Source organism: Eurosta solidaginis, chromosome 2 (assembly GCF_040869045.1).
Source record: "Eurosta solidaginis isolate ZX-2024a chromosome 2, ASM4086904v1, whole genome shotgun sequence".
NCBI classification, from domain to species: Eukaryota; Metazoa; Arthropoda; class Insecta; order Diptera; family Tephritidae; genus Eurosta; species Eurosta solidaginis.
Window position 1 is genome coordinate 107,863,538 of NC_090320.1, and position 144,179 is coordinate 108,007,716.

Sequence of the window (144,179 nt, forward strand, 5' to 3'; positions counted from 1 at the left end):
GACTCCAATTATTTTTTTTTTGATTTTGAACATTTTTTTTTTAAATTTGGCTTTTGGAAAAATGTGAATATTGGGCGCAAATTTGCAAAACTTTTTTCTCCTTTTCAGGAAATCTAGAACTTTTTAGAGGCTACTCAGAAAACCAATTTTTTTTTTTATTTGGAACATTTTTTTTTTAAATTTGACTTTTGGGAAAATGCTAATATTGGGCGTAAATTTGTAGAACTTTTTTCTCCTTCGCAGGCACTCCAGAACATTTTAAAAGCTGCTCAGGACACCAATTTTTTTTTTGATTTTTAACATTTTTTTTTAAATTTGACTTTTGGAAAAATGTGAATATTGGGCGTAAATTTGCAGAACTTTGTTTCTCCTTTCCACGATCTCCAAAACTTTTTAAAATTACTCAGAACACCAATTTCTTTTTGATTTTAAACATTTAAAAAAAAATAAACTTTTGGCAAATTGTGAATATTGGGCGCAAATTTAGAGAACTTTTTTTGTCCATTTCAGGAACTCCAGAGCTTTATAAAAACTAATCAGAAAACCAATTTTTTTTGATTTTGGACATTTTTTTAAAATTTGACTTTTGGAAAAATGTGAATTTTGGGCGCAAATTTGCAAAACTTTTTTCTCCTTTTCAGGAACTTCAGAACTTTTTAGAAACTACTCAGAAAACCCATTTTTTTTTTATTTTGAACATTTGTTTTTAAATTTGACTTTTGGAAAAATGTGAATATTGGGCCCAAATTAGTAAAACATTTTTTCTCCATTTCAGGAACTCCAGAACTCTTTAGAAACTACTCAGAAAACGATTTTTTGTTTTGATTTTGAACATTTGTTTTTAAATTTGACTTTTGGAAAAATGTGAATATTGGGCGTAAATTTGCAGAACTTTTTTTGTCCTTTTCACGATCTCCAAAACTTTTTAAAAGTTACTCAGAACACCGATTTTTTTTTTGATTTTGAACATTTTTTAAAAAATTTGACTTTTGCAAAAATGTGAATATTGGGCGTAAATTTGCAGAACTTTTATCTACTTTTCAGGAACTCCAGAACTTTTTACAAGGTAGTCAGAACACTGATTTATTTTTTTGATTTTGAACGTTTTTTAAAAAAATTTGACTTTTGCAAAAATGTGAATATTGGGCGTAAATTTGCAGAACTTTTTTCTCCTTTTCGGGAACTCCAGAACTTTTTAAAAGCTACTCAGAACACCAATTATTTTGATTTTGGACATTTTTAAAAAAATTTGACTTGGAAAAATGTGAATATTGGGCGTAAATTTGCAAAACTTTGTTTCTCGTTTTCACGCACTGAAAAACTTTTTAAAAGAACTCCAGAACTTTTTAAAAGCTACTCAGAATACTGATTTATTTTTTTGATTTTGAACATTTTCTAAAAAATTTGACTTTGCAAAAATGTGAATATTGGGCGTAAATTTGCAGAACTTTTTTCTCCTTTGCAGGAACTCCAGAACTTTATAAAAGGTAGTCAGAACACCAATTTTTTTGACCTTGAACATTTTGTAAAAAATTTGACTTTTGGAAAAATGTGAATATTGGGCGTAAATTTGCAGAACTTTTTTCTCCTTTTCAGGAACTCCAGAACTTTTTAAAAGCTACTCAGAACACCAATTTTTTTTTGATTTTGAACAGTTTTTTTTAAATTTGACTTTTGGAAATATGTGAATATTGGGCGTAAATTTGCAGAACTTTTTTTCTCCTTTTCAGGAACTCCAGAACTTTTTAAAAGCTACTCAGAACACCAATTATTTTGATTTTGAACATTTTTAAAAAAATTTGACTTTTGGAAAAATGTGAATATTGGGCGTAAATTTGCAGAACTTTGTTTCTCATTTTCACGAACTGAAAAACTTTTTAAAAGCTACTCAGAACACCGATTTTTTTTTGATTTTGAACATTTTAAAAAAAATTTGACTTGCAAAAATGTGAATATTGGACGTAAATTTGCAGACTTTTTTCTCCTTCTCAGGAACTCTAGAACTTTTTAAAAGGTAGTCAGAAACAAATTTTTTTGATTTTGAACATTTTGTAAAAAATTTTACTTCTGGAAAAATGTGAATATTGGGCGTAAATTTGCATAACTTTTTTTCTCCGTTTCAGGAACTCCAGAAATTTTTAGAAGCTACTCAGAACACCATTTTTTTTTTGATTTAGAACATTTTTTTTAAATTTGGCTTTTGGAAAAATATGAATATTGGGCGCAAATTTGCAAAACTTGTTTTCTCCTTTTCAGGAACTCCAGAACTTTTTAGAAGCTACTCAGGAAACCATTTTTTTTTTTGATTTTGAAAATTTTTTTTAAATTTGATTTTTGGAAAAATGTGAACATTGGGCGTAAATTTGCAGAACTTTTTTCACCTTTTCAGGCACTCCAGAACATTTTAAAAGCTACTGAGGACTCCAATTATTATTTTTTTTTTGATTTTTAAAATTTTTTTTAAAAATTTGGCTTTTGGAAAAATGTGAATATTGGGGGCAAATTTGCAAAACTTTTTTCTCCTTTTCAGGAACTCCAGAACTTTTTAAAAGCTACGCAGAACACCGATTTTTATTGATTTTGAACATTTTTTAAAAAATTTGACTTTTGCAAAAATGTGAATATTGCTCAGAACACTGATTTTTTTTGATTTTGAACATTTTTTAAAAAATTTGACTTTTGCAAAAATGTGAATATTGGGCGTAAATTTGCAGAACTTTTGTATCCTTTTCAGAAACTCCAGAACTTTTTACAAGGTAGTCAGAACTCCAATTTTTTTGGTTTTGAACATTTTTTTTAAAAAATTTGCCTTTTGCAAAAATGTGAATATTGGGCGTAAATTTGCAAAACTTTTTTTCTCCTTTTCAGGAACTCCAGAACTTTTTAGAAGCTACTCAGAAAACCATTTTTTTTTTATCTTAAACATTTTTTTTTAAATTTGACTTTTGGAAAAATGTGAATATTGGGCGTAAATTTGCAGAACTTTGTTTTTCCTTTTCACGAACTCCAAAACTTTTTAAAAGCTACTTAGACCACCAATTTTTTTGATTTTGAACATTTTTTAAAAAATTTGACTTTTGCAAAAATGTGAATATTGGGCGTAAATTTGCAGAGCTCTTTTCTCCTTTTCAGGAACTCCAGAACTTTTTACAAGGTAGTCAGAACACCAATTTTTTTGATTTTGAACATTTTTGTAAAAATTTTCCTTTTGCAAAAATGTGAATATTGGGCGTAAATTTGCAAAACTTTTTTCTCCTTTTCAGGAACTCCAGAACTTTTTAGAAGATACTCAGAAAACCAATTTTTTTTTGTGATTTTAAACATTTTTTTTTTTTAAATTTGACTTTTGGAAAAATGTGAATATTGGGCGTCAATTGGCAGAACTTTGTTTCTCCTTTTCACGAACTCCAAAACTTTTTAAAACTACTCAGAACACCAATTTTTTTGATTTTGAACATTTTTTTTAAAATTTGCCTTTTGCAAAAATGTGAATAATAGGCGTAAATTTGCAGAACTTCTTTCTCCTTCTCAGGAACTCTAGAACTTTTTACAAGGTAGTCAGAACACCAATTTTTTTGATTTTGAACATTTTTTTAAAAATTTGCCTTTTGGAAAAATGTGAATATTGGGCGGAAATTTGCACAACTTTTTTTCTCCTTCTCAGGAACTCCAGAACATTTTAAAAGCTACTCATAACTCCAAATTTTTTTTTTGATTTTAAAATTTTTTTTTTAAATTTGACTTTTGAAAATATGTGAATATTGGGCGTAAATTTGCAGAACTTTGTTTCTCCTTTTCACGAACTCCAAAACTTTTTAAAAGCTACTCAGAACACCAAATTCTTTTTGATTTTGAACATTTGTTAAAAAATTAAACTTTTGGGAATTTGTGAATGTTGGGCGCAAATTTGCAGAACTTTTTTTGTCCTTTTCAGGAACTCCAGAACTTTTTAAAAACTACTCAGAACACCAATTTTTTTGATTTTGAACATTTTTTTTTAAATTTGACTTTTGGAAATATGTGAATATTTGGCGGAAATTTGCAACACTTTTTTCTCCTTCTCAGGCACTACAGAACATTTTAAAAGCTACTCATAACTCCAATTTTTTTTTGATTTTGAACATTTTTTAAAAATTTGACTTTTGGAAAAATTTGAATATTGGGCGTAAATTTGCAGAACTTTTTTCTCCTTTTCAGGAACTCCAGAACTTTTTAGAAGCTACTCAGAAGACCATTTTTTTTTATTTTGAAATTTTTTTTTTAAATTTGACTTTTGAAAAAATGTGAATAGTGAATATTGTGCGTAAATTTGCAGAACTTTTTTTTTCCTTTTCAGGAACTCCAGAATTTTTAAAAGCTACTCAGAACACCAATTTTTTGATTTTCAACATTTTTAAAAAAAAATTACTTTTGGAAAAATGTGAATATTGGGCGTAAATTTGCAGAACTTTTTTCTCCTATTCAGGAATTCCAAAACATTTTAAAAGCTATTCAGAACACCAATTTTTTTTTGAGTTTGAACATTTTTGAAAAAATTTTACTTTTGGAAAAATTTGAATATTGCGCGTAAATTTGCAGAGCTTTTTTCCCCCTTTTCAAGAACTCCATAACTTTTTAAAAGCTACTCAGAACACCAATTTTTTTGATTTTGAACATTTTGTAAAAAATTCGACTTTTGGAAAAATGTGAATATTGGGCGTAAATTTGCAGAACTTTTTTCTCCTTTTCAGGAACTCCAGAACTTTTTAAAAGCTACTCAGAACACTGATTTATTTTTTTATTTTGAGCATTTTTTAAAAAATTTGACTTTTGCAAAAATGTGAATATTGGGCGTAAATTTGCAGAACTCTTTTCTCCTTTTCAGATACTCCAGAACTTTATAAAAGGTAGTCAGAACACCAATTTTTTTGACTTTGAACATTTTGTAAAAAATTTGACTTTTGGAAAAATGTGAATATTGGGCGTAAATTTGCAAAACTTTTTTTCTCCTTTTCAGGAACTCCAGAGCTTTTTAGAAGCTACTCAGAAAACCAATTTTTTTTTTATCTTAAACATTTTTTTTTAAATTTGACTTTTGGAAAAATGTGAATATTGGGCGTAAATTTGCAGAACTTTGTTTCTCCTTTTCACGAACTCCAAAACTTTTTAAAAGCTACTTAGACCACCAATTTTTTTGATTTTGAACATTTTTTAAAAATTTGACTTTTGCAAAAATGTGAATATTGGGCGTAAATTTGCAGAGCTCTTTTCTCCTTTTCAGGAACTCCAGAACTTTTTACAAGGTAGTCAGAACACCAATTTTTTTGATTTTGAACATTTTTGTAAAAATTTTCCTTTTGCAAAAATGTGAATATTGGGCGTAAATTTGCAAAACTTTTTTCTCCTTTTCAGGGACTCCAGAACTTTTTAGAAGATACTCAGAAAACCAATTTTTTTTTTTGTGATTTTAAACATTTTTTTTTTTTAAATTTGACTTTTGGAAAAATGTGAATATTGGGCGTCAATTGGCAGAACTTTGTTTCTCCTTTTCACGAACTCCAAAACTTTTTAAAACTACTCAGAACACCAATTTTTTTGATTTTGAACATTTTTTTAAAAATTTGTCTTTTGCAAAAATGTGAATAATAGGCGTAAATTTGCAGAACTTCTTTCTCCTTCTCAGGAACTCTAGAACTTTTTACAAGGTAGTCAGAACACCAATTTTTTTGACTTTGAACATTTTTTTTAAAATTTGCCTTTTGGAAAAATGTGAATATTGGGCGGAAATTTGCACAACTTTTTTTCTCCTTCTCAGGAACTCCAGAACATTTTAAAAGCTACTCATAACTCCAAATTTTTTTTTTGATTTTAAAATTTTTTTTTTAAATTTGACTTTTGAAAATAAGTGAATATTGGGCGTAAATTTGCAGAACTTTGTTTCTCCTTTTCACGAACTCCAAAACTTTTTAAAAGCTACTCAGAACACCAAATTCTTTTTGATTTTGAACATTTTTTAAAAAATTAAACTTTTGGGAATTTGTGAATGTTGGGCGCAAATTTGCAGAACTTTTTTTGTCCTTTTCAGGAACTCCAGAACTTTTTAAAAACTACTCAGAACACCAATTTTTTTGATTTTGAAAATTTTTTTTTAAATTTGACTTTTGGAATTATGTGAATATTTGGCGCAAATTTGCAACACTTTTTTCTCCTTCTCAGGCACTACAGAACATTTTAAAAGCTACTCATAACTCCAATTTTTTTTTGATTTTGAACATTTTTTAAAAATTTGACTTTTGGAAAAATTTGAATATTGGGCGTAAATTTGCAGAACTTTTTTCTCCTTTTCAGGAACTCCAGAACTTTTTAGAAGCTACTCAGAAGACCATTTTTTTTTATTTTGAAATTTTTTTTTTAAATTTGACTTTTGAAAAAATGTGAATAGTGAATATTGTGCGTAAATTTGCAGAACTTTTTTTGTCCTTTTCAGGAACTCCAGAACTTTTTAAAAGCTACGCTGAACACCAATTTTTTTGATTTTGAACATTTTTAAAAAATTTGCCTTTTGGAAAAATGTGAGTATTGGGCGTAAATTTGCAGAACTTTTTTTCTCCTTTTCAGGAACTCCAGAACTTTTTAAAAGCTACGCTGAACACCAATTTTTTTGATTTTGAACATTTTTAAAAAATTTGCCTTTTGGAAAAATGTGAGTATTGGGCGTAAATTTGCAGAACTTTTTCTCCTTTTCAGGAACTCCAGTACTTTTTACAAGGTAGGCAGAACACCACTTTTTTTGATTTTGAAAATTTTTTTTAAAATTTGACTTTTGGAAAAATGTGAATTTTGGGCGTAAATTTGCAGAACTTTGTTTCTCCTTTTCACGAACTCCAAAACTTTTTAAAAGCTACTCAGAACACCAATTTTTTTGATTTTGAACATTTTTTTAAAAATTTTAGTTTTGCAAAAGTGTGAATATTAGGCGTAAATTTGGAGAACTTCTTTCTCCTTTTCAGGAACTCTAGAACTTTTTACAAGGTAGTCAGAACACCAATTTTTTTGATTTTGAACATTTTTTTAAAAATTTGCCTTTTGCAAAAATGTGAATATTGGGCGTAAATTTGCAAAACTTTTTTTCTCCTTCTCAGGAACTCCAGAACATTTTAAAAGCTACTCAGAACTCCAATTTTTTTTTTGATTTTAAATTTTTTTTTTTAATTTTGACTTTTGGAAAAATGTGAATATTGGGCGCAAATTTGCAAAATTTTTTTTCTCCTTTTCAGGAACTCCAGAACTTTTTAGAAGCTATTCAGAACACCAATTATTTTGATTTTGGACATTTTGTAAAAATTTGACTTTTGGTAAAATGTGAATATTGGGCGAAAATTGGCAGAACTTTTTTTCTCCTTTTCAGGAACTCCAGAACTTTTTAAAAGCTACGCTGAACACCAATTTTTTTGATTTTGAACATTTTTAAAAAATTTGCCTTTTGGAAAAATGTGAGTATTGGGCGTAAATTTGCAGAACTTTTTCTCCTTTTCAGGAACTCCAGTACTTTTTACAAGGTAGGCAGAACACCACTTTTTTTGATTTTGAAAATTTTTTTTAAAATTTGACTTTTGGAAAAATGTGAATTTTGGGCGTAAATTTGCAGAACTTTGTTTCTCCTTTTCACGAACTCCAAAACTTTTTAAAAGCTACTCAGAACACCAATTTTTTTGATTTTGAACATTTTTTTAAAAATTTTAGTTTTGCAAAAGTGTGAATATTAGGCGTAAATTTGGAGAACTTCTTTCTCCTTTTCAGGAACTCTAGAACTTTTTACAAGGTAGTCAGAACACCAATTTTTTTGATTTTGAACATTTTTTTAAAAATTTGCCTTTTGCAAAAATGTGAATATTGGGCGTAAATTTGCAAAACTTTTTTTCTCCTTCTCAGGAACTCCAGAACATTTTAAAAGCTACTCAGAACTCCAATTTTTTTTTTGATTTAAAATTTTTTTTTTTAATTTTGACTTTTGGAAAAATGTGAATATTGGGCGCAAATTTGCAAAATTTTTTTTCTCCTTTTCAGGAACTCCAGAACTTTTTAGAAGCTATTCAGAACACCAATTATTTTGATTTTGGACATTTTGTAAAAATTTGACTTTTGGTAAAATGTGAATATTGGGCGAAAATTGGCAGAACTTTTTTCTCCTTTTCAGGAACTCCAGAACTTTTTAAAAGCTACTCAGAACACCGATTTTTTTTGATTTTGAACATTTTTTAAAAAATTTGACTTTTGCAAAAATGTGAATATTGGGCGTAAATTTGCAGAACTTTTTCTCCTTTTCAGGAACTCCAGAACTTTTTACAAGGTAGTCAGAACACCACTTTTTTTGATTTTGAAAATTTTTTTAAAAATTTGACTTTTGCAAAAATGTGAATATCGGGCGTAAATTTGCAGAACTTTTTCTCCTTTTCAGGAACTCCAGAACTTTATAAAAGGTAGCCAGAACACCAATTTTTTTGATTTTAAACATTTTGTAAAAAATTTGACTTTTGGTAAAATGTGAATATTGGGCGAAAATTGGCAGAACTTTTTTCTCCTTTTCAGGAACTCCAGAACTTTTTAAAATCTACCCAGAACACCAATTATTTTGATTTTGGACATTTTTAAAAAAATTTGACTTGGAAAAATGTGAATATTGGGCGTAAATTTGCAGAACTTTTTTCTCCTTTGCAGGAACTCCAGAACTTTATAAAAGGTAGTCAGAACACCAATTTTTTTGACTTTGAACATTTTGTAAAAAATTTGACTTTTGGAAAAATGTGAATATTGGGCCTAAATTTGCAAAACTTTTTTCTCCTTTTCAGGAACTCCAGAACTTTTTAAAAGCTACTCAGAACACCAATTTTTTTTTTGATTTTGAACAGTTTTTTTTAAATTTGACTTTTGGAAATATGTGAATATTGGGCGTAAATTTGCAGAACTTTTTTTCTCCTTTTCAGGAACTCCAGAACTTTTTAAAAGCTACTCAGAACACCAATTATTTTGATTTTGAACATTTTTAAAAAAATTTGACTTTTGGAAAAATGTGAATATTGGGCGTAAATTTGCAGAACTTTGTTTCTCATTTTCACGAACTGAAAAACTTTTTAAAAGCTACTCAGAACACCGATTTTTTTTTGATTTTGAACATTTTAAAAAAAATTTGACTTGCAAAAATGTGAATATTGGACGTAAATTTGCAGACTTTTTTCTCCTTCTCAGGAACTCTAGAACTTTTTAAAAGGTAGTCAGAAACAAATTTTTTTGATTTTGAACATTTTGTAAAAAATTTTACTTCTGGAAAAATGTGAATATTGGGCGTAAATTTGCATAACTTTTTTTCTCCGTTTCAGGAACTCCAGAAATTTTTAGAAGCTACTCAGAACACCATTTTTTTTTTGATTTAGAACATTTTTTTTAAATTTGGCTTTTGGAAAAATATGAATATTGGGCGCAAATTTGCAAAACTTGTTTTCTCCTTTTCAGGAACTCCAGAACTATTTAGAAGCTACTCAGGAAACCATTTTTTTTTTGATTTTGAAAATTTTTTTTAAATTTGATTTTTGGAAAAATGTGAACATTGGGCGTAAATTTGCAGAACTTTTTTCACCTTTTCAGGCACTCCAGAACATTTTAAAAGCTACTGAGGACTCCAATTATTATTTTTTTTTTGATTTTTAAAATTTTTTTTAAAAATTTGGCTTTTGGAAAAATGTGAATATTGGGGGCAAATTTGCAAAACTTTTTTCTCCTTTTCAGGAACTCCAGAACTTTTTAAAAGCTACGCAGAACACCGATTTTTATTGATTTTGAACATTTTTTAAAAAATTTGACTTTTGCAAAAATGTGAATATTGCTCAGAACACTGATTTTTTTTGATTTTGAACATTTTTTAAAAAATTTGACTTTTGCAAAAATGTGAATATTGGGCGTAAATTTGCAGAACTTTTGTATCCTTTTCAGAAACTCCAGAACTTTTTACAAGGTAGTCAGAACTCCAATTTTTTTGGTTTTGAACATTTTTTTTAAAAAATTTGCCTTTTGCAAAAATGTGAATATTGGGCGTAAATTTGCAAAACTTTTTTTCTCCTTTTCAGGAACTCCAGAACTTTTTAGAAGCTACTCAGAAAACCAATTTTTTTTTATCTTAAACATTTTTTTTTAAATTTGACTTTTGGAAAAATGTGAATATTGGGCGTAAATTTGCAGAACTTTGTTTTTCCTTTTCACGAACTCCAAAACTTTTTAAAAGCTACTTAGACCACCAATTTTTTTGATTTTGAACATTTTTTAAAAAATTTGACTTTTGCAAAAATGTGAATATTGGGCGTAAATTTGCAGAGCTCTTTTCTCCTTTTCAGGAACTCCAGAACTTTTTACAAGGTAGTCAGAACACCAATTTTTTTGATTTTGAACATTTTTGTAAAAATTTTCCTTTTGCAAAAATGTGAATATTGGGCGTAAATTTGCAAAACTTTTTTCTCCTTTTCAGGAACTCCAGAACTTTTTAGAAGATACTCAGAAAACCAATTTTTTTTTGTGATTTTAAACATTTTTTTTTTTTAAATTTGACTTTTGGAAAAATGTGAATATTGGGCGTCAATTGGCAGAACTTTGTTTCTCCTTTTCACGAACTCCAAAACTTTTTAAAACTACTCAGAACACCAATTTTTTTGATTTTGAACATTTTTTTTAAAATTTGCCTTTTGCAAAAATGTGAATAATAGGCGTAAATTTGCAGAACTTCTTTCTCCTTCTCAGGAACTCTAGAACTTTTTACAAGGTAGTCAGAACACCAATTTTTTTGATTTTGAACATTTTTTTAAAAATTTGCCTTTTGGAAAAATGTGAATATTGGGCGGAAATTTGCACAACTTTTTTTCTCCTTCTCAGGAACTCCAGAACATTTTAAAAGCTACTCATAACTCCAAATTTTTTTTTTGATTTTAAAATTTTTTTTTTAAATTTGACTTTTGAAAATATGTGAATATTGGGCGTAAATTTGCAGAACTTTGTTTCTCCTTTTCACGAACTCCAAAACTTTTTAAAAGCTACTCAGAACACCAAATTCTTTTTGATTTTGAACATTTGTTAAAAAATTAAACTTTTGGGAATTTGTGAATGTTGGGCGCAAATTTGCAGAACTTTTTTTGTCCTTTTCAGGAACTCCAGAACTTTTTAAAAACTACTCAGAACACCAATTTTTTTGATTTTGAACATTTTTTTTTAAATTTGACTTTTGGAAATATGTGAATATTTGGCGCAAATTTGCAACACTTTTTTCTCCTTCTCAGGCACTACAGAACATTTTAAAAGCTACTCATAACTCCAATTTTTTTTTGATTTTGAACATTTTTTAAAAATTTGACTTTTGGAAAAATTTGAATATTGGGCGTAAATTTGCAGAACTTTTTTCTCCTTTTCAGGAACTCCAGAACTTTTTAGAAGCTACTCAGAAGACCATTTTTTTTTATTTTGAAATTTTTTTTTTAAATTTGACTTTTGAAAAAATGTGAATAGTGAATATTGTGCGTAAATTTGCAGAACTTTTTTTTTCCTTTTCAGGAACTCCAGAATTTTTAAAAGCTACTCAGAACACCAATTTTTTGATTTTCAACATTTTTTAAAAAAAATTACTTTTGGAAAAATGTGAATATTGGGCGTAAATTTGCAGAACTTTTTTCTCCTATTCAGGAATTCCAAAACATTTTAAAAGCTATTCAGAACACCAATTTTTTTTTGAGTTTGAACATTTTTGAAAAAATTTAACTTTTGGAAAAATTTGAATATTGCGCGTAAATTTGCAGAGCTTTTTTCCCCCTTTTCAAGAACTCCATAACTTTTTAAAAGCTACTCAGAACACCAATTTTTTTGATTTTGAACATTTTGTAAAAAATTCGACTTTTGGAAAAATGTGAATATTGGGCGTAAATTTGCAGAACTTTTTTCTCCTTTTCAGGAACTCCAGAACTTTTTAAAAGCTACTCAGAACACTGATTTATTTTTTTATTTTGAGCATTTTTTAAAAAATTTGACTTTTGCAAAAATGTGAATATTGGGCGTAAATTTGCAGAACTCTTTTCTCCTTTTCTGATACTCCAGAACTTTATAAAAGGTAGTCAGAACACCAATTTTTTTGACTTTGAACATTTTGTAAAAAATTTGACTTTTGGAAAAATGTGAATATTGGGCGTAAATTTGCAAAACTTTTTTTCTCCTTTTCAGGAACTCCAGAGCTTTTTAGAAGCTACTCAGAAAACCAATTTTTTTTTTATCTTAAACATTTTTTTTTAAATTTGACTTTTGGAAAAATGTGAATATTGGGCGTAAATTTGCAGAACTTTGTTTCTCCTTTTCACGAACTCCAAAACTTTTTAAAAGCTACTTAGACCACCAATTTTTTTGATTTTGAACATTTTTTAAAAAATTTGAATTTTGCAAAAATGTGAATATTGGGCGTAAATTTGCAGAGCTCTTTTCTCCTTTTCAGGAACTCCAGAACTTTTTACAAGGTAGTCAGAACACCAATTTTTTTGATTTTGAACATTTTTGTAAAAATTTTCCTTTTGCAAAAATGTGAATATTGGGCGTAAATTTGCAAAACTTTTTTCTCCTTTTCAGGGACTCCAGAACTTTTTAGAAGATACTCAGAAAACCAATTTTTTTTTTTGTGATTTTAAACATTTTTTTTTTTTAAATTTGACTTTTGGAAAAATGTGAATATTGGGCGTCAATTGGCAGAACTTTGTTTCTCCTTTTCACGAACTCCAAAACTTTTTAAAACTACTCAGAACACCAATTTTTTTGATTTTGAACATTTTTTTAAAAATTTGCCTTTTGCAAAAATGTGAATAATAGGCGTAAATTTGCAGAACTTCTTTCTCCTTCTCAGGAACTCTAGAACTTTTTACAAGGTAGTCAGAACACCAATTTTTTTGACTTTGAACATTTTTTTTAAAATTTGCCTTTTGGAAAAATGTGAATATTGGGCGGAAATTTGCACAACTTTTTTTCTCCTTCTCAGGAACTCCAGAACATTTTAAAAGCTACTCATAACTCCAAATTTTTTTTTTGATTTTAAAATTTTTTTTTTAAATTTGACTTTTGAAAATAAGTGAATATTGGGCGTAAATTTGCAGAACTTTGTTTCTCCTTTTCACGAACTCCAAAACTTTTTAAAAGCTACTCAGAACACCAAATTCTTTTTGATTTTGAACATTTTTTAAAAAATTAAACTTTTGGGAATTTGTGAATGTTGGGCGCAAATTTGCAGAACTTTTTTTGTCCTTTTCAGGAACTCCAGAACTTTTTAAAAACTACTCAGAACACCAATTTTTTTGATTTTGAAAATTTTTTTTTAAATTTGACTTTTGGAATTATGTGAATATTTGGCGCAAATTTGCAACACTTTTTTCTCCTTCTCAGGCACTACAGAACATTTTAAAAGCTACTCATAACTCCAATTTTTTTTTGATTTTGAACATTTTTTAAAAATTTGACTTTTGGAAAAATTTGAATATTGGGCGTAAATTTGCAGAACTTTTTTCTCCTTTTCAGGAACTCCAGAACTTTTTAGAAGCTACTCAGAAGACCATTTTTTTTTATTTTGAAATTTTTTTTTTAAATTTGACTTTTGAAAAAATGTGAATAGTGAATATTGTGCGTAAATTTGCAGAACTTTTTTTGTCCTTTTCAGGAACTCCAGAACTTTTTAAAAGCTACGCTGAACACCAATTTTTTTGATTTTGAACATTTTTAAAAAATTTGCCTTTTGGAAAAATGTGAGTATTGGGCGTAAATTTGCAGAACTTTTTTTCTCCTTTTCAGGAACTCCAGAACTTTTTAAAAGCTACGCTGAACACCAATTTTTTTGATTTTGAACATTTTTAAAAAATTTGCCTTTTGGAAAAATGTGAGTATTGGGCGTAAATTTGCAGAACTTTTTCTCCTTTTCAGGAACTCCAGTACTTTTTACAAGGTAGGCAGAACACCACTTTTTTTGATTTTGAAAATTTTTTTTAAAATTTGACTTTTGGAAAAATGTGAATTTTGGGCGTAAATTTGCAGAACTTTGTTTCTCCTTTTCACGAACTCCAAAACTTTTTAAAAGCTACTCAGAACACCAATTTTTTTGATTTTGAACATTTTTTTAAAAATTTTAGTTTTGCAAAAGTGTGAATATTAGGCGTAAATTTGGAGAACTTCTTTCTCCTTTTCAGGAACTCTAGAACTTTTTACAAGGTAGTCAGAACACCAATTTTTTTGATTTTGAACATTTTTTTAAAAATTTGCCTTTTGCAAAAATGTGAATATTGGGCGTAAATTTGCAAAACTTTTTTTCTCCTTCTCAGGAACTCCAGAACATTTTAAAAGCTACTCAGAACTCCAATTTTTTTTTTGATTTTAAATTTTTTTTTTTAATTTTGACTTTTGGAAAAATGTGAATATTGGGCGCAAATTTGCAAAATTTTTTTTCTCCTTTTCAGGAACTCCAGAACTTTTTAGAAGCTATTCAGAACACCAATTATTTTGATTTTGGACATTTTGTAAAAATTTGACTTTTGGTAAAATGTGAATATTGGGCGAAAATTGGCAGAACTTTTTTTCTCCTTTTCAGGAACTCCAGAACTTTTTAAAAGCTACGCTGAACACCAATTTTTTTGATTTTGAACATTTTTAAAAAATTTGCCTTTTGGAAAAATGTGAGTATTGGGCGTAAATTTGCAGAACTTTTTCTCCTTTTCAGGAACTCCAGTACTTTTTACAAGGTAGGCAGAACACCACTTTTTTTGATTTTGAAAATTTTTTTTAAAATTTGACTTTTGGAAAAATGTGAATTTTGGGCGTAAATTTGCAGAACTTTGTTTCTCCTTTTCACGAACTCCAAAACTTTTTAAAAGCTACTCAGAACACCAATTTTTTTGATTTTGAACATTTTTTTAAAAATTTTAGTTTTGCAAAAGTGTGAATATTAGGCGTAAATTTGGAGAACTTCTTTCTCCTTTTCAGGAACTCTAGAACTTTTTACAAGGTAGTCAGAACACCAATTTTTTTGATTTTGAACATTTTTTTAAAAATTTGCCTTTTGCAAAAATGTGAATATTGGGCGTAAATATGCAAAACTTTTTTTCTCCTTCTCAGGAACTCCAGAACATTTTAAAAGCTACTCAGAACTCCAATTTTTTTTTTGATTTAAAATTTTTTTTTTTAATTTTGACTTTTGGAAAAATGTGAATATTGGGCGCAAATTTGCAAAATTTTTTTTCTCCTTTTCAGGAACTCCAGAACTTTTTAGAAGCTATTCAGAACACCAATTATTTTGATTTTGATTTATAAGCTTTTTTTGATTTTGAACATTTTTTAAAAAATTTGACTTTTGCAAAAATGTGAATATTGGGCGTAAATTTGCAGAACTTTTTCTCCTTTTCAGGAACTCCAGAACTTTTTACAAGGTAGTCAGAACACCACTTTTTTTGATTTTGAAAATTTTTTTAAAAATTTGACTTTTGCAAAAATGTGAATATCGGGCGTAAATTTGCAGAACTTTTTCTCCTTTTCAGGAACTCCAGAACTTTATAAAAGGTAGCCAGAACACCAATTTTTTTGATTTTAAACATTTTGTAAAAAATTTGACTTTTGGTAAAATGTGAATATTGGGCGAAAATTGGCAGAACTTTTTTCTCCTTTTCAGGAACTCCAGAACTTTTTAAAATCTACCCAGAACACCAATTATTTTGATTTTGGACATTTTTAAAAAAATTTGACTTGGAAAAATGTGAATATTGGGCGTAAATTTGCAGAACTTTTTTCTCCTTTGCAGGAACTCCAGAACTTTATAAAAGGTAGTCAGAACACCAATTTTTTTGACTTTGAACATTTTGTAAAAAATTTGACTTTTGGAAAAATGTGAATATTGGGCCTAAATTTGCAAAACTTTTTTCTCCTTTTCAGGAACTCCAGAACTTTTTAAAAGCTACTCAGAACACCAATTTTTTTTTGATTTTGAACAGTTTTTTTTAAATTTGACTTTTGGAAATATGTGAATATTGGGCGTAAATTTGCAGAACTTTTTTTCTCCTTTTCAGGAACTCCAGAACTTTTTAAAAGCTACTCAGAACACCAATTATTTTGATTTTGAACATTTTTAAAAAAATTTGACGTTTGGAAAAATGTGAATATTGGGCGTAAATTTGCAGAACGTTGTTTCTCATTTTCACGAACTCAAAAAACTTTTTAAAAGCTACTCAGAGCACCGATTTTTTTTGATTTTGAACATTTTTAAAAAAAATTTGAATTGCAAAAAATGTGAATATTGGACGTAAATTTGCAGAACTTTTTTCTCCTTCTCAGGAACTCTAGAACTTTTTAAAGGTAGTCAGAACACCAATTATTTTGATTTTGAACATTTTGTAAAAAATTTTACTTTTGGAAAAATGTGAATATTGGGCGTAAATTTGCATAACTTTTTTTCTCCGTTTCAGGAACTCCAGAAATTTTTAGAAGCTACTCAGAACACCATTTTTTTTTTTGATTTAGAACATTTTTTTTAAATTTGACTTTTGGAAAAATATGAATATTGGGCGCAAATTTGCAAAAACTTTTTTTTTCCTTTTCAGGAACTCCAGAACTTTTTAAAAGCTACTGAGGACTCCAATTATTTTTTTTTTTGATTTTGAACATTTTTTAAAAATTTGACTTTTGAAAAATGTGAATATTGGGCGCCAATTTGCAAAACTTTTTTCTCCTTTTCAGGAACTCCAGAACTTTTTAGAAGCTACTCAGAAAACCAATTTTTTTTTTGAACATTTTTTTTTTAAATTTGACTTTTGGAAAAATGTGAATATTGGGCGTAAATTTGCAGAACTTTTTTCACCTTTTCAGGCACTCCAGAACATTTTAAAAGCTACTGAGGACTCCAATTATTATTTTTTTTTTTGATTTTTAACGTTTTTTTAAAAATTAGGCTTTTGAAAAATGTGAATATTGGGCGCCCAATTTGCAAAACTTTTTTCTCCTTTTCAGGAACTCCAGAACTTTTTAGAAGCTACTCAGAAAACCAATTTTTTTTTTGAACATTTTTTTTTTTAAATTTGACTTTTGGAAAAATGTGAATATTGGGCGTAATTTGCGGAACTTTTTTCACCTTCGCAGGCACTCCAGAACATTTTAAAAGCTACTCAGACCTCCAATTATTTTTTTTTTTGATTTTGAACATTTTTTAAAAATTTGACTTTTGCAAAAATGTGAATATTGGGCGTAAATTTGCACAAATTTTTTCTCCTTTTCATAAACTCCAGAACTTTATAAAAGGTAGTCAGAACACCATTTTTTTTGATTTTAAACATTTTGTAAAAAATTTGACTTTTGGTAAAATGTGAATATTGGGCGAAAATTGGCAGAACTTTTTTCTCCTTTTCAGGAACTCCAGAACTTTTTAAAAGCCACTCAGAACACCAATTTTTTTTGATTTTGAACGGTTTTTTTTAAATTTGACTTTTGGAAATATGTGAATATTGGGCGTAAATTTGCAGAACTTTTTTTCTGCTTTTCGGGAACTCCAGAACTTTTTAAAAGCTACTCAGAACACAATTTTTTTTTTGATTTTGAACATTTTTTTTTAAAATGTGACTTTTGAAAAAATGTGAATAATGGGCCTAAATTTACAGAACTTTTTTTTCTCCTTCTCGGGAACTCCAAAACTTTTTAAAAGCTACTCAGAACACAATTTTTTTTTTGATTTTGAACATTTTTTTTTTAAATGTGACTTTTGAAAAAATGTGAATAATGGGCCTAAATTTGCAGAACTCTTTTTTCTCCTTTTCGGGAACTCCAAAACTTTTTAAAAGCTACTTAGAACACTGATTTATTTTTTTGATTTTGAACATTTTTTAAAAAATTTGACTTTTGCAAAAATGTGAATATTGGGCGTAAATTTGCAGAACTTTTTTCTCCTTTTCAGATACTCCAGAACTTTATAAAAGGTAGTCAGAACAATAATTTTTTTGACTTTGAACATTTTGTAAAAAATTTGACTTTTGGAAAAATGTTAATATGGGGCGTAAATTTGCAGAACTTTTTTCTTCTTTTCAGGAACTCCAGAACTTTTTAAAAGCTACTCAGAACACCAATTTTTTTTGATTTTGAACGGTTTTTTTTAAATTTGACTTTTGGAAATATGTGAATATTGGGCGTAAATTTGCAGAACTTTTTTTCTGCTTTTCGGGAACTCCAGAACTTTTTAAAAGCTACTCAGAACACCTATTATTTTGATTTTGGACATTTTTAAAAAAATTTGAGTTGGAAAAATGTGAATATTGGGCGTAAATTTGCAGAACTTTGTTTCTCGTTTTCACGAACTGAAAATCTTTTTAAAAGCTACTCAGAACACCGATTTTTTTGGATTTTGAACATTTTAAAAAAATTTGACTTGCAAAAATGTGAATATTGGGCGTAAATTTGCAGAACTTTTTTTTCCTTATTAGGAACTCCAGAACTTTTTAAAAGGTAGTCAGAACACCAATTTTTTTGATTTTGAACATTTTGTAAAAAATTTGACTTTTGGAAAAATGTGAATATTGGGCGTAAATTTGCATAACTTTTTTTCTCCGTTTCAGGAACTCCAGAGATTTTTAGAAGCTACTCAGAACACCATTTTTTTGATTTAGAACATTTTTTTTTAAATTTGATTTTTGGAAAATGTGAGTATTGGGCGTAAATTTGCAGAACTTTTTTCACCTTCGCAGGCATTCCAGAACATTTTAAAAGCTACTCAGGACTCCAATTATTTTTTTTTTGATTTGAACATTTTTTTTTTAAATTTGGCTTTTGGAAAAATGTGAATATGGGCGCAAAATTTGCAAAACTTTTTTCTCCTTTTCAGGAAAATCTAGAACTTTTTAGAGGCTACTCAGAAAACCAATTTTTTTTTTTATTTGGAACATTTTTTTTTTAAATTTGACTTTTGGGAAAATGCTAATATTGGGCGTAAATTTGTAGAACTTTTTTCTCCTTCGCAGGCACTCCAGAACATTTTAAAAGCTGCTCAGGACACCAATTTTTTTTTTGATTTTTAACATTTTTTTTTAAATTTGACTTTTGGAAAAATGTGAATATTGGGCGTAAATTTGCAGAACTTTGTTTCTCCTTTCCACGATCTCCAAAACTTTTTAAAATTACTCAGAACACCAATTTTCTTTTTGATTTTAAACATTTAAAAAAAAATAAACTTTTGGCAAATTGTGAATATTGGGCGCAAATTTAGAGAACTTTTTTTGTCCATTTCAGGAACTCCAGAGCTTTATAAAAACTAATTCAGAAACCAATTTTTTTGATTTTGGACATTTTTTTAAAATTTGGACTTTTGGAAAAATGTGAATTTTGGGCGCAAATTTGCAAAACTTTTTTCTCCTTTTCAGGAACTTCAGAACTTTTTAGAAACTACTCAGAAAACCCATTTTTTTTTTATTTTGAACATTTGTTTTTAAATTTGACTTTTGGAAAAATGTGTATATTGGGCCCAAATTAGTAAAACATTTTTTCTCCATTTCAGGAACTCCAGAACTCTTTAGAAACTACTCAGAAAACGATTTTTTGTTTTGATTTTGAACATTTGTTTTTAAATTTGACTTTTGGAAAAATGTGAATATTGGGCGTAAATTTGCAGAACTTTTTTGTCCTTTTCACGATCTCCAAAACTTTTTAAAAGTTACTCAGAACACCGATTTTTTTTTGATTTTGAACATTTTTTAAAAATTTGACTTTTGCAAAAATGTGAATATTGGGCGTAAATTTGCAGAACTTTTATCTCCTTTTCAGGAACTCCAGAACTTTTTACAAGGTAGTCAGAACACTGATTTATTTTTTTTGATTTTGAACGTTTTTTAAAAAAATTTGACTTTTGCAAAAATGTGAATATTGGGCGTAAATTTGCAGAACTTTTTTCTCCTTTTCGGGAACTCCAGAACTTTTTAAAAGCTACTCAGAACACCAATTATTTTGATTTGGACATTTTTAAAAAATTTGACTTGGAAAAATGTGAATATGGGGCGTAAATTTGCAAAACTTTGTTTCTCGTTTTCACGCACTGAAAAACTTTTTAAAAGAACTCCAGAACTTTTTAAAAGCTACTCAGAATACTGATTTATTTTTTTGATTTTGAACATTTTCTAAAAAATTTGACTTTGCAAAAATGTGAATATTGGGCGTAAATTTGCAGAACTTTTTTCTCCTTTGCAGGAACTCCAGAACTTTATAAAAGGTAGTCAGAACACCAATTTTTTTGACCTTGAACATTTTGTAAAAATTTGACTTTTGGAAAAATGTGAATATTGGGCGTAAATTTGCAGAACTTTTTTCTCCTTTTCAGGAACTCCAGAACTTTTTAAAAGCTACTCAGAACACCACAATTTTTTTTTTTGATTTTGAACAGTTTTTTTTAAATTGACTTTTGGAAATATGTGAATATTGGGCGTAAATTTGCAGAACTTTTTTTCTCCTTTTCAGGAACTCCAGAACTTTTTAAAAGCTACTCAGAACACCAATTATTTTGATTTTGAACATTTTTAAAAAAATTTGACTTTTGGAAAAATGTGAATATTGGGCGTAAATTTGCAGAACTTTGTTTCTCATTTTCACGAACTGAAAAACTTTTTAAAAGCTACTCAGAACACCGATTTTTTTTTGATTTTGAACATTTTAAAAAAATTTGACTTGCAAAAATGTGAATATTGGACGTAAATTTGCAGACTTTTTTCTCCTTCTCAGGAACTCTAGAACTTTTTAAAAGGTAGTCAGAAACAAATTTTTTTGATTTTGAACATTTTGTAAAAAATTTTACTTCTGGAAAAATGTGAATATTGGGCGTAAATTTGCATAACTTTTTTTTCTCCGTTTCAGGAACTCCAGAAATTTTTAGAAGCTACTCAAGAACACCATTTTTTTTTTTGATTTAGAACATTTTTTTTAAATTTGGCTTTTTGGAAAAATATGAATATTGGGCGCAAATTTGCAAATTTTTAGAAGCTACTCAGAACACCATTTTTTTTTTGATTTAGAACATTTTTTTTAAATTTGGCTTTTGGAAAAATATGAATATTGGGCGCAAATTTGCAAAACTTGTTTTCTCCTTTTCAGGAACTCCAGAACTTTTTAGAAGCTACTCAGGAAACCATTTTTTTTTGATTTTGAAAATTTTTTTTAAATTTGATTTTTGGAAAAATGTGAACATTGGGCGTAAATTTGCAGAACTTTTTTCACCTTTTCAGGCACTCCAGAACATTTTAAAAGCTACTGAGGACTCCAATTATTATTTTTTTTTTTGATTTTTAAAATTTTTTTTAAAAATTTGGCTTTTGGAAAAATGTGAATATTGGGGGCAAATTTGCAAAACTTTTTTCTCCTTTTCAGGAACTCCAGAACTTTTTAAAAGCTACGCAGAACACCGATTTTTATTGATTTTGAACATTTTTTAAAAAATTTGACTTTTGCAAAAATGTGAATATTGCTCAGAACACTGATTTTTTTTGATTTTGAACATTTTTTTAAAAATTTGACTTTTGCAAAAATGTGAATATTGGGCGTAAATTTGCAGAACTTTTGTATCCTTTTCAGAAACTCCAGAACTTTTTACAAGGTAGTCAGAACTCCAATTTTTTTGGTTTTGAACATTTTTTTTAAAAAATTTGCCTTTTGCAAAAATGTGAATATTGGGCGTAAATTTGCAAAACTTTTTTTCTCCTTTTCAGGAACTCCAGAACTTTTTAGAAGCTACTCAGAAAACCAATTTTTTTTTATCTTAAACATTTTTTTTTAAATTTGACTTTTGGAAAAATGTGAATATTGGGCGTAAATTTGCAGAACTTTGTTTTTCCTTTTCACGAACTCCAAAACTTTTTAAAAGCTACTTAGACCACCAATTTTTTTGATTTTGAACATTTTTTAAAAAATTTGACTTTTGCAAAAATGTGAATATTGGGCGTAAATTTGCAGAGCTCTTTTCTCCTTTTCAGGAACTCCAGAACTTTTTACAAGGTAGTCAGAACACCAATTTTTTTGATTTTGAACATTTTTGTAAAAATTTTCCTTTTGCAAAAATGTGAATATTGGGCGTAAATTTGCAAAACTTTTTTCTCCTTTTCAGGAACTCCAGAACTTTTTAGAAGATACTCAGAAAACCAATTTTTTTTTGTGATTTTAAACATTTTTTTTTTTTAAATTTGACTTTTGGAAAAATGTGAATATTGGGCGTCAATTGGCAGAACTTTGTTTCTCCTTTTCACGAACTCCAAAACTTTTTAAAACTACTCAGAACACCAATTTTTTTGATTTTGAACATTTTTTTTAAAATTTGCCTTTTGCAAAAATGTGAATAATAGGCGTAAATTTGCAGAACTTCTTTCTCCTTCTCAGGAACTCTAGAACTTTTTACAAGGTAGTCAGAACACCAATTTTTTTGATTTTGAACATTTTTTTAAAAATTTGCCTTTTGGAAAAATGTGAATATTGGGCGGAAATTTGCACAACTTTTTTTCTCCTTCTCAGGAACTCCAGAACATTTTAAAAGCTACTCATAACTCCAAATTTTTTTTTTGATTTTAAAATTTTTTTTTTAAATTTGACTTTTGAAAATATGTGAATATTGGGCGTAAATTTGCAGAACTTTGTTTCTCCTTTTCACGAACTCCAAAACTTTTTAAAAGCTACTCAGAACACCAAATTCTTTTTGATTTTGAACATTTGTTAAAAAATTTAACTTTTGGGAATTTGTGAATGTTGGGCGCAAATTTGCAGAACTTTTTTTGTCCTTTTCAGGAACTCCAGAACTTTTTAAAAACTACTCAGAACACCAATTTTTTTGATTTTGAACATTTTTTTTTAAATTTGACTTTTGGAAATATGTGAATATTTGGCGCAAATTTGCAACACTTTTTTCTCCTTCTCAGGCACTACAGAACATTTTAAAAGCTACTCATAACTCCAATTTTTTTTTGATTTTGAACATTTTTTAAAAATTTGACTTTTGGAAAAATTTGAATATTGGGCGTAAATTTGCAGAACTTTTTTCTCCTTTTCAGGAACTCCAGAACTTTTTAGAAGCTACTCAGAAGACCATTTTTTTTTATTTTGAAATTTTTTTTTTAAATTTGACTTTTGAAAAAATGTGAATAGTGAATATTGTGCGTAAATTTGCAGAACTTTTTTTTTCCTTTTCAGGAACTCCAGAATTTTTAAAAGCTACTCAGAACACCAATTTTTTGATTTTCAACATTTTTTAAAAAAAATTACTTTTGGAAAAATGTGAATATTGGGCGTAAATTTGCAGAACTTTTTTCTCCTATTCAGGAATTCCAAAACATTTTAAAAGCTATTCAGAACACCAATTTTTTTTTGAGTTTGAACATTTTTGAAAAAATTTTACTTTTGGAAAAATTTGAATATTGCGCGTAAATTTGCAGAGCTTTTTTCCCCCTTTTTAAGAACTCCATAACTTTTTAAAAGCTACTCAGAACACCAATTTTTTTGATTTTGAACATTTTGTAAAAAATTCGACTTTTGGAAAAATGTGAATATTGGGCGTAAATTTGCAGAACTTTTTTCTCCTTTTCAGGAACTCCAGAACTTTTTAAAAGCTACTCAGAACACTGATTTATTTTTTTATTTTGAGCATTTTTTAAAAAATTTGACTTTTGCAAAAATGTGAATATTGGGCGTAAATTTGCAGAACTCTTTTCTCCTTTTCAGATACTCCAGAACTTTATAAAAGGTAGTCAGAACACCAATTTTTTTGACTTTGAACATTTTGTAAAAAATTTGACTTTTGGAAAAATGTGAATATTGGGCGTAAATTTGCAAAACTTTTTTTCTCCTTTTCAGGAACTCCAGAGCTTTTTAGAAGCTACTCAGAAAACCAATTTTTTTTTTATCTTAAACATTTTTTTTTAAATTTGACTTTTGGAAAAATGTGAATATTGGGCGTAAATTTGCAGAACTTTGTTTCTCCTTTTCACGAACTCCAAAACTTTTTAAAAGCTACTTAGACCACCAATTTTTTTGATTTTGAACATTTTTTAAAAAATTTGACTTTTGCAAAAATGTGAATATTGGGCGTAAATTTGCAGAGCTCTTTTCTCCTTTTCAGGAACTCCAGAACTTTTTACAAGGTAGTCAGAACACCAATTTTTTTGATTTTGAACATTTTTGTAAAAATTTTCCTTTTGCAAAAATGTGAATATTGGGCGTAAATTTGCAAAACTTTTTTCTCCTTTTCAGGAACTCCAGAACTTTTTAGAAGATACTCAGAAAACCAATTTTTTTTTTTGTGATTTTAAACATTTTTTTTTTTTAAATTTGACTTTTGGAAAAATGTGAATATTGGGCGTCAATTGGCAGAACTTTGTTTCTCCTTTTCACGAACTCCAAAACTTTTTAAAACTACTCAGAACACCAATTTTTTTGATTTTGAACATTTTTTTAAAAATTTGCCTTTTGCAAAAATGTGAATAATAGGCGTAAATTTGCAGAACTTCTTTCTCCTTCTCAGGAACTCTAGAACTTTTTACAAGGTAGTCAGAACACCAATTTTTTTGACTTTGAACATTTTTTTTAAAATTTGCCTTTTGGAAAAATGTGAATATTGGGCGGAAATTTGCACAACTTTTTTTCTCCTTCTCAGGAACTCCAGAACATTTTAAAAGCTACTCATAACTCCAAATTTTTTTTTTGATTTTAAAATTTTTTTTTTAAATTTGACTTTTGAAAATAAGTGAATATTGGGCGTAAATTTGCAGAACTTTGTTTCTCCTTTTCACGAACTCCAAAACTTTTTAAAAGCTACTCAGAACACCAAATTCTTTTTGATTTTGAACATTTTTTAAAAAATTAAACTTTTGGGAATTTGTGAATGTTGGGCGCAAATTTGCAGAACTTTTTTTGTCCTTTTCAGGAACTCCAGAACTTTTTAAAAACTACTCAGAACACCAATTTTTTTGATTTTGAAAATTTTTTTTTAAATTTGACTTTTGGAATTATGTGAATATTTGGCGCAAATTTGCAACACTTTTTTCTCCTTCTCAGGCACTACAGAACATTTTAAAAGCTACTCATAACTCCAATTTTTTTTTGATTTTGAACATTTTTTAAAAATTTGACTTTTGGAAAAATTTGAATATTGGGCGTAAATTTGCAGAACTTTTTTCTCCTTTTCAGGAACTCCAGAACTTTTTAGAAGCTACTCAGAAGACCATTTTTTTTTATTTTGAAATTTTTTTTTTAAATTTGACTTTTGAAAAAATGTGAATAGTGAATATTGTGCGTAAATTTGCAGAACTTTTTTTGTCCTTTTCAGGAACTCCAGAACTTCTTAAAAGCTACTCAGAACACCAATTTTTTTGATTTTGAACATTTTGTAAAAAATTCGACTTTTGGAAAAATGTGAATATTGGTCGTAAATTTGCAGAACTTTTTTCTCCTTTTCAGGAACTCCAGAACTTTTTAAAAGCTACTCAGAACACTGATTTATTTTTTTATTTTGAGCATTTTTTAAAAAATTTACTTTTGGAAAAATGTGAATATTGGGCGTAAATTTGCAGAACTTTTTTCTCCTATTCAGGAATTCCAAAACATTTTAAAAGCTATTCAGAACACCAATTTTTTTTTGAGTTTGAACATTTTTGAAAAAATTTGACTTTTGGAAAAATTTGAATATTACGCGTAAATTTGCAGAGCTTTTTTCCCCCTTTTCAGGAACTCCATAACTTTTTAAAAGCTACTCAGAACACCAATTTTTTTGATTTTGAACATTTTGTAAAAAATTCGACTTTTGGAAAAATGTGAATATTGGGCGTAAATTTGCAGAGCTTTTTTCCCCCTTTTCAGGAACTCCATAACTTTTTAAAAGCTACTCAGAAAACAAATTTTTTTTGATTTTGAACGGTTTTTTTTTAAATTTGACTTTTGAAAATATATGAATATTGGGCGTAAATTTGCAGAACTTTTTTTCTCCTTTTCAGGAACTCCAGAACTTTTTAAAAGCTACTCAGAACACCAATTCTTTTGATTTTGAACATTTAAAAAAAAAAATTGACTTTTGGAAAAATGTGAATATTGGGCGTAAATTTGCAGAACTTTGTTTCTCCTTTTCACGAACTGAAAAACTTTTTAAAAGCTACTCAGAAAACCAATTATTTTGTTTTTGAACATTTTTAAAAAATTTGACTTTTGGAAAAATGTGAATATTGGGCGTGAATTTGCAGAAATTTGTTTCTCGTTTTCACGAACTGAAAAACTTTTTAAAAGCTACGCAGAACACCGATTTTTTTGATTTTGAACATTTTTTAAAAAATTTGACTTTTGCAAAAATGTGAATATTGGGCGTAAATTTGCAGAACTTTTTTTTTGCTTCTCGGGAACTCCAGAACTTTTTAAAAGCTACTCAGAACACTGATTTTTTTTTGTATTTTGAACATTTTTTAAAAAATTTGACTTGCAAAAATGTGAATATTGGGCGTAAATTTGGAGAACTTTTTTCTCCTTCTCAGGAACTCCAGAACTTTTTAAACGGTAGTCAGAACACCAATTTTTTTGATTTTGAACATTTTGTAAAAAATTTGACTTTTGCAAAAATGTGAATATTGGGCGCAAATTTGGAGAACTTTTTTTTTGTCCATTTCAGGAACTCCAGAGCTTTATAAAAACTACTCAGAAAACCAATTTTTTTTTTGATTTTGAACATTTTTTTAAAATTTGACTTTTGGAAAAATGTGAATATGGGGCGCAAATTTGCAAAACTTTTTTCTCCTTTTCAGGAACTCCAGAACTTTTTAGAAACTACTCAGAAAACCAATTTTTTTTGATTTTGAACATTTGTTTTTAATTTGACTTTTGGAGAAATGTGAATATTGGGCCCAAATTTGCAAAACATTTTTTCTCCATTTCAGGAACTCCAGAACTTTTTAGAAGCTACTCAGAAAGCCAATTTTTTTTTGAACATTTTTTTTTAAATTTGACTTTTGGAAAAATGTGAATATTGGGCGTAAATTTGCAGAATTTTTTTTCCTTTTCAGGAACTCCAGAACTTTTCAAATGCTACTCAGAACACCAATTTTTTTGACTTTGAACATTTTGTAAAAAATTTGACTTTTGGTAAAATGTGAATATTGGGCGAAAATTGGCAGAACTTTTTTCTCCTTTTCAGGAACTCCAAAACTTTTTAAAAGCTACGCAGAACACCGATTTTTATTGATTTTGAACATTTTTTAAAAAATTTGACTTTTGCAAAAATGTGAATATTGGGCGTAAATTTGCAGAACTTTTTTTCTGCTTTTCGGGAACTCCAGAACTTTTTAAAAGCTACTTAGAACACCAATTATTTTGATTTTGGACATTTTTAAAAAAATTTGACTGGGAAAAATGTGAATAATGGGCCTAAATTTGCAGAACTTTTTTTTCTCCTTTTCAGGAACTCCAAAACTTTTTAAAAGCTACACAGAACACTGATTTATTTTTTTGATTTTGAACATTTTTTAAAAAATTTGACTTTTGCTAAAATGTGAATATTGGGCGTAAATTTGCAGAACTTTTTTCTCCTTTTCAGATACTCCAGAACTTTATAAAAGGTAGTCAGAACACTAATTTTTTTTCACTTTGAACATTTTGTAAAAAATTTGACTTTTGGAAAAATGTGAATATTGGGCGTAAATTTGCAGAACTTTCTTCTTCTTTTCAGGAACTCCAGAACTTTTTAAAAGCTACGCAGAACACCGATTTTTATTGATTTTGAACATTTTTTAAAAAATTTGACTTTTGCAAAAATGTGAATATTGGGCGGAAATTTGCAGAACTGTTTTTCTGCTTTTCGGGAACTCCAGAACTTTTTAAAAGCTACTTAGAACACCAATTATTTTGATTTTGGACATTTTTAAAAAAATTTGACTGGGAAAAATGTGAATATTGGGCGTAAATTTGCAGAACTTTGTTTCTCGTTTTCACGAACTGAAAAACTTTTTAAAAGCTACTCAGAACACCGATTTTTTTGGATTTTGAACATTTTAAAAAAATTTGACTTGCAAAAATATGAATATTGGGCGTAAATTTGCAGAACTTTTTTCTCCTTCTTAGGAACTCCAGAACTTTTTAAAAGCTACTCAGAACACCAATTTTTTTTTTGATTTTAACATTTTTTTTTTAAATTTGACTTTTGGAAAAGTGTGAATATTGGGCGTAAATTTGCAGAACTTTCTTTCTCCTTTTCACGAACTCCAAAACTTTTTAAAAGCTACTCAGAACACCAATTTCTTTTTGATTTTGAACATTTTTTAAAAAATTAAACTTTTGGAAAATTGTGAATGTTGGGCGCAAATTTGCACAACTTTTTTTGTCCTTTTCAGGAACTCCAGAACTTTTTAAAAACTACTCAGAACACCAATTTTTTTGATTTTGAACATTTTTTTTAAATTTGACTTTTGGAAAAATGTGAATATTTGGCGCAAATTTGCAACACATTTTTTCTCCTTCTCAGGCACTACAGAACATTTTAAAATCTACTCTTAACTCCAATTTTTTTTTTTTTGATTTTGAACATTTTTTAAAAATTTGACTTTTGGAAAAATTTGAATATTGGTCGTAAATTTGCAGAACTTTTTTTCTCCTTTTCAGGAACTCCAGAACATTTTAGGAGCTACTCAGAAGACCATTTTTTTTTGATTTTGAAAATTTTTTTTAAATTTGACTTTTGAAAAAATGTGAATATTGGGCGTAAATTTACAGAACTTTGTTTCTCCTTTTCACAAACTCCAAAACTTTTTAAAAGCTACTCAGAACACCAATTTCTTTTTGATTTTGAAATTTTTAAAAAAAATTAAACTTTTGGAAAATTGTGAATGTTGGGCGCAAATTTGCAGAGATTTTTTCCCCCTTTTCAGGAACTCCATAACTTTTTAAAAGCTACTCAGAACACCAATTTTTTTGACTTTGAACATTTTGTAAAAAATTTGACTTTTGGTAAAATGTGAATATTGGGCGAAAATTGGCAGAACTTTTTTCTCCTTTTCAGGAACTCCAAAACTTTTTAAAAGCTACGCAGAACACCGATTTTTATTGATTTTGAACATTTTTTAAAAAATTTGACTTTTGCAAAAATGTGAATATTGGGCGTAAATTTGCAGAACTTTTTTTCTGCTTTTCGGGAACTCCAGAACTTTTTAAAAGCTACTTAGAACACCAATTATTTTGATTTTGGACATTTTTAAAAAAATTTGACTGGGAAAAATGTGAATAATGGGCCTAAATTTGCAGAACTTTTTTTTCTCCTTTTCAGGAACTCCAAAACTTTTTAAAAGCTACACAGAACACTGATTTATTTTTTTGATTTTGAACATTTAAAAAAAAAATTGACTTTTGGGAAAATGTGAATATTGGGCGTAAATTTGCAGAACTTTGTTTCTCCTTTTCACGAACTCCAAAACTTTTTACAAGGTAGTCAGAACACCAATTTTTTAGATTTTGAACATTTTTGTAAAAATTTGCCTTTTGCAAAAATGTGATTTTGGGCGTAAATTTCCAAAACATTTTTCTCCTTTTCAGGAACTCCAGAACTTTTTAGAAGATACTCAGAAAACCAATTTTTTTTTGTGATTTTAAACATTTTTTTTTAAATTTGACTTTTGGAAAAATGTGAATATTGGGCGTAAATTTGCAGAACTTTGTTTCTCCTTTTCACGAACTCCAAAACTTTTTAAAACTACTCAGAACACCAATTTTTTTGATTTTGAACATTTTTTTAAAAATTTGCCTTTTGCAAAAATGTGAATAATAGGCGTAAATTTGCAGAACTTCTTTCTCCTTTTCGGGAACTCTAGAACTTTTTACAAGGTAGTCAGAACACCAATTTTTTTGATTTTGAACATTTTTTAAAAAATTTTACTTTTGCAAAAATTTGAATATTGGGCGTAAATTTGCAGAGCTTTTTTCTCCTTTTCAGGAACTCCAGAACTTTTTACTAGTCAGAACACCAATTTTTTAGATTTTGAACATTTTTGTAAAAATTTGCCTTTTGCAAATATGTGAATATTGGGCGTAAATTTGCAAAACTTTTTTCTCCTTTTCAGGAACTCCAGAACTTTTTAGAAGATACTCAGAAAACCAATTTTTTTTTGTGATTTTAAACATTTTTTTTTAAATTTGACTTTTGGAAAAATGTGAATATTGGGCGTAAATTTGCAGAACTTTGTTTCTCCTTTTCACGAACTCCAAAACTTTTTAAAACTACTCAGAACACCAATTTTTTTGATTTTGAACATTTTTTTAAAAATTTGCCTTTTGCAAAAATGTGAATATTGGGCGTAAATTTGCAGAGCTTTTTTCTCCTTTTCAGAAACTCTAGTACTTTTTACAAGGTAGTCAGAACACCAATTTTTTTGATTTTGAACATTTTTTTAAAAATTTGCCTTTTGCAAATATGTGAATATTGGGCGTAAATTTGCAAAACTTTTTTTCTCCTTCTCAGGAACTCCAGAACATTTTAAAAGCTACTCAGAACTCCAATTTTTTTTTTTTTGTTTTTCAAATTTTTTTTTTAATTTTGACTTTTGGAAAAATGTGAATATTGGGCGTAAATTTGCAGAACTTTGTTTCTCCTTTTCACGAACTCCAAAACTTTTTAAAAGCTACTCAGAACACCAAATTCTTTTTGATTTTGAACATTTTTTAAAAAATTAAACTTTTGGGAATTTGTGAATGTTGGGCGCAAATTTGCAGAACTTTTTTTGTCCTTTTCAGGAACTCCAGAACTTTTTAAAAACTACTCAGAACACCAATTTTTTTGATTTTGAACATTTTTTTTTAAATTTGACTTTTGGAAATATGTGAATATTTGGCGCAAATTTGCAACACTTTTTTCTCCTTCTAAGGCACTACAGAACATTTTAAAAGCTACTCATAACTCCAATTTTTTTTTTTTGATTTTGAACATTTTTTAAAAATTTGACTTTTGGAAAAATTTGAATATTGGGCGTAAATTTGCAGAACTTTTTTTCTCCTTTTCAGCAACTCCAGAACTTTTAGAAGCTACTCAGAAGACCATTTTTTTTTATTTTGAAATTTTTTTTTTAAATTTGACTTTTGAAAAAATGTGAATAGTGAATATTGTGCGTAAATTTGCAGAACTTTTTTTTTTCCTTTTCAGGAACTCCAGAATTTTTAAAAGCTACTCAGAACACCAATTTTTTGATTTTCAACATTTTTTAAAAAAATTTACTTTTGGAAAAATGTGAATATTGGGCGTAAATTTGCAGAACTTTTTTCTCCTATTCAGGAATTCCAAAACATTTTAAAAGCTATTCAGAACACCAATTTTTTTTTGAGTTTGAACATTTTTGAAAAAATTTGACTTTTGGAAAAATTTGAATATTGCGCGTAAATTTGCAGAGCTTTTTTCCCCCTTTTCAGGAACTCCATAACTTTTTAAAAGCTACTCAGAACACTGATTTATTTTTTTATTTTGAGCATTTTTTAAAAAATTTGACTTTTGCAAAAATGTGAATATTGGGCGTAAATTTGCAGAACTCTTTTCTCCTTTTCAGATACTCCAGAACTTTATAAAAGGTAGTCAGAACACCAATTTTTTTGACTTTGACCATTTTGTAAAAAATTTGACTTTTGGAAAAATGTGAATATTGGGCGTAAATTTGCAGAACTTTTTTCTCCTTTTCAGGAACTCCAGAACTTTTTAAAAGCTACTCAGAACACCAATTTTTTTTGATTTTGAACGGTTTTTTTTTTTTTAAATTTGACTTTTGAAAATATATGAATATTGGGCGTAAATTTGCAGAACTTTTTTTCTCCTTTTCAGGAACTCCAGAACTTTTTAAAAGCTACTCAGAACACCAATTATTTTGATTTTGAACATTTTTAAAAAAAATTGACTTTTGGAAAAATGTGAATATTGGGCGTAAATTTGCAGAACTTTGTTTCTCGTTGAAAAACTTTTTAAAAGTTACTCAGAAAACCAATTATTTTGTTTTTGAACATTTTTAAAAAATTTGACTTTTGGAAAAATGTGAATATTGGGCGTGAATTTGCAGAAATTTGTTTCTCGTTTTCACGAACTGAAAAACTTTTTAAAAGCTACGCAGAACACCGATTTTTATGATTTTGAACATTTTTTAAAAAATTTGACTTTTGCAAAAATGTGAATATTGGGCGTAAATTTGCATAACTTTTTTTTGCTTCTCGGGAACTCCAGAACTTTTTAAAAGCTACTCAGAACACTGATTTTTTTTATATTTTGTACATTTTTTAAAAAATTTGACTTGCAAAAATGTGAATATTGGGCGTAAATTTGGAGAACTTTTTTCTCCTTCTCAGGAACTCCAGAACTTTTTAAACGGTAGTCAGAACACCAATTTTTTTGATTTTGAATATTTTGTAAAAAATTTGACTTTTGCAAAAATGTGAATATTGGGCGCAAATTTGGAGAACTTTTTTTTGTCCATTTCAGGAACTCCAGAGCTTTATAAAAACTACTCAGAAAACCAATTTTTTTTTTTGATTTTTTTAAAATTTGACTTTTGGAGAAATGTGAATATTGGGCCCAAATTTGCAAAACATTTTTTCTCCATTTCAGGAACTCCAGAACTTTTTAGAAACTACTCAGAAAACGGATTTATTTTTTGATTTCGAACATTTGTTTTTAAATTTGACTTTTGGAAAAATGTGAATATTGAGCGTAAATTTGCAGAACTTTTTTTGTCCTTTTCACAATCTCCAAAACTTTTTAAAAGCTACTCAGAACACCAATTTTTTTTTGATTTTGAAAATTTTTTTAAAAATTTGACTTTCGCAAATATGTGAATATTGGGCGTAAATTTGCAAAACTTTTTTTCTCCTTTTCAGAAACTCCAGAACTTTTTAGAAGCTACTCAGAAAACCAATTTTTTTTTTTGATTTTAAGCATTTTTTTTTTTTAATTTGACTATTGGAAAAATGCAGAACTTTGTTTCTCCTTTTCACGAACTCCAAAACTTTTTAAAAGCTACTCAGAACACCAATTTTTTTTGATTTTGAACATTTTTCTTAAAATTTGACTTTTGCAAAAATGTGAATATTAGGCGTAAATTTGCAGAACTTTTTTCTCCTTTTCAGGAACTGTAGAACTTTTTAAAAGCTACTCAGAACTTCAATTTTTTTTTTTGATGTTAAACATTTTTTTTAAATTTGACTTTTGGAAAAATGTGAATATTGGGCGCAAATTTGCACAACTTTTTTTCTCCTTTTCAGGAACTCCAGAACTTTTTAGAAGCTACTCAGAAAACCAATTTTTTTTTTGATTTTAAACATTTTTTTTTAAATTTGACTTTTGGAAAAGTGTGAATATTGGGCGTAAATTTGCAGAACTTTCTTTCTCCTTTTCGCGAACTCCAAAACTTTTTAAAAGCTACTCAGAACACCAATTTCTTTTTGATTTTGAACATTTTTTAAAAAATTAAACTTTTGGAAAATTGTGAATGTTGGGCGCAAATTTGCACAACTTTTTTTGTCCTTTTCAGGAACTCCAGAACTTTTTAAAAACTACTCAGAACACCAATTTTTTTGATTTTGAACATTTTTTTTAAATTTGACTTTTGGAAAAATGTGAATATTTGGCGCAAATTTGCAACACTTTTTTTCTCCTTCTCAGGCACTACAGAACATTTTAAAAGCTACTCTTAACTCCAATTTTTTTTTGATTTTGAACATTTTTTAAAAATTTGACTTTTGGAAAAATTTGAATATTGGTCGTAAATTTGCAGAACTTTTTTTCTCCTTTTCAGGAACTCCAGAACATTTTAGAAGCAACACCAATTTTTTTTGATTTTGAACATTTTGTAAAAAATTCGACTTTTGGAAAAATGTGAATATTGGGCGTAAATTTGCAGAACTTTTTTCTCCTTTTCAGGAACTCCAGAACTTTTTAAAAGATACTCAGAAATCTGATTTATTTTTTTATTTTGAGCATTTTTTAAAAAATTTGACTTTTGCAAAAATGTGAATATTGGGCGTAAATTTGCAGAACTCTTTTCTCCTTTTCAGATACTCCAGAACTTTATAAAGGGTAGTCAGAACACCAATTTTTTTGACTTTGAACATTTTGTAAAAAATTTGACTTTTGGAAAAATGTGAATATTGGGCGTAAATTTGCAGAACTTTTTTCTCCTTTTCAGGAACTCCAGAACTTTTTAAAAGCTACTCAGAACTTTTTAAAAGCTACTCAGAAATCTGATTTATTTTTTTATTTTGAGCATTTTTTAAAAAATTTGACTTTTGCAAAAATGTGAATATTGGGCGTAAATTTGCAGAACTCTTTTCTCCTTTTCAGATACTCCAGAACTTTATAAAGGGTAGTCAGAACACCAATTTTTTTGACTTTGAACATTTTGTAAAAAATTTGACTTTTGGAAAAATGTGAATATTGGGCGTAAATTTGCAGAACTTTTTTCTCCTTTTCAGGAACTCCAGAACTTTTTAAAAGCTACTCAGAACACCAATTTTTTTTTGATTTTGAACGGTTTTTTTTTTTAATTTGCTTTTGAAAATATATGAATATTGGGCGTAAATTTGCAGAACTTTTTTTCTCCTTTTCAGGAACTCCAGAACTTTTTAAAAGCTACTCAGAACACCAATTCTTTTGATTTTGAACATTTTTAAAAAAAATTGACTTTTGGAAAAATGTGAATATTGGGCGTAAATTTGCAGAACTTTGTTTCTCCTTTTCACAAACTCCAAAACTTTTTAAAAGCTACTCAGAACACCAATTTCTTTTTGATTTTGAAAATTTTTTAAAAAATTTAACTTTTGGAAAATTGTGAATGTTGGGCGCAAATTTGCAGAGCTTTTTTCCCCCTTTTCAGGAACTCCATAACTTTTTAAAAGCTACTCAGAACACCAATTTTTTTATTTTGAACATTTTGTAAAAAATTCGACTTTTGGAAAAATGTGAATATTGAGCGTAAATTTGCAGAACTTTTTTCTCCTTTTCAGGAACTCCAGAACTTTTTAAAAGCTACTCAGAAATCTGATTTATTTTTTTATTTTGAGCATTTTTTAAAAAATTTGACTTTTGCAAAAATGTGAATATTGGGCGTAAATTTGCAGAACTCTTTTCTCCTTTTCAGATACTCCAGAACTTTATAAAGGGTAGTCAGAACACCAATTTTTTTGACTTTGAACATTTTGTAAAAAATTTGACTTTTGGAAAAATGTGAATATTGGGCGTAAATTTGCAGAACTTTTTTCTCCTTTTCAGGAACTCCAGAACTTTTTAAAAGCTACTCAGAACACCAATTTTTTTTTGATTTTGAACGGTTTTTTTTTAAATTTGCTTTTGAAAATATATGAATATTGGGCGTAAATTTGCATAACTTTTTTTCTCCTTTTCAGGAACTCCAGAACTTTTTAAAAGCTACTCAGAACACCAATTCTTTTGATTTTGAACATTTTTAAAAAAAATTGACTTTTGGAAAAATGTGAATATTGGGCGTAAATTTGCAGAACTTTTTTCTCCTTTTCAGGAACTCCAGAACTTTTTAAAAGCTACTCAGAACACCAATTTTTTTTTGATTTTGAACGGTTTTTTTTTAAATTTGCTTTTGAAAATATATGAATATTGGGCGTAAATTTGCAGAACTTTTTTCTCCTTTTCAGGAACTCCAGAACTTTTTAAAAGCTACTCAGAACACCAATTCTTTTGATTTTGAACATTTTAAAAAAAAATTGACTTTTGGAAAAATGTGAATATTAGGCGTAAATTTGCAGAACTTTGTTTCTCCTTTTCACGAACTGAAAAACTTTTTAAAAGCTACTCAGAAAACCAATTATTTTGTTTTTGAACATTTTTAAAAAATTTGACTTTTGGAAAAATGTGAATATTGGGCGTGAATTTGCAGAAATTTGTTTCTCGTTTTCACGAACTGAAAAACTTTTTAAAAGCTACGCAGAACACCGATTTTTTTGATTTTGAACATTTTTTAAAAAATTTGACTTTTGCAAAAATGTGAATATTGGGCGTAAATTTGCAGAACTTTTTTTTTGCTTCTCGGGAACTCCAGAACTTTTTAAAAGCTACTCAGAACACTGATTTTTTTTGTATTTTGAACATTTTTTAAAAAATTTGACTTGCAAAAATGTGAATATTGGGCGTAAATTTGGAGAGCTTTTTTCTCCTTCTCAGGAACTCCATAACTTTTTAAACGGTAGTCAGAACACCAATTTTTTTGATTTTGAACATTTTGTAAAAAATTTGACTTTTGCAAAAATGTGAATATTGGGCGCAAATTTGGAGAACTTTTTTTTGTCCATTTCAGGAACTCCAGAGCTTTATAAAGACTACTCAGAAAACCAATTTTTTTTTTGATTTTGAACATTTTTTTAAAATTTGACTTTTGCAAAAATGTGAATATTGGGCGTAAATTTGCAGAGCTTTTTTCTCCTTTTCAGGAACGCCAGAACTTTTTACAAGGTAGTCAGAACACCAATTTTTTAGATTTTGAACATTTTTGTAAAAATTTGCCTTTTGGAAATATGTGAATATTTGCAAAACTTTTTTCTCCTTTTCAGGAACTCCAGAGCTTTTTAGAAGATACTCAGAAAACCAATTTTTTTTTTGTGATTTTAAACATTTTTTTTTTAATTTGACTTTTGGAAAAATGTGAATATTTGGCGTAAATTTGCAGAACTTTGTTTCTCCTTTTCACGAACTCCAAAACTTTTTAAAACTACTCAGAACACCAATTTTTTTGATTTTGAACATTTTTTTAAAAATTTGCCTTTTGCAAATATGTGAATATTGGGCGTAAATTTGCAAACCTTTTTTGCCCCTTCTCAGGAACTCCAGAACATTTTAAAAGCTACTCAGAACTCCAATTTTTTTTTTTTGATTTTGAAATTTTTTTTTTAATTTTGACTTTTGGAAAAATGTGACTATTGGGCGTAAATTTGCAGAACTTTGTTTCTCCTTTTCACAAACTCCAAAACTTTTTAAAAGCTACTCAGAACACCAAATTCTTTTTGATTTTGAACATTTTTAAAAAAATTAAACTTTTGGGAATTTGTGAATGTTGGTAAAAAATTTGACTTTTGCAAAAATGTGAATATTGGGCGCAAATTTGGAGAACTTTTTTTTGTCCATTTCAGGAACTCCAGAGCTTTATAAAGACTACTCAGAAAACCAATTTTTTTTTTGATTTTGAACATTTTTTTAAAATTTGACTTTTGCAAAAATGTGAATATTGGGCGTAAATTTGCAGAGCTTTTTTCTCCTTTTCAGGAACGCCAGAACTTTTTACAAGGTAGTCAGAACACCAATTTTTTAGATTTTGAACATTTTTGTAAAAATTTGCCTTTTGGAAATATGTGAATATTTGCAAAACTTTTTTCTCCTTTTCAGGAACTCCAGAGCTTTTTAGAAGATACTCAGAAAACCAATTTTTTTTTTTGTGATTTTAAACATTTTTTTTTTAATTTGACTTTTGGAAAAATGTGAATATTTGGCGTAAATTTGCAGAACTTTGTTTCTCCTTTTCACGAACTCCAAAACTTTTTAAAACTACTCAGAACACCAATTTTTTTGATTTTGAACATTTTTTTAAAAATTTGCCTTTTGCAAATATGTGAATATTGGGCGTAAATTTGCAAACCTTTTTTGCCCCTTCTCAGGAACTCCAGAACATTTTAAAAGCTACTCAGAACTCCAATTTTTTTTTTTTGATTTTGAAATTTTTTTTTTAATTTTGACTTTTGGAAAAATGTGACTATTGGGCGTAAATTTGCAGAACTTTGTTTCTCCTTTTCACAAACTCCAAAACTTTTTAAAAGCTACTCAGAACACCAAATTCTTTTTGATTTTGAACATTTTTAAAAAAATTAAACTTTTGGGAATTTGTGAATGTTGGGCGCAAATTTGCAGAACTTTTTTTGTCCTTTTCAGGAACTCCAGAACTTCTTAAAAACTACTCAGAACACCAATTTTTTGATTTTGAACATTTTTTTTTAAATTTGACTTTTGGAAATATGTGAATATTTGGCGCAAATTTGCAACACTTTTTTTCTCCTTCTCAGGCACTACAGAACATTTTAAAAGCTACTCATAACTCCAATTTTTTTTTTGATTTTGAACATTTTTTAAAAATTGACTTTTGGAAAAATTTGAATATTGGGCGTAAATTTGCAGAACTTTTTTCTCCTATTCAGGAATTCCAAAACATTTTAAAGCTATTCAGAACACCAATTTTTTTTTGAGTTTGAACATTTTTGAAAAAATTTGACTTTTGGAAAAATTTGAATATTGCGCGTAAATTTGCAGAGCTTTTTTCCCCCTTTTCAGGAACTCCATAACTTTTTAAAAGCTACTCAGAACACCAATTTTTTTGATTTTGAACATTTTGTAAAAAATTCGACTTTTGGAAAAATGTGAATATTGGGCGTAAATTTGCAGAGCTTTTTTCCCCCTTTTCAGGAACTCCATAACTTTTTAAAAGCTACTCAGAACACCAATTTTTTTGATTTTGAACATTTTGTAAAAAATTCGACTTTTGGAAAAATGTGAATATTGGGCGTAAATTTGCAGAACTTTTTTATCCTTTTCAGATACTCCAGAACTTTATAAAAGGTAGTCAGAACACCAATTTTTTTGATTTTGAACATTTTGTAAAAAATTTGACTTTTGGAAAAATGTGAATATTGGGCGTAAATTTGCAGAACTTTTTTCTCCTTTTCAGGAACTCCAGAACTTTTTAAAAGCTACTCAGAACACCAATTTTTTTTGATTTTGAACGGTTTTTTTTTTAAATTTGACTTTTGAAAATATATGAATATTGGGCGTAAATTTGCAGAACTTTTTTTCACCTTTCAGGAACTCCAGAACTTTTTAAAAGCTACTCAGAACACCAATTCTTTTGATCTTGAACATTTAAAAAAAAATTGACTTTTGGAAAAATGTGAATATTGGGCGTAAATTTGCAGAACTTTGTTTCTCCTTTTCACGAACTGAAAAACTTTTTAAAAGCTACTCAGAAAACCAATTATTTTGTTTTTGAACATTTTTAAAAAATTTGACTTTTAGAAAAATGTGAATATTGGGCGTGAATTTGCAGAAATTTGTTTCTCGTTTTCACGAACTGAAAAACTTTTTAAAAGCTACGCAGAACACCGATTTTTTTGATTTTGAACATTTTTTAAAAAATTTGACTTTTGCAAAAATGTGAATATTGGGCTTAAATTTGCAGACCTTTTTTTTTGCTTCTCGGGAACTCCAGAACTTTTTAAAAGCTACTCAGAACACTGATTTTTTTTTGTATTTTGAACATTTTTTAAAAAATTTGACTTGCAAAAATGTGACTATTGGGCGTAAATTTGGAGAACTTTTTTCTCCTTCTCAGGAACTCCAGAACTTTTTAAACGGTAGTCAGAACACCAATTTTTTTGATTTTGAACATTTTGTAAAAAATTTGACTTTTGCAAAAATGTGAATATTGGGCGCAAATTTGGAGAAATTTTTTTTTGTCCATTTCAGGAACTCCAGAGCTTTATAAAAACTACTCAGAAAACCAATTTTTTTTTTTGATTTTGAACATTTTTTTAAAATTTGACTTTTGGAAAAATGTGAATATTGGGCGCAAATTTGCAAAACTTTTTTCTCCTTTTCAGGAACTCCAGAACTTTTTAGAAACTACTCAGAAAACCAATTTTTTTTTTTGATTTTGAACATTTGTTTTTAAATTTGACTTTTGGAGAAATGTAAATATTGGGCCCAAATTTGCAAAACATTTTTTCTCCATTTCAGGAACTCCAGAACTTTTTAGAAGCTACTCAGAAAGCCAATTTTTTTTTGAACATTTTTTTTTAAATTTGACTTTTGGAAAAATGTGAATATTGGGCGTAAATTTGCAGAATTTTTTTTCCTTTTCAGGAACTCCAGAACTTTTCAAATGCTACTCAGAACACAAATTTTTTTGACTTTGAACATTTTGTAAAAAATTTGACTTTTGGTAAAATGTGAATATTGGGCGAAAATTGGCAGAACTTTTTTCTCCTTTTCAGGAACTCCAGAACTTTTTAAAAGCTACGCAGAACACCGATTTTTATTGATTTTGAACATTTTTTAAAAAATTTGACTTTTGCAAAAATGTGAATATTGGGCGTAAATTTGCAGAACTTTTTTTCTGCTTTTCGGGAACTCCAGAACTTTTTAAAAGCTACTTAGAACACCAATTATTTTGATTTTGGACATTTTTAAAAAAATTTGACTGGGAAAAATGTGAATAATGGGCCTAAATTTGCAGAACTTTTTTTTCTCCTTTTCAGGAACTCCAAAACTTTTTAAAATCTACACAGAACACTGATTTATTTTTTTGATTTTGAACATTTTTTAAAAAATTTGACTTTTGCTAAAATGTGAATATTGGGCGTAAATTTGCAGAACTTTTTTCTCCTTTTCAGATACTCCAGAACTTTATAAAAGGTAGTCAGAACACTAATTTTTTTTGTTAAAAGTTATGTTGAGGTTTTTTCCCAAAGATCAATAAGAAAAACACGAGTGTACTGTTCAACGTTTAATAAGAGACTCAAAGTGTCAAAAACAATAAAAGAGTGAGATTATCTGACATACGCATTGTTACAAATTTAGGGTTGCTATTTTATGTATCATATTTCAACACCCCTCCTCAATGCGAATGTTATTCTTCTAAACTTAACAATTTCATTAAATCTGTATGTTTCTTCTTCGACAAATTTTTTGTTAAAATATCAGCTATCATGTTATTAGTTGATACATATTCTAACTTTATTTCACCTTTCTCAACAATCTCTCTAATAAAATGATATCTGATATCAATGTGCTTCGATCTAGCATGATGCACTGGATTCTTTGCCAAATGTTGAGCACTAATGTTATCCCCGTACAATATCGTTGGAGTTTGACCGTTACCACATCCAATCTCAATTATAATACGTTTTAAATGTAGTGCTTCTTTTGCTGCCGATGACATGGCCATGTATTCGGCCTCGGTACTGCTTAAGGCTACACAATCCTGTTTTTCTGACTTCCAGGAAATCGCCCCTCCTGCAAGGAAGAACACGTAGCCGGTGTATGATCTTCGATCAATTCTGTTGGCGCCCCAATCGGCATCTGCGTAACCCTTCAACCCTTGACCGCATGCTCTATATCGCAACTTCATATTTTTGGTTGATGCTAGGTATCTTAAAATGTGCTTTATGCCCGCCAATGTTCGCTATGTGGATCTTTGTTTCGCTGTGCCAACTTGGCTACCGAATGGAATATATCCGGTCTTGTCGAAAGCGCCAGCCACATCAGCGCCCCAATCGTAGATTGGTATAATGTCTGATCAACCCTAGTACAACGTTCATCATCACACGCTACTTGGTAACCAGCATCTAATGGTGTCGATGCTGACCTACATACTTCCATACAATATAAATCTTTGATATATTGGGATTGAACAATGGTGATATCACCTAGTTCACCTTCACGCTCAATCTGCATACCCAAAAACATATGAAGGGGACCCTTGTCAATGCATTCAAAAATATCACATATATTCGCCTTGACCCTAGTCATGATTTCCTTCGATTGGCATGCTAGAAGCAGATCATCAACATAAACAAGGATTAAGCAAAGGTTACCTTCTATATCTTGTTTATACAAACAGCGTTCGCTCTCGCACTGACTGAAACCTAAACTTCTCAACGCTTCATCTAACTTGAAATTCCAAGCTCTTCCAGACTGCTTCAAACCGTATATGGCCTTGTTCAAACTTAAGACTTTTGTTGGTTGACTTTCATCACGGTAACCTTGTGGTTGTTTCATGTATACGACATCATCTAGTTCGCTGTTTAAATATGCTGTGCATACATCCATCTGGTGTACATGTAGTTTCATCTCTGCTGCTAATGCCAATACCAACCGTATGGTCTCAAACCGACATACTGGAGAAAAAGTGTCCGAGTAATTCACTCCATATTTCTGTGAACACCCCTTTGCCACCAACCGTGCCTTATACCGCTCAATGCCACCATGTTCGTTGCGCTTTAGGGTATATACCCACTTGCACCCTACGGTTTACTGGCCCTTTGGTAAGTCTACCAAAGACCATGTATTATTTCCAACCAACGAATCGTGTTCTTTTTTCATGGCGGCCTTCCATAAATCAACTTCATCGCTACTAATTGCCTCCTCGTATGTTTGAGGAACAAGCACCTCCTTAGTACTCATAGCATTTAAAACATTAAATACTTTTCGTGGACGACCTCGTTTACCATTACGCACGAGCTTAGGTCTACCACGCCCAATGTGCTCAACTTCTTCTTCAGCACTCGCATACATATCGCTTGCATTAACATCGCTACAGATTTCTTTATTATCATCGCTACAGATTTCTTTATCAGAATCTACATCACCAGCAGTACCAGTGTCAGCTTGAACCTGATGGTTATCAAAAAAATCGAATGTTATTTGTTCGTCGTTACACGCTTCCACGCTATGGCATTCATCAAATAATACGTCGCGTTTTTCAACCACCTGTCTAACATCAGGATCGTATAATCTATACGCTTTTGAAACCATTGAGTAACCAACCATTTTGTATTGTTTACCCTTCACTTTAAATTTGCTACGCTGCGTTTTATCTAATGCCACTGCCGTAGAGCCAAATACTCGCAAATGTTTTATTGTAGGTTTCTTACCACACCATGCTTCATATGGTGTCATATTATTTAATGCCTTAGTTGGCAATCGATTCCGCAAATACACGGCAGTTGCCACTGCCTCTGCCCATAGCGCCGCACACATACCCGAATGTGCCAATAAACACCTGGCCATTTCAACCAACGTGCGGTTTGCCCTCTCAGCCACCCCATTTTGCTGAGGAGTGTAGGGAACTGTTAATTGCCGCACTATGCCATGCTTATCAAAATATTCATTAAATGATTTGTTGACGTACTCACGTCCATTGTCACTACGAACTGCTTTCACTTTTCTGCCAGTTTGTCGCTCTACCATTGAGCAAAACGATACAAATTTATCAAAAACTTCATCTTTTGATTTTAAGAAGTAAACAAAAACTCGCCTTGACATGTCGTCAATAAATAGTAAAAAATACTTCGCACCACCAAGTGAAGTTGTTTCAAATGGCCCACATACATCAATTCTAACAAATTCTTTGATTTGTTTTCTGCTGCACTTGGAAATGGTTGTGTGTGTATTTTGCTAAGCATACACGTTTGACACGATGGCTTCACAGAAAAATCTACATTTTCTAAACCATTTACAATGCACTTGTTTGACATTTCTTTCAAACTCGCATAATTTATGTGGCCAAATCTATTATGCCACATTACTGCGTCACTTTGAATAGCACCAAAACAACCACTTTTCTCATTACTCAGCATAAATAAATGCTTTGTTCTTTTTACACGCAAAATATCGGCGCCGTTTTTCTTAATTGTTGCAAATTCGCTGCCAAAAACTACTGCGCAGCCCATCTCGACTGCACGACCAACTGATATAAAATTGCCTCTCACACCAGGCACGAACAAAACGTCTTTTAGTGTCACAACATACATGTCCGTTTGTATTTTGACATTGCCTTTACCTTCTGCACGAATGCTGTTGTCACCGGCCAATGCGATCCACTCTGTATGATTCACAAAGTTCGAGAACAATTTTCGGTCGCAACACATATGCGCTGTCGCACCGCTATCTAAACACCACTTTCCTCCTGAATGTTTCGCAATCTGTTGCACCCAAAACAGTGAAGGAGCTTTGTTGTTGCTGTTTAGCTGAATCGTTTTCTTTCGTAGATTTGTTTAATTTCGCCGAACAATTGCTTTTTATATGGCCCTTTTTTCCACAACGATAGCAAGTAACATTGTTGTAATTGCCTTTTTTCTTCTCTCTGTTGCCACTAGACGTCGACTTCGCTGCAAACGCTTGCTGTCCACTAAATTCGTTAGCTGTATGTTCATGCATGCTACCACGACGCTCGCCTTCTTCTAGAAGCTTCAATTTTAGCACGTCAACCGCTGGAAGATTGTCCCTCGTTTCCATCGCAATGACAAAATTCTCGAATTCTTTTGGCAAACTAGATAATAATATAATGGCAACCAGCTCTTGATTTAGCTCTATGCCCACTTCAGCTAGTTTGTCCATAATTGTGGTGAACACATTCAAATACGCCGCAACGTTTTCACCCTCTGACATTTTTAGGCTCAATAACTTTTTATAAAGTGAAACTTTTCTTACCGGACCACTTGGCTGATAAACTACTTTAAGTTTTTTCCACGCTTCTTCCGACGTTTTGCAATGCCGCAAATAATTCATTTGCGTTGGCTTCACGCTTAATGTGACCATGGCCAAAGCCTTCTCGTCGCGAGCAATCCACTTTGCCACTTCGTCAGCATCACCTGTGTCGTCTCTTTTGCACTCCCCTGACGTTATTTTCCATAGCTCAGAATGCACCAACACACTGCGCATCTGAACGGACCAAGAATCATAATTCTTATCGTCCAGCTTCTCGATCTGGTACATCGAACTCATTTTACGAAAAATATCCTTTTTAACTTTCAATTGAACATGCGCTTACTGGGCCCATAACCTGTTAAAAGTTATGTTGAGGTTTTTTCCCAAAGATCAATAAGTAAAACACGAGTGTACTGTTCAACGTTTAATAAGAGACTCAAAGTGTCAAAAACAATAAAAAAGTGAGATTATCTGACATACGCATTGTTACAAATTTAGGGTTGCTATTTTATGTATCATATTTCAACATTTTTGACTTTGAACATTTTGTAAAAAATTTGACTTTTGGAAAAATGTGAATATTGGGCGTAAATTTGCAGAATTTTCTTCTTCTTTTCAGGAACTCCAGAACTTTTTAAAAGCTACTCAGAACACCAATTTTTTGATTTTGAACGGTTTTTTTTAAATTTGACTTTTGGAAATATGTGAATATTGGGCGTAAATTTGCAGAACTGTTTTTCTCCTTTTCAGGAACTCCAGAACTTTTTAAAAGCTACGCAGAACACCGATTTTTATTGATTTTGAACATTTTTTAAAAAATTTGACTTTTGCAAAAATGTGAATATTGGGCGGAAATTTGCAGAACTTTTTTTCTGCTTTTCGGGAACTCCAGAACTTTTTAAAAGCTACTTAGAACACCAATTATTTTGATTTTGGACATTTTTAAAAAAATTTGACTGGGAAAAATGTGAATATTGGGCGTAAATTTGCAGAACTTTGTTTCTCGTTTTCACGAACTGAAAAACTTTTTAAAAGCTACTCAGAACACCGATTTTTTTGGATTTTGAACATTTTAAAAAAATTTGAATTGCAAAAATATGAATATTGGGCGTAAATTTGCAGAACTTTTTTCTCCTTCTTAGGAACTCCAGAACTTTTTAAAAGGTATTCAGAACACCAATTTTTTTGATTTTGAACATTTTGTAAAAATTTGACTTTTGGAAAAATGTGAATATTGGGCGTAAATTTGCATAACTTTTTTTCTCCGTTTCAGGAACTCCAGAGAGTTTTAGAAGCTACTCAGAACACCATTTTTTTTTGATTTAGAACATTTTTTTTTAATTTGATTTTTGGAAAAATGTGAATATTGGGCGTAAATTTGCAGAACTTTTTTCACCTTCGCAGGCATTCCAGAACATTTTAAAAGCTACTCAGGACTCCAATTATTATTTTTTTTGTTTTGGAACATTTTTTTAAAAATTTGGCTTTTGGAAAAATGTGAATATTGGGCGCAAATTTGCAAAACTTTTTTCTCCTCTTCAGGAAATCTAGAACTTTTTAGAAGCTACTCAGAAAACCAATTTTTTTTTTTATTTTGAACATTGAACATTGAAAATGCTAATATTGGGCGTAAATTTTTAGAACTTTTTTCTCCTTCGCAGGCACTCCAGACTCCAATTTTTTTTTTTTTTTGATTTTGAACATTTTTTTTTTAAATTTGACCTTTGGGAAAATGCTAATATTGGGCGTAAATTTGTAGAACTTTTTTCTCCTTCGCAGGCACTCCAGACTCCAATTTTTTTTTTTTTTTGATTTCGGACATTTTTTTAAAATTTGACTTTTGGAAAAATGTGAATTTTGGGCGCAAATTTGCAAAGCTTTTTTCTCCTTTTCAGGAACTCCAGAAATTTTTAGAACCTACTCAGAAAACCATTTTTTTTTATTTTGAACATTTGTTTTTAAATTTGACTTTTGGAAAAATGTGAATATTGGGCCCAAATTAGTAAAACATTTTTTCTCCATTTCAGGAACTCCAGAATTCTTTAGAAACTACTCAGAAAACGATTTTTTTTGTGATTTTGAACATTTGTTTTTAAATTTGACTTTTGGAAAAATGTGAATATTGGGCGTAAATTTGCAGAACTTTTTTTTTGTCCTTTTCACGATCTCCAAAAATTTACTCAGAACACCGATTTTTTTTGATTTTGAACATTTTTTAAAAAATTTGACTTTTGCAAAAATGTGAATATTGGGCGTAAATTTGCAGAACTTTTTTCTCCTTTTCAGGAACTCCAGAACTTTTTACAAGGTAGTCAGAACTCCAATTTTTTTGGTTTTGAACATTTTTTTAAAAAATTTGCCTTTTGCAAAAATGTGAATATTGGGCGTAAATTTGCAAAACTTTTTTTCTCCTTTTCAGGAACTCCAGAACTTTTTAGAAGCTACTCAGAAAACCAATTCTTTTTTTGATGTTAAACATTTTTTTTTTTAAATTTGACTTTTGGAAAAATGTGAATATTGGGCGTAAATTTGCAGAACTTTGTTTCTCCTTTTCACGAACTCCAAAACTTTTTACAAGGTAGTCAGAACACCAATTTTTTAGATTTTGAACATTTTTGTAAAAATTTGCCTTTTGCAAAAATGTGATTTTGGGCGTAAATTTGCAAAACATTTTTCTCCTTTTCAGGAACTCCAGAACTTTTTGGAAGATACTCAAAAAACCAATTTTTTTTGTGATTTTAAACATTTTTTTTTTTTAAATTTGACTTTTGGAAAAATGTGAATATTGGGCGTAAATTTGCAGAACTTTGTTTCTCCTTTTCACGAACTCCAAAACTTTTTAAAACTACTCAGAACACCAATTTTTTTGATTTTGAACATTTTTTTAAAAATTTGCCTTTTGCAAAAATGTGAATAATAGGCGTAAATTTGCAGAACTTCTTTCTCCTTTTCAGGAACTCTATAACTTTTTACAAGGTAGTCAGAACACCAATTTTTTTGATTTTGAACATTTTTTAAAAAATTTTACTTTTGCAAAAATGTGATTATTGGGCGTAAATTTGCAGAGCTTTTTTCTCCTTTTCAGGAACTCCAGAACTTTTTACAAGGTAGTCAGAACACCAATTTTTTAGATTTTGAACATTTTTGTAAAAATTTGCCTTTTGCAAATATGTGAATATTGGGCGTAAATTTGCAAAACTTTTTTCTCCTTTTCAGGAACTCCAGAACTTTTTAGAAGATACTCAGAAAACCAATTTTTTTTTGTGATTTTAAACATTTTTTTTTAAATTTGACTTTTGGAAAAATGTGAATATTGGGCGTAAATTTGCAGAACTTTGTTTCTCCTTTTCACGAACTCCAAAACTTTTTAAAACTACTCAGAACACCAATTTTTTTGATTTTGAACATTTTTTTAAAAATTTGCCTTTTGCAAAAATGTGAATAATAGGCGTAAATTTGCAGAACTTCTTTCTCCTTTTCAGAAACTCTAGAACTTTTTACAAGGTAGTCAGAACACCAATTTTTTTGATTTTGCACATTTTTTTAAAAATTTGCCTTTTGCAAATATGTGAATATTGGGCGTAAATTTGCAAAACTTTTTTTCTCCTTCTCAGGAACTCCAGAACATTTTAAAAGCTACTCAGAACTCCAATTTTTTTTTTTTGTTTTTCAAATTTTTTTTTTAATTTTGACTTTTGGAAAAATGTGAATATTGGGCGTAAATTTGCGGAACTTTGTTTCTCCTTTTCACGAACTCCAAAATTTTTTAAAAGCTACTCAGAACACCAAATTCTTTTTGATTTTGAACATTTTTAAAAAATTAAACTTTTGGGAATTTGTGAATGTTGGGCGCAAATTTGCAGAACTTTTTTTGTCCTTTTCAGGAACTCCAGAACTTTTTAAAAACTACTCAGAACACCAATTTTTTTGATTTTGTACATTTTTTTTTAAATTTGACTTTTGGAAATATGTGAATATTTGGCGCAAATTTGCAACACTTTTTTTCTCCTTCTCAGGCACTACAGAACATTTTAAAAGCTACTCATAACTCCAATTTTTTTTTTTTTGATTTTGAACATTTTTTAAAAATTTGACTTTTGGAAAAATTTGAATATTGGGCGTAAATTTCCAGAACTTTTTTTCTCCTTTTCAGGAACTCCAGAACTTTTAGAAGCTACTCAGAAGACCATTTTTTTTTATTTTGAAATTTTTTTTTTTAATTTGACTTTTGAAAAAATGTGAATAGTGAATATTGTGCGTAAATTTGCAGAACTTTTTTTTTCCTTTTTAGGAACTCCAGAATTTTTAAAAGCTACTCAGAACACCAATTTTTTGATTTTCAACATTTTAAAAAAAAAATGAACTTTTGGAAAAATGTGAATATTGGGCGTAAATTTGCAGAACTTTTTTCTCCTATTCAGGAATTCCAAAACATTTTAAAAGCTATTCAGAACACCAATTTTTTTTTGAGTTTGAACATTTTTGAAAAAATTTGACTTTTGGAAAAATTTGAATATTGCGCGTAAATTTGCAGAGCTTTTTTCTCCCTTTTCAGGAACTCCATAACTTTTTAAAAGCTACTCAGAACACTGATTTATTTTTTTATTTTGAGCATTTTTTAAAAAATTTGACTTTTGCAAAAATGTGAATATTGGGCGTAAATTTGCAGAACTCTTTTCTCCTTTTCAGATACTCCAGAACTTTATAAAAGGTAGACAGAACACCAATTTTTTGGACTTTGAACATTTTGTAAAAAATTTGACTTTTGGAAAAATGTGGATATTGGGCGCAAATTTGCAGAACTTTTTTCTCCTTTTCAGGAACTCCAGAACTTTTTAAAAGCTACTCAGAACACCAATTTTTTTTTGATTTTGAACGGTTTTTTTTTTTAAATTTGACTTTTGAAAATATATGAATATTGGGCGTAAATTTGCAGAACTTTTTTTCTCCTTTTCAGGAACTCCAGAACTTTTTAAAAGCTACTCAGAACACCAATTATTTTGATTTTGAACATTTTTAAAAAAAATTGACTTTTGGAAAAATGTGAATATTGGGCGTAAATTTGCAGAACTTTGTTTCTCCTTTTCACGAACCGAAAAACTTTTTAAAAGCTACTCAGAAAACCAATTATTTTGTTTTTGAACATTTTTAAAAAATTTGACTTTTGGAAAAATGTGAATATTGGGCGTGAATTTGCAGAAATTTGTTTCTCGTTTTCACGAACTGAAAAACTTTTTAAAAGCTACGCAGAACACCGATTTTTATGATTTTGAACATTTTTTAAAAAATTTGACTTTTGCAAAAATGTGAATATTGGGCGTAAATTTGCATAACTTTTTTTTTGCTTCTCGGGAACTCCAGAACTTTTTAAAAGCTACTCAGAACACTGATTTTTTTTGTATTTTGAACATTTTTTAAAAAATTTGACTTGCAAAAATGTGAATATTGTGCGTAAATTTGGAGAACTTTTTTCTCCTTCTCAGGAACTCCAGAACTTTTTAAACGGTAGTCAGAACACCAATTTTTTTGATTTTGAACATTTTGTAAAAAATTTGACTTTTGCAAAAATGTGAATATTGGGCGCAAATTTGGAGAACTTTTTTTTGTCCATTTCAGGAACTCCAGATCTTTATAAAAACTACTCAGAAAACCAATTTTTTTTTTTGATTTTGAACATTTTTTTAAAATTTGACTTTTGGAGAAATGTGAATATTGGGCCCAAATTTGCAAAACATTTTTTCTCCATTTCAGGAACTCCAGAACTTTTTAGAAACTACTCAGAAAACGAATTTATTTTTTGATTTCGAACATTTGTTTTTAAATTTGACTTTTGGAAAAATGTGAATATTGAGCGTAAATTTGCAGAACTTTTTTTGTCCTTTTCACAATCTCCAAAACTTTTTAAAAGCTACTCAGAACACCAATTTTTTTTTTGATTTTGAACATTTTTTTAAAAATTTGACTTTCGCAAATATGTGAATATTGGGCGTAAATTTGCAAAACTTTTTTTCTCCTTTTCAGAAACTCCAGAACTTTTTAGAAGCTACTCAGAAAACCAATTTTTTTTTTGATTTTAAGCATTTTTTTTTTAAATTTGACTATTGGAAAAATGCAGAACTTTGTTTCTCCTTTTCACGAACTTCAAAACTTTTTAAAAGCTACTCAGAACACCAATTTTTTTTGATTTTGAACATTTTTCTTAAAATTTTACTTTTGCAAAAATGTGAATATTAGGCGTAAATTTGCAGAACTTTTTTCTCCTTTTCAGGAACTCTAGAACTTTTTAAAAGCTACTCAGAACTCCAATTTTTTTTTTTTTTTTTGATGTTAAACATTTTTTTTAAATTTGACTTTTGGAAAAATGTGAATATTGGGCGCAAATTTGCACAACTTTTTTTCTCCTTTTCAGGAACTCCAGAACTTTTTAGAAGCTACTCAGAAAACCAATTTTTTTTTTGATTTTAAACATTTTTTTTTTAATTTGACTTTTGGAAAAGTGTGAATATTGGGCGTAAATTTGCAGAACTTTCTTTCTCCTTTTCGCGAACTCCAAAACTTTTTAAAAGCTACTCAGAACACCAATTTCTTTTTGATTTTGAACATTTTTTAAAAAATTAAACTTTCGGAAAATTGTGAATGTTGGGCGCAAATTTGCACAACTTTTTTTGTCCTTTTCAGGAACTCCAGAACTTTTTAAAAACTACTCAGAACACCAATTTTTTTGATTTTGAAAATTTTTTTTAAATTTGACTTTTGGAAAAATGTGAATATTTGGCTCAAATTTGCAACACTTTTTTTCTCCTTCTCAGGCACTACAGAACATTTTAAAAGCTACTCTTAACTCCAATTTTTTTTTTGATTTTGAACAAATTTGCTCAAATTTGCAACACTTTTTTTCTCCTTCTCAGGCACTACAGAACATTTTAAAAGCTACTCTTAACTCCAATTTTTTTTTTGATTTTGAACATTTTTTAAAAATTTGACTTTTGGAAAAATTTGAATATTGGTCGTAAATTTGCAGAACTTTTTTTCTCCTTTTCAGGAACTCCAGAACATTTTAGAAGCTACTCAGAAGACCATTTTTTTTTTGATTTTGAAAATTTTTTTTAATTTGACTTTTGAAAAAATGTGAATATTGGGCGTAAATTTGCAGAACTTTGTTTCTCCTTTTCACAAACTCCAAAACTTTTTAAAAGCTACCCAGAACACCAATTTCTTTTTGATTTTGAAAATTTTTTAAAAAATTAAACTTTTGGAAAATTGTGAATGTTGGGCGCAAATTTGCAGAGCTTTTTTCCCCCTTTTCAGGAACTCCATAACTTTTTAAAAGCTACTCAGAACACCAATTTTTTTGATTTTGAACATTTTGTAAAAAATTCGACTTTTGGAAAAATGTGAATATTGGGCGTAAATTTGCAGAACTTTTTTCTCCTTTTCAGGAACTCCAGAACTTTTTAAAAGCTACTCAGAACACTGATTTATTTTTTTATTTTGAGCATTTTTTAAAAAATTTTACTTTTGCAAAAATGTGAATATTGGGCGTAAATTTGCAGAACTCTTTTCTCCTTTTCAGATACTCCAGAACTTTATAAAAGGTAGTCAGAACACCAATTTTTTTGACTTTGAACATTTTGTAAAAAATTTGACTTTTGGAAAAATGTGAATATTGGGCGTAAATTTGCAGAACTTTTTTCTCCTTTTCAGGAACTCCAGAACTTTTTAAAAGCTACTCAGAACACCAATTTTTTTTTGATTTTGAACGGTTTTTTTTTAAATTTGACTTTTGAAAATATATGAATATTGGGCGTAAATTTGCAGAACTTTTTTTCTCCTTTTCAGGAACTCCAGAACTTTTTAAAAGCTACTAAGAACACCAATTCTTTTGATTTTGAACATTTTTAAAAAAAATTGACTTTTGGAAAAATGTGAATATTGGGCGTAAATTTGCAGAACTTTGTTTCTCCTTTTCACGAACTGAAAAACTTTTTAAAAGCTACTCAGAAAACCAATTATTTTGTTTTTGAACATTTTTAAAAAATTTGACTTTTGGAAAAATGTGAATATTGGGCGTGAATTTGCAGAAATTTGTTTCTCGTTTTCACGAACTGAAAAACTTTTTAAAAGCTACGCAGAACACCGATTTTTTTGATTTTGAACATTTTTTAAAAAATTTGACTTTTGCAAAAATGTGAATATTGGGCGTAAATTTGCAGAACTTTTTTTTTGCTTCTCGGGAACTCCAGAACTTTTTAAAAGCTACTCAGAACACTGATTTTTTTTGTATTTTGAACATTTTTTAAAAAATGTGACTTGCAAAAATGTGAATATTGGGCGTAAATTTGGAGAACTTTTTTCTCCTTCTCAGGAACTCCAGAACTTTTTAAACGGTAGTCAGAACACCAATTTTTTTGATTTTGAACATTTTGTAAAAAATTTGACTTTTGCAAAAATGTGAATATTGGGCGCAAATTTGGAGAACTTTTTTTTGTCCATTTCAGGAACTCCAGAGCTTTATAAAGGCTACTCAGAAAACCAATTTTTTTTTTGATTTTGAACATTTTTTTAAAATTTGACTTTTGGAAAAATGTGAATATTGGGCGCAAATTTGCAAAACTTTTTTCTCCTTTTCAGGAACTCCAGAACTTTTTAGAAACTACTCAGAAGACCATTTTTTTTTTATTTTGAAATTTTTTTTTAAATTTGACTTTTGAAAAAATGTGAATATTGGGCGTAAATTTGCAGAACTTTGTTTCTCCTTTTCACAAACTCCAAAACTTTTTAAAAGCTACTCAGAACACCAATTTCTTTTTGATTTTGAAAATTTTTAAAAAAATTAAACTTTTGGAAAATTGTGAATGTTGGACGCAAATTTGCAGAGCTTTTTTCCCCCTTTTCAGGAACTCCATAACTTTTTAAAAGCTATTCAGAACACCAATTTTTTTTTGATTTTGAAAATTTTTTAAAAAATTTACTTTTGGAAAAATGTGAATATTATGCGTAAATTTGCAGAACTTTTTTCTCCTTTTCAGGAATTCCAGAACATTTTAAAATCTATTCAGAACACCAATTTTTTTTTGAGTTTGAACATTTTTGAAAAAATTTGACTTTTGGAAAAATTTGAATATTGGGCGTAAATTTGCAGAGCTTTTTTCCCCCTTTTCAGGAATTCCATAACTTTTTAAAACCTACTCAGAACACTAATTTTTTTGATTTTGAATATTTTTTAAAAAATTTGACTTTTGTGAATATTGGGCGTAAATTTTCAGCAATTTTTTCTCCTTCTCAGGAACTCCAGAAAATTTTAAAAGCTACTCAGAACACCAGTTTTTTTTTAATTTTGAACATTTTTTAAAAAATTTGACTTTTGGGGAAATGTGAATATTGGGCGTAAATTTGCAGAACTTTTTTTCTCCTTTTCAGGAACTCCAGAACTTTTTAAAAGCTACGCAGAACACCAATTTTTTTGATTTTGAACATTTTTAAAAAATTTGCCTTTTGGAAAAATGTGAGTATTGGGCGTAAATTTGCAGACCTTTTTTGGTCCTTTTCACGATCTCCAAAACTTTTTAAAAGCTACTCAGAACACCGATTTTTTTTTGATTTTGAACATTTTTAAAAAATTTGACTTTTGCAAAAATGTGAGTATTGGGCGTAAATTTGCAGAACTTTTTTCTCCTTTTCAGGAACTCCAGAACTTTTTACAAGGTAGTCAGAACAACAATTTTTTTGATTTTCAACATTTTTTTTAAAAATTTGCCTTTTAGAAAAATGTGAATATTGGGCGTAAATTTGCAGAACTTTTTTCTCCTTTTCAGGAACTCCAGAACTTTTTACAAGGTAGTCAGAACACCAATTTTTTTTTGATTTTGAACATTTTTTTAAAAATTTGCCTTTTGCAAAAATGTGAATATTGGGCGTAAATTTGCAAAACTTTTTTCTCATTTTCAGGAACTCCACAACTTTTTAGAAGCTACTCAGAAAACCAATTTTTTTTTTTTTTTGATTTTAAACATTTTTTTTAAATTTGACTTTTGGAAAAATGTGAATATTGGGCGTAAATTTGCAGAACTTTGTTTCTCCTTTTCACGAACTCCAAAACTTTTTAAAAGCTACTCAGAACACCAATTTTTTTGATTTTGAACATTTTTTTAAAAATTTGCCTTTTGCAAAAATGTGAATATTAGGCGTAAATTTGCAGAACTTCTTTCTACTTTTCAGGAACTCTAGAACTTTTTACAAGGTAGTCAGAACACCAATTTTTTTGATTTTGAACATTTTTTTAAAAATTTGCCTTTTGCAGAAATGTGAATATTGGGCGTAAATTTGCAAAACTTTTTTTCTCCTTTTCAGGAACTCCAGAACTTTTTAGAAGCTACTCAGAAAACCAATTTTTTTTTTTTAATTTGACTTTTGGAAAAATGTGAATAATGGGCGTAAATTTGCAGAACTTTGTTTCTCCTTTTCACGAACTCCAAAACTTTTAAAAGCTACTCAGAACACCATTTTTTTGATTTTGAACATTTTTCTTAAAATTTGCCTTTTGCAAAAATGTGAATATTAGGCGTAAATTTGCAGAACTTTTTTCTCCTTTTCAGGAACTCTAGAACTTTTTAAAAGCTACTCAGAACTCCAATTTTTTTTTTGATTTTAAACATTTTTTTTAAATTTGACTTTTGGAAAAATGTGAATATTGGGCGTAAATTTGCAGAACTTTTTTCTCCTTTTCAGGAACTCCAGAACTTTTTACAAGGTAGTCAGAACACCAACTTTTTTGATTTTGAACATTTTTTTAAAAAGTTGCCTTTTGCAAAAATGTGAATATTGGGCGTAAATTTGCAAAACTTTTTTCTCATTTTCAGGAACTCCAAAACTTTTTAAAAGCTACTCAGAAAACCAATTTTTTTTTTGAGTTTAAACATTTTAAATTTGACTTTTGGAAAAATGTGAATATTGGGCGTAAATTTGCAGAACTTTTTTTGGTACTTTTCACGATCGCCAAAACTTTTTAAAAGCTACCCAGAAAACCAATTTCTTTTTTGATTTTAAACATTTTTTTTTAAATTTGACTTTTGAAAAAATGTGAATAGTGAATACTGTGCGTAAATTTGCAGAACTTTTTTTTCCTTTTCAGGAACTCCAGAACTTTTTAAAAGCTACTCAGAACACCATTTTTTTGATTTTCAACAATTTTTTAAAAATTTACTTTTGGAAAAATGTGAATATTGGGCGTAAATTTGCAAAACTTTTTTCTCCTTTTCAGGAATTCCAGAACATTTTAAAAGCTATTCAGAACACCAATTTTTTTTTTGAGTTTGAACATTTTTTAAAAAATTTGACTTTTGGAAAAATGTGAATATTGGGCGTAAATTTTCAGAAATTTTTTCTCCTTCTCAGGAACTCCAGAAAATTTTAAAAGCTACTCAGAAAACCAGTTTTTTTTTTTTAATTTTGAACATTTTTTAAAAAATTTGACTTTTGGGGAAATGTGAATATTGGGCGTAAATTTGCAGAACTTTTTTCCTCCTTTTCAGGAACTCCAGAACTTTTTAAAAGCTACTCAGAACACCGATTTTTTTTGATTTTGAACATTTTTTAAAAAATTTGACTTTTGCAAAAATGTGAATATTGGGCGTAAATTTGCAGAACTTTGTTTCTCCTTTTCACGAATTCCAAAACTTTTTTAAAGCTACTCAGAACACCAATTTTTTTGATTTTGAACATTTTTTTAGAAATTTGCCTTTTGCAAAAATGTGAATATTAGGCGTAAATTTGCAGAACTTATTTCCCCTTTTCAGGAACTCTAGAAATTTTTACAAGGTAGTCAGAACACCAATTTCTTTTTGATTTTGAACATTTTTTAAAAAATTAAACTTTTGGAAAATTGTGAATGTTGGGCGCAAATTTGCAGAACTTTTTTTGTCCTTTTCAGGAACTCCAGAACTTTTTAAAAACTACTCAGAACACCAATTTTTTTGATTTTGAAATTTTTTTTTTAAATTTGACTTTTGGAAAAATGTGAATATTTGGCGCAAATTTGCAACACTTTTTTTCTCCTTCTCAGGCACTATAGAACATTTTAAAAGCTACTCATAACTCCAATTTTTTTTTTGATTTTGAACATTTTTTAAAAATTTGACTTTTGGAAAAATTTGAATATCGGGCGTAAATTTGCAGAACTTTTTTTGTCCTTTTCAGGAACTCCAGAACTATTTAAAAACTACTCAGAACACCAATTTTTTTGATTTTGAAAATTTTTTTTTAAATTTGACTTTTGGAAAAATGTGAATATTTGGCGCAAATTTGCAACACTTTTTTTCTCCTTCTCAGGCACTATAGAACATTTTAAAAGCTACTCATAACTCCAATTTTTTTTTGATTTTGAACATTTTTTAAAAATTTGACTTTTGGAAAAATTTGAATATCGGGCGTAAATTTGCAGAACTTTTTTTGTCCTTTTCAGGAACTCCAGAACTTTTTAAAAGCTACTCAGAACACCAATTTTTTTGATTTTTAACCATTTTTTTAAAAATTTGCCTTTTGCAAAAATGTGAATATTGGGCGTAAATTTGCAAAGCTTTTTTTCTCCTTTTCAGGAACTCCAGAACATTTTAAAAGCTACTCAGAACTCCAATTTTTTTTGCTGATTTTGAAAATTTTTTTTAAAATTTTGACTTTTGGAAAAATGTGAATATTGGGCGCAGATTTGCAAAAATTTTTTCTCCTTCTCAGGAACTCCAGAACTTTTTAGAAGCTACTCAGAAAACCAATTTTTTTTTTTTGATTTTAAACATTTTTTTTTAAATTGACTTTTGGAAAAATGTGTATATTGGGCGTAAATTTGCAGAACTTTGTTTCTCCTTTTCACGAACTCCAAAACTTTTTAAAAGCTACTCAGAAAACCAATTTCTTTTTGATTTTCAACATTTTTTAAAAAAATTTATTTTTGGAAAAATGTGAATATTGGGCGTAAATTTGCAAAACTTTTTTCTCCTTTTCAGGAATTCTAGAACATTTTAAAAGCTATTCAGAACACCAATTTTTTTTTGAGTTTGAACATTTTTGAAAAAAATTTGACTTTTGGAAAAATTTGAATATTGCGCGTAAATTTGCAGAGCTTTTTTCTCCTTTTCAGGAACTCCAGAACTTTTTAAAAGCTACTCAGAACACCAATTTTTTTGAATTTGAACATTTTGGAAAAAATTCGACTTTTGGAAAAATGTGAATATTGGGCGTAAATTTGCAGAACTTTTTTCTCCTTTTCAGGAACTCCAGAACTTTTTAAAAGCTACTCAGAACACTGATTTATTTTTTTATTTTGAGCATTTTTTAAAAAATTTGACTTTTGCAAAAATGTGAATATTGGGCGTAAATTTGCAGAACTTTTTTCTCCTTTTCAGGAACTCCAGAACTTTTTAAAAGCTACTCAGAACACTGATTTATTTTTTTATTTTGAGCATTTTTTAAAAAATTTGACTTTTGCAAAAATGTGAATATTGGGCGTAAATTTGCAGAACTTTTTTCTCCTTTTCAGAAACTCCAGAACTTTATAAAAGTTAGTCAGAACACCAATTTTTTTGACTATGAACATTTTGTAAAAAATTTGAAAAATGTGAATATAGGGCGTAAATTTGCAGAACTTTGTTTCTCCTTTTCACGAACTCCAAAACTTTTTAAAAGCTAATCGGAACTCCAAATTCTTTTTGATTTTGAACATTTTTTAAAAAATTAAACTTTTGGGAATTTGTGAATGTTGGGCGCAAATTTGCAGAACTTTTTTTGTCCTTTTCAGGAACTCCAGAACTTTTTAAAAACTACTCAGAACACCAATTTTTTTGATTTTGAAAATTTTTTTTTAACTTTGTTTCTCCTTTTCACGAACTCCAAAACTTTTTAAAAGCTAATCAGAACTCCAAATTCTTTTTGATTTTGAACATTTTTTAAAAAATTAAACTTTTGGGAATTTGTGAATGTTGGGCGCAAATTTGCAGAACTTTTTTTGTCCTTTTCAGGAACTCCAGAACTTTTTAAAAGCTACTCAGAACACTGATTTATTTTTTTATTTTGAGCATTTTTTAAAAAAATTTGACTTTTGCAAAAATGTGAATATTGGGCGTAAATTTGCAGAACTCTTTTCTCCTTTTCAGATACTCCAGAACTTTATAAAAGGTAGTCAGAACACCAATTTTTTTGACTTTGAACATTTTGCAAAAAATTTTACTTTTGGAAAAATGTGAATATTGGGCGTAAATTTGCAGAACTTTTTTCTCCTTTTCAGGAACTCCAGAACTTTTTAAAAGCTACACAGAACACCAATTTTTTTTGATTTTGAACGGTTTTTTTTTAAATTTGACTTTTGAAAATATATGAATATTGGGCGTAAATTTGCAGAACTTTTTTTCTCCTTTTCAGGAACTCCAGAACTTTTTAAAAGCTACTCAGAACACCAATTTTTTTGATTTTGAACATTTGTTTTTAAATTTGACTTTTGGAAAAATGTGAATATTGGGCCCAAATTAGTAAAACATTTTTTCTCCATTTCAGGAACTCCAGAACTCTTTAGAAACTACTCAGAAAACGAATTTTTTTTTTGATTTTGAACATTTGTTTTTAAATTTGACTTTTGGAAAAATGTGAATATTGGGCGTAAATTTGCAGAACTTTTTTTGTCCTTTTCACGATCTCCAAAACTTTTTAAAAGTTACTCAGAACACCGATTTTTTTTGATTTTGAACATTTTTTAAAAAATTTGACTTTTGCAAAAATGTGAATATTGGGCGTAAATTTGCAGAACTTTTTTCTCCTTTTCAGGAGCTCCAGAACTTTTTACAAGGTAGTCAGAACTCCAATTTTTTTGGTTTTGAACATTTTTTAAAAAATTTGCCTTTTGCAAAAATGTGAATATTGGGCGTAAATTCGCAAAACTTTTTTTCTCCTTTTCAGGAACTCCAGAACTTTTTAGAAGCTACTCAGAAAACCAATTTTTTTTTGATTTTAAACATTTTTGTTTTAAATGTGACTTTTGAAAAAATGTGAATATTGGGCGTAAATTTGCAGAACTTTGTTTCTCGTTTTCACCAACTGAAAAACTGTTTAAAAGCTACTCAGAACACCGATTTTTTTTGATTTTGAACATTTTTTAAAAAATCTGACTTGCAAAAATGTGAATATTGGGCGTAAATTTGGAGAACTTTTTTCTCCTCAGGAACTCCAGAACTTTTTAAACGGTAGTCAGAACACCAATTTTTTTGATTTTGAACATTTTGTAAAAAATTTGACTTTTGCAAAAATGTGAATATTGGGCGCAAATTTGCAAAACTTTTTCTCCTTTTCAGGAACTCTAGAACTTTTTAGAAGCTACTCAGAAAACCAATTTTTTTTTTATTTTGAACATTTTTTTTTAAATTTGACTTTTGGAAAAATGTGAATATTGGGCGTAAATTTGCAGAACTTTTTTCTCCTTCGCAGGCACTCCAGAACATTTTAAAAGCTATTCAGAACACCAATTTTTTTGATTTTGAACATTTTTTTTAAAATTTGCCTTTTGCAAAAATGTGAATAATAGGCGTAAATTTGCAGAACTTCTTTCTCCTTTTCAGGAACTCTAGAACTTTTTACAAGGTAGTCAGAACACCAATTTTTTTGATTTTGAAGATTTTTTTAAAAATTTGCCTTTTGCAAAAATGTGAATATTGGGCGTAAATTTGCAAAACTTTTTTTCTCCTTTTCAGGAACTGCAGAACTTTTTAGAAGCTACTCAGAAAACCATTTTTTTTTTGATTTTAAACATTTTTTTTTTTTAAATTTGACTTTTGGAAAAATGTGAATATTGGGCGTAAATTTGCAGAACTTTTTTCTCCTTTTCAGGAGCTCCAGAACTTTTTACAAGGTAGTCAGAACTCCAATTTTTTTGGTTTTGAACATTTTTTAAAAAATTTGCCTTTTGCAAAAATGTGAATATTGGGCGCAAATTTGCAAAACTTTTTCTCCTTTTCAGGAACTCTAGAACTTTTTAGAAGCTACTCAGAAAACCAATTTCTTTTTGATTTTCAACATTTTTTAAAAAAATTTATTTTTGGAAAAATGTGTATATTGGGCGTAAATTTGCAGAACTTTGTTTCTCGTTTTCACGAACTGAAAAACTGTTTAAAAGCTACTCAGAACACCGATTTTTTTTGATTTTGAACATTTTTTAAAAAATCTGACTTGCAAAAATGTGAATATTGGGCGTAAATTTGGAGAACTTTTTTCTCCTCAGGAACTCCAGAACTTTTTAAACGGTAGTCAGAACACCAATTTTTTTGATTTTGAACATTTTGTAAAAAATTTGACTTTTGCAAAAATGTGAATATTGGGCGCAAATTTGCAAAACTTTTTCTCCTTTTCAGGAACTCTAGAACTTTTTAGAAGCTACTCAGAAAACCAATTTTTTTTTTTATTTTGAACATTTTTTTTTAAATTTGACTTTTGGAAAAATGTGAATATTGGGCGTAAATTTGCTGACTTTTTTCTCCTTCGCAGGCACTCCAGAACATTTTAAAAGCTATTCAGAACACCAATTTTTTTGATTTTGAACATTTTTTTTAAAATTTGCCTTTTGCAAAAATGTGAATAATAGGCGTAAATTTGCAGAACTTGTTTCTCCTTTTCAGGAACTCTAGAACTTTTTACAAGGTAGTCAGAACACCAATTTTTTTGATTTTGAAGATTTTTTTAAAAATTTGCCTTTTGCAAAAATGTGAATATTGGGCGTAAATTTGCAAAACTTTTTTTCTCCTTTTCAGGAACTCCAGAACTTTTTAGAAGCTACTCAGAAAACCATTTTTTTTTTTTGATTTTAAACATTTTTTTTTTTAAATTTGACTTTTGGAAAAATGTGAATATTGGGCGTAAATTTGCAGAACTTTGTTTCTCCTTTTCACGAACTCCAAAACTTTTTAAAAGCTATTCAGAACACCAATTTTTTTTGATTTTGAACACTTTTTTTTAAATTTGCCTTTTGCAAAAATCTGAATATTAGGCGTAAATTTGCAGAACTTTTTTCTCCTTTTCAGGAACTCTAGAAATTTTTACAAGGTAGTCAGAAGACCAATTTTTTTGATTTTTAACCATCTTTTTAAAAATTTGCCTTTTGTAAAAATGTGAATATTGGGCGTAAATTTGCAAAGCTTTTTTTCTCCTTTTCAGGAACTCCAGAACATTTTAAAAGCTACTCAGAACTCCAATTTTTTTTGCTGATTTTGAAAATTTTTTTAAAATTTTGACTTTTGGGAAAATGTGAATATTGGGCGCAGATTTGCAAAAATTTTTTCTCCTTCTCAGGAACTCCAGAACTTTTTAGAAGCTACTCAGAAAACCAATTTTTTTTTTTTTTGATTTTAAACATTTTTTTTTAAATTGACTTTTGGAAAAATGTGTATATTGGGCGTAAATTTGCAGAACTTTGTTTCTCCTTTTCACGAACTCCAAAACTTTTTAAAAGCTACTCAGAAAACCAATTTCTTTTTGATTTTCAACATTTTTAAAAAAAATTTATTTTTGGAAAAATGTGAATATTGGGCGTAAATTTGCAGAACTTTTTTCTCCTTTTCAGGAATTCCAGAACATTTTAAAAGCTATTCAGAACACCAATTTTTTTTGAGTTTGAACATTTTTGAAAAAAATTTGACTTTTGGAAAAATTTGAATATTGCGCGTAAATTTGCAGAGCTTTTTTCTCCTTTTCAGGAACTCCAGAACTTTTTAAAAGCTACTCAGAACACCAATTTTTTTGAATTTGAACATTTTGGAAAAAATTCGACTTTTGGAAAAATGTGAATATTGGGCGTAAATTTGCAGAACTTTTTTCTCCTTTTCAGGAACTCCAGAACTTTTTAAAAGCTACTCAGAACACTGATTTATTTTTTTATTTTGAGCATTTTTTAAAAAATTTGACTTTTGCAAAAATGTGAATATTGGGCGTAAATTTGCAGAACTTTTTTCTCCTTTTCAGAAACTCCAGAACTTTATAAAAGGTAGTCAGAACACCAATTTTTTTTACTATGAACATTTTGTAAAAAATTTGGAAAAATGTGAATATTGGGCGTAAATTTGCAGAACTTTGTTTCTCCTTTTCACGAACTCCAAAACTTTTTAAAAGCTACTCAGAACACCAATTTCTTTTTGATTTTCAACATTTTTTAAAAACATTTATTTTTGGAAAAATGTGAATATTGGCGCAAATTTGCACAACTTTTTTTCTCCTTTTCAGGAACTCCAGAACTTTTTAGAAGCTACTCAGAAAACTAATTTTTTTTTTTGATTTTAAATTTTTTTTTTTAAATTTGACTTTTGGAAAAATGTGAATATAGGGCGTAAATTTGCAGAACTTTGTTTCTCCTTTTCACGAACTCCAAAACTTTTTAAAAGCTAATCAGAACTCCAAATTCTTTTTGATTTTGAACATTTTTTAAAAAATTAAACTTTTGGGAATTTGTGAATGTTGGGCGCAAATTTGCAGAACTTTTTTTGTCCTTTTCAGGAACTCCAGAACTTTTTAAAAGCTACTCAGAACACTGATTTATTTTTTTATTTTGAGCATTTTTTAAAAAAATTTGACTTTTGCAAAAATGTGAATATTGGGCGTAAATTTGCAGAACTCTTTTCTCCTTTTCAGATACTCCAGAACTTTATAAAAGGTAGTCAGAACACCAATTTTTTTGACTTTGAACATTTTGCAAAAAATTTTACTTTTGGAAAAATGTGAATATTGGGCGTAAATTTGCAGAACTTTTTTCTCCTTTTCAGGAACTCCAGAACTTTTTAAAAGCTACTCAGAACACCAATTTTTTTTGATTTTGAACGGTTTTTTTTTAAATTTGACTTTTGAAAATATATGAATATTGGGCGTAAATTTGCAGAACTTTTTTTCTCCTTTTCAGGAACTCCAGAACTTTTTAAAAGCTACTCAGAACACCAATTTTTTTGATTTTGAACATTTGTTTTTAAATTTGACTTTTGGAAAAATGTGAATATTGGGCCCAAATTAGTAAAACATTTTTTCTCCATTTCAGGAACTCCAGAACTCTTTAGAAACTACTCAGAAAACGAATTTTTTTTTTTGATTTTGAACATTTGTTTTTAAATTTGACTTTTGGAAAAATATGAATATTGGGCGTAAATTTGCAGAACTTTTTTTGTCCTTTTCACGATCTCCAAAACTTTTTAAAAGTTACTCAGAACACCGATTTTTTTTTGATTTTGAACATTTTTTAAAAAATTTGACTTTTGCAAAAATGTGAATATTGGGCGTAAATTTGCAGAACTCTTTTCTCCTTTTCAGGAGCTCCAGAACTTTTTACAAGGTAGTCAGAACTCCAATTTTTTTGGTTTTGAACATTTTTTAAAAAATTTGCCTTTTGCAAAAATGTGAATATTGGGCGTAAATTCGCAAAACTTTTTTTCTCCTTTTCAGGAACTCCAGAACTTTTTAGAAGCTACTCAGAAAACCAATTTTTTTTTGATTTTAAACATTTTTGTTTTAAATGTGACTTTTGAAAAAATGTGAATATTGGGCGTAAATTTGCAGAACTTTGTTTCTCGTTTTCACGAACTGAAAAACTGTTTAAAAGCTACTCAGAACACCGATTTTTTTTGATTTTGAACATTTTTTAAAAAATCTGACTTGCAAAAATGTGAATATTGGGCGTAAATTTGGAGAACTTTTTTCTCCTCAGGAACTCCAGAACTTTTTAAACGGTAGTCAGAACACCAATTTTTTTGATTTTGAACATTTTGTAAAAAATTTGACTTTTGCAAAAATGTGAATATTGGGCGCAAATTTGCAAAACTTTTTCTCCTTTTCAGGAACTCTAGAACTTTTTAGAAGCTACTCAGAAAACCAATTTTTTTTTATTTTGAACATTTTTTTTTAAATTTGACTTTTGGAAAAATGTGAATATTGGGCGTAAATTTGCAGAACTTTTTTCTCCTTCGCAGGCACTCCAGAACATTTTAAAAGCTATTCAGAACACCAATTTTTTTGATTTTGAACATTTTTTTTTAAATTTACCTTTTGCAAAAATGTGAATAATAGGCGTAAATTTGCAGAACTTCTTTCTCCTTTTCAGGAACTCTAGAACTTTTTACAAGGTAGTCAGAACACCAATTTTTTTGATTTTGAAGATTTTTTTAAAAATTTGCCTTTTGCAAAAATGTGAATATTGGGCGTAAATTTGCAAAACTTTTTTTCTCCTTTTCAGGAACTCCAGAACTTTTTAGAAGCTACTCAGAAAACCATTTTTTTTTTGATTTTAAACATTTTTTTTTTTAAATTTGACTTTTGGAAAAATGTGAATATTGGGCGTAAATTTGCAGAACTTTGTTTCTCCTTTTCACGAACTCCAAAACTTTTTAAAAGCTACTCAGAAAACCAATTTCTTTTTGATTTTCAACATTTTTTAAAAAAATTTATTTTTGGAAAAATGTGAATATTGGGCGTAAATTTGCAGAACTTTTTTCTCCTTTTCAGGAATTCCAGAACATTTTAAAAGCTATTCAGAACACCAATTTTTTTTTGAGTTTGAACATTTTTGAAAAAAATTTGACTTTTGGAAAAATTTGAATATTGCGCGTAAATTTGCAGAGCTTCTTTCTCCTTTTCAGGAACTCCAGAACTTTTTAAAAGCTACTCAGAACACCAATTTTTTTGAATTTGAACATTTTGGAAAAAATTCGACTTTTGGAAAAATGTGAATATTGGGCGTAAATTTGCAGAACTTTTTTCTCCTTTTCAGGAACTCCAGAACTTTTTAAAAGCTACTCAGGACACTGATTTATTTTTTTATTTTGAGCATTTTTTAAAAAATTTGACTTTGGCAAAAATGTGAATATTGGGCGTAAATTTGCAGAACTTTTTTCTCCTTTTCAGAAACTCCAGAACTTTATAAAAGGTAGTCAGAACACCAATTTTTTTGACTATGAACATTTTGTAAAAAATTTGGAAAAATGTGAATATTGGGCGTAAATTTGCAGAACTTTGTTCCTCCTTTTCACGAACTCCAAAACTTTTTAAAAGCTAATCAGAACTCCAAATTCTTTTTGATTTTGAACATTTTTTAAAAAATTAAACTTTTGGGAATTTGTGAATGTTGGGCGCAAATTTGCAGAACTTTTTTTGTCCTTTTCAGGAACTCCAGAACTTTTTAAAAACTACTCAGAACACCAATTTTTTTGATTTTGAAAATTTTTTTTTTAACTTTGTTTCTCCTTTTCACGAACTCCAAAACTTTTTAAAAGCTAATCAGAACTCCAAATTCTTTTTGATTTTGAACATTTTTTAAAAAATTAAACTTTTGGGAATTTGTGAATGTTGGGCGCAAATTTGCAGAACTTTTTTTGTCCTTTTCAGGAACTCCAGAACTTTATAAAAGCTACTCAGAACACTGATTTATTTTTTTATTTTGAGCATTTTTTAAAAAAATTTGACTTTTGCAAAAATGTGAATATTAAGCGTAAATTTGCAGAACTCTTTTCTCCTTTTCAGATACTCCAGAACTTTATAAAAGGTAGTCAGAACACCAATTTTTTTGACTTTGAACATTTTGCAAAAAATTTTACTTTTGGAAAAATGTGAATATTGGGCGTAAATTTGCAGAACTTTTTTCTCCTTTTCAGGAACTCCAGGACTTTTTAAAAGCTACACAGAACACCAATTTTTTTTGATTTTGAACGGTTTTTTTTTAAATTTGACTTTTGAAAATATATGAATATTGGGCGTAAATTTGCAGAACTTTTTTTCTCCTTTTCAGGAACTCCAGAACTTTTTAAAAGCTACTCAGAACACCAATTTTTTTGATTTTGAACATTTGTTTTTAAATTTGACTTTTGGAAAAATGTGAATATTGGGCCCAAATTAGTAAAACATTTTTTCTCCATTTCAGGAACTCCAGAACTCTTTAGAAACTACTCAGAAAACGAATTTTTTTTTTTGATTTTGAACATTTGTTTTTAAATTTGACTTTTGGAAAAATGTGAATATTGGGCGTAAATTTGCAGAACTTTTTTTGTCCTTTTCACGATCTCCAAAACTTTTTAAAAGTTACTCAGAACACCGATTTTTTTTTGATTTTGAACATTTTTTAAAAAATTTGACTTTTGCAAAAATGTGAATATTGGGCGTAAATTTGCAGAACTTTTTTCCCCTTTTCAGGAGCTCCAGAACTTTTTACAAGGTAGTCAGAACTCCAATTTTTTTGGTTTTGAACATTTTTTAAAAAATTTGCCTTTTGCAAAAATGTGAATATTGGGCGTAAATTCGCAAAACTTTTTTTCTCCTTTTCAGGAACTCCAGAACTTTTTAGAAGCTACTCAGAAAACCAATTTTTTTTTGATTTTAAACATTTTTGTTTTAAATTTGACTTTTGGAAAAATGTGAATATTGGGCGTAAATTTGCAGAACTTTGTTTCTCCTTTTCACGAACTCCAAAACTTTTTAAAAGCTACTCAGAAAACGAATTATTTTGTTTTTGAACATTTTTAAAAAATTTGACTTTTGGAAAAATGTGAATATTGGGCGTGAATTTGCAGAACTTTGTTTCTCGTTTTCACGAACTGAAAAACTTTTTAAAAGCTACGCAGAACACCGATTTTTTTGATTTTGAACATTTTTTAAAAAATTTGACTTTTGCAAAAATGTGAATATTGGGCGTAAATTTTCAGAACTTTGTTTCTCCTTTTCAGAAACTCCAGAACTTTTTAGAAGCTACTCAGAAAACCAATTTTTTTTTTTGATTTTAATAATTTTTTTTTTTAATTTGACTTTTGGTAAAATGCAGAACTTTGTTTCTCCTTGCCACGAACTCCAAAACTTTTTAAAAGCTACTCAGAACACCAATTTTTGTTGATTTTGAACATTTTTCTTAAAATTTGCCTTTTGCAAAAATGTGAATATTAGGCGTAAATTTGCAGAACTTTTTTCTCCTTTTCAGGAACTCTAGAACTTTTTAAAAGCTACTCAGAACTCCATTTTTTTTTTTTTTTTGATTTTAAACATTTTTTTTAAATTTGACTTTTGGAAAAATGTGAATATTGGGCGCAAATTTGCACAACTTTTTTTCTCCTTTTCAGGAACTCCAGAACTTTTTAGAAGCTACTCAGAAAACCAATTTTTTTTTTTTTGATTTTAAACATTTTTTTTTAAATTTGGCTTTTGGAAAAGTGTGATTATTGGGCGTAAATTTGCAGAACTTTCTTTCTCCTTTTCACGACCTCCAAAACTTTTTAAAAGCTACTCAGAACACCAATTTCTTTTTGATTTTGAACATTTTTTAAAAAATTAAACTTTTGGAAAATTGTGAATGTTTGGCGCAAATTTGCACAACTTTTTTTGTCCTTTTCAGGAACTCCAGAACTTTTTAAAAACTACTCAGAACGCCAATTTTTTTGATTTTGAACATTTTTTTTAAATTTAACTTTTGGAAAAATGTGAATATTTGGCGCAAATTTGCAACACTTTTTTTCTCCTTCTCAGGCACTACAGAACATTTTAAAAGCTACTCTTAACTCCAATTTTTTTTTTTGATTTTGAACATTTTTTAAAAATTTGACTTTTGGAAAAATTTGAATATGGGCGTAAATTTGCAGAACTTTTTTTCTCCTTTTCAGGAACTTCAGAGCATTTTAGAAGCTACTCAGAAGACCATTTTTTTTTGATTTTGAAATTTTTTTTTAAATTTGACTTTTGAAAAAATGTGAATATTGGGCGTAAATTTGCAGAGCTTTGTTTCTCCTTTTCACAAACTCCAAAACTTTTTAAAAGCTACTCAGAACACCAATTTCTTTTTCATTTTGAAAATTTTTTTACGAAATTAAACTTTTGGAAAATTGTGAATGTTGAGCGCAAATTTGCAGAGCTTTTTTCCCCCTTTTCAGGAACTCCATAACTTTTTAAAAGCTACTCAGAACACCAATTTTTTGATTTTGAACATTTTTAAAAAAATTGACTTTTGGAAAAATGTGAATATTGGGCGTAAATTTGCAGAACTTTGTTTCTCCTTTTCAGAAACTCCAGAACTTTTTAGAAGCTACTCAGAAAACCAATTTTTTTTTTTGATTTTAATAATTTTTTTTTTAAATTTGACTTTTGGAAAAATGCAGAACTTTGTTTCTCCTTGTCACGAACTCCAAAACTTTTTAAAAGCTACTCTGAACACCAATTTTTGTTGATTTTGAACATTTTTCTTAAAATTTGCCTTTTGCAAAAATGTGAATATTAGGCGTAAATTTGCAGAACTTTTTTCTCCTTTTCAGGAACTCCAGAACTTTTTAAAAGCTACTCAGAACACCAATTTTTTTGATTTTGAACGGTTTTTTTTAAATTTGACTTTTGAAAATATGTGAATATTGGGCGTAAATTTGCAGAACTTTTTTTCTCCTTTTCAGGAACTCCAGAACTTTTTAAAAGCTACTCAGAACACCAATTTTTTTGATTTTGAACGGTTTTTTTTAAATTTGACTTTTGGAAATATGTGAATATTGGGCGTAAATTTGCAGAACTTCTTTTCTCCTTTTTAGGAACTCCAGAACTTTTTAAAAGCTACTCAGAACACCAATTATTTTGATTTTGAACATTTTTAAAAAAAATTGACTTTTGCAAAAATGTGAATATTGGGCGTAAATTTGCAGAACTTTGTTTCTCCTTTTCACGAACTGAAAAACATTTTAAAAGCTACTCAGAACACCAATTATTTTGATTTTGAACATTTTTAAAAAATTTGGCTTTTGGAAAAATGTGAATATTGGGCGTGAATTTACAGAACTTTGTTTCTCGTTTTCACGAACTGAAAAACTTTTTAAAAGCTACGCAGAACACCGATTTTTTTTTTTTGATTTTGAACATTTTTTTAAATGTGACTTTTGAAAAAATGTGAATATTGGGCGTAAATTTGAAGAACTTTGTTTCTCGTTTTCACGAACTGAAAAACTGTTTAAAAGCTACTCAGAACACCGATTTTTTTTGATTTTGAACATTTTTTAAAAAATCTGACTTGCAAAAATGTGAATATTGGGCGTAAATTTGGAGAACTTTTTTCTCCTCAGGAACTCCAGAACTTTTTAAATGGTAGTCAGAACACCAATTTTTTTGATTTTGAACATTTTGTAAAAAATTTGACTTTTGCAAAAATGTGAATATTGGCGCAAATTTGCAAAACTTTTTCTCCTTTTCAGGAACTCTAGAACTTTTTAGAAGCTACTCAGAAAACCAATTTTTTTTTATTTTGAACATTTTTTTTTAAATTTGACTTTTGGAAAAATGTGAATATTGGGCGTAAATTTGCAGAACTTTTTTCTCCTTCGCAGGCACTCCAGAACATTTTAAAAGCTACCCAGGACTCCATTTTTTTTTTATTTTGATTTTGAAGATTTTTTTAAAAATTTGCCTTTTGCAAAAATGTGAATATTGGGCGTAAATTTGCAAAACTTTTTTTCTCCTTTTCAGGAACTCCAGAACTTTTTAGAAGCTACTCAGAAAACCATTTTTTTTTTTTTGATTTTAAACATTTTTTTTTTTTAAATTTGACTTTTGGAAAAATGTGAATATTGGGCGTAAATTTGCAGAACTTTGTTTCTCCTTTTCACGAACTCCAAAACTTTTCAAAAGCTATTCAGAACAACAATTTTTTTTGATTTTGAACACTTTTTTTAAATTTGCCTTTTGCAAAAATCTGAATATTTGGCGTAAATTTGCAGAACTTTTTTCTCCTTTTCAGGAACTCTAGAAATTTTTACAAGGTAGTCAGAAGACCAATTTTTTTGATTTTTAACCATTTTTTTAAAAATTTGCCTTTTGCAAAAATGTCTTTTGCAAAAATGTGAATATTGGGCGTAATTTGCAAAGCTTTTTTTCTCCTTTTCAGGAACTCCAGAACATTTTAAAAGCTACTCAGAACTCCAATTTTTTTTTGTTGATTTTGAAAATTTTTTTAAAATTTTGACTTTTGGAAAAATGTGAATATTGGGCGCAGATTTCCAAAAATTTTTTCTCCTTCTCAGGAACTCCAGAACTTTTTAGAAGCTACTCAGAAAACCAATTATTTTTTTTTTGATTTTAAACATTTTTTTTAAATTGACTTTTGGAAAAATGTGTATATTGGGCGTAAATTTGCAGAACTTTGTTTCTCCTTTTCACCAATTTTTTTGATTTTGAACATTTTTTAAAAAATTAAACTTTTGGGAATTTGTGAATGTTGGGCTCAAATTTGCAGAACTTTTAAAAAATTTGCCTTTTGCAAAAATGTGAATATTGGGCGTAAATTTGCAAAATTTTTTTCTCCTTTTCAGGAACTCCAGAACTTTTTAGAAGCTACTCAGAAAACCAATTTTTTTTTTGTGATTTTAAACATTTTTTTTTAAATTTGACTTTTGGAAAAATGTGAATATTGGGCGTAAATTTGCAGAACTTTGTTTCTCCTTTTCACGAACTCCAGAACATTTTTAAAACTATTCAGAACACCAATTTTTTTTGATTTTGAACATTTTTTTTAAAATTTGCCTTTTGCAAAAATGTGAATAATAGGCGTAAATTTGCAGAACTTCTTTCTCCTTTTCAGGAACTCTAGAACTTTTTACAAGGTAGTCAGAACACCAATTTTTTTGATTTTGAACATTTTTTAAAAATTTTCCTTTTGCAAATATGTGAATATTGGGCGTAAATTTGCAAAACTTTTTTTCCCCTTCTCAGGAACTCCAGAACATTTTAAAAGCTACTCAGAACTCCAATTTTTTTTTGTTGATTTTGAAATTTTTTTTTTTATTTTGACTTTTGGAAAAATGTGAATATTGGGCGCAAATTTGCACAACTTTTTTTCTCCTTTTCAGGAACTCCAGAACTTTTTAGAAGCTACTCAGATAACCAATTTTTTTTTTGATTTTAAATTTTTTTTTTTAAATTTGACTTTTGGAAAAATGTGAATATTGGGCGTAAATTTGCAGAACTTTGTTTCTCCTTTTCACGAACTCCAAAACTTTTTAAAAGCTACTCAGAACACCAAATTCTTTTTGATTTTGAACATTTTTTAAAAAATTAAACTTTTGGGAATTTGTGAATGTTGGGCGCAAATTTGCAGAACTTTTTTTCTCCTTTTCAGGAACTCCAGAACTTTTTAGAAGCTACTCAGAAGACCATTTTTTTTTATTTTGAATTTTTTTTTTTAAATTTGACTTTTGAAAAAATGTGAATAGTGAATATTGTGCGTAAATTTGCAGAACTTTTTTTTTCCTTTTCAGGAACTCCAGAACTTTTCAAAAGCTACTCAGAACACCAATTTTTTGATTTTCAACATTTTTTAAAAAAAATTTACTTTTGGAAAAATGTGAATATTGGGCGTAAATTTGCAGAACTTTTTCTCCTATTCAGGAACTCCAAAACATTTTAAAAGCTATTCAGAACACCAATTTTTTTTGAGTTTGAACATTTTTGAAAAAATTTGACTTTTGGAAAAATTTGAATATTGCGCGTAAATTTGCAGAGCTTTTTTCCACCTTTTCAGGAACTCCATAACTTTTTAAAAGCTACTCAGAACACCAATTTTTTTTGATTCTGAACATTTTTTAAAAAATTCGACTTTTGGAAAAATGTGAATATTGGGCGTAAATTTGTAGAACTTTTTTCTCCTTTTCAGGAACTCCAGAACTTTTTAAAAGCTACTCAGAACACTGATTTATTTTTTATTTGAGCATTTTTTAAAAAATTTGACTTTTGCAAAAATGTGAATATTGGGCTTAAATTTGCAGAACTCTTTTCTCCTTTTCAGATACTCCAGAACTTTATAAAAGGTAGTCAGAACACCAATTTTTTTGACTTTGAACATTTTGCAAAAAATTTGACTTTTGGAAAAACGTGAATATTGGGCGTAAATTTGCAGAACTTTTTTCTCCTTTTCAGGAACTCCAGAACTTTTTAAAAGCTACTCAGAACACCAATTTTTTTTTGATTTTGAACGGTTTTTTTTTTAAATTTGACTTTTGAAAATATATGAATATTGGGCGTAAATTTGCAGAACTTTTTTTTCTTCTTTTCAGGAAGTCCAGAACTTTTTAAAAGCTACTCAGAACACCAATTATTTTGATTTTGAACATTTTTAAAAAAAATTGACTTTTGGAAAAATGTGAATATTGGGCGTAAATTTGCAGAACTTTGTTTTCTCCTTTTCACGAACTGAAAAACTTTTTAAAAGCTACTCAGAAAACGAATTATTTTGTTTTTTGAACATTTTTAAAAAATTTGACTTTTGGAAAAATGTGAATATTGGGCGTGAATTTGCAGAACTTTGTTTCTCGTTTTGACGAACTGAAAAACTTTTTAAAAGCTACGCAGAACACCGATTTTTTTGATTTTGAACATTTTTTAAAAAATTTGACTTTTGCAAAAATGTGAATATTGGGCGTAAATTTGCAGAACTTTTTTTTTGCTTCTCGGGAACTCCAGAACTTTTTAAAAGCTACTCAGAACACCGATTTTTTTTTATTTTGAACATTTTTTAAAAAATTTGACTTGCAAAGATGTGAATATTGGGCGTAAATTTGGAGAACTTTTTTCTCTTTCTCAGGAACTCCAGAACTTTTTAAACGGTAGTCACAACACCAATTTTTTTGATTTTGAACATTTTGTAAAAAATTTGACTTTTGCAAAAAATGTGATTGGGCGTAAATTTGCAGAACTTTGTTTCTCCTTTTCACGAACTCCAAAACTTTTTAAAAGCTACTCAGAACACCAAATTCTTTTTGATTTTGAACATTTTTTAAAAAATTAAACTTTTGGGAATTTGTGAATGTTGGGCGCAAATTTGCAGAACTTTTTTTCTCCTTTTCAGGAACTCCAGAACTTTTTAGAAGCTACTCAGAAGACCATTTTTTTTTATTTTGAAATTTTTTTTTTAAATTTGACTTTTGAAAAAATGTGAATAGTGAATATTGTGCGTAAATTTGCAGAACTTTTTTTTTCCTTTTCAGGAACTCCAGAACTTTTCAAAAGCTACTCAGAACACCAATTTTTTGATTTTCAACATTTTTTAAAAAAATTTACTTTTGGAAAAATGTGAATATTGGGCGTAAATTTGCAGAACTTTTTCTCCTATTGAGGAATTCCAAAACATTTTAAAAGCTATTCAGAACACCAATTTTTTTTGAGTTTGAACATTTTTGAAAAAATTTGACTTTTGGAAAAATTTGAATATTGCGCGTAAATTTGCAGAGCTTTTTTCCACCTTTTCAGGAACTCCATAACTTTTTAAAAGCTACTCAGAACACCAATTTTTTTTGATTCTGAACATTTTGTAAAAAATTCGACTTTTGGAAAAATGTGAATATTGGGCGTAAATTTGTGGAAGTTTTTTCTCCTTTTCAGGAACTCCAGAACTTTTTAAAAGCTACTCAGAACACTGATTTATTTTTTATTTTGAGCATTTTTTAAAAAATTTGACTTTTGCAAAAATGTGAATATTGGGCGTAAATTTGCAGAACTCTTTTCTCCTTTTCAGATACTCCAGAACTTTATAAAAGGTAGTCAGAACACCAATTTTTTTGACTTTGAACATTTTGCAAAAAATTCGACTTTTGGAAAAATGTGAATATTGGGCGTAAACTTGCAGAACTTTTTTCTCCTTTTCAGGAACTCCAGAACTTTTTAAAAGCTACTCAGAACACCAATTTTTTTTTGATTTTGAACGGTTTTTTTTTAAATTTGACTTTTGAAAATATATGAATATTGGGCGTAAATTTGCAGAACTTTTTTTCTTCTTTTCAGGAAGTCCAGAACTTTTTAAAAGCTACTCAGAACACCAATTATTTTGATTTTGAACATTTTTAAAAAAAATTGACTTTTGGAAAAATGTGAATATTGGGCGTGAATTTGCAGAACTTTGTTTCTCGTTTTGACGAACTGAAAAACTTTTTAAAAGCTACGCAGAACACCGATTTTTTTGATTTTGAACATTTTTTAAAAAATTTGACTTTTGCAAAAATGTGAATATTGGGCGTAAATTTGCAGAACTTTTTTTTTGCTTCTCGGGAACTCCAGAACTTTTTAAAAGCTACTCAGAACACCGATTTTTTTTTATTTTGAACATTTTTTAAAAAATTTGACTTGCAAAAATGTGAATATTGGGCGTAAATTTGGAGAACTTTTTTCTCTTTCTCAGGAACTCCAGAACTTTTTAAACGGTAGTCACAACACCAATTTTTTTGATTTTGAACATTTTTGAAAAAATTTGACTTTTGGAAAAATTTGAATATTGCGCATAAATTTGCAGAGCTTTTTTCCACCTTTTCAGGAACTCCATAACTTTTTAAAAGCTACTCAGAACACCAATTTTTTTTGATTCTGAACATTTTGTAAAAAATTCGACTTTTGGAAAAATGTGAATATTGGGCGCAAATTTGCAAAACTTTTTTCTCCTTTTCAGGAACTCCAGAAATTTTTAGAAACTACTCAGAAAACCAATTTTTTTTTTGATTTTGAACATTTGTTTTTAAATTTGACTTTTGGAAAATGTGAATATTGGGCCCAAATTTGCAAAATATTTTTTCTCCATTTCAGGAACTCCAGAACTTTTTAGAAACTACTCAGAAAACGAATTTATTTTTTGATTTCGAACATTTGTTTTTAAATTTGACTTTTGGAAAAATGTGAATATTGAGCGTAAATTTGCAGAATTTTTTTGTCCTTTTCACGATCTCCAAAGCTTTTTAAAAGCTACTCAGAACACCAATTTCTTTTTGATTTTGAACATTTTTTAAAAAATTAAACTTTTGGAAAATTGTGAATGTTGGGCGCAAATTTGCACAACTTTTTTTGTCCTTTACAGGAACTCCAGAACTTTTTAAAAATACTCAGAACACCAATTTTTTTGATTTTGAACATTTTTTTTAAATTTGACTTTTGGAAAAATGTGAATATTTGGCGCAAATTTGCAACACTTTTTTTCTCCTTCTCAGGCACTACAGAACATTTTAAAAGCTACTCTTAACTCCAATTTTTTTTTTGATTTTGGACATTTTTTAAAAATTTGACTTTTGGAAAATTTTTAATATTGGGCGTAAATTTGCAAAACTTTTTTTCTCCTTTTCAGGAACTCCAGAAAATTTTAGAAGCTACTCGGAAGACCATTTTTTTTTTGATTTTGAAAATTTTTTTTAAATTTGACTTTTGAAAAAATGTGAATATTGGGCGTAAATTTGCAGAACTTTGTTTCTCCTTTTCACAAACTCCAAAACTTTTTAAAAGCTACTCAGAACACCAATTTCTTTTTGATTTTGAAAATTTTTAAAAAAATTAAACTTTTGGAAAATTGTGAATGTTGGGCGCAAATTTGCAGAGCTTTTTTCCCCCTTCTCAGGAACTCCATAACTTTTTAAAAGCTACTCAGAACACCAATTTTTTTGATTTTGAACATTTTTAAAAAAAATTGACTTTTGGAAAAATGTGAATATTGGGCGTAAATTTGCAGAACTTTGTTTCTTTTTTTCAGAAACTCCAGAACTTTTTAGAAGCTACTCAGAAAACCAATTTATTTTTTTGATTTTAATAATTTTTTTGTTTAAATTTGACTTTTGGAAAAATGCAGAACTTTGTTTCTCCTTGCCACGAACTCCAAAACTTTTTAAAAGCTACTCAGAACACCAATTTTTGTTGATTTTGAACATTTTTCTTAAAATTTGCCTTTTGCAAAAATGTGAATATTAGGCGTAAATTTGCAGAACTTTTTTCTCCTTTTCAGGAACTCTAGAACTTTTTAAAAGCTACTCAGAACTCCATTTTTTTTTTTTTTTTTTTGATTTTAAACATTTTTTTTAAATTTGACTTTTGGAAAAATGTGAATATTGGGCGCAAATTTGCACAACTTTTTTTCTCCTTTTCAGGAACTCCAGAAGTTTTTAGAAGCTACTCAGAAAACCAATTTTTTTTTTTTGATTTTAAACATTTTTTTTTAAATTTGGCTTTTGGAAAAGTGTGATTATTGGGCGTAAATTTGCAGAACTTTCTTTCTCCTTTTCACGACCTCCAAAACTTTTTAAAAGCTACTCAGAACACCAATTTCTTTTTGATTTTGAACATTTTTTAAAAAATTAAACTTTTGGAAAATTGTGAATGTTTGGCGCAAATTTGCACAACTTTTTTTGTCCTTTTCAGGAACTCCAGAACTTTTTAAAAACTACTCAGAACGCCAATTTTTTTGATTTTGAACATTTTTTTTAAATTTAACTTTTGGAAAAATGTGAATATTTGGCGCAAATTTGCAACACTTTTTTTCTCCTTCTCAGGCACTACAGAACATTTTAAAAGCTACTCTTAACTCCAATTTTTTTTTTTGATTTTGAACATTTTTTAAAAATTTGACTTTTGGAAAAATTTGAATATTGGGCGTAAATTTGCAGAACTTTTTTTCTCCTTTTCAGGAACTTCAGAGCATTTTAGAAGCTACTCAGAAGACCATTTTTTTTGATTTTGAAATTTTTTTTTAAATTTGACTTTTGAAAAAATGTGAATATTGGGCGTAAATTTGCAGAGCTTTGTTTCTCCTTTTCACAAACTCCAAAACTTTTTAAAAGCTACTCAGAACACCAATTTCTTTTTGATTTTGAAAATTTTTTTACGAAATTAAACTTTTGGAAAATTGTGAATGTTGGGCGCAAATTTGCAGAGCTTTTTTCCCCCTTTTCAGGAACTCCATAACTTTATAAAAGCTACTCAGAACACCAATTTTTTTGATTTTGAACATTTTTAAAAAAAATTGACTTTTGGAAAAATGTGAATATTGGGCGTAAATTTGCAGAACTTTGTTTCTCCTTTTCAGAAACTCCAGAACTTTTTAGAAGCTACTCAGAAAACCAATTTTTTTTTTTTTGATTTTAATAATTTTTTTTTAAATTTGACTTTTGGAAAAATGCAGAACTTTGTTTCTCCTTGTCACGAACTCCAAAACTTTTTAAAAGCTACTCAGAACACCAATTTTTGTTGATTTTGAACATTTTTCTTAAAATTTGCCTTTTGCAAAAATGTGAATATTAGGCGTAAATTTGCAGAACTTTTTTCTCCTTTTCAGGAACTCCAGAACTTTTTAAAAGCTACTCAGAACACCAATTTTTTTGATTTTGAACGGTTTTTTTTAAATTTGACTTTTGAAAATATGTGAATATTGGGCGTAAATTTGCAGAACTTTTTTCTCCTTTTCAGGAACTCCAGAACTTTTTAAAAGCTACTCAGAACACCAATTTTTTTGATTTTGAACGGTTTTTTTTAAATTTGACTTTTGGAAATATGTGAATATTGGGCGTAAATTTGCAGAACTTCTTTTCTCCTTTTTAGGAACTCCAGAACTTTTTAAAAGCTACTCAGAACACCAATTATTTTGATTTTGAACATTTTTAAAAAAAATTGACTTTTGCAAAAATGTGAATATTGGGCGTAAATTTGCAGAACTTTGTTTCTCCTTTTCACGAACTGAAAAACATTTTAAAAGCTACTCAGAACACCAATTATTTTGATTTTGAACATTTTTAAAAAATTTGGCTTTTGGAAAAATGTGAATATTGGGCGTGAATTTACAGAACTTTGTTTCTCGTTTTCACGAACTGACAAACTTTTTAAAAGCTACGCAGAACACCGATTTTTTTTTTTTGATTTTGAACATTTTTTTAAATGTGACTTTTGAAAAAATGTGAATATTGGGCGTAAATTTGCAGAACTTTGTTTCTCGTTTTCACGAACTGAAAAACTGTTTAAAAGCTACTCAGAACACCGATTTTTTTTGATTTTGAACATTTTTTAAAAAATCTGACTTGCAAAAATGTGAATATTGGGCGTAAATTTGGAGAACTTTTTTCTCCTCAGGAACTCCAGAACTTTTTAAATGGTAGTCAGAACACCAATTTTTTTGATTTTGAACATTTTGTAAAAAATTTGACTTTTGCAAAAATGTGAATATTGGGCGCAAATTTGCAAAACTTTTTCTCCTTTTCAGGAACTCTAGAACTTTTTAGAAGCTACTCAGAAAACCAATTTTTTTTTTATTTTGAACATTTTTTTTTAAATTTGACTTTTGGAAAAATGTGAATATTGGGCGTAAATTTGCAGAACTTTTTTCTCCTTCGCAGGCACTCCAGACACTTTTAAAAGCTACCCAGGACTCCATTTTTTTTTTTTTTTGATTTTGAAGATTTTTTTTAAAATTTGCCTTTTGCAAAAATGTGAATATTGGGCGTAAATTTGCAAAACTTTTTTCTCCTTTTCAGGAACTCCAGAACTTTTTAGAAGCTACTCAGAAAACCATTTTTTTTTTTTGATTTTAAAATTTTTTTTTTTTTAAATTTGACTTTTGGAAAAATGTGATTATTGCGCGTAAATTTGCAGAACTTTGTTTCTCCTTTTCACGAACTCCAAAACTTTTTAAAAGCTATTCAGAACACCAATTTTTTTTGATTTTGAACACTTTTTTTTAAATTTGCCTTTTGCAAAAATCTGAATATTAGGCGTAAATTTGCAGAACTTTTTTCTCCTTTTCAGGAACTCTAGAAATTTTTACAAGGTAGTCAGAAGACCAATTTTTTTGATTTTTAACCATTTTTTTAAAAATTTGCCTTTTGCAAAAATGTGAATATTGGGCGTAAATTTGCAAAGCTTTTTTCTCCTTTTCAGGAACTCCAGAACATTTTAAAAGCTACTCAGAACTCCAATTTTTTTTTGTTGATTTTGAAAATTTTTTTAAAATTTTGACTTTTGGAAAAATGTGAATATTGGGCGCAGATTTGCAAAAATTTTTTCTCCTTCTCAGGAACTCCAGAACTTTTTAGAATCTACTCAGAAAACCAATTTTTTTTTTTTTTGATTTTAAACATTTTTTTTAAATTGACTTTTGGAAAAATGTGTATATTGGGCGTAAATTTGCAGAACTTTGTTTCTCCTTTTCACCAATTTTTTTGATTTTGAACATTTTTTAAAAAATTAAACTTTTGGGAATTTGTGAATGTTGGGCTCAAATTTGCAGAACTTTTAAAAAATTTGCCTTTTGCAAAAATGTGAATATTGGGCGTAAATTTGCAAAATTTTTTTCTCCTTTTCAGGAACTCCAGAACTTTTTAGAAGCTACTCAGAAAACCAATTTTTTTTTGTGATTTTAAACATTTTTTTTTAAATTTGACTTTTGGAAAAATGTGAATATTGGGCGTAAATTTGCAGAACTTTGTTTCTCCTTTTCACGAACTCCAGAACATTTTTAAAACTATTCAGAACACCAATTTTTTTGATTTTGAACATTTTTTTTAAAATTTGCCTTTTGCAAAAATGTGAATAATAGGCGTAAATTTGCAGAACTTCTTTCTCCTTTTCAGGAACTCTAGAACTTTTTACAAGGTAGTCAGAACACCAATTTTTTTGATTTTGAACATTTTTTTAAAAATTTTCCTTTTGCAAATATGTGAATATTGGGCGTAAATTTGCAAAACTTTTTTTCTCCTTCTCAGGAACTCCAGAACATTTTAAAAGCTACTCAGAACTCCAATTTTTTTTTGTTGATTTTGAAATTTTTTTTTTTATTTTGACTTTTGGAAAAATGTGAATATTGGGCGCAAATTTGCACAACTTTTTTTCTCCTTTTCAGGAACTCCAGAACTTTTTAGAAGCTACTCAGATAACCAATTTTTTTTTTTGATTTTAAATTTTTTTTTTTAAATTTGACTTTTGGAAAAATGTGAATATTGGGCGTAAATTTGCAGAACTTTGTTTCTCCTTTTCACGAACTCCAAAACTTTTTAAAAGCTACTCAGAACACCAAATTCTTTTTGATTTTGAACATTTTTTAAAAAATTAAACTTTTGGGAATTTGTGAATGTTGGGCGCAAATTTGCAGAACTTTTTTTCTCCTTTTCAGGAACTCCAGAACTTTTTAGAAGCTACTCAGAAGACCATTTTTTTTTATTTTGAAATTTTTTTTTTAAATTTGACTTTTGAAAAAATGTGAATAGTGAATATTGTGCGTAAATTTGCAGAACTTTTTTTTTCCTTTTCAGGAACTCCAGAACTTTTCAAAAGCTACTCAGAACACCAATTTTTTGATTTTCAACATTTTTTAAAAAAAATTTACTTTTGGAAAAATGTGAATATTGGGCGTAAATTTGCAGAACTTTTTCTCCTATTCAGGAACTCCAAAACATTTTAAAAGCTATTCAGAACACCAATTTTTTTTTAGTTTGAACATTTTTGAAAAAATTTGACTTTTGGAAAAATTTGAATATTGCGCGTAAATTTGCAGAGCTTTTTTCCACCTTTTCAGGAACTCCATAACTTTTTAAAAGCTACTCAGAACACCAATTTTTTTTGATTCTGAACATTTTGTAAAAAATTCGACTTTTGGAAAAATGTGAATATTGGGCGTAAATTTGTAGAACTTTTTTCTCCTTTTCAGGAACTCCAGAACTTTTTAAAAGCTACTCAGAACACTGATTTATTTTTTATTTTGAGCATTTTTTAAAAAATTTTACTTTTGCAAAAATGTGAATATTGGGCGTAAATTTGCAGAACTCTTTTCTCCTTTTCAGATACTCCAGAACTTTATAAAAGGTAGTCAGAACACCAATTTTTTTGACTTTGAACATTTTGCAAAAAATTTGACTTTTGGAAAAACGTGAATATTGGGCGTAAATTTGCAGAACTTTTTTCTCCTTTTCAGGAACTCCAGAACTTTTTAAAAGCTACTCAGAACACCAATTTTTTTTTTATTTTGAACGGTTTTTTTTTTAAATTTGACTTTTGAAAATATATGAATATTGGGCGTAAATTTGCAGAACTTTTTTTCTTCTTTTCAGGAAGTCCAGAACTTTTTAAAAGCTACTCAGAACACCAATTATTTTGATTTTGAACATTTTTAAAAAAAATTGACTTTTGGAAAAATGTGAATATTGGGCGTAAATTTGCAGAACTTTGTTTCTCCTTTTCACGAACTGAAAAACTTTTTAAAAGCTACTCAGAAAACGAATTATTTTGTTTTTGAACATTTTTAAAAAATTTGACTTTTGGAAAAATGTGAATATTGGGCGTGAATTTGCAGAACTTTGTTTCTCGTTTTGACGAACTGAAAAACTTTTTAAAAGCTACGCAGAACACCGATTTTTTTGATTTTGAACATTTTTTAAAAAATTTGACTTTTGCAAAAATGTGAATATTGGGCGTAAATTTGCAGAACTTTTTTTTTGCTTCTCGGGAACTCCAGAACTTTTTAAAAGCTACTCAGAACACCGATTTTTTTTTATTTTGAACATTTTTTAAAAAATTTTACTTGCAAAGATGTGAATATTGGGCGTAAATTTGGAGAACTTTTTTCTCTTTCTCAGGAACTCCAGAACTTTTTAAACGGTAGTCACAACACCAATTTTTTTGATTTTGAACATTTTGTAAAAAATTTGACTTTTGCAAAAATGTGAATATTGGGCGTAAATTTGCAGAACTTTGTTTCTCCTTTTCACGAACTCCAAAACTTTTTAAAAGCTACTCAGAACACCAAATTCTTTTTGATTTTGAACATTTTTTAAAAAATTAAACTTTTGGGAATTTGTGAATGTTGGGCGCAAATTTGCAGAACTTTTTTTCTCCTTTTCAGGAACTCCAGAACTTTTTAGAAGCTACTCAGAAGACCATTTTTTTTTATTTTGAAATTTTTTTTTTAAATTTGACTTTTGAAAAAATGTGAATAGTGAATATTGTGCGTAAATTTGCAGAACTTTTTTTTTCCTTTTCAGGAACTCCTGAACTTTTCAAAAGCTACTCAGAACACCAATTTTTTGATTTTCAACATTTTTTAAAAAAATTTACTTTTGGAAAAATGTGAATATTGGGCGTAAATTTGCAGAACTTTTTCTCCTATTCAGGAATTCCAAAACATTTTAAAAGCTATTCAGAACACCAATTTTTTTTGAGTTTGAACATTTTTGAAAAAATTTGACTTTTGGAAAAATTTGAATATTGCGCGTAAATTTGCAGAGCTTTTTTCCACCTTTTCAGGAACTCCATAACTTTTTAAAAGCTACTCAGAACACCAATTTTTTTTGATTCTGAACATTTTGTAAAAAATTCGACTTTTGGAAAAATGTGAATATTGGGCGTAAATTTGTAGAACTTTTTTCTCCTTTTCAGGAACTCCAGAACTTTTTAAAAGCTACTCAGAACACTGATTTATTTTTTATTTTGAGCATTTTTTAAAAAATTTGACTTTTGCAAAAATGTGAATATTGGGCGTAAATTTGCAGAACTCTTTTCTCCTTTTCAGATACTCCAGAACTTTATAAAAGGTAGTCAGAACACCAATTTTTTTGACTTTGAACATTTTGCAAAAAATTTGACTTTTGGAAAAATGTGAATATTGGGCGTAAATTTGCAGAACTTTTTTCTCCTTTTCAGGAACTCCAGAACTTTTTAAAAGCTACTCAGAACACCAATTTTTTTTTGATTTTGAACGGTTTTTTTTAAATTTGACTTTTGAAAATATATGAATATTGGGCGTAAATTTGCAGAACTTTTTTTCTTCTTTTCAGGAAGTCCAGAACTTTTTAAAAGCTACTCAGAACACCAATTATTTTGATTTTGAACATTTTTAAAAAAAATTGACTTTTGGAAAAATGTGAATATTGGGCGTAAATTTGCAGAACTTTGTTTCTCCTTTTCACGAACTGAAAAACTTTTTAAAAGCTACTCAGAAAACGAATTATTTTGTTTTTGAACATTTTTAAAAAGTTTGACTTTTGGAAAAATGTGAATATTGGGCGTGAATTTGCAGAACTTTGTTTCTCGTTTTGACGAACTGAAAAACTTTTTAAAAGCTACGCAGAACACCGATTTTTTTGATTTTGAACATTTTTTAAAAAATTTGACTTTTGCAAAAATGTGAATATTGGGCGTAAATTTGCAGAACTTTTTTTTTGCTTCTCGGGAACTCCAGAACTTTTTAAAAGCTACTCAGAACACCGATTTTTTTTTATTTTGAACATTTTTTAAAAAATTTGACTTGCAAAAATGTGAATATTGTGCGTAAATTTGGAGAACTTTTTTCTCTTTCTCAGGAACTCCAGAACTTTTTAAACGGTAGTCACAACACCAATTTTTTTGATTTTGAACATTTTTGAAAAAATTTGACTTTTGGAAAAATTTGAATATTGCGCATAAATTTGCAGAGCTTTTTTCCACCTTTTCAGGAACTCCATAACTTTTTAAAAGCTACTCAGAACACCAATTTTTTTTGATTTTGAAAATTTTTTAAAAAATTAAACTTTTGGAAAATTGTGAATGTTGGGCGCAAATTTGCAGAGCTTTTTTCCCCCTTCTCAGGAACTCCATAACTTTTTAAAAGCTACTCAGAACACCAACTTTTTTGATTTTGAACATTTTTAAAAAAAATTGACTTTTGGAAAAATGTGAATATTGGGCGTAAATTTGCAGAACTTTGTTTCTTTTTTTCAGAAACTCCAGAACTTTTTAGAAGCTACTCAGAAAACCAATTTTTTTTTTTTGATTTTAATCATTTTTTTTTAAATTTGACTTTTGGAAAAATGCAGAACTTTGTTTCTCCTTTTCACGAACTCCAAAACTTTTTAAAAGCTACTCAGAACACCAATTTTTGTTGATTTTGAACATTTTTCTTAAAATTTGCCTTTTGCAAAAATTTGAATATTGGGCGCAAATTTGCACAACTTTTTTTCTCCTTTTCAGGAACTCCAGAACTTTTTAGAAGCTACTCAGAAAACCAATTTTTTTTTTTTGATTTTAAACATTTTTTTTTAAATTTGGCTTTTGGAAAAGTGTGAATATTGGGCGTAAATTTACAGAACTTTCTTTCTCCTTTTCACGAACTCCAAAACTTTTTAAAAGCTACTCAGAACACCAATTTCTTTTTGATTTTGAACATTTTTTTAAAAATTAAACTTTTGGAAAATTGTGAATGTTGGGCGCAAATTTGCAGAAATTTTTTTGTCCTTTTCAGGAACTCCAGAACTTTTTAAAAACTACTCAGAACACCAATTCAATCAAATCAAATGATTTTGAACATTTTTTTTAAATTTGACTTTTGGAAAAATGTGAATATTTGGCGCAAATTTGCAACACTTTTTTTCTCCTTCTCAGGCACTACAGAAAATTTTAAAAGCTACTCTTAACTCCAATTTTTTTTTTTGATTTTGAACATTTTTTAAAAAATTTGACTTTTGGAAAATGTGATTATTGGGCGTAAATTTGCAGAAATTTTTTTCTCCTTTTCAGGAACTCCAGAAAATTTTAGAAGCTACTCAAAAGACCTTTTTTTTTTTGATTTTCAACATTTTTTAAAAAATTTGACTTTTGGAAAATGTGAATATTGGGCGTAAATTTGCAGAACTTTTTTTCTCCTTTTCAGGAACTCCAGAAAATTTTAGAAGCTACTCAAAAGACCATTTTTTTTTTGATTTTGAAAATTTTTTTTTAATTTGACTTTTGAAAAAATGTGAATATTGGGCGTAAATTTGCAGGACTTTGTTTCTCCTTTTCACAAACTCCAAAACTTTTTAAAAGCTACTCAGAACACTAATTTCTTTTTGATTTTGAAAATTTTTTTAAAAATTAAACTTTTGGAAAATTGTGAATGTTGGGCGCAAATTTGCAGAGATTTTTTCCTCCTTTTCAGGAACTCCATAACTCTTTAAAAGCTACTCAGAACACAATTTTTTTGATTTTGAACATTTAAAAAAAAAAATTTACTTTTGGAAAAATGTGAATATTGGGCGTAAATTTGCAGAACTTTGTTTCTCCTTTTCAGGAACTCCAAAACTTTTTAAAAGCTACGCAGAACACCAATTTTTTTTTGATTTTTAACATTTTTAAAAAATTTGCGTCTTGGAAAAATGTGAGTATTGGGCGTAAATTTGCAGAAATTTTTTTCTCCTTTTCAGGAACTCCAGAAAATTTTAGAAGCTACTCAAAAGACCTTTTTTTTTGATTTTCAACATTTTTTAAAAAATTTGACTTTTGGAAAATGTGAATATTGGGCGTAAATTTGCAGAACTTTTTTTCTCCTTTTCAGGAACTCCAGAAAATTTTAGAAGCTACTCAAAAGACCATTTTTTTTTTGATTTTGAAAATTTTTTTTTAATTTGACTTTTGAAAAAATGTGAATATTGGGCGTAAATTTGCAGAACTTTCTTTCTCCTTTTCACGAACTCCAAAACTTTTTAAAAGCTACTCAGAACACCAATTTCTTTTTGATTTTGAACATTTTTTTAAAAATTAAACTTTTGGAAAATTGTGAATGTTGGGCGCAAATTTGCACAACTTTTTTGGTCCTTTTCACGATCTCCAAAACTTTTTAAAAACTACTCAGAAAACGAATTTTTTTTTTAATTTTAAACATTTTTTTTTAAATTTGACTTTTGGAAAAATGTGAATATTGGGCGTAAATTTGCAGAACTTTTTTGGTCCTTTTCACGATCTCCAAAACTTTTTAAAAGCTACTCAGAAAACCAATTTTTTTTTTGATTTTAAAATTTTTTTTTAATTTGACTTTTGAAAAAATGTGAATAGTGAATATTGTGCGTAAATTTGCAGAACTTTTTTTTCCTTTTCAGGAACTCCACAACTTTTTAAAAGCTTCTCAGAACTCCATTTTTTTGATTTTCAACATTTTTTTAAAAAATTTACTTTTGGAAAAATGTGAATATTATGCGTAAATTTGCAGAACTTTTTTCTCCTTTTCAGGAATTCCAGAACATTTTAAAAGCTATTCAGAACACCAATTTTTTTTTTGAGTTTGAACATTTTTGAAAAAATTTTACTTTGGAAAAATGTGAATATTGGGCGTAAATTTGCAGAGCTTTTTTCCCCCTTTACAGGAATTCCATAACTTTTTAAAACCTACTCAGAACACAAATTTTTTTGAATTTGAACATTTTTTAAAAAATTTGACTTTTGGAAAAATATGAATTTTGGGCGTAAATTTTCAGAAATTTTTTCTCCTTCTCAGGAACTCCAGAAAATTTTAAAAGCTACTCAGAACACCAGTTTTTTTTAATTTTGAACATTTTTTAAAAAAATTGACTTTTGGGGAAATGTGAATATTGGGCGTAAATTTGCAGAAATTTTTTTCTCCTTTTCAGGAACTCCAGAACTTTTTAAAAGCTACGCAGAACACCAATTTTTTTGATTTTGAACCTTTAAAAAAATTTGCCTTTTGGAAAAATGTGAGTATTGGGCGTAAATTTGCAGAACTTTTTTGGTCCTTTTCACGATCTCCAAAATTTTTTAAAAGCTACTCAGAACACCGATTTTTTTTTTGATTTTGAACATTTTTTAAAAAATTTGACTTTTGCAAAAATGTGAATATTGGGCGTAAATTTGCAGAACTTTTTTCTCCTTTTCAGGAACTCCAGAACTTTTTACAAGGTAGTCAGAACAACAATTTTCTTGATTTTGAAAATTTTTTTTAAAATTTGCCTTTTGCAAAAATGTGAATATTGGGGGAAATTTGCAAAACTTTTTTCTCCTTTTCAGGAACTCCAGAACTTTTTAGAAGCTACTCAGAAAGCAATTTTTTTTTTGATTTTAAACATTTTTTTTTAAATTTGACTTTTGGAAAAATGTGAATATTGGGCGTAAATTTGCAGAACTTTGTTTCTCCTTTTCACGAACTCCAAAACTTTTTAAAAGCTACTCAGAACACCAATTTTTTTGATTTTGAACATTTTTTTAAAAATTTGCCTTTTGCAAATATGTGAATATTTGGCGTTAATTTGCAGAACTTCTTTCTCATTTTCAGGAACTCTAGAACTTTTTACAAGGTAGTCAGAACACTAATTTTTTTTAAAATTTGCCTTTTGCAAAAATGTGAATATTGGGCGTAAATTTGCAAAACCTTTTTTCTCCTTTTCAGGAACTCCAGAACTTTTTAGAAGCTACTCAGAAAACCAATTTTTTTTTTGATTTAAAAAAATTTTTTTTAAATTTGACTTTTGGAAAAATGTGAATATTGGGCGTAAATTTGCAGAACGTTGTTTCTCCTTTTCACGAACTCCAAAACTTTTTAAAAGCTACTCAGAACACCAATTTTTTTTGATTTTGAACATTTTTCTTAAAATTTGCCTTTTGCAAAAATGTGAATATTAGGCGTAAATTTGCAGAACTTTTTTCTCCTTTTCAGGAACTCTAGAACTTTTTAAAAGCTGCTCAGAACTCCAATTTTTTTTTTTGATTTTAAACATTTTTTTTTAAATTTGACTTTTGGAAAAATGTGAATATTGGGCGCAAATTTGCACAACTTTTTTTCTCCTTTTCAGGAACTCCAGAACATTTTAGAAGCTACTCAGAAAACCAATTTTTTTTTTTGATTTTAAACATTTTTTCTTAAATTTGACTTTTGGAAAAATGTGAATATTGGGCGTAAATTTGCAGAATTTTGTTTCTCCTTTTCACGAACTCCAAAACTTTTTAAAAGCTACACAGAACACCAATTTTTTTTTAATTTTGAACATTTTTTAAAAAATTTGACTTTTGGGGAAATGTGAATATTGGGCTTAAATTTGCAGAACTTTTTTTCTCCTTTTCAGGAACTCCAGAACTTTTTAAAAGCTACGCAGAACACCAATTTTTTTGATTTTGAACATTTTTAAAAAATTTGCCTTTTGGAAAAATGTGAGTATTGGGCGTAAATTTGCAGAACTTTTTTGGTCCTTTTCACGATCTCCAAAACTTTTTAAAAGCTACTCAGAACACCGATTTTTTTTTGATTTTGGACATTTTTTAAAAAATTTGACTTTTGCAAAAATGTGAATATTGGGCGTAAATTTGCAGAACTTTTTTCTCCTTTTCAGGAACTCCAGAACTTTTTACAAGGTAGTCAGAACACCAATTTTTTTGATTTTGAACATTTTTTTAAAAATTTGCCTTTTGCAAAAATGTGAATATTGGGCGTAAATTTGCAAAACTTTTTTCTACTTTTCAGGAACTGCAGAACTTTTTAGAAGCTACTCAGAAAACCAATTTTTTTTTTTGATTTTAAACATTTTTTTTTAAATTTGACTTTTGGAAAAATGTGAATATTGGGCGTAAATTTGCAGAACTTTGTTTCTCCTTTTCAGGAACTCCAAAACTTTTTAAAAGCTACTCAGAACACCAATTTTTTTGATTTTGAACATTTTTTTAAAAATTTGCCTTTTGCAAAAATGTGAATATTAGGCGTAAATTTGCAGAACTTCTTTCTCCTTTTCAGGAACTCTAGAACTTTTTACAAGGTAGTCAGAACACCAATTTTTTTGATTTTGAAATTTTTTTTAAAAATTTGCCTTTTGCAAAAATGTGAATATTGGGCGTAAATTTGCAAAACTTTTTTCTCCTTTTCAGGAACTCCAGAACTTTTTAGAAGCTACTCAGAAAACTAATTTTTTTTTTGATTTAAAATTTTTTTTTTTTTAAATTTGACTTTTGGAAAAATGTGAATAATGGGCGTAAATTTGCAGAACTTTGTTTCTCCTTTTCACGAACTCCAAAACTTTTTAAAAGCTACTCAGAACACCATTTTTTTTTGATTTTGAACATTTTTCTTAAAATTTGCCTTTTGCAAAAATGTGAATATTAGGCGTATATTTGCAGAACTTTTTTCTCCTTTTCAGGATCTCTAGAACTTTTTAAAAGTTACACAGAACACCATTTTTTTTGATTTTGAACATTTTTTTAAATTTGACTTTTGAAAAAATTTGAATATTGGGCGTAAATTTGCAGAACTTTTTTTCTCCTTTTCAGGAACTCCAGAACATTTTAGAATCTACTCAGAAGACCATTTTTTTTGATTTTGAATATTTTTTTTTAAATTTGACTTTTGAAAAAATGTGAATATTGGGCATAAATTTGCACAACTTTGTTTCTCCTTTTCACGAACTCCAAAACTTTTTAAAAGCTACTCAGAACACCAATTTCTTTTTGATTTTGAAAATTTTTTAAAAAATTTGACTTTTGCAAAAATGTGAATATTGGGCGTAAATTTTCAGAACTTTTTTCTCCTTTTCAGGAACTCCAGAACTTTTTACAAGGTAGTCAGAACACCAATTTTTTTGATTTTGAACATTTTTTAAAAATTTCCCATTTGCAAAAATGTGAGTATTGGGCGTAAATTTGCAGTACTTTTTTGGACCTTTTCACGATCTCCAAAACTTTTTAAAAGCTACTCAGAAAACCAATTTTTTTTTTTGAGTTTAAACATTTTTTTTTAAATTTGACTTTTGGAAAAATGTGAATATTGGGCGTAAATTTGCAGAACTTTTTTCTCCTTTTCAGGAATTCCAGAACATTTTAAAAGCTATTCAGAACACCAATTTTTTTTTTGAGTTTGAACATTTTTTAAAAAATTTGACTTTTGGAAAAATGTGAATATTGGGCGTAAATTTTCAGAAACTTTTTCTCCTTCTCAGGAACTCCAGAAAATTTTAAAAGCTACTCAGAACACCACTTTTTTTTTAAATTTTGAACATTTTTTAAAAAATTTGACTTTTGGGGAAATGTGAATATTGGGCGTAAATTCGCAGAACTTTTTTTCTCCTTTTCAGGAACTCCAGAACTTTTTAAAAGCTACGCAGAACACCAATTTTTTTGATTTTGAACATTTTTAAAAAATTTGCCTTTTGGAAAAGTGTGAGTATTGGGCGTAAATTTGCAGAACTTTTTTGGACTTTTTCAAGATCCCCAAAACTTTTTAAAAGCTACTCAGAACACCGACTTTTTTGATTTTGAACATTTTTTAAAAAATTTGACTTTTGCAAAAATGTGAATATTGGGCGTAAATTTGCAGAACTTTTTTTTTCCTTTTCAGGAACTCCAGAACCTTTTAAAAGCTTCTCAGAACTCCATTTTTTTGATTTTCAACATTTTTTTAAAAAATTTACTTTTTGCAGAACTTTTTTCTTTTCAGGGATTCTTTTTCTCCTTTTCAGGAATTCCAGAACATTTTAAAAGCTATTCAGAACACCAATTTTTTTTTTTTTGAGTTTGAACATTTTTGAAAAAATTTTACTTTTGGAAAAATTTGATTATTGGGCGTAAATTTGCAGAGCTTTTCTCCCCCTTTTCAGGAATTCCATAACTTTTTAAAACCTACTCAGAACACTAATTTTTTTGATTTTGAACATTTTTTTAAAAATTTGCCTTTTGCAAAAATGTGAATATTGGGCGTAAATTTGCAAAACTTTTTTTCTCCTTTTCAGAAACTCCAGAACTTTTTAGAAGCTACTCAGAAAACCTATTTTTTTTTTATTAAAAAAAATTTTTTTTTAAATTTGTCTTTTGGAAAAATGTGAATATTGGGCGTAAATTTGCAGAACTTTGTTTCTCCTTTTCACGAACTCCAAAACTTTTTAAAAGCTACTCAGAACACCAATTTTTTTTTGATTTTGAACATTTTTCTTAAAATTTGCCTTTTGCAAAAATGTGAATATTAGGCGTAAATTTGCAGAACTTTTTTCTCTTTTTAGGAACTCTAGAACTTTTTAAAAGCTACTCAGAACTCCAATTTTTTTTTTTTGATTTTAAACATTTTTTTTTAAATTTGACTTTTGGAAAAATGTGAATATTGGGCGCAAATTTGCACAACTTTTTTTCTCCTTTTCAGGAACTCCAGAACATTTTAGAAGCTACTCAGAAAACCAATTTTTTTTTTTTTGATTTTAAACATATTTCTTAAATTTGACTTTTGTAAAATTGTGAATATTGGGCGTAAATTTGCAGAAATTTGTTTCTCCTTTTCACGAACTCCAAAAATTTTTAAAAGCTACTCAGAACACCAATTTTTTTTTTAATTTTGAACATTTTTTAAAAAATTTGACTTTTGGGGAAATGTGAATATTGGGCTTAAATTTGCAGAACTTTTTTTCTCCTTTTCAGGAACTCCAGAACATTTTAGAATCTACTCAGAAGACCATTTTTTTTGATTTTGAATATTTTTTTTTAAATTTGACTTTTGAAAAAATGTGAATATTGGGCATAAATTTGCACAACTTTGTTTCTCCTTTTCACGAACTCCAAAACTTTTTAAAAGCTACTCAGAACACCAATTTCTTTTTGATTTTGAAAATTTTTTAAAAAATTTGACTTTTGCAAAAATGTGAATATTGGGCGTAAATTTTCAGAACTTTTTTCTCCTTTTCAGGAACTCCAGAACTTTTTACAAGGTAGTCAGAACACCAATTTTTTTGATTTTGAACATTTTTTAAAAATTTCCCATTTGCAAAAATGTGAGTATTGGGCGTAAATTTGCAGTACTTTTTTGGACCTTTTCACGATCTCCAAAACTTTTTAAAAGCTACTCAGAAAACCAATTTTTTTTTTTGAGTTTAAACATTTTTTTTTAAATTTGACTTTTGGAAAAATGTGAATATTGGGCGTAAATTTGCAGAACTTTTTTCTCCTTTTCAGGAATTCCAGAACATTTTAAAAGCTATTCAGAACACCAATTTTTTTTTTGAGTTTGAACATTTTTTAAAAAATTTGACTTTTGGAAAAATGTGAATATTGGGCGTAAATTTTCAGAAACTTTTTCTCCTTCTCAGGAACTCCAGAAAATTTTAAAAGCTACTCAGAACACCACTTTTTTTTTAAATTTTGAACATTTTTTAAAAAATTTGACTTTTGGGGAAATGTGAATATTGGGCGTAAATTCGCAGAACTTTTTTTCTCCTTTTCAGGAACTCCAGAACTTTTTAAAAGCTACGCAGAACACCAATTTTTTTGATTTTGAACATTTTTAAAAAATTTGCCTTTTGGAAAAGTGTGAGTATTGGGCGTAAATTTGCAGAACTTTTTTGGACTTTTTCAAGATCCCCAAAACTTTTTAAAAGCTACTCAGAACACCGACTTTTTTGATTTTGAACATTTTTTAAAAAATTTGACTTTTGCAAAAATGTGAATATTGGGCGTAAATTTGCAGAACTTTTTTTTTCCTTTTCAGGAACTCCAGAACCTTTTAAAAGCTTCTCAGAACTCCATTTTTTTGATTTTCAACATTTTTTTAAAAAATTTACTTTTTGCAGAACTTTTTTCTTTTCAGGGATTCTTTTTCTCCTTTTCAGGAATTCCAGAACATTTTAAAAGCTATTCAGAACACCAATTTTTTTTTTTTGAGTTTGAACATTTTTGAAAAAATTTTACTTTTGGAAAAATTTGATTATTGGGCGTAAATTTGCAGAGCTTTTCTCCCCCTTTTCAGGAATTCCATAACTTTTTAAAACCTACTCAGAACACTAATTTTTTTGATTTTGAACATTTTTTTAAAAATTTGCCTTTTGCAAAAATGTGAATATTGGGCGTAAATTTGCAAAACTTTTTTTCTCCTTTTCAGAAACTCCAGAACTTTTTAGAAGCTACTCAGAAAACCTATTTTTTTTTTATTAAAAAAAATTTTTTTTTAAATTTGTCTTTTGGAAAAATGTGAATATTGGGCGTAAATTTGCAGAACTTTGTTTCTCCTTTTCACGAACTCCAAAACTTTTTAAAAGCTACTCAGAACACCAATTTTTTTTTGATTTTGAACATTTTTCTTAAAATTTGCCTTTTGCAAAAATGTGAATATTAGGCGTAAATTTGCAGAACTTTTTTCTCTTTTTAGGAACTCTAGAACTTTTTAAAAGCTACTCAGAACTCCAATTTTTTTTTTTTGATTTTAAACATTTTTTTTTAAATTTGACTTTTGGAAAAATGTGAATATTGGGCGCAAATTTGCACAACTTTTTTTCTCCTTTTCAGGAACTCCAGAACATTTTAGAAGCTACTCAGAAAACCAATTTTTTTTTTTTTGATTTTAAACATATTTCTTAAATTTGACTTTTGTAAAATTGTGAATATTGGGCGTAAATTTGCAGAAATTTGTTTCTCCTTTTCACGAACTCCAAAAATTTTTAAAAGCTACTCAGAACACCAATTTTTTTTTTAATTTTGAACATTTTTTAAAAAATTTGACTTTTGGGGAAATGTGAATATTGGGCTTAAATTTGCAGAACTTTTTTTCTCCTTTTCAGGAACTCCAGAACTTTTTAAAAGCTACGCAGAACACCAATTTTTTTGATTTTGGCCATTTTTTAAAAAATTTGACTTTTGCAAAAATGTGAATATTGGGCGTAAATTTGCAGAACTTTTTTCTCCTTTTCAGGAACTCTAGAACTTTTTACAAGGTAGTCAGAACGCCAATTTTTTTGATTTTGAAAATTTTTTTAAAAATTTGCCTTTTGCAAAAATGTGAATATTGGGCGTAAATTTGCAAAACTTTTTTCTCCTTTTCAGGAACTCCAGAACTTTTTAGAAGCTACTCAGAAAACCAATTTTTTTTTTTTTTGATTTAAAATTTTTTTTTTTTTTAAATTTGACTTTTGGAAAAATGTGAATAATGGGCGTAAATTTGCAGAACTTTGTTTCTCCTTTTCACGAACTCCAAAACTTTTTAAAAGCTACTCAGAACACCATTTTTTTTTGATTTTGAACATTTTTCTTAAAATTTGCCTTTGGCAAAAATGTGAATATTAGGCGTAAATTTGCAGAACTTCTTTCTCCTTTTCAAAAACTCTAGAACTTTTTACAAGGTAGTCAGAACACCAATTTTTTTGATTTAGAAAATTTTTTTAAAAATTTTCCTTTTGCAAAAATGTGAATATTGGGCGTAAATTTGCAAAACTTTTTTTCTCCTTCTCAGGAACTCCAGAACTTTTTAGAAGCTACTCAGAAAACAATTTTTTTTTTGATTTTAAAATTTTTTTTTTTAAATTTGACTTTTGGAAAAATGTGAATAATGGGCGTAAATTTGCAGAACTTTATTTCTCCTTTTCACGAACTCCAAAACTTTTTAAAAGCTACTCAGAACACCATTTTTTTTTTAATTTTGAACATTTTTCTTAAAATTTGCCTTTTGTAAAAATGTGAATATTAGGCGTAAATTTGCAGAACTTTTTTCTCCTTTTCAGGAACTCTAGAACTTTTTAAAAGCTACTCAGAACTCGAAGTTTTTTTTTGATTTTAAACATTTGTTTTAAATTTGACTTTTGGAAAAATGTGAATATTGGGCGTAAATTTGCAGAACTTTGTTTCTCCTTTTCACGAACTCCAAAACTTTTTAAAAGCTACTCAGAACACCAATTTATTTTTGATTTTGAACATTTTTTAAAAAATTAAACTTTTGGAAAATTGTGAATGTTGGGCGCAAATCTGCAGAACTTTTTTGTCCTTTTCAGGAACTGCAGAACTTTTTAAAAACTACACAGAACACCAATTTTTTTGATTTTGAACATTTTTTTAAATTTGACTTTTGGAAAAATGTGAATATTTGGCGCAAATTTGCAACACTTTTTTCTCCTTCTCAGGCACTACAGAACATTTTAAAAGCTACTCATAACTCCAATTTTTTTTTTGATTTTGAACATTTTTTAAAAATTTGACTTTTGGTAAATTTTGAATATTGGGCGTTAATTTGCAGAACTTTTTTCTCCTTTTCAGGAACTCCAGAACATTTTAGAAGCTTCTCAGAAGACCATTTTTTTTTTGATTTTGAATATTTTTTTTTTAAATTTGACTTTTGAAAAAATGTGAATATTGGGCGTAAATTTGCAGAACTTTGTTTCTCCTTTTCAAGAACTCCAAAACTTTTTAAAAGCTACTCAGAACACCAATTTCTTTTTGATTTTGAAAATTTTTTAAAAAATTAAAATTTTGGAAAATTGTGAATGTTGGGCGCAAATTTGCAGAGCTTTTTTCCCCCTTTTCAGGAACTCCATAGTTTTTTAAAAGCTACTCAGAACACCAATTTTTTTGATTTTGAACATTTTTTAAAATAATTGACTTTTGGAAAAATGTGAATACTGGGCGTAAATTTGCTGAACTTTGTTTCTCCTTTTCACGAGCTCCAAAACTTTTTAAAAGCTACGCAGAACACCAATTTTTTTGATTTTTAACATTTTTAAAAAATTTGCCTTTTGGAAAAATGTGAGTATTGGGCGAAAATTTGCAGAACTTTTTTGGTCATTTCACGATCTACCAAAACTTTTTAAAAGCTACTCAGAAAACCTATTTTTTTTTTTTTTTTTGAGTTTAAACATTTTTTTTAAACTTGACTTTTGGAAAAATGTGAATATTGGGCGTATATTTGCAGAACTTTTTTGGTACTTTTCACGATCGCCAAAACTTTTTAAAAGCTACTCAGAAAACCAATTTTTTTTTGATTTTAAACATTTTTTTTTTAAATTTACTTTTGGAAAAATGTGAATATTGGGCGTAAATTTTCAGAAATTTTTTCTCCTTCTCAGGAACTCCAGAAAATTTTAAAAGCTACTCAGAACACCAGTTTTTTTTTTTTAATTTTGAACATTTTTTAAAAAATTTGACTTTTGGGGAAATGTGAATATTGGGCGTAAATTTGCAGAACTTTTTTTCTCCTTTTCAGGAACTCCAAAAATTTTTAAAAGCTACGCAGAACACCAATTTTTTTGATTTTGAACATTTTTAAAAAATTTGCCTTTTGGAAAAATGTGAATATTGGGCGTAAATTTTCAGAAATTTTTTCTCCTTCTTAGGAACGCAAGAAAATTTTAAAAGCTACTCAGAACACCAGTTTGTTTTTTTTAATTTTGAAAATTTTTTAAAAAATTTGACTTTTGGGGAAATGTGAATATTGGGCGTAAATTTGCAGAACTTTTTTTCTCCTTTTCAGGAACTCCAGAACTTTTTAAAAGCTATGCAGAACACCAATTTTTTTGATTTTGAACATTTTTAAAAAATTTGCCTTTTGGAAAAATGTGAGTATTGGGCGTAAATTTACAGAACTTTTTTGGTCCTTTTCACGATTTCCAAAACTTTTTAAAGGCTACTCAGAACACCGATTATTTTTGATTTTGAACATTTTTTAAAAAATTTGACTTTTGCAAAAATGTGAATATTGGGCGTAAATTTGCAGAACTTTTTTCTCCTTTTCAGGAACTCCAGAACTTTTACAAGGTAGTCAGAACACCAATTTTTTTGATTTTGAACATTTTTTAAAAATTTGCCTTTTGCAAAAATATGAATATTGGGCGTAAATTTGCAAAACTTTTTTCTCCTTTTCAGGAACTCCAGAACTTTTTAGAAGCTACTCAGAAAACCAATTTTTTTGATTTTAAACATTTTTTTTTAATTTGGCTTTTGGAAAAATGTGATTATTGGGCGTAAATTTGCAGAACTTTGTGAATATTAGGCGTAAATTTGCAGAACTTCGTTCTCCTTTTCAGGAACTCTAGAAATTTTTACAAGGTAGTTAGAACACCAATTTCTTTTTGATTTTGAACATTTTTTAAAAAATTAAACTTTTGGAAAATTGTGAATGTTGGGCGCAAATTTGCAGAACTTTTTTTGTCCTTTTCAGGAACTCCAGAACTTTTTAAAAACTACTCAGAACACCAATTTTTTTGATTTTGAACATTTTTTTTTTTAAATTTGACTTTTGGAAAAATGTGAATATTTGGCGCAAATTTGCAACACTTTTTTTCTCCTTCTCAGGCACTATAGAACATTTTAAAAGCTTCTCATAACTCCAATTTTTTTTTTGATTTTGAACATTTTTTAAAAATTTGACTTTTGGAAAAATTTGAATATTGGGCGTAAATTTGCAGAACTTTTTTTGTCCTTTTCAGGAACTCCAGAACTTTTTAAAAACTACTCAGAACACCAATTTTTTTGATTTTGGACATTTTTTTTTAAATTTGACTTTTGGAAAAATGTGAATATTTGGCGCAAATTTGCAACACTTTTTTTCTCCTTCTCAGGCACTATAGAACATCTTAAAAGCTACTCATAACTCCAATTTTTTTTTGATTTTGAAATTTTTTTTTTAAATTTGACTTTTGAAAAAATGTGAATAGTGAATATTGTGCGTAAATTTGCAGAACTTTTTTTTCCTTTTCAGGAACTCCAGAACTTTTTAAAAGCTACTCTGAACACACATTTTTTAAAAATTTACTTTTGGAAAAATGTGAATATTGGGCGTAAATTTGCAGAACTTTTTCTCCTTTTCAGGAATTCCAGAAATTTTAAAAGCTATTCAGAACACCATTTTTTTTTTGAGTTTGAACATTTTTGAAAAAATTTGACTTTTGGAAAAATTTGAATATTGCGCGTAAATTTGCAGAGCTTTTTTTCCCCGTCCCACTTCATGACTTTTTAAAAGCTACTCAGAACACCAAGTTTTTTGATTTTCATCATTTTTTAAAAAATTTGACTTTTGGAAAAATGTGAATATTGGGCGTAAATTTTCAGAAATTTTTTCTCCTTCTCAGGAACTCCAGAAAATTTTAAAAGCTACTCAGAACACCAATCTTTTTTTTTTTGATTTTGAACATTTTTTAAAAATTTGACATTTTCAAAAATGTGAATATTGGGCGTAAATTTGCACAAATTTTTTCTCCTTTTCATAAACTCTAGAACTTTATAAAAGGTAGTCAGAACACCAATTTTTTTGATTTTAAACATTTTGTAAAAAATTTGACTATTGGTAAAATGTGAATATTGGGCGAAAATTGGCAGAACTTTTTCTCCTTTTCAGGAACTCCAGAACTTTTTAAAAGCTACTCAGAACACAATTTTTTTTTTTGATTTTGAACATTTTTTTTAAATGTGACTTTTGAAAAAATGTGAATAATGGGCCTAAATTTGCAGAACTTTTTTTCTCCTTTTCAGGAACTCCAAAACTTTATAAAAGCTACTCAGAACACTGATTTATTTTTTTGATTTTGAACATATTTTAAAAAATTTGACTTTTGCAAAAATGTGAATATTGGGCGTAAATTTGCAGAACTTTTTTCTCATTTTCAGATACTCCAGATCTTTATAAAAGGTAGTCAGAACACCAATTTTTTTGACTTTGAACATTTTGTAAAAAATTTGACATTTGGAAAAATGTGAATATTGGGCGTAAATTTGCAGAACTTTTTTCTTCTTTTCAGGAACTCCAGAACTTTTTAAAAGCTACTCAGAACACCAATTATTTTGATTTTGAACATTTTAAAAAAAAATTGACTTTTGCAAAAATGTGAATATTGGGCGTAAATTTGCAGAACTTTGTTTCTCCTTTTCACGAACTGAAAAACATTTTAAAAGCTACTCAGAACACCAATTATTTTGATTTTGAACATTTTTAAAAAATTTGGCTTTTGGAAAAATGTGAATATTGGGCGTGAATTTACAGAACTTTGTTTCTCGTTTTCACGAAATGAAAAACTTTTTAAAAGCTAGGCAGAACACCGATTTTTTTTTTTTTTTTTTGATTTTGAACATTTTTTTAAATGTAACTTTTGAAAAAATGTGAATATTGGGCGTAAATTTGCAGAACTTTGTTTCTCGTTTTCACGAACTGAAAAACTGTTTAAAAGCTACTCAGAACACCGATTTTTTTTTGCTTTTGAACATTTTTTAAAAAATCTGACTTGCAAAAATGTGAATATTGGGCGTAAATTTGGAGAACTTTTTTCTCCTTCTCAGGAACTCTAGAACTTTTTAGAAGCTACTCAGAAAACAATTTTTTTTTATTTTGAACATTTTTTTTTAAATTTGACTTTTGAAAAATGTGAATATTGGGCGTAAATTTGCAGAACTTTTTTCTCCTTCGCAGACACTCCAGAACATTTTAAAAGCTACCCAGGACTCCAATTTTTTTTTTGATTTTGAAGATTTTTTTAAAAATTTGCCTTTTGCAAAAATGTGAATATTGGGCGTAAATTTGCAAAACTTTCTTTCTCCTTTTCAGGAACTCCAGAACTTTTTAGAAGCTACTCAGAAAACCAATTTTTTTTTTTTTGATTTTAAACATTTTTTTTTTTTTTTAATTTGACTTTTGGAAAAATGTGAATATTCGGCGTAAATTTGCAGAACTTTGTTTCTCCTTTTCACGAACTCCAAAACTTTTTAAAAGCTATTCAGAACACCAATTTTTTTTTGATTTTGAACATTTTTTTTTAGTTTGCCTTTTGCAAAAATGTGAATATTAGGTGTAAATTTGCAGAACTTTTTTCTCCTTTTCAGGAACTCTAGAAATTTTTACAAGGTAGTCAGAACACCAATTTTTTGATTTTGAACATTTTTTTAAAAATTTGCCTTTTGCAAAAATGTGATATTGGGCGTAAATTCGCAAAGCTTTTTTTCTCCTTTTCATGAACTCCAGAACATTTTAAAAGCTACTCAGAACTCCAATTTTTTTTGTTGCTTTTGAAATTTTTTTTAAAATTTTGACTTTTGGAAAAATGTGAATATTGGGCGCAGATTTGCGAAACTTTTTTCTCCTTCTCAGGAACTCCAGAACTTTTTAGAAGCTACTCAGAAAACCAATTTTTTTTTTTTGATTTTAAACATCTTTTTTTAAATTTGACTTTTGGAAAAATGTGAATATAAATACTTTTGGAAAATTGTGAATGTTGGGCGCAAATTTGCAGAACTTTTTTTGTCCTTTTCAGGAACTACAGATCTTTTTAAAACTACTCAGAACACGAATTTTTTTTAATTTTGAAATTTTTTTTTTAAATTTGACTTTTGGAAAAATGTGAATATTTGCGCAAATTTGCAACACTTTTTTTCTCCTTCTCAGGCACTACAGAAAATTTTAAAAGCTACTCATAACTCCAATTTTTTTTTTGATTTTGAACATTTTTTAAAATTTGACTTTTGGAAAAATTTGAATATTGGGCGTAAATTTTCAAAGATTTTTTTCTCCTTTTCAGGAACTCCAGAACTTTTTAGAAGCTACTCAGAAAACCAATTTTTTTTTTTTGATTTTAAACATTTTTTTTTAAATTTGACTTTTGGAAAAATGTGAATATAAATACTTTTGGAAAATTGTGAATGTTGGGCGCAAATTTGCTGAACTTTTTTTGTCCTTTTAAGGAACTCCAAATCTTTTTAAAACTACTCAGAACACGATTTTTTTTTTAATTTTGAAATTTTTTTTTTAAATTTGACTTTTGGAAAAATGTGAATATTTGCGCAAATTTGCAACACTTTTTTTCTCCTTTTCAGGAACTCCAGAACTTTTTAAAAGCTACTCAGAACACTGATTTATTTTTTTGATTTTGAACATTTTTTAAAAAATTTGACTTTTGCAAAAATGTGAATATTGGGCGTAAATTTGCAGAACTTTTTTCTCCTTTTCAGATACTCCAGAACTTTATAAAAGGTAGTCAGAACACCAATTTTTTTGACTTTGAACATTTTGAAAAATTTGACTTTTGGAAAAATGTGAATATTGGGCGTAAATTTGCAGAGCTTTTTTCTCCTTTTCAGGAACTCCAGATCTTTTTAAAAGCTACTCAAACCACCAATTTTTTTGATTTTGAACGGTTTTTTTTATATTTGACTTTTGGAAATATGTGAATATTGGGCCTAAATTTGCAGAACTTTTTTTCTCCTTTTCAAAACTCCAGAACTTTTTAAAAGCTACTCAGAACACCAATTATTTGGATTTTGAACATTTTTAAAAAAAATTGACTTTTGCAAAAATGTGAATATTGGGCGCAAATTTGCAGAACTTTGTTTCTCCTTCTCAGGAACTCCAGAAATTTTTAAACGGTAGTCAGAACACCAATTTTTTTGATTTTGAACATTTTGTAAAAAATTTTACTTTTGCAAAAATGTGAATATTGGGCGTAAATTTGCAGAACTTTTTTCTCCTTTTCAGGAACTCTAGACATTTTTACAAGGTAGTCAGAACACCAATTTTTTTGATTTTGAACATTTTTTTAAAAATTTGCCTTTTGCAAAAATGTGATATTGGGCGTAAATTTGCAAAGCTTTTTTTCTCCTTTTCAAAACTCCAGAACTTTTTAAAAGCTACTCAGAACACCAATTATTTGGATTTTGAACATTTTTAAAAAAAATTGACTTTTGCAAAAATGTGAATATTGGGCGCAAATTTGCAGAACTTTTTTCTCCTTTTCAGGAACTCTAGAAATTTTTACAAGGTAGTCAGAACACCAATTTTTTTGATTTTGAACATTCTTTTTTAAATTTGACTTTTGGAAAATGTGAATATTTGGCGCAAATTTGCAACACTTTTTTTCTCCTTTTCAAAACTCCAGAACTTTTTAAAAGCTACTCAGAACACCAATTATTTGGATTTTGAACATTTTGTAAAAAATTTTACTTTTGCAAAAATGTGAATATTGGGCGTAAATTTGCAGAACTTTTTTCTCCTTTTCAGGAACTCTAGAAATTTTTACAAGGTAGTCAGAACACCAATTTTTTTGATTTTGAACATTTTTTTTTAAATTTGACTTTTGGAAAATGTGAATATTTGGCGCAAATTTGCAACACTTTTTTTCTCCTTCGCAGGCACTACAGAAAATTTTAAAAGCTATTCAGAACACCAATTTTTTTTGATTTTGAACATTTTTTTTAATTTGCCTTTTGCAAAAATGTGAATATTAGGCGTAAATTTGCAGAACTTTTTTCTCCTTTTCAGGAACTCTAGAAATTTTTACAAGGTAGTCAGAACACCAATTTTTTTGATTTTGAACATTTTTTAAAAAATTTGCCTTTTGCAAAAATGTGATATTGGGCGTAAATTTGCAAAGCTTTTTTTCTCCTTTTCAGGAACTCCAGAACATTTCAAAAGCTACTCAGAACACCAATTTCTTTTTGATTTTGAACATTTTTTAAAAAATTAAACTTTTGGAATATTGTGAATGATGGGCGCAAATTTGCAGAACTTTTCTTTCTCCTTTTTGAACATTTTTAAAAAATTTGTTTTTGGAAAAATGTGAATATTGGGCGTAAATTTGCAGAACTTTTTTTTTCTAATTTTCAGGAAGTCCAGAACTTTTTAAAAGCTACTCAGAACACCATTTTTTTTGTTTTTGAAAATCTTTTAAACAATTTGTCTTTTGGAAAAATATGAATATTGGGCGCAAATTTGCAGAAATTTTTTTTCCTTTTCAGGAACTCCAGAACTTTTTAAAAGCTACTCAGAACACCAATATTTTTTTTTTGATATTGAACATTTTTTAAAAAATTTGACTTTGTGAAAAATGTGAATATTGGGCGTAAATTTGCAGAACTTGTTTTCTCCTTTTTATAGAAATTTGACTTTTGGAAAAATGTGAATATTGGGCGTAAATTTGCAGAACTTTTTTCTCCTTTTCAGGAACTGCAGAACTTTTTACAATTTAGTTAGAACACCAATTTTTTTGATTTTGAACATTTTTTTAAAAATTTGACTTTTGCAAAAATGTGAATATTGGGCGTAAATTTGCAGAACTTTGTTTCTCGTTTTCACGAACTAAAAAACTTTTTAAAAGCTACTCAGAACACCGATTTTTTTTGATTTTGAACATTTTTTAAAAAATTTGACTTTTGCAAAAATGTGAATATTGGGCGTAAATTTGCAGAACTTTTTTCTCCTTTTCAGGAACTCCAGAACTTTTTACAAGTTAGTCAGAACACCAATTTTTTGATTTTGAAAATTTTTTTAAAAATTTGACTTTTGCAAAAATGTGAATATTGGGCGTAAATTTGCAGAACTTTTTTCTCCTTTTCATAAACTCCAGAAATTTATAAAAGGTAGTCAGAGCACCAATTTTTTTGATTTTAAACATTTTGTAAAAAATTTGACTTTTGGTAAAATGTGAATATTGGGCGAAAATTGGCAGAACTTTTTTCTCCTTTTCAGGAACTTCAGAACTTTTTACAAGGTAGTTAGAACACCAATTTTTTTGATTTTGAACATTTTCTTAAAAATTTGACTTTTGCAAAAATGTGAATATTGGGCGTAAATTTGCAGAACTTTTTTCTCCTTTTCATAAACTCCAGAACTTTATAAAAGGTAGTCAGAACACCAATTTTTTTGATTTTAAATATTTTGTAAAAAATTTGACTTTTGGTAAAATGTGAATATTGGGCGAAAATTTGCAGAACTTTTTTCTCCTTTTCAGGAACTCCAGAACTTTTTACAAGGTAGTCAGAACACCAATTTTTTGATTTTGAACATTTTTTTAAAAATTTGACTTTTGCAAAAATGCGAATATTGGGCGTAATTTTGCAGAACTTTTTTCCCCTTTTCAGACACTCCAGAACTTTATAAAAGGTAGTCAGAACACCAATTTTTTTGACTTTGAACATTTTGTAAAAAATTTGACTTTTGGAAAAATGTGAATATTGGGCGTAAATTTGCAGAACTTTTTTCTCCTTTTCAGGTACTCCAGAACTTTTTAAAAGCTATTCAGAACACCAATTTTTTTGACTTTGAACGGTTTTTTTAAGTTTGACTTTTGGAAATATGTGAATATTGGGCGTAAATTTGCAGAACTTTTTTTCTCCTTTTCAGGAACTCCAGAACTTTTTAAAAGCTACTCAGAACACCAATTATTTTGATTAAGAACATTTTAAAAAAAAATTTACTTTTGGAAAAATGTGAATATTGGGCGTAAATTTGCAGAACTTTGTTTCTCGTTTCCACGAACTGAAAAACTTTTTAAAAGCTACTCAGAACACCAATTATTTTGATTTTGAACATTCTTAAAAAATTTGACTTTTGCAAAAATGTGAATATTGGGCGTAAATTTGCAGAACTTTTTAAAAGCTACTCAGAACAACAATTATTTTGATTTTGAACACTTGTTTTTAAATTTGACTTTTGGAAAAATGTGAATATTGGGCGTAAATTTGCAGAACTTTGTTTCACATTTTCACGAACTAAAAAACTGTTTAAAAGCTACTCAGAACACCGATTTTTATTGATTTTGAACATTTTTTTAAAAATTTGCCTTTTGCAAAAATGTGAATATTGGGCCCAAATTTGCAAAACATTATTTCTCCATCTCCAGAACTTTTTAGAAACTACTCAGAAAACGATTTTTTTTTTTGATTTGGAACATTTGTTTTTAAATTTGACTTTTGGAAAAATGTGAATATTGGGCGTAAATTTGCAAAACTTTTTTTGTCCTTTTCACGATCTCCAAAACTTTTTAAAAGCTGCTCAGAACACCGAGTTTTTTTGATTTTGAACATTTTTTTTTTAAATTTGACTTTTGCAAAAATGTGAATATTGGGCGTAAATTTGCTGAACTTTTTTCTCCTTTTCAGGAACTCCAGAAATTTTTACAAGGTAGTCAGGACACCAATTTTTTTGATTTTGAACATTTTTTTTAAAAATTTGCCTTTTGCAAAAATGTGAATATTGGGCGTAAATTTGCAGAACTTTTTTGCTCCCCTTTTCAGGAACTCCAGAACTTTTTAGAAGCTACTCAGAAAACAAATTTTTTTTTTTTTGATTTTAAAAATTTTTTTTCAATTTGACTTTTGGCAAAATGTGAATATTGGGCGTAAATTTGCAGAACTTTGTTTCTCCTTTTCGCTAACTCCAAAACTTTTTAAAAGCTACTCAGAACACCAATTTTTTTGATTTTGAACATTTTTTTTTTAAATTTGCCTTTTGCAAAAATGTGAATATTGGGCGTAAATTTGCAGAACTTTTTTCTCCTTTTCAGGAACTCTAGAAATTTTTACAAGGTAGTCAGAACACCAATTTTTTTGATTTTGAACATTTTTTTAAAAATTTGCCTTTTGCAAAATTGTGAATATTGGGCGTAAATTTGCAAAACTTTTTTTCTCCTTTTCAGGAACTCCAGAACATTTTAAAAGCTACTCAGAACACCAATTTCTTTTTGATTTTGAACATTTTTTAAAAAATTAAACTTTTGGAAAATTGTGAATGTTGGGCGCAAATTTGCAGAACTTTTTTTTTCCTTTTCAGGAACTCCAGAACTTTTTAAAAACTACTCAGAACACCAATTTTTTTGATTTTGAACATTTTTTTTTAAATTTGACTTTTGGAAAAATGTGAATATTTCGCGCAAATTTGCAACACTTTTTTTCTCCTTCTCAGGCACTACAGAACATTTTAAAAGCTACTTATAACTCCAATTTTTTTTTGATTTTGAACATTTTTTAAAAATTTGAATTTTGGAAAAATTTTAATATTTGGCGTAAATTGGCAGAGCTTTTTTCTCCTTTTCAGGAACTCCAGAACTTTTTAGAAGCTACTCAGAAGTCCATTTTTTTTTGATTTTGAAAATTTTTTTTTAAATTTGACTTTTGAAAAAATGTGAATAGTGGATATTGTGCGTAAATTTGCAGAACTTTTTTTTCCTTTTCAGGAACTCCAGAACTTTTTAAAAGCTACTCAGAACACCAATTTTTTGATTATCAAAATTTTTTAAAAAAATTTCCTTTTGGAAAAATGTGAATATTGGGCGTAAATTTGCAGAACTTTTTTCTCCTTTTGATGAATTCCAGAACATTTTAAAAGCTATTCAGAACACCAATTTTTTTGGAGTTTGAACATTTTTGAAAAAATTTGACTTTTGGAAAAATTTGAATATTGTGCGTAAATTTGCAGAGTTTTTTCCCCCCTTTTCAGGAACTCCATAACTTTTTAAAAGCTACTCAGAACACCAATTGAATGTAAATATTGGGCGTAAATTTTCAGAAATTTTTTCTCCTTCTCAGGAACTCCAGAAAATTTTAAAAGCTACTCAGAACACCAACTTTTTTGATTTTGAACATTTTTTAAAAAATTTGACTTTTGGGGAAATGTGAATATTGGGCGTAAATTTGCAGAACTTTTTTCTCCTTTTCAGGAACCCAGAACTTTTTAAAAGCTACTCAGAACACCAATTTTTTTGATTTTGAAAATCTTTTAAAAAATTTGTCTTTAGGAAAAATATGAATATTGGCGCATATTTGCAGAACCTTTTTTTCCTTTTCAGGAACTCCAGAACTTTTTAAAAGCTACTCAGAACACAAATTTTTTTTTTGATTTTGAACATTTTTTTTTTAAATTTGACTTTTGCAAAAATGTGAATATTGGGCGTAAATTTGCTGAACTTTTTTCTCCTTTTCAGGAACTCCAGAAATTTTTACAAGGTAGCCAGGACACCAATTTTTTTGATTTTGAACATTTTTTTTAAAAATTTGCCTTTTGCAAAAATGTGAATATTGGGCGTAAATGTGCAGAACTTTTTTGCTCCTTTTCAGGAACTCCAGAACTTTTTAGAAGCTACTCAGAAAACCTTTTTTTTTTTTTTTGATTTTAAACATTTTTTTTTTAATTTGACTTTTGGAAAAATGTGAATATTGGGCGTAAATTTGCAGAACTTTGTTTCTCCTCTTCGCGAACTCCAAAACTTTTTAAAAGCTACTCAGAACACCAATTTTTTTGATTTTGAACATTTTTTTTTTAAAATTTGCCTTTTGCAAAAATGTGAATATTGGGCGTAAATTTGCAGAACTTTTTTCTCCTTTTCAGGAACTCTAGAAATTTTTACAAGGTAATCAGAACACCAATTTTTTTGATTTTGAACATTTTTTAAAAATTTGCCTTTTGCAAAAATGTGAATATTGGGCGTAAATTTGCAAAACTTTTTTTCTCCTTTTCAGGAACTCCAGAACATTTTAAAAGCTACTCAGAACACCAATTTCTTTTTGATTTTGAACATTTTTTAAAAAATTAAACTTTTGGAAAATTGTGAATGTTGGGCGCAAATTTGCAGAACTTTTTTTTTCCTTTTCAGGAACTCCAGAACTTTTTAAAAACTACTCAGAACACCGATTTTTTTGATTTTGAACATTTTTTTTTAAATTAGACTTTTGGAAAAATGTGAATATTTCGCGCAAATTTGCAACACTTTTTTTCTCCTTCTCAGGCACTACAGAGCATTTTAAAAGCTACTTATAACTCCAATTTTTTTTGATTTTGAACATTTTTTAAAAATTTGACTTTTGGAAAAATTTTAATATTTGGCGTAAATTTGCAGAACTTTTTTTTCTTTTTCAGGAATTCCAGAACTTTTTAAAAGCTACTCAGAACACCAATTTTTTGATTATCAAAATTTTTTAAAAAAATGTACTTTTGGAAAAATGTGAATATTGGGCGTAAATTTGCTGAACTTTTTTCTCCTTTTCATGAATTCCAGAACATTTTAAAAGCTATTCAGAACACCAATTTTTTTGGAGTTTGAACATTTTTGAAAAAATTTTACTTTTGGAAAAATTTGAATATTGTGCGTAAATTTGCAGAGCTTTTTTCCCCCTTTTCAGGAACTCCATAACTTTTTAAAAGCTACTCAGAACACCAATTGAATGTGAATATTGGGCGTAAATTTTCAGAAATTTTTTCTCCTTCTCAGGAACTCCAGAAAATTTTAAAAGCTACTCAGAACACCAATTTTTTTGATTTTGAACATTTTTTAAAAAATTTGACTTTTGGGGAAATGTGAATATTGGGCGTAAATTTGCAGAACTTTTTTCTCCTTTTCAGGAACCCAGAACTTTTTAAAAGCTACTCAGAACACCAATTTTTTTGATTTTGAAAATCTTTTAAAAAATTTGTCTTTAGGAAAAATATGAATATTGGGCGCATATTTGCAGAACTTTTTTTTCCTTTTCAGGAACTCCAGAACTTTTTAAAAGCTACTCAGAACACAAATTTTTTTTTTGATTTTGAACATTTTTTAAAAAATTTGACTTTGGGAAAAATGTGAATATTGGGCGTAAATTTGCAGAACTTTTTTTCTCCTTTTTTTAGAAATTTAACTTTTGGAAAAATGTGAATATTGGGCGTAAATTTGCAGAACTTTTTTCTCCTTTTCAGGAACTCCAGAACTTTTTACGAGGTAGTCAGAACACCATTTTTTTTTTATTTTGAACATTTTTTTAAAAATTTGACTTTTGGTAAAATGTGAATATTGGGCGAAAATTGGCAGAACTTTTTTCTCCTTTTCAGGAACTACAGAACTTTTTAAAAGCTACTCAGAACACCAATTTTTTGATTTTCAAAATTTTTTAAAAAAAATTTACTTTTGGAAAAATGTGAATATTGGGCGTAAATTTGCAGAACTTTTTTCTCCTTTTCATGAATTCCAGAACATTTTAAAAGCTTTTCAGAAAACCAATTTTTTTTGGAGTCTGAACATTTTTGAAAAAATTTGACTTTTGGAAAAATTTGAATATTGTGCGTAAATTTGCAGAACTTTTTGTTCTCCTTTTCAGGAACTCCAGAACTTTTTAAAAGCTACTCAGAACACCATATTTTTTTTGTTTTTGAAAATCTTTTAAAAAATTAGTCTTTTGGAAAAATATGAATATTGGGCGCAAATTTGCAGAACTTTTTTTTCCGTTTCAGGAACTGCAGAACTTTTTAAATGCTACTCAGAACACCAATTTTTTTTTGGATTTTGAACATTTTTTAAAAAATTTGACTTTGGGAAAAATGTGAATATTGGGCGTAAATTTGCAGAACTTTTTTTTCTCCTTTTCAGGAACCCCAGAACTTTTTAAAAGCTACTCAGGAACCATTTTTTTTTTTTTGTTTTTGAAAATCTTTTAAAAAATTTGTCTTTTGGAAAAATATGAATATTGGGCGCATATTTGCAGAACTTTTTTTTCCTTTTCAGGAACTCCAGAACTTTTTAAAAGCTACTCAGAACACAAATTTTTTTTTTGATTTTGAACATTTTTTAAAAAATTTGACTTTGGGAAAAATGTGAATATTGGGCGTAAATTTGCAGAACTTTTTTTCTCCTTTTTTTAGAAATTTAACTTATGGAAAAATGTGAATATTGGGCGTAAATTTTCAGAAATTTTTTCTCCTTCTCAGGAACTCCAGAAAATTTTAAAAGCTACTCAGAACACCAATTTTTTTGATTTTGAACATTGTTTAAAAAATTTGACTTTTGGGGAAATGTGAATATTGGGCGTAAATTTGCAGAACTTTTTTCTCCTTTTCAGGAACCCAGAACTTTTTAAAAGCTACTCAGAACACCAATTTTTTTGAGTTTGAACATTTTTAAAAAATTTGCCTTTTGGAAAAATGTGAATATTGGGCGTAAATTTGCAGAACTTTTTTTCTCCTTTTCAGGAACCCCAGAACTTTTTAAAAGCTACTCAGGAACCATTTTTTTTTTTTTTTTGTTTTTGAAAATCTTTCAAAAAATTTGTCTTTTGGAAAAATATGAATATTGGGCGCATATTTGCAGAACTTTTTTTTCCTTTTCAGGAACTACAGAACTTTTTAAAAGCTACTCAGAATACAAATTTTTTTTTTGATTTTGAACATTTTTTAAAAAATTTGACTTTGGGAAAAATGTGAATATTGGGCGTAAATTTGCGGAACTTTTTTCTCCTTTTCAGGAACTCCAGAACTTTTTACAAGGTAGTCAGAACACCATTTTTTTTGATTTTGAACATTTTTTTAAAAATTTGACTTTTGGTAAAATGTGAATGTTGGGCGAAAATTGGCAGAACTTTTTTCTCCTTTTCAGGAACTACAGAACTTTTTAAAAGCTACTCAGAACACGAGTTTTTGATTTTCAAAATGTTTTAAAAAAATTTACTTTTGGAAAAATGTTAATATTGGGCGTAAATTTGCAGAACTTTTTTCTCCTTTTCATGAATTCCAGAACATTTTAAAAGCTATTCAGAACACCAATTCTTTTTGGAGTCTGAACATTTTTGAAAAAATTTGACTTTTGGAAAAATTTTAATATTGTGCGTAAATTTGCAGAGCTTTTTTCCCCCTTTTCAGGAACTCCATAACTTTTTAAAAGCTACTCAGAACACCAATTGAATGTGAATATTGGGCGTAAATTTTCAGAAATTTTTTCTCCTTTTCAGAAACTCCAGAACTTTTTAAAAGCTACTCAGAACACCAATTTCTTTGATTGTGAACATTTTTTTAAAAATTTGACTTTCGAAAAAATGTGAATATTGGGCATAATTAGCAGAGCTTTTTTCCCCCTTTTCAGGAACTCCATAACTTTTTAAAAGCTGCTCAGAACACCAATTTTTTTGTTTTGAACATTTTTTAAAAAATTTGACTTTTGGAAAAATGTGAATATTGGGCGTAAATTTGCAGAACTTTGTTTCTCCTTTTCGCGAACTCCAAAACTTTTTAAAAGCTACTCAGAACACCAATTTTTTTGATTTTGAACATTTTTTTTTTAAATTTGCCTTTTGCAAAAATGTGAATATTGGGCGTAAATTTGCAGAACTTTTTTTCTCCTTTTCAGGAACCCCAGAACTTTTTAAAAGCTACTCAGGAACCATTTTTTTTTTTTTTTTGTTTTTGAAAATCTTTCAAAAAATTTGTCTTTTGGAAAAATATGAATATTGGGCGCATATTTGCAGAACTTTTTTTTCCTTTTCAGGAACTACAGAACTTTTTAAAAGCTACTCAGAATACACATTTTTTTTTTGATTTTGAACATTTTTTAAAAAATTTGATTTTGGGAAAAATGTGAATATTGGGCGTAAATTTGCAGAACTTTTTTTCTCCTTTTTTTAGAAATTTAACTTTTGGAAAAATGTGAATATTGGGCGTAAATTTGCGGAACTTTTTTCTCCTTTTCAGGAACTCCAGAACTTTTTACAAGGTAGTCAGAACACCATTTTTTTTGATTTTGAACATTTTTTTTTAAATTTGACTTTTGGAAAAATGTGAATATTTCGCGCAAATTTGCAACACTTTTTTTCTCCTTCTCAGGCACTACAGAACATTTTAAAAGCTACTTATAACTCCAATTTTTTTTTGATTTTGAACATTTTTTAAAAATTTGACTTTTGGAAAAATTTTAATATTTGGCGTAAATTGGCAGAGCTTTTTTTCTCCTTTTCAGGAACTCAAGAACTTTTTAGAAGCTACTCAGAAGTCCATTTTTTTTTTGATTTTGAAAATTTTTTTTTAAATTTGACTTTTGAAAAAATGTGAATAGTGGATATTGTGCGTAAATTTGCAGAACTTTTTTTTCCTTTTCAGGAACTCCAGAACTTTTTAAAAGTTACTCAGAACACCAATTTTTTGATTATCAAAATTTTTTAAAAAAATTTACTTTTGGAAAAATGTGAATATTGGGCGTAAATTAGCTGAACTTTTTTCTCCTTTTCATGAATTCCAGAACATTTTAAAAGCTATTCAGACCACCAATTTTTTTGGAGTTTGAACATTTTTGAAAAAATTGGACTTTTGGAAAAATTTGAATATTGTGCGTAAATTTGCAGAGCTTTTTTCCCCCTTTTCAGGAACTCCATAACTTTTTAAAAGCTACTCAGAACACCAATTGAATGTGAATATTGGGCGTAAATTTTCAGAAATTTTTTCTCCTTCTCAGGAACTCCAGAAAATTTTAAAAGCTACTCAGAACACCAATTTTTTTGATTTTGAACATTTTTTAAAAAATTTAACTTTTGGGGAAATGTGAATATTGGGCGTAAATTTGCAGAACTTTTTTCTCCTTTTCAGGAACCCAGAACTTTTTCAAAACTACTCAGAACACCAATTTTTTTGATTTTGAAAATCTTTTAAAAAATTTGTCTTTAGGAAAAATATGAATATTGGGCGCATATTTGCAGAACTTTTTTTTCCTTTTCAGGAACTCCAGAACTTTTTAAAAGCTACTCAGAACACAAATTTTTTAATTTTCAAAATTTTTTAAAAAAATTTACTTTTGGAAAAATGTGAATATTGGGCGTAAATTTGCAGAACTTTTTTCTCCTTTTCATGAATTCCAGAACATTTTAAAAGCTTTTCAGAAAACCAATTTTTTTTGGAGTCTGAACATTTTTGAAAAAATTTGACTTTTGGAAAAATTTGAATATTGTGCGTAAATTTGCAGAGATTTTTTCCCCCTTTTCAGGAACTCCATAACTTTTTAAAAGCTACTCAGAACACCAATTTTTTTTTTGATTTTGAACATTTTTTAAAAAATTTGACTTTGGGAAAAATGTGAATATTGGGCGTAAATTTGCAGAACTTTTTTCTCCTTTTCAGGAACCCAGAACTTTTTAAAAGCTACTCAGAACACCAATTTTTTTGATTTTGAAAATCTTTTAAAAAATTTGTCTTTAGGAAAAATATGAATATTGGCGCATATTTGCAGAACCTTTTTTTTCCTTTTCAGGAACTCCAGAACTTTTTAAAAGCTACTCAGAACACAAATTTTTTTTTTGATTTTGAACATTTTTTTTTAAATTTGACTTTTGCAAAAATGTGAATATTGGGCGTACATTTGCTGAACTTTTTTCTCCATTTCAGGAACTCCAGAAATTTTTACAAGGTAGTCAGGACACCAATTTTTTTGATTTTGAACATTTTTTTTAAAAATTTGCCTTTTGCAAAAATGTGAATATTGGGCGTAAATTTGCAGAACTTTTTTGCTCCTTTTCAGGAACTCCAGAACTTTTTAGAAGCTACTCAGAAAACCAATTTTTTTTTTTTTTGATTTTAAACATTTTTTTTTTAATTTGACTTTTGGAAAAATGTGAATATTGGGCGTAAATTTGCAGAACTTTGTTTCTCCTCTTCGCGAACTCCAAAACTTTTTAAAAGCTACTCAGAAAACCAATTTTTTTGATTTTGAACATTTTTTTTTTAAAATTTGCCTTTTGCAAAAATGTGAATATTGGGCGTAAATTTGCAGAACTTTTTTCTCCTTTTCAGGAACTCTAGAAATTTTTACAAGGTAATCAGAACACCAATTTTTTTGATTTTGAACATTTTTTAAAAATTTGCCTTTTGCAAAAATGTGAATATTGGGCGTAAATTTGCAAAACTTTTTTCTCCTTTTCAGGAACTCCAGAACATTTTAAAAGCTACTCAGAACACCAATTTCTTTTTGATTTTGAACATTTTTTAAAAAATTAAACTTTTGGAAAATTGTGAATGTTGGGCGCAAATTTGCAGAACTTTTTTTTTCCTTTTCAGGAACTCCAGAACTTTTTAAAAACTACTCAGAACACCAATTTTTTTGATTTTGAAAATTTTTTTTTAAATTTGACTTTTGGAAAAATGTGAATATTTCGCGCAAATTTGCAACACTTTTTTTCTCCTTCTCAGGCACTACAGAGCATTTTAAAAGCTACTTATAACTCCAATTTTTTTTGATTTTGAACATTTTTTAAAAATTTGACTTTTGGAAAAATTTTAATATTTGGCGTAAATTGGCAGAGCTTTTTTTCTCCTTTTCAGGACTCCAGAACTTTTTAGAAGCTACTCAGAAGTCCATTTTTTTTTTGATTTTGAAAATTTTTTTTTAAATTTGACTTTTGAAAAAATGTGAATAGTGGATATTGTGCGTAAATTTGCAGAACTTTTTTTTCTTTTTCAGGAACTCCAGAACTTTTTAAAAGCTACTCAGAACACCAATTTTTTGATTATCAAAATTTTTTAAAAAAATTTACTTTTGGAAAAATGTGAATATTGGGCGTAAATTTGCTGAACTTTTTTCTCCTTTTCATGAATTCCAGAACATTTTAAAAGCTATTCAGAACACCAATTTTTTTGGAGTTTGAACATTTTTGAAAAAATTTGACTTTTGGAAAAATTTGAATATTGTGCGTAAATTTGCAGAGCTTTTTTCCCCCTTTTCAGGAACTGCATAACTTTTTAAAAGCTACTCAGAACACCAATTGAATGTGAATATTGGGCGTAAATTTTCAGAAATTTTTTCTCCTTCTCAGGAACTCCAGAAAATTTTAAAAGCTACTCAGAACACCAATTTTTTTGATTTTGAACATTTTTTAAAAAATTTGACTTTTGGGGAAATGTGAATATTGGGCGTAAATTTGCAGAACTTTTTTCTCCTTTTCAGGAACCCAGAACTTTTTAAAAGCTACTCAGAACACCAATTTTTTTGATTTTGAAAATCTTTTAAAAAATTTGTCTTTAGGAAAAATATGAATATTGGGCGCATATTTGCAGAACTTTTTTTTCCTTTTCAGGAACTCCAGAACTTTTTAAAAGCTACTCAGAACACAAATTTTTTTTTTGATTTTGAACATTTTTTAAAAAATTTGACTTTGGGAAAAATGTGAATATTGGGCGTAAATTTGCAGAACTTTTTTTCTCCTTTTTTTAGAAATTTAACTTTTGGAAAAATGTGGATATTGGGCGTAAATTTGCAGAACTTTTTTCTCCTTTTCAGGAACTCCAGAACTTTTTACAAGGTAGTCAGAACACCATTTTTTTTTTATTTTGAACATTTTTTTAAAAATTTGACTTTTGGTAAAATGTGAATATTGGGCGAAAATTGGCAGAACTTTTTTCTCCTTTTCAGGAACTACAGAACTTTTTAAAAGCTACTCAGAACACCAATTTTTTGATTTTCAAAACTTTTTAAAAAAATTTACTTTTGGAAAAATGTGAATATTGGGCGTAAATTTGCAGAACTTTTTTCTCCTTTTCATGAATTCCAGAACATTTTAAAAGCTTTTCAGAAAACCAATTTTTTTTGGAGTCTGAACATTTTTGAAAAAATTTGACTTTTGGAAAAATTTGAATATTGTGCGTAAATTTGCAGAACTTTTTGTTCTCCTTTTCAGGAACTCCAGAACTTTTTAAAAGCTACTCAGAACACCATATTTTTTTTGTTTTTGAAAATCTTTTAAAAAATTTGTCTTTTGGAAAAATATGAATATTGGGCGCAAATTTGCAGAACTTTTTTTTCCGTTTCAGGAACTGCAGAACTTTTTAAATGCTACTCAGAACACCAATTTTTTTTTGGATTTTGAACATTTTTTAAAAAATTTGACTTTGGGAAAAATGTGAATAGAACTTTTTTTTCTCCTTTTCAGGAACCCCAGAACTTATTAAAAGCTACTCAGGAACCATTTTTTTTTTTTTGTTTTTGAAAATCTTTTAAAAAATTTGTCTTTTGGAAAAATATGAATATTGGGCGCATATTTGCAGAACTTTTTTTTCCTTTTCAGGAACTCCAGAACTTTTTAAAAGCTACTCAGAACACAAATTTTTTTTTTGATTTTGAACATTTTTTAAAAAATTTGACTTTGGGAAAAATGTGAATATTGGGCGTAAATTTGCAGAACTTTTTTTCTCCTTTTTTTAGAAATTTAACTTATGGAAAAATGTGAATATTGGGCGTAAATTTTCAGAAATTTTTTCTCCTTCTCAGGAACTCCAGAAAATTTTAAAAGCTACTCAGAACACCAATTTTTTTGATTTTGAACATTGTTTAAAAAATTTGACTTTTGGGGAAATGTGAATATTGGGCGTAAATTTGCAGAACTTTTTTCTCCTTTTCAGGAACCCAGAACTTTTTAAAAGCTACTCAGAACACCAATTTTTTTGAGTTTGAACATTTTTAAAAAATTTGCCTTTTGGAAAAATGTGAATATTGGGCGTAAATTTGCAGAACTTTTTTTCTCCTTTTCAGGAACCCCAGAACTTTTTAAAAGCTACTCAGGAACCATTTTTTTTTTTTTTGTTTTGGAAAATCTTTTAAAAAATTTGTCTTTTGGAAAAATATGAATATTGGGCGCATATTTGCAGAACTTTTTTTTCCTTTTCAGGAACTACAGAACTTTTTAAAAGCTACTCAGAACACAAATTTTTTTTTTGATTTTGAACATTTTTTAAAAAATTTGACTTTGGGAAAAATGTGAATATTGGGCGTAAATTTGCAGAACTTTTTTTCTCCTTTTTTTAGAAATTTAACTTTTGGAAAAATGTGAATATTGGGCGTAAATTTGCGGAACTTTTTTCTCCTTTTCAGGAACTCCAGAACTTTTTAAAAGCTACTCAGAACACCAGTTTTTTGTTTTGAACATTTTTTAGATATTTAACTTTTGGAAAAATGTGAATATTGGGCGTAAATTTGCGGAACTTTTTTCTCCTTTTCAGGAACTCCAGAACTTTTTAAAAGCTACTCAGAACACCATTTTTTTTGATTTTGAACATTTTTTTAAAAATTTGACTTTTGGTAAAATGTGAATGTTGGGCGAAAATTGGCAGAACTTTTTTCTCCTTTTCAAAAACTACAGAACTTTTTAAAAGCTACTCAGAACACCAGTTTTTGATTTTCAAAATTTTTAAAAAAAATTTACTTTTGGAAAAATGTGAATATTGGGCGTAAATTTGCAGAACTTTTTTCTCCTTTTCATGAATTCCAGAACATTTTAAAAGCTATTCAGAACACCAATTTTTTTTGGAGTCTGAACATTTTTGAAAAAATTTGACTTTTGGAAAAATTTTAATATTGTGCGTAAATTTGCAGAGCTTTTTTCCCCCTTTTCAGGAACTCCATAACTTTTTAAAAGCTGCTCAGAACACCAATTTTTTTGTTTTGAACATTTTTTAAAAAATTTGACTTTTGGAAAAATGTGAATATTGGGCGTAAATTTGCAGAACTTTTTTTCTCCTTTTTATAGAAATTTGACTTTTGGAAAAATGTGAATATTGGGCGTAAATTTGCAGAACTTTGTTTCTCCTTTTCGTGAACTCCAAAACTTTTTAAAAGCTACTCAGAACACCAATTTTTTTGATTTTGAACATTTTTTTTTTAAATTTGCCTTTTGCAAAAATGTGAATATTGGGCGTAAATTTGCAGAACTTTTTTCTCCTTTTCAGGAACTCTAGAAATTTTTACAAGGTAGTCAGAACACCAATTTTTTTGATTTTGAACATTTTTTTTTAAATTTGACTTTTGGAAAAATGTGAATATTTCGCGCAAATTTGGAACACTTTTTTTCTCCTTCTCAGGCACTACAGAACATTTTAAAAGCTACTTATAACTCCAATTTTTTTTTGATTTTGAACATTTTTTAAAAATTTGACTTTTGGAAAAATTTTAATATTTGGCGTAAATTGGCAGAGCTTTTTTTCTCCTTTTCAGGAACTCCAGAACTTTTTAGAAGCTACTCAGAAGTCCATTTTTTTTTTGATTTTGAAAATTTTTTTTTAAATTTGACTTTTGAAAAAATGTGAATAGTGGATATTGTGCGTAAATTTGCAGAACTTTTTTTTCCTTTTCAGGAACTCCAGAACTTTTTAAAAGTTACTCAGAACACCAATTTTTTGATTATCAAAATTTTTTAAAAAAATTTACTTTTGGAAAAATGTGAATATTGGGCGTAAATTTGCTGAACTTTTTTCTCCTTTTCATGAATTCCAGAACATTTTAAAAGCTATTCAGATCACCAATTTTTTTGGAGTTTGAACATTTTTGAAAAAATTGGACTTTTGGAAAAATTTGAATATTTTGCGTAAATTTGCAGAGCTTTTTTCCCCCTTTTCAGGAACTCCATAACTTTTTAAAAGCTACTCAGAACACCAATTGAATGTGAATATTGGGCGTAAATTTTCAGAAATTTTTTCTCCTTCTCAGGAACTCCAGAAAATTTTAAAAGCTACTCAGAACACCAATTTTTTTGATTTTGAACATTTTTTAAAAAATTTAACTTTTGGGGAAATGTGAATATTGGGCGTAAATTTGCAGAACTTTTTTCTCCTTTTCAGGAACCCAGAACTTTTTAAAAGCTACTCAGAACACCAATTTTTTTGATTTTGAAAATCTTTTAAAAAATTTGCCTTTAGGAAAAATATGAATATTGGGCGCATATTTGCAGAACTTTTTTTTCCTTTTCAGGAACTCCAGAACTTTTTAAAAGCTACTCAGAACACAAATTTTTTAATTTTCAAAATTTTTTAAAAAAATTTACTTTTGGAAAAATGTGAATATTGGGCGTAAATTTGCAGAACTTGTTTCTCCTTTTCATGAATTCCAGAACATTTTAAAAGCTTTTCAGAAAACCAATTTTTTTTGGAGTCTGAACATTTTTGAAAAAATTTGACTTTTGGAAAAATTTGAATATTGTGCGTAAATTTGCAGAGATTTTTTCCCCCTTTTCAGGAACTCCATAACTTTTTAAAAGCTACTCAGAACACCAATTTTTTTTTGATTTTGAACATTTTTTAAAAAATTTGACTTTGGGAAAAATGTGAATATTGGGCGTAAATTTGCAGAGCTTTTTTTCTCCTTTTCAGGAACTCCAGAACTTTTTAGAAGCTACTCAGAAGTCCATTTATTTTTTATTTTGAACATTTTTTTTTAAATTTGACTTTTGAAAAAATGTGAATAGTGGATATTGTGCGTAAATTTGCAGAACTTTTTTTTCCTTTTCAGGAACTCCAGAACTTTTTAAAAGCTACTCAGAACACCAATTTTTTGATTATCAAAATTTTTTAAAAAAATTTACTTTTGGAAAAATGTGAATATTGGGCGTAAATTTGCAGAACTTTTTTCTCCTTTTCATGAATTCCAGAACATTTTAAAAGCTATTCAGAACACCAATTTTTTTGGAGTTTGAACATTTTTGAAAAAATTTGACTTTTGGAAAAATTTGAATATTGTGCGTAAATTTGCAGAGCTTTTTTCCCCCTTTTCAGGAACTCCATAACTTTTTAAAAGCTACTCAGAACACCAATTGAATGTGAATATTGGGCGTAAATTTTCAGAAATTTTTTCTCCTTCTCAGGAACTCCAGAAAATTTTAAAAGCTACTCAGAACACCAATTTTTTTGATTTTGAAAATCTTTTAAAAAATTTGTCTTTAGGAAAAATATGAATATTGGGCGCATATTTGCAGAACTTTTTTTTCCTTTTCAGGAACTCCAGAACTTTTTAAAAGCTACTCAGAACACAAATTTTTTAATTTTCAAAATTTTTTAAAAAAATTTACTTTTGGAAAAATGTGAATATTGGGCGTAAATTTGCAGAACTTTTTTCTCCTTTTCATGAATTCCAGAACATTTTAAAAGCTTTTCAGAAAACCAATTTTTTTTGGAGTCTGAACATTTTTGAAAAAATTTGACTTTTGGAAAAATTTGAATATTGTGCGTAAATTTGCAGAGATTTTTCCCCCTTTTCAGGAACTCCATAACTTTTTAAAAGCTACTCAGAACACCAATTTTTTTTTGATTTTGAACATTTTTTAAAAAATTTGACTTTGGGAAAAATGTGAATATTGGGCGTAAATTTGCAGAACTTTTTTTCTCCTTTTTATAGAAATTTGACTTTTGGAAAAATGTGAATATTGGGCGTAAATTTGCAGAACTTTTTTCTCCTTTTTTTAGAAATTTAACTTTTGGAAAAATGTGAATATTGGGCGTAAATTTGCAGAACTTTTTTCTCCTTTTCAGGAACTCCAGAACTTTTTACAAGGTAGTCAGAACACCATTTTTGTTTTATTTTGAACATTTTTTTAAAAATTTGACTTTTGGTAAAATGTGAATATTGGGCGAAAATTGGCAGAACTTTTTTCTCCTTTTCAGGAACTACAGAACTTTTTAAAAGCTACTCAGAACACCAATTTTTTGATTTTCAAAATTTTTTAAAAAAATTTACTTTTGGAAAAATGTGAATATTGGGCGTAAATTTGCAGAACTTTTTTCTCCTTTTCATGAATTCCAGAACATTTTAAAAGCTTTTCAGAAAACCAATTTTTTTTGGAGTCTGAACATTTTTGAAAAAATTTGACTTTTGGAAAAATTTGAATATTGTGCGTAAATTTGCAGAGATTTTTTCCCCCTTTTCAGGAACTCCATAACTTTTTAAAAGCTACTCAGAACACCAATTTTTTTTTGATTTTGAACATTTTTTAAAAAATTTGACTTTGGGAAAAATGTGAATATTGGGCGTAAATTTGCAGAACTTTTTTTCTCCTTTTTATAGAAATTTGACTTTTGGAAAAATGTGAATATTGGGCGTAAATTTGCAGAACTTTTTTCTCCTTTTTTTAGAAATTTAACTTTTGGAAAAATGTGAATATTGGGCGTAAATTTGCAGAACTTTTTTCTCCTTTTCAGGAACTCCAGAACTTTTTACAAGGTAGTCAGAACACCATTTTTGTTTTATTTTGAACATTTTTTTAAAAATTTGACTTTTGGTAAAATGTGAATATTGGGCGAAAATTGGCAGAACTTTTTTCTCCTTTTCAGGAACTACAGAACTTTTTAAAAGCTACTCAGAACACCAATTTTTTGATTTTCAAAATTTTTTAAAAAAATTTACTTTTGGAAAAATGTGAATATTGGGCGTAAATTTGCAGAACTTTTTTCTCCTTTTCATGAATTCCAGAACATTTTAAAAGCTTTTCAGAAAACCAATTTTTTTTGGAGTCTGAACATTTTTGAAAAAATTTGACTTTTGGAAAAATTTGAATATTGTGCGTAAATTTGCAGAGATTTTTTCCCCCTTTTCAGGAACTCCATAACTTTTTAAAAGCTACTCAGAACACCAATTTTTTTTTGATTTTGAACATTTTTTAAAAAATTTGACTTTGGGAAAAATGTGAATATTGGGCGTAAATTTGCAGAACTTTTTTTCTCCTTTTTATAGAAATTTGACTTTTGGAAAAATGTGAATATTGGGCGTAAATTTGCAGAACTTTTTTCTCCTTTTCATGAATTCCAGAACATTTTAAAAGCTATTCAGAACACCAATTTTTTTTTGGAGTCTGAACATTTTTGAAAAAATTTGACTTTTGGAAAAATTTGAATATTGTGCGTAAATTTTCAGAGCTTTTTTCCCCCTTTTCAGGAACTCCATAACTTTTTAAAAGCTACTCAGAACACCAATTGAATGTGAATATTGGGCGTAAATTTTCAGAAATTTTTTCTCCTTCTCAGGAATTCCAGAAAATTTTAAAAGCTACTCAGGAACCATTTTTTTTTTTTGTTTTTGAAAATCTTTTAAAAAATTTGTCTTTTGGAAAAATATGAATATTGGGCGCATATTTGCAGAACTTTTTTCTCCTTTTCAGGAACTACAGAACTTTTTAAAAGCTACTCAGAACACCAATTTTTTGATTTTCAAAATTTTTTTAAAAAATTTACTTTTGCAAAAAAAGTGAATATTGGGCGTAAATTTGCAGAACTTTTTTCTCCTTTTCAGGAACCCAGAACTTTTTAAAAGCTACTCAGAACACCAATTTTTTTGAGTTTGAACATTTTTAAAAAATTTGCCTTTTGGAAAAATGTGAATATTGGGCGTAAATTTGCAGAACTTTTTTTTCTCCTTTTCAGGAACCCCAGAACTTTTTAAAAGCTACTCAGGAACCATTTTTTTTTTTTGTTTTTGAAAATCTTTTAAAAAATTTGTCTTTTGGAAAAATATGAATATTGGGCGCATATTTGCAGAACTTTTTTTTCCTTTTCAGGAACCCCAGAACTTTTTAAAAGCTACTCAGGAACCATTTTTTTTTTTTGTTTTTGAAAATCTTTTAAAAAATTTGTCTTTTGGAAAAATATGAATATTGGGCGCATATTTGCAGAACTTTTTTCTCCTTTTCAGGAACTACAGAACTTTTTAAAAGCTACTCAGAACACCAATTTTTTGATTTTCAAAATTTTTTTAAAAAATTTACTTTTGCAAAAAAAGTGAATATTGGGCGTAAATTTGCAGAACTTTTTTCTCCTTTTCATGAATTCCAGAACATTTTAAAAGCTATTCAGAACACCAATTTTTTTTGGAGTCTGAACATTTTTGAAAAAATTTGACTTTTGGAAAAATTTCAATATTGTGCGTAAATTTGCAGAGATTTTTTCCCCAGAACTTTTTAAAAGCTACTCAGAACACCAATTTTTTGATTTTCAAAATTTTTAAAAAAAAATTTACTTTTGGAAAAATGTGAATATTTGGCGTAAATTTGCAGAACTTTTTTCTCCTTTTCATGAATTCCAGAACATTTTAAAAGCTATTCAGAACAACAATTTTTTTTGGAGTCTGAACATTTTTGAAAAAATTTGACTTTTGGAAAAATTTGAATATTGTGCGTAAATTTGCAGACCTTTTTTCCCCCTTTTCAGGAACCCCATAACTTTTTAAAAGCTGCTCAGAACACCAATTTTTTTGTTTTGAACATTTTTTAAAAAATTTGACTTTTGGAAAAATGTGAATATTGGGCGTAAATTTTCAGAAATTTTTTCTCCTTCTCAGGAACTCCAGAAAATTTTAAAAGCTACTCAGAACACCAAGTTTTTTTTTTTTGATTTTGAACGTTTTTTAAAAAATTTGACTTTGGGAAAAATGTGAATATTGGGCGTAAATTTGCAGAACTTTTTTTCTCCTTTTTTTAGAAATTTAACTTTTGGAAAAATGTGAATATTGGGCGTAAATTTGCAGAACTTTTTTCTCCTTTTCAGGAACTCCAGAACTTTTTAAAAGCTACTCAGAACACCAATTTTTTTTTTGGATTTTGAACATTTTTTAAAAAATTTGACTTTGGGAAAAATGTGAATGCGTAAATTTGCAGAGATTTTTTCCCCCTTTTCAGGAACTCCATAACTTTTTAAAAGCTACTCAGAACACCAATTTTTTTTTTGGATTTTGAACATTTTTTAAAAAATTTGACTTTGGGAAAAATGTGAATATTGGGCGTAAATTTGCAGAACTTTTTTCTCCTTTTTTTAGAAATTTAACTTATGGAAAAATGTGAATATTGGGCGTAAATTTGCAGAACTTTTTTCTCCTTTTCAGGAACTCCAGAACTTTTTACAAGGTAGTCAGAACACCAATTTTTTGATTTTGAATATTTTTTTAAAAATTTGACTTTTGCAAAAATGTGAATATTGGGCGTAAATTTTCAGAACTTTTTTTTCCTTTTCAGGAACTCCAGAACTTTTTAAAAGCTACTCAGAACACAAATTTTTTTTTTGATTTTGAACATTTTTTAAAAAATTTGACTTTGGGAAAAATGTGAATATTGGGCGTAAATTTGCAGAACTTTTTTTCTCCTTTTTTTAGCAATTTAACTTTTGGAAAAATGTGAATTTTGGGCGTAAATTTGCAGAACTTTTTTCTCCTTTTCAAGAACTCCAGAACTTTATAAAAGGTAGTCAGAACACCAATTTTTTTGATTTTAAACATTTTGTAGAAAATTTGACTTTTGGAAAAATGTGAATATTGGGCGAAAATTGGCAGAACTTTTTTCTCCTTTTCAGGAACTACAGAACTTTTTAAAAGCTACTCAGAACACCAAATTTTTTTTTTTGATTTTGAACATTTTTTAAAAAATTTGACTTTGGGAAAAATGTGAATATTGGGCGTAAATTTGCATTAATTTTTTCTCCTTTTTATAGAAATTTGACTTTTGGAAAAATTTGAATATTGGGCGTAAATTTGCAGAACTTTTTTCTCCTTCTCGGGAACTCCAGAAAATTTTAAAAGCTACTCAGAACACCAATTTTTTTTTTGATTTTGAACATTTTTTAAAAAATTCGACTTTTTTAGAAATGCGAATATTGGCCGTAAATTTGCAGAACTTTTTTTCTTCTTTTCAGGAATTACAGAACTTTTTAAAAGCTACTCAGAACACCAATTTTTTTGATTTTGAACATTTTTTAAAAATTTGACTTTTGGAAAAATTTGAATATTGGGCGTAAATTTGCAGAGCCTTTTTTCTCCTTTTCAGGAACTCCAGAACTTTTTAAAAGCTACTCAGAACACCAATTTTTTGTTTTGATTTTGAACATTTTTTAAAAAATTTTACTATTGGGAAAATGTGAATATTGGACGTAAATTTGCAGAACTTTTTTCTCCTTTTCATGAACTCCAGAACTTTTTAGAATCTATTCAGAACACTAATTTTTTTTTTAATTTTGAACTTTTTTTCAAAAATTTGACTTTTGGAAAAATGTGAATATTGGGCGCAAATTTGCAAAAATTTTTTCTCCTTTTCAGGAACTGTAGAACTTTTTAAAAGCTACTCAGAATACCAATCTTTTTGATTTTGAACATTTTTTCAAAAATTTGACTTTTGGAAAAATGTGAATATTGGGCGCAAATTTGCACAACTTTTTTCTCCTTTTCAGGAACTCCAGAACTTTTAAAAAGCTACTCAGAATACCAATCTTTTTGATTTTGAACATTTTTTTAAAAATTTGACTTTTGGAAAAATGTGAATATTGGGCGCAAATTTGCACAACTTTTTTCTCCTTTTCAGGAACTCCAGAACTTTTAAAAAGCTACTCAGAATACCAATCTTTTTGATTTTGAACATTTTTTAAAAAATTTGATTTTGGAAAAAATGTGAATATTGGGCGTAAATTTGCAGAACTTTTTTCTCCTTATCTGGAACTCCAGAACTTTTTAAAAGCTAATCAAAACACTAATTTTTTTTTGCTTTTTTAAAAAATTTGACTTTGGAAAAAATGCTAATATTGGGGGCAAATTTGCAGATCATTTTTCTTCTTTTCAGGAACTCCAGAACTTTTTAAAAGCTACTAAGAACACCAATTTTTTTTTTGATTTTGAAAATTTTTTTTTAAATTTGACTTTTAGAAAATGTGAATATTGGGCGTAAATTTGCAGAAATTTTTTTCCTTTTCAGGAACTCCAGATCATTTTAAAAGCTACTCAGAACACGATTTTTTTTGATTTTGAACATTTTTTAAAAATGTTGACTTTGGAAAAGATGTGATTATTGGGCGTAAATTTGCAGAACTTTTTCTTCTTTTCAGAAACTCCAGAACTTTATAAAAGTACTCAGAACACCAATTTCTTTTGATTTTGAACATTTTTTTTAAATTTGACTTTTGGAAAAATGTGAATATTGGGCGTAAATTTGCAGAACTTTTTTCCTCCTTTTCAGGAGCTCCAGAACTTTTTAAAAGCCACTCAGAATACCAATCTCTTTTTGATTTTGAAAATTTTTTAAAAAATTTGACTTTTGGAAAAATGTGAATATTGGGCGCAAATTTGCACAACTTTTTTCTCCTTTTCACGAACTCCAGAACATTTTAAAAGCTACTCTGAACACCAATCTTTTTGATTTTGAACATTTTTTAAAAAATTTGACTTTTGGAAAAATGTGAATATTGGGCGCAAATTTGCACAACTTTTTTCTCCTTTTCAGGAACTCCAGAACTTTTTAAAAGCTACTCAGAACACCAATCTTTTTGATTTGAACATTTTTTAAAAAATTTGGTTTTGGAAAAAATGTGAATATTGGGCGTAAATTTGCAGAACTTTTTTTTCCTTTTCAGGAACTCTAGAAATTTTTAAAAGCACTCAGAACACCAATTTTTTTTTTTTGATTTTGAACATTTTTTAAAAAATTTTACTCTGGGAAAAATGTGAATATTGGGCGTAAATTTGCAGAACATTTTTTTCTCCTTTTCAGGAACTCCAGAACATTTTAAAAGCTACTCAGAACACCAATTTTTTTTGATTTTAAACATTTTTTAAAAAATTTGACTATTGGAAAAATGTGAATATCGGGCGTAAATATGCAGAACTTTTTTCTCCTGCTCAGGAACTCCAGAACATTTTAAAAGCTACTCAGAACACCAATTTTTCTTTTGATTTTGAACATTATTTTAAAATTTTGACTTTTGGAAAAATGTAAATATTGGGCGTAAATTTTCAGAACTTTTTTTCTCCCTTTCAGGAACTCCAGAACTATTTAAAAGCTCCACAGAACACCATTTTTTTTTTTTTGTGAAAAATTTTTTAAAAATTTGTCTTTTGGAAAAATGTGAATATTGGTCGTAGATTTGCAGAACCTTTTTCTCCTTTCCAGGAACTCCAGAACATTTTTTGAAAAATTTGACTTTTAGAAAAATGTGAATATTGGGAGTAAATTTGCAGAACTTTGTTTCCCCTTTTCAGGAACTCCAAAACTTTTTAAAAGCTATTTAGAACATCGAAATTTTTTTTTTGATTTTGAACATTTTTTTTAATTTTAACCTTGGCAAAGATGTGAATACATATTGGGCGTAAATTTGCGAACTTTTTTCTCGTTCTCAGGAACTCCAGAACTTTTTAAAAGCTCCTCAGAACACCATTTTTTTTTATTTTGAAAATTTTTGAAAAAATTTGACTTTTGGAAAATTTTGAATATTGGGATTAAATTTGCAGAGTTTTTTCCCCTTTTCAGGAACTCCAGAACTTTTTAAATGCTACACCAATTTTTTTGATTTTGAACAGTTTTTTAAAAGTTTGACTTTTGGGAAAATGTGATTATTGGGCGTAAACTTGCAGAACTTTTTTTCTCCTTTTCAGGAACCCCAGAACTTTTTAAAAGGTATTCAGAACACCAATTTTTTTTGATTTTGAACATTTTGTAAAAAATTTAACTTTTGGAAAAATGTGAATATTGGGCGCAAATTTGCAGAACTTTTTTTCTCCTTTTCAGGAACTCCAGAAATTTTTAAAAGCTACTCAGAACACCATTTTTTTTATTTTGAAATGTGATTATAGGACGTAAATATGCAGAACTTTTTCTCCTGCTCAGGAACTCCAGAACATTTTAAAAGCTACTCAGAACACCAATTTTTTTTTTTTGATTTTGAACATTTTTTAAAAAATTTGACTTTTGGAAAAATATAAATATTGGGCGTAAATTTGCGGAACTTTCTTCTCCTTTTCAGGAAATCCAGAACTTTTTAAAAGCCACTCAGAACACCAATTTTTTTTTGGATTTTGAACATTTTTTAAAAAATTTGACTTTGGGAAAAATGTGAATATTGGGCGTAAATTTGCAGAACTTTTTTTCTCCTTTTTTTAGCAATTTAACTTTTGGAAAAATGTGAATTTTGGGCGTAAATTTGCAGAACTTTTTTCTCCTTTTTTTAGAAATTTAACTTATGGAAAAATGTGAATATTGGGCGTAAATTTGCAGAACTTTTTTCTCCTTTTCAGGAACTCCAGAACTTTTTACAAGGTAGTCAGAACACCAATTTTTTGATTTTGAATATTTTTTTAAAAATTTGACTTTTGCAAAAATGTGAATATTGGGCGTAAATTTTCAGAACTTTTTTTTCCTTCTCAGGAACTCCAGAACTTTTTAAAAGCTACTCAGAACACAATTTTTTTTTTTGATTTTGAACATTTTTTAAAAAATTTGACTTTGGGAAAAATGTGAATATTGGGCGTAAATTTGCAGAACTTTTTTTCTCCTTTTTTTAGCAATTTAACTTTTGGAAAAATGTGAATTTTGGGCGTAAATTTGCAGAACTTTTTTCTCCTTTTCAAGAACTCCAGAACTTTATAAAAGGTAGTCAGAACACCAATTTTTTTGATTTTAAACATTTTGTAGAAAATTTGACTTTTGGAAAAATGTGAATATTGGGCGAAAATTGGCAGAACTTTTTTCTCCTTCTCAGGAACTACAGAACTTTTTAAAAGCTACTCAGAACACCAATTTTTTTTTTGATTTTGAACATTTTTTAAAAAATTTGACTTTGGGAAAAATGTGAATATTGGGCGTAAATTTGCATTACTTTTTTCTCCTTTTTATAGAAATTTTACTTTTGGAAAAATGTGAATATTGGGCGTAAATTTGCAGAACTTTTTTCTCCTTCTCAGGAACTCCAGAAAATTTTAAAAGCTACTCAGAACACCAATTTTTTTTTTGATTTTGAACATTTTTTAAAAAATTCGACTTTTTGAGAAATGCGAATATTGGGCGTAAATTTGCAGAACTTTTTTTCTTCTTTTCAGGAATTACAGAACTTTTTAAAAGCTACTCAGAACACCAATTTTTTTGATTTTGAACATTTTTTAAAAATTTGACTTTTGGAAAAATTTCAATATTGGGCGTAAATTTGCAGAGCTTTTTCTCCCTCTCAGGAACTCCAGAAAATTTTAAAAGGTACTCAGAATACCAATTTTGTTTTTGATTTTGAACATTTTTTAAAAAAAATTTGACTTTTGGAAAAATGTGAATATTGGGCGCAAATTTGCACAACTTTTTTCTCCTTTTCAGGAACTCCAGAACTTTTAAAAAGCTACTCAGAATACCAATCTTTTTGATTTTGAACATTTTTTAAAAAATTTGATTTTGGAAAAAATGTGAATATTGGGCGTAAATTTGCAGAACTTTTTTCTCCTTATCTGGAACTCCAGAACTTTTTAAAAGCTAATCAAAACACTAATTTTTTTTTGCTTTTTTAAAAAATTTGACTTTGGAAAAAATGCTAATATTGGGGGCAAATTTGCAGATCATTTTTCTTCTTTTCAGGAACTCCAGAACTTTTTAAAAGCTACTAAGAACACCAATTTTTTTTTTGATTTTGAAAATTTTTTTTTAAATTTGACTTTTGGAAAATGTGAATATTGGGCGTAAATTTGCAGAAATTTTTTTCCTTTCAAGGAACTCCAGATCATTTTAAAAGCTACTCAGAACACGATTTTTTTTGATTTTGAACATTTTTTAAAAATGTTGACTTTGGAAAAGATGTGATTATTGGGCGTAAATTTGCAGAACTTTTTCTTCTTTTCAGAAACTCCAGAACTTTATAAAAGTACTCAGAACACCAATTTCTTTTGATTTTGAACATTTTTTTTAAATTTGACTTTTGGAAAAATGTGAATATTGGGCGTAAATTTGCAGAAATTTTTTTCCTTTTAAGGAACTCCAGATCATTTTAAAAGCTACTCAGAACACGATTTTTTTTGATTTTGAACATTTTTTAAAAATGTTGACTTTGGAAAAGATGTGATTATTGGGCGTAAATTTGCAGAACTTTTTCTTCTTTTCAGAAACTCCAGAACTTTATAAAAGTACTCAGAACACCAATTTCTTTTGATTTTGAACATTTTTTTTAAATTTGACTTTTGGAAAAATGTGAATATTGGGCGTAAATTTGCAGAACGTTTTACCTCCTTTTCAGGAGCTCCAGAACTTTTTAAAAGCCACTCAGAACACCAATCTCTTTTTGATTTTGAAATTTTTTTAAAAAATTTGACTTTTGGAAAAATGTGAATATTGGGCGCAAATTTGCACAACTTTTTTCTCCTTTTCAGGAACTCCAGAACTTTTTAAAAGCTACTCAGAACACCAATCTTTTTGATTTGAACATTTTTTAAAAAATTTGGTTTTGGAAAAAATTTGAATATTGGGCGTAAATTTGCAGAACTTTTTTTTCCTTTTCAGGAACTCTAGAAATTTTTAAAAGCTACTCAGAACACCAATTTTTTTTTTGATTTTGAACATTTTTTAAAAAATTTTACTCTGGGAAAAATGTGAATATTGGGCGTAAATTTGCAGAACTTTTTTCTTCTTTTCAGGAATTACAGAACATTTTAAAAGCTACTCAGAACACCAATTTTTTTTGATTTTAAACATTTTTTAAAAAATTTGACTATTGGAAAAATGTGAATATCGGGCGTAAATATGCAGAACTTTTTTCTCCTGCTCAGGAACTCCAGAACATTTTAAAAGCTACTCAGAACACCAATTTTTCTTTTGATTTTGAACATTATTTTAAAATTTTGACTTTTGGAAAAATGTAAATATTGGGCGTAAATTTTCGGAACTTTTTTTCTCCTTTTCAGGAACTCCAGAACTATTTAAAAGCTCCACAGAACACCATTTTTTTTTGTGTGAAAAATTTTTTAAAAATTTGTCTTTTGGAAAAATGTGAATATTGGGCGTAGATTTGCAGAACCTTTTTCTCCTTTCCAGGAACTCCAGAACATTTTTTGAAAAATTTGACTTTTAGAAAAATGTGAATATTGGGAGTAAATTTGCAGAACTTTGTTTCCCCTTTTCAGGAACTCCAAAACTTTTTAAAAGCTATTTAGAACATCGAAATTTTTTTTTTGATTTTGAACATTTTTTTTAATTTTAACCTTGGCAAAGATGTGAATACATATTGGGCGTAAATTTGCGAACTTTTTTCTCGTTTTCAGGAACTCCAGAAATTTTTAAAAGCTCCTCAGAACACCATTTTTTTTTTATTTTGAAAATTTTTGAAAAAATATGACTTTTGGAAAATTTTGAATATTGGGATTAAATTTGCAGAGTTTTTTCCCCTTTTCAGGAACTCCAGAACTTTTTAAAAGCTACACCAATTTTTTTGATTTTGAACAGTTTTTTAAAAGTTTGACTTTTGGGAAAATGTGATTATTGGGCGTAAACTTGCAGAACTTTTTTTCTCCTTTTCAGGAACCCCCGAACTTTTTAAAAGGTATTCAGAACACCAATTTTTTTTGATTTTGAACATTTTGTAAAAAATTTGACTTTTGGAAAAATGTGAATATTGGGCGCAAATTTGCAGAACTTTTTTTCTCCTTTTCAGGAACTCCAGAAATTTTTAAAAGCTACTCAGAACACCATTTTTTTTATTTTGAAATGTGATTATAGGACGTAAATATGCAGAACTTTTTCTCCTGCTCAGGAACTCCAGAACATTTTAAAAGCTACTCAGAACACCAATTTTTTTTTTTTGATTTTGAACATTTTTTAAAAAATTTGACTTTTGGAAAAATATAAATATTGGGCGTAAATTTGCGGAACTTTTTTCTCCTTTTCAGGAAATCCAGAACTTTTTAAAAGCCACTCAGAACATCAATTTTTTTTTATTTTGAACAGTTTTTTTTTAATTTGACTTTTGGAAAAATGTGAATATTGGGCGTAGATTTGCACAACTTTTTTTCTCGTTTCCAGGAACTCCAGAACATTTTTTAAAAAAATTTACTTTTAGAAAAATGTGAATATTGGGAGTAAATTTGCAGAACTTTGTTTCCCCTTTTCAGGAACTCCAAAACTTTTTAAAAGCTATTTAGAACACCGATTTTTTTTTTTTTGATTTTGAACATTTTTTTTTTTAATTTTGACTTTTGAAAAGATGTGAATACATATTCGGCGTAAATTTGCCAACTTTTTTCTCGTTTTCAGGAACTGCAGAACTTTTTAAAAGCTCCTCAGAACACCATTTTTTTTTTATTTTGAACATTTTTGAAAAAATTTGACTTTTGGAAAATGTTGAATATTAGGCTTAAATTTGCTGAGCTTTTTTCAACCTTTTCAGGAACTCCAGAACTTTCTAAAAGCTCATCACAACACCAATTTTTTTTTGAATTTGAACATTTTGAAAAAATTTGACTTTTGGAAAATTTTGAATATTGGGCTTAAATTTGCAGAGTTTTTTTTCCCCCTTTTCAGGAACTCCAGAACTTTTTAAAAGCTACACCAATTTTTTTAATTTTGAAAAATTTTTTAAAAATTTGACTTTTGGGAAAATGTGATTATTGGGCGAAAACTTGCAAAACTTTTTTACTCCTTTTCAGGAACTCCAGAACTTTTTAAAAGGTAGTCAGAACACCATTTTTTTTTGGATTTTGAACATTTTGTAAAAAATTTGACTTTTGGAAAAATGTGAATATTGGGCGTAAATTTGCAGAACTTTTTTCTCCTTTTCAGGAACTCCAGAACTTTTTAAATGCTACTCAGAACACCATTTTTTTTTTTAAATTTGACTTTTGGAAAAATGTGAATATTGGGACACCAATTTTTTTTTTGATTTTCGAACATTTTTTCAGGAACTCCAGAACTTTTTAAAAGATACTGAGAACACCAGTTTTTTTGATTATGGTAATTTTTTAAAAAATTTGACTTTTGGTAAAAGGTGAATATTGGGCGTAAATTTGCAGAAATTTTTTTCTCCTATCCAGGAACTCCAGAACTTTTTAAAAGCTACTCACAACACCAATTTTATTTTTTTTGATTTTGAACGTTTTTTAAAAAATTTGACTTTGGGAAAAATGTGAATATTGGGCGTAAATTTGCAGAACTTTTTTTCTCCTTTTTTTAGCAATTTAACTTTTGGAAAAATGTGAATATTGGGCGTAAATTTGCAGAACTTTTTTCTCCTTTTCAGGAACTCCAGAACTTTTTAAAAGCTACTCAGGACACCAATTTTTTTGATTTTGAGCATTTTTAAAAAATTTGCCTTTTGGAAAAATTTGAATGCGTAAATTTGCAGAGATTTTTTCCCCCTTTTCAGGAACTCCATAACTTTTTAAAAGCTACTCAGAACACCAATTTTTTTTTTGGATTTTGAACATTTTTTAAAAAATTTGACTTTGGGAAAAATGTGAATATTGGGCGTAAATTTGCAGAACTTTTTTCTCCTTTTTTTAGAAATTTAACTTATGGAAAAATGTGAATATTGGGCGTAAATTTGCAGAACTTTTTTCTCCTTTTCAGGAACTCCAGAACTTTTTACAAGGTAGTCAGAACACCAATTTTTTGATTTTGAATATTTTTTTAAAAATTTGACTTTTGCAAAAATGTGAATATTGGGCGTAAATTTTCAGAACTTTTTTTTCCTTTTCAGGAACTCCAGAACTTTTTAAAAGCTACTCAGAACACAAATTTTTTTTTTGATTTTGAACATTTTTTAAAAAATTTGACTTTGGGAAAAATGTGAATATTGGGCGTAAATTTGCAGAACTTTTTTTCTCCTTTTTTTAGCAATTTAACTCTTGGAAAAATGTGAATTTTGGGCGTAAATTTGCAGAACTTTTTTCTCCTTTTCAAGAACTCCAGAACTTTATAAAAGGTAGTCAGAACACCAATTTTTTTGATTTTAAACATTTTGTAGAAAATTTGACTTTTGGAAAAATGTGAATATTGGGCGAAAATTGGCAGAACTTTTTTCTCCTTTTCAGGAACTACAGAACTTTTTAAAAGCTACTCAGAACACCAATTTTTTTTTTTGATTTTGAACATTTTTTAAAAAATTTGACTTTGGGAAAAATGTGAATATTGGGCGTAAATTTGCATTAATTTTTTCTCCTTTTTATAGAAATTTGACTTTTGGAAAAATTTGAATATTGGGCGTAAATTTGCAGAACTTTTTTCTCCTTCTCAGGAACTCCAGAAAATTTTAAAAGCTACTCAGAACACCAATTTTTTTTTTGATTTTGAACATTTTTTAAAAAATTCGACTTTTTGAGAAATGCGAATATTGGCCGTAAATTTGCAGAACTTTTTTTCTTCTTTTCAGGAATTACAGAACTTTTTAAAAGCTACTCAGAACACCAATTTTTTTGATTTTGAACATTTTTTAAAAATTTGACTTTTGGAAAAATTTGAATATTGGGCGTAAATTTGCAGAGCCTTTTTTCTCCTTTTCAGGAACTCCAGAACTTTTTAAAAGCTACTCAGAACACCAATTTTTTGTTTTGATTTTGAACATTTTTTAAAAAATTTTACTATTGGGAAAATGTGAATATTGGACGTAAATTTGCAGAACTTTTTTCTCCTTTTCATGAACTCCAGAACTTTTTAGAATCTATTCAGAACACTAATTTTTTTTTTAATTTTGAACTTTTTTTCAAAAATTTGACTTTTGGAAAAATGTGAATATTGGGCGCAAATTTGCAAAATTTTTTTCTCCTTTTCAGGAACTGGAGAACTTTTTAAAAGCTACTCAGAATACCAATCTTTTTGATTTTGAACATTTTTTTAAAAATTTGACTTTTGGAAAAATGTGAATATTGGGCGCAAATTTGCACAACTTTTTTCTCCTTTTCAGGAACTCCAGAACTTTTAAAAAGCTACTCAGAATACCAATCTTTTTGATTTTGAACATTTTTTTAAAAATTTGACTTTTGGAAAAATGTGAATATTGGGCACAAATTTGCACAACTTTTTTCTCCTTTTCAGGAACTCCAGAACTTTTAAAAAGCTACTCAGAATACCAATCTTTTTGATTTTGAACATTTTTTAAAAAATTTGATTTTGGAAAAAATGTGAATATTGGGCGTAAATTTGCAGAACTTTTTTCTCCTTATCTGGAACTCCAGAACTTTTTAAAAGCTAATCAAAACACTAATTTTTTTTTGCTTTTTTAAAAAATTTGACTTTGGAAAAAATGCTAATATTGGGGGCAAATTTGCAGATCATTTTTCTTCTTTTCAGGAACTCCAGAACTTTTTAAAAGCTACTAAGAACACCAATTTTTTTTTTGATTTTGAAAATTTTTTTTTAAATTTGACTTTTAGAAAATGTGAATATTGGGCGTAAATTTGCAGAAATTTTTTTCCTTTTCAGGAACTCCAGATCATTTTAAAAGCTACTCAGAACACGATTTTTTTTGATTTTGAACATTTTTTAAAAATGTTGACTTTGGAAAAGATGTGATTATTGGGCGTAAATTTGCAGAACTTTTTCTTCTTTTCAGAAACTCCAGAACTTTATAAAAGTACTCAGAACACCAATTTCTTTTGATTTTGAACATTTTTTTTAAATTTGACTTTTGGAAAAATGTGAATATTGGGCGTAAATTTGCAGAACTTTTTTCCTCCTTTTCAGGAGCTCCAGAACTTTTTAAAAGCCACTCAGAATACCAATCTCTTTTTGATTTTGAAAATTTTTTAAAAAATTTGACTTTTGGAAAAATGTGAATATTGGGCGCAAATTTGCACAACTTTTTTCTCCTTTTCACGAACTCCAGAACATTTTAAAAGCTACTCTGAACACCAATCTTTTTGATTTTGAACATTTTTTAAAAAATTTGACTTTTGGAAAAATGTGAATATTGGGCGCAAATTTGCACAACTTTTTTCTCCTTTTCAGGAACTCCAGAACTTTTTAAAAGCTACTCAGAACACCAATCTTTTTGATTTGAACATTTTTTAAAAAATTTGGTTTTGGAAAAAATGTGAATATTGGGCGTAAATTTGCAGAACTTTTTTTTCCTTTTCAGGAACTCTAGAAATTTTTAAAAGCTACTCAGAACACCAATTTTTTTTTTTTGATTTTGAACATTTTTTAAAAAATTTTACTCTGGGAAAAATGTGAATATTGGGCGTAAATTTGCAGAACATTTTTTTCTCCTTTTCAGGAACTCCAGAACATTTTAAAAGCTACTCAGAACACCAATTTTTTTTGATTTTAAACATTTTTTAAAAAATTTGACTATTGGAAAAATGTGAATATCGGGCGTAAATATGCAGAACTTTTTTCTCCTGCTCAGGAACTCCAGAACATTTTAAAAGCTACTCAGAACACCAATTTTTCTTTTGATTTTGAACATTATTTTAAAATTTTGACTTTTGGAAAAATGTAAATATTGGGCGTAAATTTTCAGAACTTTTTTTCTCCCTTTCAGGAACTCCAGAACTATTTAAAAGCTCCACAGAACACCATTTTTTTTTTTTTTGTGAAAAATTTTTTAAAAATTTGTCTTTTGGAAAAATGTGAATATTGGGCGTAGATTTGCAGAACCTTTTTCTCCTTTCCAGGAACTCCAGAACATTTTTTGAAAAGTTTGACTTTTAGAAAAATGTGAATATTGGGAGTAAATTTGCAGAACTTTGTTTCCCCTTTTCAGGAACTCCAAAACTTTTTAAAAGCTATTTAGAACATCGAAATTTTTTTTTTGATTTTGAACATTTTTTTTAATTTTAACCTTGGCAAAGATGTGAATACATATTGGGCGTAAATTTGCGAACTTTTTTCTCGTTCTCAGGAACTCCAGAACTTTTTAAAAGCTCCTCAGAACACCATTTTTTTTTATTTTGAAAATTTTTGAAAAAATTTGACTTTTGGAAAATTTTGAATATTGGGATTAAATTTGCAGAGTTTTTTCCCCTTTTCAGGAACTCCAGAACTTTTTAAAAGCTACACCAATTTTTTTGATTTTGAACATTTTGTAAAAAATTTAACTTTTGGAAAAATGTGAATATTGGGCGCAAATTTGCAGAACTTTTTTTCTCCTTTTCAGGAACTCCAGAAATTTTTAAAAGCTACTCAGAACACCATTTTTTTTATTTTGAAATGTGATTATAGGACGTAAATATGCAGAACTTTTTCTCCTGCTCAGGAACTCCAGAACATTTTAAAAGCTACTCAGAACACCAATTTTTTTTTTTTGATTTTGAACATTTTTTAAAAAATTTGACTTTTGGAAAAATATAAATATTGGGCGTAAATTTGCGGAACTTTCTTTTCCTTTTCAGGAAATCCAGAACTTTTTAAAAGCCACTCAGAACACCAATTTTTTTTTGGATTTTGAACATTTTTTAAAAAATTTGACTTTGGGAAAAATGTGAATATTGGGCGTAAATTTGCAGAACTTTTTTTCTCCTTTTTTTAGCAATTTAACTTTTGGAAAAATGTGAATTTTGGGCGTAAATTTGCAGAACTTTTTTCTCCTTTTCAGGAACTCCAGAACTTTTTACAAGGTAGTCAGAACACCAATTTTTTGATTTTGAATATTTTTTTAAAAATTTGACTTTTGCAAAAATGTGAATATTGGGCGTAAATTTTCAGAACTTTTTTTTCCTTTTCAGGAACTCCAGAACTTTTTAAAAGCTACTCAGAACACAATTTTTTTTTTTGATTTTGAACATTTTTTAAAAAACTTGACTGGGAAAAATGTGAATATTGGGCGTAAATTTGCAGAACTTTTTTTCTCCTTTTTTTAGCAATTTAACTTTTGGAAAAATGTGAATTTTGGGCGTAAATTTGCAGAACTTTTTTCTCCTTTTCAAGAACTCCAGAACTTTATAAAAGGTAGTCAGAACACCAATTTTTTTGATTTTAAACATTTTGTAGAAAATTTGACTTTTGGAAAAATGTGAATATTGGGCGAAAATTGGCAGAACTTTTTTCTCCTTCTCAGGAACTACAGAACTTTTTAAAAGCTACTCAGAACACCAATTTTTTTTTTGATTTTGAACATTTTTTAAAAAATTTGACTTTGGGAAAAATGTGAATATTGGGCGTAAATTTGCATTACTTTTTTCTCCTTTTTATAGAAATTTTACTTTTGGAAAAATGTGAATATTGGGCGTAAATTTGCAGAACTTTTTTCTCCTTCTCAGGAACTCCAGAAAATTTTAAAAGCTACTCAGAACACCAATTTTTTTTTTGATTTTGAACATTTTTTAAAAAATTCGACTTTTTGAGAAATGCGAATATTGGGCGTAAATTTGCAGAACTTTTTTTCTTCTTTTCAGGAATTACAGAACTTTTTAAAAGCTACTCATAACACCAATTTTTTTGATTTTGAACATTTTTTAAAAATTTGACTTTTGGAAAAATTTCAATATTGGGCGTAAATTTGCAGAGCCTTTTTCTCCCTCTCAGGAACTCCAGAAAATTTTAAAAGGTACTCAGAATACCAATTTTGTTTTTGATTTTGAACATTTTTTAAAAAAAATTTGACTTTTGGAAAAATGTGAATATTGGGCGCAAATTTGCACAACTTTTTTCTCCTTTTCAGGAACTCCAGAACTTTTAAAAAGCTACTCAGAATACCAATCTTTTTGATTTTGAACATTTTTTAAAAAATTTGATTTTGGAAAAAATGTGAATATTGGGCGTAAATTTGCAGAACTTTTTTCTCCTTATCTGGAACTCCAGAACTTTTTAAAAGCTAATCAAAACACTAATTTTTTTTTGCTTTTTTAAAAAATTTGACTTTGGAAAAAATGCTAATATTGGGGGCAAATTTGCAGATCATTTTTCTTCTTTTCAGGAACTCCAGAACTTTTTAAAAGCTACTAAGAACACCAATTTTTTTTTTGATTTTGAAAATTTTTTTTTAAATTTGACTTTTGGAAAATGTGAATATTGGGCGTAAATTTGCAGAAATTTTTTTCCTTTTAAGGAACTCCAGATCATTTTAAAAGCTACTCAGAACACGATTTTTTTTGATTTTGAACATTTTTTAAAAATGTTGACTTTGGAAAAGATGTGATTATTGGGCGTAAATTTGCAGAACTTTTTCTTCTTTTCAGAAACTCCAGAACTTTATAAAAGTACTCAGAACACCAATTTCTTTTGATTTTGAACATTTTTTTTAAATTTGACTTTTGGAAAAATGTGAATATTGGGCGTAAATTTGCAGAAATTTTTTTCCTTTTAAGGAACTCCAGATCATTTTAAAAGCTACTCAGAACACGATTTTTTTTGATTTTGAACATTTTTTAAAAATGTTGACTTTGGAAAAGATGTGATTATTGGGCGTAAATTTGCAGAACTTTTTCTTCTTTTCAGAAACTCCAGAACTTTATAAAAGTACTCAGAACACCAATTTCTTTTGATTTTGAACATTTTTTTTAAATTTGACTTTTGGAAAAATGTGAATATTGGGCGTAAATTTGCAGAACGTTTTACCTCCTTTTCAGGAGCTCCAGAACTTTTTAAAAGCCACTCAGAACACCAATCTCTTTTTGATTTTGAAAATTTTTTAAAAAATTTGACTTTTGGAAAAATGTGAATATTGGGCGCAAATTTGCACAACTTTTTTCTCCTTTTCACGAACTCCAGAACATTTTAAAAGCTACTCTGAACACCAATCTTTTTGATTTTGAACATTTTTTTAAAAATTTGACTTTTGGAAAAATGTGAATATTGGGCGCAAATTTGCACAACTTTTTTCTCCTTTTCAGGAACTCCAGAACTTTTTAAAAGCTACTCAGAACACCAATCTTTTTGATTTGAACATTTTTTAAAAAATTTGGTTTTGGAAAAAATTTGAATATTGGGCGTAAATTTGCAGAACTTTTTTTTCCTTTTCAGGAACTCTAGAAATTTTTAAAAGCTACTCAGAACACCAATTTTTTTTTTGATTTTGAACATTTTTTAATAAATTTTACTCTGGGAAAAATGTGAATATTGGGCGTAAATTTGCAGAACTTTTTTCTTCTTTTCAGGAATTACAGAACATTTTAAAAGCTACTCAGAACACCAATTTTTTTTGATTTTAAACATTTTTTAAAAAATTTGACTATTGGAAAAATGTGAATATCGGGCGTAAATATGCAGAACTTTTTTCTCCTGCTCAGGAACTCCAGAACATTTTAAAAGCTACTCAGAACACCAATTTTTCTTTTGATTTTTAACATTATTTTAAAATTTTGACTTTTGGAAAAATGTAAATATTGGGCGTAAATTTTCGGAACTTTTTTTCTCCTTTTCAGGAACTCCAGAACTATTTAAAAGCTCCACAGAACACCATTTTTTTTTGTGTGAAAAATTTTTTAAAAATTTGTCTTTTGGAAAAATGTGAATATTGGGCGTAGATTTGCAGAACCTTTTTCTCCTTTCCAGGAACTCCAGAACATTTTTTGAAAAATTTGACTTTTAGAAAAATGTGAATATTGGGAGTAAATTTGCAGAACTTTGTTTCCCCTTTTCAGGAACTCCAAAACTTTTTAAAAGCTATTTAGAACATCGAAATTTTTTTTTTGATTTTGAACATTTTTTTTAATTTTAACCTTGGCAAAGATGTGAATACATATTGGGCGTAAATTTGCGAACTTTTTTCTCGTTTTCAGGAACTCCAGAAATTTTTAAAAGCTCCTCAGAACACCATTTTTTTTTTATTTTGAAAATTTTTGAAAAAATATGACTTTTGGAAAATTTTGAATATTGGGATTAAATTTGCAGAGTTTTTTCCCCTTTTCAGGAACTCCAGAACTTTTTAAAAGCTACACCAATTTTTTTGATTTTGAACAGTTTTTTAAAAGTTTGACTTTTGGGAAAATGTGATTATTGGGCGTAAACTTGCAGAACTTTTTTTCTCCTTTTCAGGAACCCCAGAACTTTTTAAAAGGTATTCAGAACACCAATTTTTTTTGATTTTGAACATTTTGTAAAAAATTTGACTTTTGGAAAAATGTGAATATTGGGCGCAAATTTGCAGAACTTTTTTTCTCCTTTTCAGGAACTCCAGAAATTTTTAAAAGCTACTCAGAACACCATTTTTTTTATTTTGAAATGTGATTATAGGACGTAAATATGCAGAACTTTTTCTCCTGCTCAGGAACTCCAGAACATTTTAAAAGCTACTCAGAACACCAATTTTTTTTTTTGATTTTGAACATTTTTTAAAAAATTTGACTTTTGGAAAAATATAAATATTGGGCGTAAATTTGCGGAACTTTTTTCTCCTTTTCAGGAAATCCAGAACTTTTTAAAAGCCACTCAGAACACCAATTTTTTTTTATTTTGAACAGTTTTTTTTTAATTTGACTTTTGGAAAAATGTGAATATTGGGCGTAGATTTGCACAACTTTTTTTCTCGTTTCCAGGAACTCCAGAACATTTTTTAAAAAAATTTACTTTTAGAAAAATGTGAATATTGGGAGTAAATTTGCAGAACTTTGTTTCCCCTTTTCAGGAACTCCAAAACTTTTTAAAAGCTATTTAGAACACCGATTTTTTTTTTTTTGATTTTGAACATTTTTTTTTTTAATTTTGACTTTTGAAAAGATGTGAATACATATTCGGCGTAAATTTGCGAACTTTTTTCTCGTTTTCAGGAACTGCAGAACTTTTTAAAAGCTCCTCAGAACACCATTTTTTTTTTATTTTGAACATTTTTGAAAAAATTTGACTTTTGGAAAATGTTGAATATTGGGCTTAAATTTGCTGAGCTTTTTTCAACCTTTTCAGGAACTCCAGAACTTTCTAAAAGCTCCTCACAACACCAATTTTTTTTTGAATTTGAACATTTTGAAAAAATTTGACTTTTGGAAAATTTTGAATATTGGGCTTAAATTTGCAGAGTTTTTTTTCCCCCTTTTCAGGAACTCCAGAACTTTTTAAAAGCTACACCAATTTTTTTAATTTTGAAAAATTTTTTAAAAATTTGACTTTTGGGAAAATGTGATTATTGGGCGAAAACTTGCAAAACTTTTTTACTCCTTTTCAGGAACTCCAGAACTTTTTAAAAGGTAGTCAGAACACCATTTTTTTTTGGATTTTGAACATTTTGTAAAAAATTTGACTTTTGGAAAAATGTGAATATTGGGCGTAAATTTGCAGAACTTTTTTCTCCTTTTCAGGAACTCCAGAACTTTTTAAATGCTACTCAGAACACCATTTTTTTTTTTAAATTTGACTTTTGGAAAAATGTGAATATTGGGACACCAATTTTTTTTTTGATTTTCGAACATTTTTTCAGGAACTCCAGAACTTTTTAAAAGATACTGAGAACACCAGTTTTTTTGATTATGGTAATTTTTTAAAAAATTTGACTTTTGGTAAAAGGTGAATATTGGGCGTAAATTTGCAGAAATTTTTTTCTCCTATCCAGGAACTCCAGAACTTTTTAAAAGCTACTCACAACACCAATTTTTTGATTTTGAACATTTTTTAAAAAATTAGACTTTTGGAAAAATGTGAATATTGGGCGTAAAGTTTCAGAAATTTTTTCTCCTTCTCAGGAACTCCGGCACATTTTAAAAGCTACTCAGAACACCAATTTTTTTGATTTTGAACATTTTTTAAAAAATTTGACTTTTGGTAAAATGTGAAAATTGGGCGTAAATTAGCAGAACTTTTTTTCTCCTTTTCAGGAACTCCAGAACTTTTTAAAAGCTACTCAGAACACCAATTTTTTGTTTTGATTTTGAACATTTTTTTAAAAATTTGACTATTGGGAAAATGTGAATATTGGGCGTAAATTTGCAGAACTTATTTTCTCCTTTTCAGGAGCTCCAGAACTTTTTAAAAGCTACTCAGAACACCAATTTTTTTGATTTTGAACATTTTTTAAAAAATTTTCCTTTTCAGGAACTCCAGAACTTTTTAAAAGCTACTCAGAAAACCTTTTTTTTGTTTTTTAAAGTCTTTTAAAAAAATTTTCTTTTGGAAAAATGTGAATATTGGGCGCAAATTTGCAGAACTTTTTTTTCCTTTTCACGAACTCCAGAAATTTTTAAAAGCTACTCAGAACACCAATTTTTTTTTTGATTTTGAACATTTTTTAAAAACTTTACTTTGGGAAATATGTGAATATTGGGCGTAAATTTGCAGAACTTTTTTTCTTCCTTTCAGGACCTCCATAACATTTTAAAAGCTACTCAGAACACCACTTTTTTTATTTTTTTATTTTGAACATTTTTTTAGAAATTTGACTTTTAGAAAAATGTGGATATTGGGCGTAAATTTGCAGAACTTTTTTTTCCTTTTCACGAACTCCAGAAATTTTTAAAACCTACTCAGAACACCAATTTTTTTTTGATTTTGAACATTTTTTAAAAAACTTTACTTTGGGAAAAATGTGAATATTGGGCGTAAATTTGCAGAACTTTTTTTCTTCCTTTCAGGAACTCCATAACATTTTAAAAGCTACTCAGGACACCACTTTTTTTATTTTTTTATTTTGAACATTTTTTTAGAAATTTGACTTTTAGAAAAATGTGGATATTGGGCGTAAATTTGCAGAACTTTTTTCTCCTTTTCAGGAACTCCAGAAATTTTTAAAAGGTAGTCATAACACCAACTTTTTTGATTTTGAACATTTTTAAAAAAAATTGACTTTTGGAAAAATGTAAATATTGGGCGTAAATTTGCAGACATTTTTTTGTCCTTTTCAGGAGCTCCAGAGCTTTTTAAAAGCTGCTCAGAACACCATTTTTTTTATTTTGAACATTTTTTTAGAAATTTGACTTTTGAAAAAATGTGAATATTGGACGTAAATTTGCAGAACTTTTTTGTCCTTTTCAGGAACTCCAGAACTTTTCACAAGTTACTCAGAGCAACAAATTTTTCGATTTTGAAATTTTTTTTTAAAAATTTGACTTTTGGAATATTGCGAATATTGGTCGTAAATTTGCAGAACTTTTTTCTCCTTCTCAGGAACTCCAGAACATTTTAAAATCTATTCAGAACATCCATTTTTTTTTGATTTTGAACATTTTTTAAAACATTTGACTTTCTGAAAAATTTGAAAATTGGGCGTAAATTTACAGAACTTTTTTCTCCTTTTATTTTTTTTCTCCTTTTCAGCAACTCCAGAAGTTTTTAAAAGCTACTCAGAACACCAATTTTTTTTTTTTTTGATTTGAACAGTTTTTTTTTTAATTTGACTTTTGGAAATAATTGAATATTAGGCGTAAATTTACAGAACTTTTTTCTCCTTTTCAGAAACTCCAGAACTTTTTAAAAGCTACTCAGAACACCAATTTCTTTGATTGTGAACATTTTTTTAAAAATTTGTCTTCGAAAAAATGTGAATATTGGGCGTAAATTAGCAGAACTTTGTTTCTTCTTTTCAGAAACTCCAAAACTTTTTAAAAGGTACTCAGAACACCGATTTTTTTTTGTTTTTGAACATTTTTTTTTAAATTTGACTTTTGCAAAAATGTGAATATTGGGCGTAAATTTGCAGAACTTTTTTCTCCTTTTCAGGAACTCCAGAACTTTATAAAAGTACTCAGAACACCAATTTCTTTTGATTTTGAACATTTTTTTTAAATTTGACTTTTGGAAAAATGTGAATATTGGGCGTAAATTTGCAGAACTTTTTTCCTCCTTTCCAGGAGCTCCAGAACTTTTAAAAGCCACTCAGGACACCAATATCTTTTTGAGTTTGAAAATTTTTTAAAAAATTTGACTTTTGGAAAAATGTGAATATTGGGCGCAAATTTGCAAAACTTTTTTCTCCTTTTCAGGAATTCCAGAGCTTTTTAAAAGCTACTCAAAATACCAATCTTTTTGATTTTGAACATTTTTTAAAAAATTTGATTTTGGAAAAAATGTGAATATTGGGGCGTAAATTTGCAGAACTTTTTTCTCCTTATCTGGAACTCCAGAACTTTTTAAAAGCTAATCAGAACACTAATTTTTTTTTTTGCTTTTTTAAAAAATTTGACTTTGGGGAAAATGTGAATATTGGGCGCAAATTTGCAGAACTTTTTTCTTCTTTTCAGGAACTCCAGAACTTTTTAAAAGCTACTAAGAACACCCATTTTTTTTTTTGATTTTGAAAATTGTTTTTAAATTTGACTTTTGGAAAATGTGAATATTGGGCGTAAATTGTCAGAACTTTTTTTCCTTTTAAGGAACTCCAGATCATTTTAAAAGCTATTCAGAACACCAATTTTTTTTTGATTTTAAACATTTTTTAAAAAATTTGACTATTGGAAAAATGTGAATATCGGGCGTAAATATGCAGAACTTTTTTCTCCTGCTCAGGAACTCCAGAACATTTTAAAAGCTACTCAGAACACCAATTTTGTTTTTTGATTTTGAACATTATTTTAAAATTTTGACTTTTGGAAAAATGTAAATATTTGGCGTAAATTTGCAGAACTTTTTTTTCCTTTTCAGGAACTCCAGAACTTTTTAAAAGCTCCTCAGAACACCAATCTTTTTGATTTTGAACATTTTTTAAAAAATTTGATTTTGGAAAAAATGTGAATATTGGGCGTAAATTTGCAGAACTTTTTTCTCCTTATCTGGAACTCTAGAAATTTTTAAAAGCTACTCAGAACACCAATTTTTTTTTTTGATTTTGAAAATTTTTTTAAAAATTTTACTCTGGGAATAATGTGAATATTGG